The sequence below is a fragment of the Notamacropus eugenii genome, chromosome 4 (genome assembly GCF_028372415.1).
Source record: "Notamacropus eugenii isolate mMacEug1 chromosome 4, mMacEug1.pri_v2, whole genome shotgun sequence".
NCBI classification, from domain to species: domain Eukaryota; kingdom Metazoa; phylum Chordata; class Mammalia; order Diprotodontia; family Macropodidae; genus Notamacropus; species Notamacropus eugenii.
Window position 1 is genome coordinate 345,867,263 of NC_092875.1, and position 133,299 is coordinate 346,000,561.

General features: G+C 38.0%; 1 protein-coding gene across 2 annotated transcripts; it reads right to left on the minus strand.

Moving 5' to 3' along the window:
* Positions 1–27,586: 27,586 nt before the first annotated feature.
* Positions 27,587–119,877, minus strand: SLC6A3 (solute carrier family 6 member 3). 2 transcript variants are annotated; one of them, XM_072605364.1, is made up of 15 exons: positions 119,621–119,877; positions 114,570–114,897; positions 108,473–108,604; positions 99,653–99,884; positions 85,085–85,223; positions 82,241–82,375; positions 74,014–74,117; positions 68,352–68,476; positions 46,073–46,185; positions 44,614–44,742; positions 43,267–43,366; positions 39,222–39,322; positions 35,159–35,326; positions 31,843–31,914; positions 27,587–27,743 (listed from the first exon to the last, which is right to left on the minus strand). In XM_072605364.1, exons 2-15 carry the CDS (start codon positions 114,817–114,819, stop codon positions 27,720–27,722), a joined length of 1,824 nt encoding a protein of 607 aa, XP_072461465.1. In that variant the 5' UTR covers positions 114,820–114,897; positions 119,621–119,877; the 3' UTR covers positions 27,587–27,719. The 2 variants fall into 2 exon arrangements, with proteins under 2 accessions (XP_072461465.1, XP_072461464.1); XM_072605363.1 differs by lacking the exon at positions 119,621–119,877 and adding an exon at positions 117,687–117,824.
* Between the last annotated feature and the right edge of the window lie 13,422 nt (positions 119,878–133,299).

The window sequence follows — 133,299 nt, forward strand, 5'->3', positions numbered from 1 at the left end:
AAAAGGTAATGCCACTCCCATCCCCACTATGCCTTCCTTCATTCAGCAGAGTGAAATGGACCAATGCAGGACTTAGGAGGAGGAGGAGGTCCTCCACCAGAGGAACCCTCATAGTCTTATCTAGCAGAGATCCTCATGACTTATGTAAGATAATCATTCTAGAAATAAATCAGAAGAAATAAGGGTTACAGAATCATAGATTAAGAAATGGAAGAGACTTTGAGGTCATTCATCCAGCCTAACCGTACATTGTAGGGTTGAATAAACAGAAGCTCAGAGAGTGGTGACTCTCCCAAGGTTACATAAGTAGGAAGTGATAGAACTGCCGTTTGAAGCTATATCTCCTGACATCAGGTGCTGTATTCTTTCTACTATATCATGTCTCAGAGGCCAAGCAACTCAACTCCCTCATTTTACACTTGAGGAAATTAAGGTCCAGAGAAGTAGAGTGACTTGCCCAAGGTTACTCAGCTATTAAACGGAAGAGCTGGGATTTGAATCCAAGCTTTTTGACTATAATCCGGCATCATTTCCAATGAACCACACACACTTAGATGTAGGTCTTTGGCATAAATAGTTGATCACTTGGAGAAAGCGAGGTGGCTCAATGCTTAGAGCACTGGGCCTGGAGTCAGGTGGATATGAATTCAGATCCAATGTCAGATATATGTTAGTTGTGTGACTTGTGGGCAAGGCAGTTTATCTCTGCCTGTAAACTTTACCTTTAACTGTAAACTGGGGATAACAATAGCACCAATTTCTGAGAGTTGTTGTAAAGATCGAATGATATAGTATTTGTAAAGCACCTAACACAGTGCCTGGAACACAATAGGTGCTTAATAAATGTTTGTTTTGTTCCCCTTTCCCTCATCCCAGGGTTTCTATTTTTTACCCTCCTTTTAAATAAAATTTCCCTACGTATTATTGCAAACTGTCTCTACTTTCAGGACACAAGTGAGTGCCATGCAGTTGATTTCCTAGGATTCCTGGGTTGGGATTATGAATCAAGAGTCAGGAAATCTCCCAAAGCATTTTTGTCCCTTCTGTATGATGTGAAAGTCTCAGACATGAGTGTTAATTATACATGTTCAAAAATGCTTTGACAAGTACAAAACATGGTATAAATACCAACTGTGATTCCTGAAGGAAGGGTGAAGCGAATAGGAAAATGAAAGTGAACTATAATCTTCTTCACCTTTGTTTTATCATTCTGAACAGGTAAAGGAGAATAGGATGGAGCCACCATCTGGAGGGAATTTCAATTTTGTTAGGGCTGTGCTCACTTTCTCTTGTGACTGACAGTCTCCTCATCCTTAGCCGAGGAGAAAGGAAAGTCTGCAAGAAGAGAGGATTAGAAGGGCATTCTCTTTCCCTATCAGGTTTAAAGACTTTCTGTTCCTGTCAAGCCTCCCTGTTCTCCGGTGTGTGTGCGTGTGTGTATGCACGTGTGTGTGTGTATTTGCTCTGATTCCTTGGAAATTTCCCCAGTGGCTCATCCCATAATCTCTCTCAGTGATTTTTCGCTTATTGTATCAGAGAAAAACTTCAGATATTGGATTTGGGGGAAGTAGGTTTGGATCTGGTCTCTGCAACTTACAAGCTTTGTGATCTTACGCAAGTCACATCACACCACAGGGCTTCAGTTTCCATATCTATAACATGAAGGCATTGGACTAGTTTGTGTCTAAGGTCCCTTCTAACACTAGTTCTATGATCCTCTGATACTTCAGATATTGAGACAGAAATCAGGGAAAACCTCTTGGAAGAACTTGTCTGCAGTTCCTAGTGGCACCCAGCAGGTGTCACCAGGGATCCCAACACTTTCTAGTTCCTTATGCTCCCAGAAGGGAGACCCAGACAGAGATCTTTTGGCAGAGAACATCTTTATTTTTTTTAGCTAGGAGAAACCTCAAACTCTCCATTGAAGCAGAACATTCTGTGGTATTTGGGAAATCTGAATCATCACCGAGATAAAGTTTAGAAGTTTTCTGTGTTTGGCAGATGACAGAGTGCAGATTCAAATCCAGATCTCCTGAAAACAAATCCATTACTTGGAGTGTCCTCAGCTTCTCTAAGATATGATGTGTCAGACAACTCGGTGAGGGCATGGAGAAGAGTATATGATCTGCCACTGGGGTATCTCAAAGAGACCAGAGAACAGAGACAATCTCTCAAGGAACTGTTGAGATTTAGGGGGACAGAAAGTCTTCAAAGAGTTAGTCTCAAGACTAGATGTTGCCTCTGATTCATCATCTTTTCCCACCAGGATTCATTTCACTCTGGACTTCTCCAACATGTTTCAGAAGATCATTTCAGTTTTGGAACTCATGTAGAAGCACCTTCTGCCCCTAGGGCTCCTTTCTCTGATCGGACATCTCCTCCCAGAACCTACATTTTAGAGGGTGCCCAGGCTAGTCATCTCTTCATTTCTTACCAGGTTGTACTCTTCTTGGACTTCTCCATTATTCCCCCACCACTCACCTTTAAACTTCCTTTTATGTGTTGTCTTCCCTATTAGCTTATATTCTATCGAATATCTTTTTGCTTATAGTGGTATTCCTAGCACTTAGCACAATGCTGGGTAGTAGTAAGTGCTTGTTGACTAATCCATTGACTATTGACTGACTGAGGTTATTATCCTTTGCCCACAATTCTGGTCTCCTAAAACCAAGCCCCCAAAGCAGTATCCTTCACATTCCTTAGCTTCATACTTCATCACTAGTTCCAGGCTCAAATGTGCTAACTACCAATGTTGATATCTTTCTCCTCTGATACCTCCAGCCTGAGAGAGTGGTCTCCACTCATTTTGGAACTAATCAAGAACCTCAATTCCTCTATAACTAGCAACTATATGGAATTATTTAAATCATCTGATGAGGCCAACCAATTATATTGCCAAGGTGATATCTGCAGTGGCAGCTATGAATATGCTGGTGTATTTCCAGGTTTGAATTGCAAGATGTAACAGGCTCTCAACATGGAAGATGAAACTAAGACATTTATTCCAATGCCAAAAAGCCAAATCCATCATAGTAACAAAGAAATCCATCGTAGTGACCAAGAAGTCTAGACACATTATCAGGCCTTCCCACAAACCCACTCCCTTAAGCAAAATCACTCCCTCTCTCACTCACAGAGTCCTACCTTGCTTCCTCTCTCTTTTCTAGCTCTGTCTGCTCTGCCTCACTTCTTCTCAGCTCTGTTCCACCCTTATCTTGCTGTTCCACCCCTTCCTGCTCCATGTAACTTAGACTCATGTGACTCAGGCTTCCCTGTGACTCAAGCAGGTCACATGGGCTATTAATGGATGGGAAAGATCTTCCCATTGCGTTAACAATATACCATCTCTGCGAGTTGTTAGCACTGCCTAATGTATTTTCCCCTTTCCTCCTGAACAAACTGCATTCCTTCTTGGAAAGAGGGAAAGAGGGAAGAAAGAAAGATCCCAGCAAACTAGGGAAACTCTCTCCCTTTCTCTCTCTCTCTCTCTCTCTCTCTCTCTCTCTCTCTCTCTTTCTCTCTCTCTCCCTCCTCCCACCCCTAAAGCCTCAAGGAAAATTACTTAAAACTTAGGTTTGGCTCATACCTAAGATCTCCCCAGTGCAACGCAGGGAATATAAAGACATAGAAATATTGTACTCAATGTACAATAAAAATCAGGTATTTCCTCCAAATGGAAAAAAAAATGCTTAACATAGAGACTTACAAATGTTCCATGACAAAAGACTTAAAACAGAAAACAGTAACTTATAGGTACTCTTGTACTTTCCAAAGAAACTCTTAAACTTTAGAACATGAAGTAGTTTATGAGACCACTGAATAAGCATTTTACATTTCATCTTGGTTCTGCCCTCTCCAAACCATTCTCCAGGTCTATGTCTTCTGGAAGCATGGGTATGAGTTCAATTCTTTGCTTTTCAGTGATCATCCTTTTCAATGCAGAAACTAGTACTTGGGAGCACTTTGTGAAGAATCTAGAATCTCTGGTCCTCTTAAATTTGCAAAGTTCCTTCAAAGGCTGGACACATATCAGAATTGTTGGTTTTCAATCATTCAGTCACTTGCCATCAAAAAAAGAAACAATAAGCTAAAGAGGGAGTCAGGGGTTCTAGGTCCAGGTTTAGTTTACTTAGTTCAGTCCAAGTTTTAACTACCACATTCCCTCAGTTACCATATTGCTAGAGAAGGAGAAAAGGTGCTGACCCTGCCCCATCACCTCATGGAAAGTCTATTGAGGTACTGTATTATTAGGCATAATAGAGAATTGGGGGAGAGAAGAGGGAGGAGAGGAAGGGAGAGGAAGAGAGAAAGAGGGGAGGGAGAGAGAAAAAGACAGAGAAAGAGAGAGTGTGTATGTATTCTTTTTAACTGATGCAGCAACCCCCTTCCTACCCTTTCCTATCAAAGGGACTGAGGAAGATAAAGGTTTTCTGTATCATATAGAAGTGCCATGTCTTTTCAGCACTTAACCATACATACAGGCAGGGCAGCTAAGTGTATGCTCAATGGGGTGCAGTCCATGTCACACTTAAGTAGACTAGCTTCCAAAATTGACTTCTTTGACCTCAAGTTGAAATATAACGTACAATTTTTAACAGTTTTTTTTTTTACCTTTGAATTACATATTTTTTTGCTTTGTTTCATCTGTTCTGGGTGTACTGAAATTGAGTCAGGAAAGCTGGTCGGTTTCTAGTTCTGACACCATTCACCAGCTAGCTGTGCCAAATTAGGGAGTCACTTCAGCGTTCTGGTTTCTAGTTTTCTCATCTGTAAAATGTGTAATATCACAGCCTTCATCACAACTTTACCGCCATCTGCTTGAGAGGGTTGGGGTGAGGATAAAATGAGGTTATGAATGTGAAGATGCTTTGAAAAAGCTGAAAGTTATCAACCAATGTAGCATTAATAGCACAGCTTTCTTCTTCTTAGTGCTTAGCAGTGCCAGGAGAGTGCTTGGTTCTTCCACTTAACCTGAATGGCACAGGAAATAACTCTGAGTGATTTGAATAGTTCTACCCACTAGGGACCAGAGAAAAAGGCTCAAAGGTACTATTGGAAGGGAAAATTGGGCAGCTTTGCTAAGTATCTAGATTTGCAAAGAGTGTTGTCCTGACCAAGGTGGTGCTGGGGGAGAGAAGACACCAGACTGTGAAAATTCCTCTGAACCAATGTAGTATTAAGCATGAAGATCTACTTGGGATATTAGGGGCAGGATGTTCCTAGTTACTTACTGGCTTTACTTCCTTGAGGCTGGAAGTTGACAGGAATGAAAGAGAGAGAGAAAACCTTAATCTGTCAAAAGAACAATTATTATTAAAAACCTACTATGTTTAAGGCGCCGTACCAGACACTGGCAATACAAGGGCAAATAATGAAACAATTCCTATTTGCAAGACATATATAGTCTTATGTGGTAGGAATCAAGTATATACAAGTATATATGGGCAGCTCGGTGGCACAGTGGATAGAATACCAGGCCTGGAGTGAGGGAGACTCATCTTCCTAAGGTCAAACCTGGCCTTAGACACTACCTGTATGACCCTGGGCAAGTCCCTTAACCCTGTTCCCCTCAGTTTCCTCATCTATAAAATGAGCTAGAGAAAGAAATGGCAAATCATTCCAGTATCTGTGACAAGAAAACCCCAAAGGAGGGGGTCACAAAGAGTCAAATGCAAACTGAGAATGACTCAACAACGAACAACCTAAGTACACACACACGTACCTATAAGTGTGTGTACATATCATATAAATCATAAATATAAAACAAGTAGATACAATTATATACAAAGCAGTTAAAAACCAGGTAATTTGGGAAAGAGAAGGCAAATATTGGGGCAGGGGTTCAAGAAAATCTTCTTACAGTGGATAACATCTGAGCTGTAGCTGAAAGAAAGAGAGGAACTCTATGAGGTGGAGATTAAGAGGGCAGAGACACAGAAATGGTAATAACTAGCATTTACGTACTGCTTTAAGCTGTACAAAGTTCTTTTACATGTTATCTCCTTTGTTCCTCAAAACCACTCCGTGAAGTAGATGATTTTACATATAAGGAAACTGAGGCTAAGAAAGATTTAAGTGACACTGTCTGAGGCAAGATTTGAACTCAGGTCTCCCTACCTCCTAGTCCAACATCTATCTAGCTACCTGTTGTAATACAGAATTTTAAGATCTGCAAAGAAAGGGAGATGCAGTGTTGCGTTTGAGGAACAGATTGAGGCGTACAACTATAAGGGATGATTTCTGGGTATTGTGACTTGCTCCTCTATCCTGTCCTTCTTCTGCTGATTTCTACTATTCAGCCTGGTCAAAGGAGAGAACTATTTTTAGGCTGTTAGAAAAAGCCTGTGAGGTTGTGAGCAAAAAAATACTTTTGCTATGGGACTATTAAAGTGAAGACACAGAGTCTCTATCAGGAAACTGAACCACAGCCTTCTTATTAGCATGAAAATCATAAACCACAAAACAACCGCTCCCTTCACTGTGGCAAACCTCATCTCTCTCTCTCTCCTCATTTCAGTTCCCTTATTCTCAACGGGTAGTGCTATGTTTTATCTAGTGACTGTGTGCAGAGGCATTCTACTAATAAAAATAAAAACTATTATTTATGGACAGTTAATTTTCATCATGGTTGTAAATACCTTTCTTCATAAGGGCCTTTGTGAAGTAGACTGTGAATCTCATTATCCCCATTCTAGAGATGGACACAGGAGAGATAAATTAACTTCCTCATAGTCACACAGCTAGTAAGTATCAGAGCTGGGATTTGATCCCAGGTGTCCTAAGTCCACATCTAGCATGTTTTCCACTATGCAAAGCTACCTCCCTGTAATAGTGTCCTTGTGCTCCAGGGGCATTGCTGCTTTGTGTCAGGGCATAGTAGCAACTGAATAAGGGGTCCGGCACACTCCCACACAGTCATACTGCTGCAAGGGAGAGAAGGGACCTGGAAGTCACAGGAGGTCCTCCTCACAACTACCCTAAAGCTGTAGACTGTCCTACTCTCAATTCTGAAATCCTACTGATTCGCTAAAACCTTCCAACTTTCAATGCTATGAAAAAGATAGACACAGCACGCAGGAGGGCTGCTAGCCCAAGTTCACTCTTGATTTGGTCAGACAAAAGGGTTAATAATCTCACTTTATTCTATAATATTCTATAATAATCCTCACTCAGAAGAGAAGCGCTGATAATGGGAGGACAAATACCTACAGCATTCCCTAATCACTCTTCTCATGGTGAAAAGTGGGGGCAACTATCCTTACATCTTGATGGGGTCAATCGAGATAAGCATGATTTGTGTATATCCCCTAAATCCCTTCAAGCCTCAGTGGAGGCCAGTTGAGGCAAACCCAAATTCCCCCCAAGACTTGATGAGGGTTGATCAGGGCACACACAACATTCTAGATTGTACACTCAGAACCCTAAGGTTCCCCATTCACTTACCAGTGCCCATCTGCTTTATGCACCAACAGACAAAGGAAGGCATATTGCCAGCAATAGCCTCATCTCTGTATCTCACTATGCAGCGGCAGGAGATAGTTATATTATTTATCATTATGTAACTCTGCACAAAAATGATAGAGATGTTTTGAACCATAATCATGGGAACTCATATCTAATACCTGGGAACAAGAGATTGTTATGGCTATGGATCCTGGGAAACTGAACTCTAAGAAATAATAACAAAAAATCACTTTCCACACAGTAAAATCTACCTTACACTAAAATTCACCTTACATACAATCACTAATATCAGAATTAATTGAAAGGGAGCCAATCTGCACTTAAAAGGCTGGTGTTTGATTTGTAGCCTTGGCTTTAGATGAAATTGCCTGAGAATCATCTGTTTGGGATGAATATCCTGCCAATCCCAGCGCTGCAGCTGAGGCACAAGCCTACATCTTAAAAGTCTACTGGAAGAGCTGGCAAAAATCAGTGTTTTCTGTATTGCCAAGACCTGACTTTCCAGTCTAGAGCCTTAGATGGACTGCTTTAATGAGCATTTTTAAGAGGAACATCGGTTTGAAGCCAAGTTTCAGAGTAAAGTAGCAAACAGTCACAGGTGTGGAAGAGTTGTTTAGAGAACACCTGTTGGATTCTACAGTAAAAAGAAGTCATTAGCTGGGTCACTCTAAAGTCTTTTTTCTTCATTAAAAGGGAGGCAGGTAGCTTAGGGAATCTGCAGAAGGAAAAAAGATTTTTAAAAGTGGTTAACTGAATTTTCATCATTTCACCCCACCTTACTCCAATCTATGGAACTCAGATATGGACATCTAGAGAGGTAACATGGAGCATAGAGTATCTATCCTAGAGTTAGGAGGTCCTAGGGTCAAGGCATTGCTCTGACACATACTGACTGACTTAATCTGGGGAAGCTACTCTTGTGACTTAGCCTCTCAGTGCCCTTAACAGCTCTCTGTCTTTAAAGTTATGGGTGAGTTGATAATTTGCATTGGTGGAGGGAATTTCCAGAATGGGAGCTCATCAGTGTAAGGAAATCATGGGTTCATATAAAACAAACAAACAAACAAAATTTAAAGGACCTAAGAAGGAAATGGAAAAGTCATTCTCTGATGTTCTATCCTCAGTGCACCATGAAACAGAGCTGGTTTTACCTCTGGGTGGATCATGAAATTTACAGAATCATAAAATCCCAGAACTGGACTTCAGAGGCTATCTAGTCCAATACTTCCTTAAAGCATGAATCTTCTCTGTAACTTATGTGACAAATGCTTGTCTTAGCCTCTGTTTCAACATCTGTAATAATGGGAAGCACTTTTTTCTCCTGGGCAGCTTATTCCACATTCTAAAACAGGGCTAAAATATGGTTCTACCCATTTTTTGTATTCTGCTCTCAAGAGAGAGACAGAATTGTTTTTAGTGACAATACCCTAGAATTGACTGAAAGTTAGGAAACCTGGGTTCTAGTCCCACTTCTACCACAAGCTTGATATGTAGTCTCATAAGGTAATTTTGCCTTCTAGACATCCATTTATTCATCTAAAAATGAGGTTCTGACTATTCTTTCTGAACAAGAATTCTGTCACCTAGGACTGCATAATATCACATGAGAAATGATGATTATTTCCTCAGGGGGAGAGCCTGCATAGTAAATGGAACATAGAACCAGAAATAGGAGAACCTTTGGAGTGGGGTATGCTGGTAAATGCTTAAGAATAATTTCTCTGAAAAAAATACACACATGACATACTTTAAAGTATAATCTGTGTTATTAACAGCTTCTTTTATTAACAAATAGACAACCAATAAAACAATAAATCAAACTCTGGTTTGCAGTTTGTATATTTCAGAGACTGAATATTTAACAATCAGCTTTCTGGAGCTGGTTGGAACTGGCTTCAGCACTCTTGCTTAGGAAAAATGAGTGATAGAAGAGCTAGTATTCATGACTCATGACAGAAAGTGACTCCCACCACATGACACTGCTTCCTTCAAGAAGCAATATTTTTGAGAGTGCAGCACAGATGGAGTCAAGACAAAAGAATCAATCAATCAATAAATAAATATACAAGAAAAAAGAAAAAGAAAACCTGAGGGGGAGATTACAAATGAAATCATATAGAAGTGGGATAGAGCAGGAAGCTCAAGTTTGGCACTACAAAAGCTTTATCTTCATGAAAGATATAAAAAGAATGAAGAAGGGACAAATAAAGAGATAAAAAGTAAAGTAGAAATCCAAATAGCCTAGAAGGGGAGGGAAATAAGGAAGAGGAGGACAAAGTAAATGGAAGTTACTTAGAAAAGACTGCCACAAAAGAATGCTGTTTAAACTAAGACTGCAGGGGTGGAGAGGGATGATTTTGTATAACAGGTTTATCTGGGTAGGAAAAAGAAAGGAACAAAGAGGAGAGATAAATAAATGAAAGAAAGAGAAATGAAGTAAATTCAATGAACTTTGTATAGAGCAGATAAGTGGAAGCAGTGGTGGAGGAAGTAAGGAAAACCCTATGGAAGTAGATAAAGATCAAAGTAATGTAAGCAAAATGAATTGCCAAAATAATGTGCTAACTTAAGACATATTAATACATATTTTCTGACATACACTTTTTCCTCTGACAACTGGGTTTAGCTATATTCCAGACTTTTTAATATGTTATCTTATCATTGTTGATTCAATATTTACTAATTGTTTCTGTGATTTGTTCTGTGATCTACTTCCTCTTTATTCAGGATGTCATCATTAGATTTCCATTTAGATTTCTATCTTTTGTGAAGAGGGACAGGGATAAAAACCAGAAAAGAAACAAATAGAGGAAAACACAAAATGAAAATTGAAACCTTATATGTAAATGAGTTAATTTTTAAAAAATTAAAAATGGGCAGAAGGGAATAAGTAAACAAAGCCTAAAAGTTTATTACAAGCTAAAGACATCTAAAAAACACAAACAGAATGAAAATGACGGGCTGAAATAAAATTTACCATGCATCAGGTGATTTAAAAAAGCAAGAGTTGCACTCATGCTATCAGAATGCAAAATAGAAATTCACCATATCCAAGAGAGACAAATGGGCAAACTACAATGTGCTTAGAGGCACTATAGGCAAGGAAACAATATCAGTATCAAATGTATATGCAACAAATGGTAAAGTATCTGAATTCATAAAATAAAAATGAACTGAATTACAAAATGACAAAGACAGTAATACTTGCAGAAGTCTTGAATCTTCCTCTCTTAGAGCTAAATAAATCTAGCAGAAAGATAAACAGAAAGGAAAATACAGAACTGAATAGACTATTGGAGAAGTTTGATCTGAAAGATGTGACTTTTCTTTTTGGTGTGGAAAATAATAAAGAATAAATACCTCAACATCACACAGTACCTTTAAAAAATAGATGCTATTGTAAAGAAATTGTAAGTCAATATAACAAGGCAAAAATATTAACCAGATCCCTTTCAGACTTAATACTAATTTTAACTAATTCAGGAAACACAAACAAAAGATACAAATCTAAACAGAGATTTAATAACATCCTGAATAACACATGGATCAAAGAACAAATCATAGAAACAATGAGCCAGTCTGTGAAAGAGAACAATAACGATGAGATGGCATGTGAAAATTTCTGAAATGCAGTTGATTTTAAGAAGAAAAACCATGTCTCTGAAAACATACATTAACAAATTAGAAAAGGAGGGGTAATGAGCTGAGTATGCAATTTTTAATAATTAGGGAATAAAAAACTTAATAAAACCTAAATAAGCACATTTAGAAATGACCAGTGATATAGATAAAATGGAAAACAAAAAGACTATACTATTGATGAATAAAACTAAAAAGTGGTTTTTGCAAAGACTAATAAAATTGATGAAATTTAGTTAATTTGGTTTTTCTAAAGAGAAGAAAATCAAATCATCAAAACAACAAAAAAATAGTGTTCTGGCCATTGAAAGAGACTTTGTATTGATCATATAATTTGATTATTGGCTCCAGTCCTGGCTATGTGCTGGGTACAGCTTCTGTTTTTTCAGGTACAAACCATAGTTTGGTTGGATTGGATATACTTCATTTAATGACTCATTCATCAGGAAAAACACTGACCAAACAATTGCGCGCATGCACAGGCTCTTTTAGTTAATTCTTCTGGAATAGGAAGACAATGGTTTCCTCTATGGAAGCATTATATTTGCTCTTTGATGCTATCAAAATGCTCTTTGCAAAGGCGTGCCCACTTCCAGAAAAATCAGATAATGATTTCCAACCTGAAGCTAAGAGAGATTCACTGTGTCCTAAGATAAATAAGCAGGCTCCTTAAGTAAGGTTACCCTCAAGGTTAAGAAACTGCTCTAGAATTATAGGATGTCAGTGCTGGAAAGAACCTTGCATATCATCTAAGGATCCCTTAACCATTTTTTGTGTCATGGAATCCTTTAGCAATCTGTTGAAGCCAATGGACTCCCTTCTCTGAAAAATAATTTTAAATGCATAAAGTAAAACACAAAAAAGGAAACCAATTATATTGAAATATAATAATATAAATATGTAAGTTCATAGACCTCAGGTTAAGAACCTCTAGCAAGGTTCTTTGTTTTACAGTTGAGGAAACTGAGTCTAAGAGAATTAAATGACTTGCAGTAGCAGTGGCAGATACAGGATCAAAATGGAGATTTCATGATGACCAGGCAGGTGCTCTTTCCATTACTCCACACCATCTAGCAGCCTTTTTGTAGAAAACTTAAAGGCAGCTCTATAACCTGGTCTTGTTAGTGTTCTAAGGCTCTACTGTGTACCTTTGTTCAGGAGCCCATAGGCTGGCTACACATGCTTCATTGTGATCTCATGGGGAGGGAGGTATCTTCACCTTTGTCTGAGAGACTTAAGCCAGTACATAAGAATTTATGTGGATATTGCTTATGTGACTTTTCAAGGGATTTCAAGCTGAAAGGGAACTTTGATACCATCTAGCCCTACCTTTTTTGATTTACAGATGAGAAAAATGAGTCATAGAGAAGTTAAGCAATCTACCCAAGTCACACTGGGAGAATATACCAGAGTTTAGATTCGAATCCATATCCTCTGACCTTCAGTCCCGGATTTTTTCTTCTCTGTCACAGCTACTACTGACTATCAAGAATAACCATCAATAGAAATACTATGGTTTTATAGATGTAAGAGGTGGACTGGACCAAAAGAATTGATAATGATGGAGGTCACTACTAATGTTTAGTTTAAGACTTTGCAGTTTCCTGTCAAAATGCCAATTACATAACGTAAGAGTCAAAGACAAGTTTCCCTATTTGGCATTTAATGCTGTCACTATCTGGCTACAATCTCCTTTTCTAAATATAACTCTGTATATATCTATGCATGCATGTATATAAATATATGTATATACATACACTATACATACATACACATCTGTTTGTCTTTACTCACTCTCTCCTTCTCTTCCCTTTCTCCCTCCTCCCTTTCTCTCCCCTTCCCTTAAAGAACTCACAATTAATAATCTATTTGGGGGGATGCTACACAAAAGGGAGCTGAAAAGTAGGTGGATAGGTGGAGAGTGTACCTGGTGTGGGGCATGATGGAAAAGTCTGAAGAAGCCCCCAAAATTGCAGAGACAGGTGAAAAATGAAGTGATAGCTAGCCTGCCCCATCTCCTTAAATAGAGGAAAACACATCCATTCATTTCTCTCTTACAATACCCTAGTTCCTTTCAAAGCTTAATTCAAGCATGTCCTTCCACATAAAGCCTTTGCTGGTCCCCTGTAGGTCCCCTTCCCCTTCTCCACACAAATTTCCTTGTATTTAATTTGTATCTATTTAATATATACTCATATATATCCTTGTTGTCTCCTCCAATATGTGTTCCTTCAGAGGAAAGATTCTTTCATTTATGTTTTTGAATCCCTAGCACCTAGTACATAGTACCACTTCATGCTTGATCATCTGAGGTCGTATTCTTAAATTCTAGTCCTCCTGGTTTTAAAAAAATGTTTGTAGATTAACTGATGACCATATTACTCACTGTGTGGGCATCAGTATTGAGTGATTTATTCCAGTTGTATCCACAGAATGTTTATAGATTATGAGATGCCCTGGAAGGGCAAGAAAAAATTGTTTAATTCCGTAGTGCAATTGCTTGAAATGATCTAAGCATTCAAACTATAACAAATTAGAAAAAGCAAAACCTTGTGGTCATCCGAAAGAACAATGAATGAGATTCCTCAATAAGATCATTAACTCCTCTAGAATAAGGATATTCCATTCTTTGTCTTTGTATAGATAAGCACTTAGCAAATTCCTGGCACAGGGTAACATTAAATAAATACTTGTTAGTTGATTGATATATTTCATGATGGCAGGTTGTTATTAATAGTCATCCTGGGTGCTAGTATAACAGAAAGACAGACCCTTCTAACTAAAAGATTGAATCAAGCCAGATCATAAACAGTTACTCTTGAATCTAAAGAGTCAATGAGGTCCCCAAAGACCCAATTATTCAGAAAAAGATGAAATTGATGTTTATGATATTCTGGTATTAGTGGACTTGTGTTATTATGAGGAACAATAGATCTGAAAATAAATTCTCAGTTATGAGAATTGCTATCATCTTTAGAAGACAGTTTGCATGATGGAGGGCCTGAGTACAAGTCTTGCCTTTGATGCATTCTGGCTGTGTGATCCTGGGCATCAATTAACCCCTCACCATTGCAGACAACTCTCTAAGACTAAAAGTTGCAGAAAAGGTGTTGCCATTGTTGACCTGAAAACTTACCAAGAAAAGGCAACAGGCTAATGCATACATTTTATGATTTAATTAATTAATTGATCAATTCCCTATTAAAGAAAACGGTAACATAATGCATTATGGAGCCAGAAATGTTCTGGCTACCCAGTGCAGAAATCTTCTGGCTTATATACATTTTGCCGTGAGAAAGGAACTCTCCTAGTTGAACAAATCATAAATTTAGTAAGACAAGACAATTAACAAAGCAATGTCAGTCAAGTCTTGAGATTCCAAGCTGGGTAAACATATGTCCCAGGTGGTAAGGAAATCCCACCACTAGTAAGTGGCAGGCTTCCTGCCCCAAACAGGTAACTGATGCAGGAAAGGGCAAACAATGTTCAATAGAAACCCAGGATGCCTATTTTTTCTTTACCATTAATATGCCATAACATAGTATGCGTCTATAGATAATGATACAAAGGAAAGTCCCATTATTCAAGATATGTCATAGGTTAAACGTCTCCCAAGGAGTGCAGAGTCAGCTTTGGCTGGCTTTTGCTGACATAGGAAGAGGCATTCTCTGAGTTTGCTTCAGAGAGAACAAAGAGATTATTCCAAAATTTTATATTAAACATTATCACCATGCATTGGTAGGGGAGGTTTCCTCATTTTGAGTTCTCTGTATCAGTGAAATCACAGGTCCAGTTCCTTGACCCTATCCTCCTGTTATCTGTAGAAGGTAAAATGGACAAAATTACAGACACAACCTGTCTACTTTCATTGATTGGTTTTGTACAGAACATTAGATAAACCAACATGAAAGGGAGAGTTCCATAGGAACATTGGTTCTGCCATTATTGGGTGACTGGTAACAGTTAATTTATTATGGTGAGGTGTGATGATAACATAATCTATGACATTAGTCCAAAACAAAAATGTTCAGGACACTCTTAAGGGGGATGTGCCAGCACATGTTTTTGAGGAAAATAGAATTTTGATAACTTTATTCAATGTTTAGCCAAAAGGAGAATATAGAAAAAGGAAGTAGGTATTAAAGAACTGGGAATTTTTCCAGGAGATCTTCAAATCATATCAATTAGGTTCATAGCTGCTGATTCCAGTGGGCCTTGCATATAACACTAATTTAAGATTTTTAGAATTGGACAGGACGTTGGAGATCATTTAACGTATGGGATTCATGAACTTGAAACTTTTAATATTTTGGTAACTATTTCTATACAATTGATTTCCTTTTTAATTCTATGCATTTTACTTTATACACTGAAAAGTGTAGTTCTGAGGACTCATCATCTTTACCAGATTGCCAAAGAGATCCATGACAAGTCAAAGTTAAAACCCCTGCTCCAGGCTAATTCTGTTTTTCAGATGACTTAACCTGAATCTCTGAAAGTTAAAGTGATTTGCAGAAGGTCCCACATTGTCACATTAGGATTCAAAGGTCTTTCAAAGTCAAACTCAATGTTCTTTCCACTATGAGTGGACAGTGGAGAGAAGTACTTAGATAACTCAGTTCAGTATCTTTAGAATTTTCTTAGGTAGAATGAAACCTTATAATTTGTCATGGTTCTTTTTTTTCCCCTAAAGGGGGAGAGTAAAAAAATTCAATATACATATACAAAATAGAGATTAGCTAATTATCAGCTGGCACTGCCCTAAGTATTATTGAAATGAATGCTTTGCAATATCCGAGCATAGTTGGATAATAGCTATCACCTAGATCATTATTATGGGCAGAGTGCAAGATTAATGCTATTTTAACATTAAAAAGATATAATTTGTATACTTCTAGGTTGTTACTCAAATTTTAGAAATTTCAAAAGGTTTTTAAAATAAATATACATTCCTTTGTTCTATCATCTATCGTGTTCGTCCTTCATTGTCAAAGAAGACCATGCCATCAGAGAAATGATGACATGACTTGCAGTTGACTTTGATTTGAGTGAGGGAGGGCTGTGCAAGGTCACCAACCTCACTTTCTTCTCCTGAGCCTTTTGGGTCCCGTGGTCTGATATTCATCAAGATGGCTGGAGATGGCCCAGGATGCAATGTGAGACCCTGGCCCTTTCAGGCTAAGGTCTCACAGCATTCTCACTTTGAGCGAGATACACCCATTCAATGAATAGGCTTCTTTAAGTAGTTGCTCAAGGGATGGCCCCTTTAATATATATAAAAAAAAATCAAACTGGGAGGAGAAGACCCTCAGGGTTCCTGGGTAAAAGAGAAACAATTAGTATTTAGATACTAAATACAATGTAGATTAAGTATGCCCTCGATTAGAAGAGATCAAGGGATGCTCTTAAAGCAGGTCCTGTATTCAGTTCTGGGAACCAAATGCAATAGGGATACAGCTCATATTCATTGGCTCATTTGTATCCATCCCTCTAGGACTTCTTAGATCCTTGGGATTGTTCGCTAATCACTCAGTCTCAAATTAATAACTAAACATTTTAATTAAAATACAAAAAATTTAAGAAGCATTAACTCTTGATGACATTCCAATTACTTGCCAGTTACAACCTTCCTTTCTGGTTGGAGTCCATGTTCACCCTCTTCAAGTTCACGAGTTACAGGAGAGGCACAGCCTGGAAAAAATTGTTTGTTTTTAAGTAAACTTCTTATATTCCAATAAAACAGTAATGAGATCCAGCTATTAACTTATAACAGGCTATCACACATAAAGTATAATTATTATAGAAATTTTTGGTGATTCTCTTGGCTATAACTTCAAAGGCAAATTAGAAAATAGGATGACTGGCTCCATGACCCTATTATGGCCCTATGATCTAAAAATTATAACATCGTTGTGGCTAACCCTGTAATAGCTTACTTGAAAAGATGCTGCTCAAATATACATGGGCTGTCACACATCTGACCTATGAAGTTACACTGGGAAGGGTGCCAATTATTCTCCTTCGACTTTCTCCACTTCACATACAAATCACAAATTCATGCCTGTGAAACTGATGGGGTACAGACTCTTGGAACCTCCTTGAATTCTTCTTGAATCTTCCCATCTGATCTGGCAGACCCCTGAGGCCCATGGGCTTTTTGTTATCACTGTGCCCATGTCTCTGTTGTACTTGTAACCCTTGATCCTATCAAAATCCCATTCCCCAGGCTGCTGGCCACTCCCATCAAGATCCTCCCTAGATTAGATCTGTATTCACCCCAGGGTACTGGTCATTCCCATCAATTCCTCTGGACATTCCAGGTAGATCTCCCCTATCAAAACCATCCCTGTGGCCCCCGACTACTTGGCAGCACCTGGATTCTTCCCTCAGTCTTTTTTTTGTATTTAAGTTCCATCTCGCCTCCATGAAGGCGCTCAGATTCAATCCAGTTCAGACTCTGTCTAGCTGTGATTCTATCTGGCCTGTACAAATGCTTAGGCTCCTTAAGAGTCAACCCAATATGGTGAATCTTTAATAAGCTTTGTTTTTCTTTGATTTAAAGAAGTCTTGAGTGGAATTCATTCGAGCAGGATCCAGTGTGCTGGTATTTTGGGGTCCCCCAGCACCCCTCAAATTTCCACAATATCATCAAATCTACATTCACATCCTGAAGCATTTAGCATTTTAGGAGAGAAAACTGAGATACACAAAAATATCAAAGTCCTAGGAAAGTATTTAAATACTTTATTTATGAGGGGAAGATTTTTTTCTTCTTTCTTTTTCTGAGGCAGTTGGGGTTAAGTGACTTTCTCAGGGTCACACAGTTAGTAAGTGTTGTGTCTGAGGTCAGATTTGAACTCTAAGGTTGGTGTTCTATCCAGTGCACCATCTAGCAACCCCAGAGAAAAAGACTTTTTTGAAGGAAAAGAGAACCTGGTCTGAGTCCTAAGCAGAGAGAGTAAAGTGAAGCCTGATGTGGGATGTGCCAAAGGTTTCTGGCCTATCAGTTCCAGAGAAGGCATGACAGGAGTTTATCTCAGTAAGTTCAAAGGCGAGGAGGTCAGGTCAGAGTGCCCTGTACAGAGGACATAAACAAAGTGGTTTGTTTGTCCATAACCTCTCCTTCCAAGACAGCATTCAGTCACAACAGAAGTATGCAAACTGTTCCTCTGGGCTACCATACAATCCTTGGCATCTTAGCCTTTTTTTTTCTCAGTTGGTGAGAATGGACTTGTGGCTCATGGCTTTTGCTAGATCACTCCTGGGATGTTCATACAAAAATGGGTGGGGTTAAATTAGAATTTTTAAGGCAACAAAATGGGAAATAAGTATCAGATGAATGCACTTACCCTTTAAATTACTTATTCCATTGACATCAAACTATTATTAACATGGATTTTCCTTCAGGAAGTATTATAAAGCTTTGCTTGTTTTTTTCCTGTTAGATTTTAAATCTAAAGGTCAGACTCCTAAGAATGTAAAATTCTATGTTAAAATGCAATGTGGACATTAAGACTAAAACCCACTCTTCAAATAGGATGAAAGATGATAAATGGGAAAAATACTTCCTGCATTCTTCACAAGCTTATTTGTTCACTGTGTTTAATACGGAAAGAAGAATGAACATGTTTCATTTATCTGAAATATCCCTCTTCTGGAAAGCAAATGCCAGATGAACCGTTTCTTTGCCTAGCAAGAGAAGAGATGGCAGAATTACATGCATATAAAAGGGACATAGGAGACAGGGCTGAAGACTTGTGAATCCCAATTCTGCTACTGTCTACCACTGTGACTAGGACATGTCTCTGGGCCTCAGTTTCATCCTCTAAAACAAAGGGTTTGGAATAGTTATTTTCTATCTCTAAATCCTCTGATCTCATAACTCTCCGGGCAATGTAGATGATCCTGTTACAACGTCCTTGACAGAAGGATATCCAGCCTCTACCTGAACCTTTCCAGTGAAGAATAGTAACAGTGAGGGTTATAATAATAGTAATAGTTATTATTTTTTAAAGAATTCTGAAAACAAAAGAATACCAGAAATTATTGGTAGTCATCCTCATCATTGGTGCCAATCTGCATTGGTATATGAAGTACTCTCCCCTGGGAAGTTCCCTGTACTAATGAAATCACATGTCGGGTCTCTATCCCTTAATCAATAATTGATATCAAAAGACAAAAGATTAAAAGAACACAAACTGTTAAGGCAGTTCAAACAACAAAATAAACAATTCAACATCAATAATAATTATATAGACGTTTGAGAAGTAAAGTAAATATTGAAGAGAAAAATATTCCTGAAGGAGGAAATGAAGAATTTATTTTTTTTGTCAGTGGTTTCAAATTATATTTGTTTATACACCCCTATCGATAAAAAAATCTTTTTAAACACCCTCCAATGTGTGTTTACTTGTTTATAAATTATTTACACACACAATTATTCTGATAAATGTCTATTAAAATATAAAAATGGAACCTAAGATTGATGAACTAAAGGTGAAATGTTTTAAATTGTGTTCATCCTTCGTTGTTGAAGACCTTGCCATCAGAGATATGATGACATGCCTTACACTTGACTTTGTTTTGAGGGAGGGAGGGTTGTGCAGGTCACCAGCCTCACTTCTCCTCCAGAGCCATCTGAATCCAGTGACTAGATATTCATCAGGATGACTAGAGATGGCCCAGGATGCACTGGGTGCATTTTACTATTGATAATCACTGTAAAGCCAAGAGGGTCCAGAAGAGCCCTTAGGCAGGGGCCCATTGGTGTCTCAGCTTCAGAGTGCAGTAGGTTTAAGGCTTTGGGAAAGGAAAAGACAGGGAGGAAAGGAAAAGAAAGGAGAGGAGAGGAGCCAGTAAAACCCAAGTCAACTGGACATCTTTTGGCTATCCCAATTTACCTTCCTTTGGAGAGAAGAAGGAAGGGGAGGGAGAGGCAGACAGGAGAGGAGGAGCTGAATTACCCAGCTAGCTGGGTCCCCATTCAGCTAGCTGTGTCTTCTCACAGGATTGTGTTCGTCCTTTGTTGCCGAAGAAGACTGTGCCATCAGAGAAATGATGACATGACTTGCACTTGACTTTGTATTAAGTGAGGGAGGGTTGTACAAGGAATATTTATGAATGGTATGAAACATTTTACTCACACTATTTTGAATAATGGCATTTTTAGCAAGAGCAATGTTTATGAATATGCTTTTAAAATATCTTTAACACATTATGATGTAGTGATTCAACAATGGTCTGGTACTGTTTAATTTATTTCAAGACTTGGTTTTAATTGCTGTCATAGGTGAAAAAGGATATCTCACAAAGATATGAGCTCTGTTTTGGAGATGCTGAATTTGACACGCTCATCGGTCATCTAGTTAGGTATGTTTAATCAGCAGCTGGTGATGAAGGACTAATTGTATTTCTACTTCCTCTTTTCGCTCTGTCACTGGATGGCAAAGCTGTCTGTCACATCAGCCAGTGACATCTTCCAGTCGTGTTTGACTGACTGGTCTGTTGCTGATTGGAGGAATGCTGGAGGTCACAGACAAATTGATAGTCCAGCAACTCCCTGGTCACTAGTGGAAGCAGGAAGAAGCTTGACTATTTATGATTCAGAAAAATTTCCAAGATGAAAACTTAGATTCAGCTTTCATTGTTGTTTGCTCCATACTGATATGTACTGCAGTGGGGAGGCAAGTAGGGGAAAAGGGTAGGGGGAACAAATAATTAAATCACAAGTCCCCCTCCCCCCCCCAAGCAAGTACCACAATGGCATGTAAAGAACAACTCTACAGTCATTCCAAGGCCCTGGTGCTTCTCAGCCTCTAATCCTCATCCCTATCACCTTCACTTGTCAGGTTACTCCTGCAATTTACCTCCATGGGGTCAAGCTTTCACCCTACACATTCATTCACTTTGCACCTCTCTGTCCTTTCTCAGGTCCCTGCCTAAGTGTACATCCACTGAGAGTGCTCAGAACCTGCTTTCTGACTAAAGGCATAGCCAGAAAACACACTGGCTTTCATTTCTCCTTCCATGGTCCTGTGCTCTAATCACTTCCAAGTCTACTATGCCAGTGGGCTAGCTACTTCCTGATGCACCTAAATAATGCCAAGGTGACTGCAGTCAAATGCAACCACCCTTACTAGTCCTCATCAGTCAGAGAGGAGAAAGAATCTTCTCACACAAAAGGCAACACCCTTTTCTTCCTGTCCCAGCAGCCTCATGAGGTCCTGGCAAACATTCTCCTTAACCTTTTCCTATTTGCTGTTTCTACACAAGAAGAAAGTTCTAGTACAAGAATTCTTTAATCTCCGTGTGTGTGTGTGTGTGTGTGTGTGTGTACGTGTGCACTTGTGCACCATGGTCCCTCTGAATCTGATGAAGCCTGTAGACCACATTTGAGAATGTTTTCAGAATAATTGAAGGAAATATAAATTTCAGTTAGAGGTTAGTGAAAATAAAGACATATATATATGTGTGTGTGTATTTCCCCATTCTTATTTACTGACCCCCCCCCCCCAAGATCTAGCCACAGACCTCTTGCACTCCCAAGTTAAGAACTATTCTAAGCAGTGATATTGAGAGTCAGTACATAGGACAATCGACTTGGAGTCAGAGTTGGCTGGGTTCAGATTCTCTGACATTTACTAGCTGCGCTATCCTGGACAAATGACTTTGTTGTTTTTGTGTCTATGTTTCCTTATCTGTAAAATGAGGGGGTTAAACTGAATAAATTCTAAATCTTTCTGTCTGTCCATACATCTATCTATCTGTCTGTCTATCTATCTCATCACTTCAAATGATGTTAGCTAACTTGAAATTTATCATGGGAAGAAAAATCACTGTTAGAGCTGTTAAAGATCCAGGACCCATGGGGCATCTCAAAGAAATGTTGGAGACATAGAGAGCCTCTCTGGTAACCACTGGGAGCAGAGGACATTCACTGAACAATCAGCTGCCATGTAGAAGAGTCACAGCTGGGTCAGTCACTGAGAGTTGGGGAAGGCTGTCCTTTTCTTTTCTTTGTGATTGTGAGATTAGGAGAAAGTCTGATAAACCTATTCTACAAATGGCCTCTCTAGGACAGCTGTTACCTGGGTGGAAGTAAGGCAGAGATTTGAGACATTTTTTGGAGCAGCATAGCTATTTGGGAGTTTTAATATTATATCGTTAAAATTTCTCAGACCATTAATTACTCTATATGCACTCTATAGTTAGTGCACTTTTTGGGTCACTTGAAGTTGGGAAGGTGACAAGAGTCTTATAAATTTATGAAATACTGTCCAATAATGACATCTGAATTTTTAAACCCTACACTAAGTCGAGGTAAAACTGGGGCAGGCACTGGAAGGCTAGGAATGCTTTCTGAAATTGACACAGACATCCAAGCAGGCTGTGAGAGAGGAAGGTAGGCATCATCTGCATGTCTTTCTAGCTCCAATACCTGTGTAAAGGTGGGTGTTTCTGTGTAAGTAAGGTGGACTTCAGTGTAAGTAAGGTGGATTTTAGTGTGTGTTAAGTGGATTTTTGTTATTATTTCTTAGAGTTCAGTTTCCCAGGATCCATAGCCATAACAATCTCTTGTTCCCAGGTATTAGATATGAATTCCCACGATTAGGGTTCAAAACATCTCCACCGTGCTTGTGCAACATTACATAATGAGAAATAATATAAATATCCACTGCAGCTATGCAGTGAGATAGAGATGTGGTGATATAAACTTGTAAGGCTATTGCTGGCAATATGCCTTCTTTGTCTGTTGCCTTATTAAGCAGGTGGGCACTGGTCAAGGAATGGGAAACCTTAGGGTTGAGTGCACAAGTTGGAATGTTGTATGTTCTTTGATCAGCCCCCATCAAGGATTGGGGGGAGTTTGCGTTTGCCTCAACTGTCCCCCATTGAGGCTTGAGAGCATTTAGGAGAATGCACAAGTTATGCCTATCTTGATTGACCCCATTGAGACATAGAGGTAGTTTCCCCTCCCTTCTGACCCGTCTTTGCCAGCAGAGTGATTATTAGGGAATACTGTAGGAGTTGTACTCCCATTATCAGCAATCCTCTTCTGAGAAAACTAGAGTAGAATGAAGTAAGATTATTAACTCACGTCTTTCCTGTCTGATCAGATCAAGAGTGAAGCTTTGCTAGCAGCCCTCCTATGTGGTCTGTTTATCTGTCTTATGTTCTATTTAGAAGAAACTTACTTGTACCAGTACCAGTATACATGTGGGTAGAAATTCCAATCACATACTTAACTTCTCCTTTGGTTGCCAATTTTGCATCTTCTGCTCTCCTACTTCCTTGGACTCCATTTCTAGCTGCTGGGGTACCTCCTCCCCATCCCCTTCCCTTTCAACCACTGTCTTCCATTATTTCTATTTACCCCTGCTTTCATTGTTGTTGTTCAGTGGTGTCTGACTTTTCATTACCCCATGGACCATAAACCAATACTGTCTGTGGAGTTTTCTTGGCAAAGGTATAGGAGTGGTTTGTTATTTCCTTCTCCAGTAGATTAAGGTAAACTGTTTAAGTGACTTGCTCAGGGTCACACTGCTAGTAAGTGCCTAAGGTTGGAGTTGAACTCACTGCCTCACCTCTGCCTTACCTTTCTTTTAAATACTATCTTGCTTGGTCTTGTTCCATTGTGCCTTCTTCAATCATGTCCCTCCAGCCTCCCTGTATTCATTTTTTCCTCCTTTTAAAAAACTTTTAAAATAAATTTTAATTGACTTCTTTTTCTTATATCAACATAGTTATCCTGAGTATTTCTCTCCCGCCCCCTCCCATATAACAAATCCTCTTTTTTTAGAGAGGGGAAAAAAGCAGTACAACTGATCAATACATTGATAAAGTCCACAAATCTGTGCAATGTGTAACACCTGCGGACCTCCCACCTCCACAAAGGGGTGCCCTGGGACTGTCCTCTCATAGCTCTTCATTTAAAACCTACTTGATCCTTACAATTTTGTTATATTTACTCCTAATTTTTCAGTGTAGTTGTTTTTCCCATTTACAATGTTGTGGTTATTGTATTCTTGGGTCTGCTTACTTTACTTTACATCATTTCACACACACACACCCCCCTTCACTTTAATGTTAACAAATTTCCCTTCACTTCAGACCTTTTTATTCTCATACTCCTTCTGTCTTCTTGTATTCTTGAAAACTCAGCACTCCTAAGTGATTCTCTTTCATGGGCGCACCGGGCTAGGAAGAAGCTCCTTCCCCACTGCCACATGTAGGTGCTCCCTCTACTGCCATCATGCATCAACCTCTCCATATTTAAGTTCTCCTTTTCAAAGAGACCTCATTTTAGTGCAGTGGCTTTTATTCAGGTGTTTATATATATGTCTTTAGTTATATGATGGTACCAAAGACCTCATGGTTTACTAAAAGCCTTGACTCACTGAACTTAAGTGAGAATTTTTAGGCAGAAGAGAAACAATGAAAAATTGAACCAACAGAAACAAATGGCACCTATTTTCCTAAGGCAGTTTTTCCAGTTCAGGATTTTATTGTTAGTGGTGACCCGTACAAGATATTTATTGAGTAGTGAAATGTGAATCAACATTTATGACATCAAGTTTTCTACATTAAGTACATAGAAACAATCAACTTAAAACTGAGAACATATAAACTGGATTCCCCTCTACCACAATCACAAAACAAAGTTGTAGGCAGCAAACTATGATGTCACACAAAATTCTACAGGCATTGGTGAGACCTCATCTTCCACATGCATTAGACAGCTGAGAAATAGACTCATGGTTCAGAAATCCACAGGTAAGACATAACTAGAAGTTGCTTAAAAAAAAAGTCATTGGTATTTTTCCACATTCATTAACAGCACCTCAGTTTTCAACAGCTATTGTTCAAGTCCCCATATAAACAGTACAGACTCAATAGCTTTCAGCATGTGCTTAGAATAATGACACACACATGTATTCCTCCCAAGGAAAATGTCATATATGATGTCCAACAACTCTTGAAAAATTTCTATGATGAGATATTCTTGTTAGGGATATTTAAGTAAATGAGGATTGGAAGCAGCCATAGTTTAACTGCTAAACTTTTAGGCCCACCAAACACATGATGTAGTATTTCTGCCTATTTAATATGATTTCTAAAAAGATTCTCCTAACATTAAAATGAATATTGTTGTCCAGTGTGTATGTTTAAAAGAAATAAAATTAATAATTATCTTTAGCTTTAAGTCAAAGCTGTTTAGTCTAGAATAGAGGTTTTCTTTCTTCATTTCTTTTCTTTCCTTTCTTTCTCTTCCTTCCTTCCCTTCTTCCTTCCTCCTTTTATTATTCTCTCTCTCTCTCTCTCTCTCTCTCTCTCTCTCTCTCTCTCTCTCTCTCTCTCTCTCAGATGGCATATATGGCACCAGGATAAAGTATTTTTTAAAACAAAGGGTTCTTTCCATTACTAGTTACAAGGTAGTGTGTTCTACATTTAACATTGTGTTAGAATCCAGCTGTACTCACAAATCAATGAATAATGGGTATAAAAGTAAGTTGTTTGGTTCTCACAACTCTGAGAGGTACTTGCCCTATGTCATGAGTGAGACTGGTTATAACTTATTAAAAGTGCACAGGATAGCAAGAAACAGGAGCTAGAATCCATGCCTTTTGACACAATACAAATACTCTATTGTATCCCAAATTTTGGGTGTGTTCTAGGATTGTTTGCTTTTATATAGTTATAATGTAGAATGTATTGCTCTTTAAGAGTCATTGTTCTCCTATGTCAATTTTTTTTCTTTCAGATCTTTGAATCCAGTTTTCATATGTGGATCTGTGATATGATGTGATGTTCTGTGATGTGAATTGTGACTAGACAATAGGGGTTTTTAACCTGGTTCCATTAACTTAAAAAGTTTTTGATAGCTGTATTTCAATATAATTGATTTCCTTTGTAATCCTGTGTATTTTATTGCATGAATTTAAAAACATTCTAAGAAGGGGATCTGTAGGCTCCACCAGACTGCCAAAGAGATCTATGACACAAAAAAGGTTAAGAATTCCTGGTTTAGAGCAACATGAATTATATGGGTTCTGGCTTTATTGTGCAAGGCTAGCTTATAAGGCATCTACCAGTCTCCTAATTGTCCTTTTAGCTTTCCCTACAAACTGTCTGGACTCTCCAAGGTAGATGAGTCTAGGGTTGGTTAACCATCTTACGACCAGTGTAAAAAAAATCAAGCTAAATTACTGCTCTAGCAATAGAGGATGAAAATGTATTTTTGAGCTGTCAGGGATAAATCTGTTGGCAGATAGCTCAGTCAAAAAAAGAAACAATAGGATATAAGTTGTGCTATTCTGTGTTCCTTGGGAAGATCTTAGCATTCAGTCAATGAATGATTTTTACTTCATGTCTGAAAGACCACAAAGTCATAATTTCAGACAGGCTTCACCAATTAAGCTAAACTATTACAATACATTACTTTTAAATCAATACCCCCAAAAGGTGAAGTGTACTTACGTAGCATTTCAAGATTTTGTCTCATTCCATCCGCAGATTAAAGCCTGTGGCATGGTAACATTACTGTTACAAAGACAGACATGCAAGGAATGATTGATCAAAAAATGGAACCCCATATCTGAGGAGAGGTTGTAGTTGGGAAATTAAGACACGTTATATGAGCAGGTTAATATTCCAGAACATGTTTCTTGGTATATTATAAAACTGGGCATAGCCTGGCTAGCCACTTCATAATTAGATGTCCCTATGATGATGCACAGCTGTGAGATTCACACAGCTGTACCTGCATTTGTCAACTGCATGCCCCTTCTGGTCCAGGGGCTCTGTTTTGCTCTGTCCATGAGGATGCTTAGTAAATATGACTTGCTCCTCTGTCAACTCAATTCATAGTCAAGTTGGATTGGATTGTTCAGGATTCCCCAAACTACCAGGTGTAAGGTCGCATAAAGCTAATTCAACTTATCTTTTTCTCTCAACTAAATGAAAATAAATTTTTATCCCTGATCATACTTAGCATATGTTTGACCTTGATGGTTTCCACTATTATGTTACACACAGTCATAGTCCTTATATTTTGTAGCCTTAGCTTTGAACTAGAGATTTTTAAAATGCTTGAAAATCAAGAATTACTTTTTTGTTTCACATTCCCTACAATTAAACAAAATAGAATGGTTGGTTTGTGTAGGTAAGCAGAAATCATCTAGGAAGTTGATAACAGACACTCCAATCTGCAGCATAGCATGTACCTGATAGCTACTGACTAGGACATTCCTTTCTCTCCAAATTCACCAATAAAACATACAAAATGCTGTAGGTTATAGTCCTGTGACCATAAGTGTGATTTGAGGAAAGGGCAGTGCATGAATAGAATAAGGTTTCACTCTTTCTTCCTACTAGTGATTGAGCATTTGAACCAAAGAACTCACCACACTAACTGTATGCTATATTTAACCAGCACAGGACAATGACAATAACTTATCCCTTGGTGCAGACACTCTGTAAATAGTCAGAACAGAAAAGTCTTTTTTTTCTTTTTTCTTCTTTGCAGTAAAGAAGAAGTAACATAATAAAAATAGCCTTCGTTCTTTTGGTTCTTCTCCCTAGGCTCATCTTCGCATTTCTTCTTTCTTCATATCATTCTACACCATTAGCCAATGGCGGAGCTGGAAAAAGAGAATATGGATTTCCATTGAAATTGAACACCAGTGATTTACATAGGGACTCTAAGGAGTGGACGGAAGTCGTTGACGCCAATAGTTCTCAATCTTTTTCAGTCTGTAAACCATTGCAACAAGGCTAAGCACTCAATGGGTCACTTAGCTCCCTTCCATTCACCTCCCTCATTTCTGCTCTGACTTGTCCATTGTAAAAGAAAACTCATCAACAAACCATAGAATATTAAAGCAGGAAGGGACCTAGTCAGGGGAGTGCTGGTAAATATTTAGCGACTAGTTTTCCGGAAAAAGAAAAAAAGGACCTGCTACACCCTTTTAAGTTTAATTTGCTTGATTCTAGAATTTATCAGCAAAACAGCAAATCAAGCCCTGCTTTACATTTGTCGATTTTGAAGATACAAACGTTCACATTGACCATTTGCTAGCTGGCTTGCTGCTGGAACCTGGCTTCAGCATACCAGTTCATATCCTTCATTTTAAAGAGGAGGATCCTGTGGTCCAAAGAACTGAACAGACTTTCCCAAGTATGGCAGGACTTTCTTGTTTTGTGCCTCTGTTGAATGGGATATTAGGCACCTTCACTGAGGAAGAGTGGCCCGGCTATCAGGTCAGAGCACAGGAGAGGATGGGATGACATCCACACTTTCACTCTTTTTTCTTTCCATCCCACCTTCCTTCCCCCCCTTCCCTTTCCTCTTCAATGACTCCATCCAATGTCTTCAACTCAGGAGAGGCTGGTGCTTTAAGATAGCACTTTTTCGATGCCTATAGTACTGAAGGCCTGACCTGAGGGAGAATTGGTGTCAGAAGATTTATCAAAGCTCCTACTGCCTGAGGGAATGCTTTCCTGACCTAGTGGGCCTGGTTGCCATGGTGATTATGGAGCTGGAGGAGAGTAGCATTTTATATCCTTTTAAACTAAGAGTTGTATTTTTTTAAATTTCTTATGATTAGTAAAGTTGTTTTTAACCTCATTTTATCATCTATAAGCGTCTCAGAAATATTATCCTGATGTGGATTAGGCCTGATTCAGAACACCAAGGTCACACAGTTGAAATACATGGGAAAGACTAGTATTGTTTTTGGCAAAGTAACAAAAAGGAAATCTTTTATTTATTGCAGTCAAATGAGATATACATATATGTGTATGTATGTCATATGTATACACACATAAAATATATACATATACACATAAATACATACATTTTAATCATATATACACACATATAAATATTATGGAAATGTTAGCTATTAATTCATAAACAAAAGTATAGGGAAATTCATATTATAAACTTGTGTCAATAGACCTCTTGTGTGACCCTAGGTTAACTTTTTGTTTGTTTGTTTCTTTTAAGGCAATCTGGGTTAAATGATTCTCACAGCTAGAAATTATCCAAGGCTATATTCGCACTCAGGTCGTCTTGATTGTAGGGCTGGAGCTCTATTCACTGCACCGCTAACCCCATTAGATTATATGCTCTTGGTCTCAGCTTATTTATCTTCACAAAGAGAGTGTTGGACTAAATGACCTCCAAGGATCATTCCAGCTCTAAATCTATTCTGAGCATCCCTTGGATCACTTAGGGGAACCTCACTGACTAGCACTGGCCCCCAGACCACATTTTGAGAACCCTTAGTCTAAGAACCATTAAGTCTAGTGGTTCACTAGAACCACTCTAGTCTAGTGAAGGGCATATATCATAGGGAAATGGCTGATAATAATAATAGCCAACATTTACATAGTCCTTTAAGGTTCCTGAAGCACTCTGTAAATATCTCATGTGATCCTCACAACAACATGGAGAGATAGGTGCTATTACTATTCTCACTTTACAGCTGGAGAAACTGAGGAAGAAAGCTATTAAGTGACTTGCTCAGGTTTATATAACTGCTAAATGAGGCCAAATTTGAACTCAGGTCTTCCTAACTACAGGAAGCTAGGTGGCCCTGAAGTCAGGAAGACCTCAGTTCAAATGTGACCTCAGACACTTACTAGCTGTGTGACCCTGGGCAAGTCACTTAATCCTGTTTGCTTCCATTTCCTTATCTAGAAAATGAGCTGGAGAAGGAAATGGCAAACCACTCTAGAATCTTTGCCAAGAAAACCCCAAATGGGGTCATAGAGTCAGAGATGACTGAACTACAACAACTTGCTGACTCCAGGCCAAGAGCTCTATCCACAGAAACCCCCACCCCCACCCCAAACTGGTTGGTGGTTTAGTAAAGTAGACAGTATGGCAGAGAAGTTAGAACAGAGACCTTGGGTTTGGATCCCATCTCTAACATTTCATTGTCAGCATTGCAAATCATCTCCCTGAGCCTCAATTTCTTCATCTGTCCATGAGAATACCAATATCCAGACCTCCTGTTTCACAGGATTACTATAAGGATCAAATAATAGTTCTTGATCCAATTTTATCCTGACTAGTCAAATTACAAGACTGGCCAGTTACTGTGCGACTGGGATCTTAAGATTTAAACCCTGAAAGGATTTCTCAATCAGATAATAGGAGACACTTAAAATCTATATCTGTATCTCGTTTTTATGGATAAAAAAAATCGCAGGCATATAAACCAGTGATAATAACAATCTGCCCACCTGTTTCAGTTTCTTGGGATTGATTCATTTGGAAAAATAGCTCTTTAGGCTTCAAGTGACATGTCATACCCTATTATTACGGCAGTTCTTGGTTTGGTCCAATTTTGAACCTTATCTATTTGACAACCATGTAGTCAGGACCTCAGCAAATCAGTGTAGGCACAGTTGTTGGCTAATAATAGCTAGCATTTATGATACCTCCTAGGTGCCAGGCATTGTGCTAAGTGATTTATAAATATTATTTCATTTGATCTTACCACAACCAACCCTGAGAGGCAAGTGCTATTATTTCCCTGATTCTACCGTTGAGGAAATTGAGTTAAACAGAGGTTAAATGACTTGCCCAAGATCAGTGTTTGAGGCTGGATTTGAACTCAGATCTTCCTGATTCCAGGTCCAGAGGTCCATCCACTGTATCACCGAGCTGCTCTGGCTACAGGAATGTTTAAAGCAGTAGCCAGAGCGAACATGAGGATAGCTGATCTTTCTCTTTATGCAGAATCTAAGTCTCTATAGAATGTACATTCATTCTTTTATGCCTTAATTGGGGAATAGAAAGAGAAATATTCTTGCTTTTTTACTAAAAGTGGTTTAATCCAAAATGGCTATCTCTGAAGTCAGGAGGGTGGCATCGATGTGCAATTCTGTCCTAAATATTAAAGTCTACCAGAGTGACATGTGTCCCAGTGCTACCTCTAACTCAGATGCATCACTGCAGCTTCTCTCAAGAGGCTAAAATGGAATGTTTAAGTCAAGGCAATAACAGGGTAAATTTCCTGAGTTTAAACTGCCCAGAATTGTTCAGCTAATCACAGGAATGGAAAGTTTCTCAATAATTATCAGGCTAGGTCATTACTCTTTCTAATTGGTGCAGCATTTGTTATATGTGTAAGTGATTCCAGCAAGATGTCCTGTAGCTCTGATTTGATGTGTTACTCTTTTGACATATTCAGCATATAGCAAAGTCAAGTGCAAGTTATGTCATTATTTCTCTGATGGCATGGTCTTCTTTGGCAACGAAGGAGGAACACACACACACAATTCTACTTCAAACAATTGAGATTATGGATAACCAGTTATTCATTTTTAGGAATTTTATCATTGATCTTACATAAATATACTTTTATTAATTTAATACATAATCCTAGTCCTTTCTGAAACCTGAGGACTCATGGTGGATAGTTTAGAGGTAATCTTGGGTCCTCAGAGGAACACAAGTTCTGTCAGGTCCTATGAAGCTAGAAAGGCATTGGGCATATGCCTAAGGATGGACTTTGTACCTGTTGCTCAATGCTCAGTCTAACTGTGGGTAGCTTTGCCATCAGAAAGCGGACCACCACGTGATGGATGTTTTCATCAGAAGAACTTCATGAAGGTCAGTAGAGAGGTTGCTATCTATGTCAGTACATGCTCAGGGTCAGGAGGCACTGAAACTTCTGCCACTGGCCAAGGTTTAAAACCCTTCTCCCCCAAGCAGTGATTACTTACAGTGAATTGACGTACTTCCCCATTCTCTACCAGGCCATGTTCTTTCTCAGGAGTGATTGCATAAGCTAGTTTCTGAAAGAAATCCATGGAAGATACTAGTTAGTATTAGAAGATATCCAGGGCTGGATTAAGATTGGTTCAATTTTTGTACCAATGTCTTTTCTGAAAAAGCAAACAAAAGATTACTATTGGTCTATGAATTGATCAGATTAGTAGACTGTCAGCTTCATGGATTATAGGTCCATAGATTTAGGACTTCACAGGGCATTTAGTCAAAACCTTCATTCTATCGTTGATAAGCTTGGGCCCAGAGAGGATAAGTGATTTGACCAAAGTCACTTAGGTACTAAGTGGCAAAACCAAGATTCGATTTCAGGTCCTCTAACCCCAGAGCTGATAGATCTAGTTCTTTGTACAGTTCAGCTAATTATGTTAAAGATTAGTCCTACCTGTAACTTTTCTTTTTAACTTATATGAAGATTTTACAAGTCATTTCATAAGTAAACTGAAACATTTTCTACTACAATATAGTACTTGCATGAATGGAATAGATAGCCATTCATGTAGTTAAAGTTTATGACTTCTGTTCCAAAATACCTTCCCTACTAACCTAAAATTCTATCACTAGTGACTCCTGACTTTGATATAAATAGCTTTCTCTGGGTATTTTGTTTAAAAAAGCTGACATGTCTTGGCTAAGAGGTTGTCACTATTGTCAAGCATATTAAATAAATACCTCTAAATTGATAGTCTTGAAACAAAATGAAAACATACAAAACAATTATCACATTGATCAATAATTGGATTTTTGTAGAAAGAGTAGTGGATTACTGGAAGAATTCAAAGGAATCCACTCAATGGCCCCCCCCTTAATCTATCATCCACTACAATCTAGCTCTCTTAGATGACTGTTTCTCTCTGGATTCAAAATGAGAGAAATGCATACTGGAAAGCACAGAACATTACCTTGTGTATCAACATGACCACAAATGGGATATAGGTATGATAAATCACAAAACAAAGCACACATTTCCATTTGTCAAAAACTTTGAGAAGATTTTTCCAGTTTTCCCCTTATGCAGTTCTTTGGAAATGATAGCTGTCTTGCCAAAAGCCTTAGTCTTCTGAGTGAAAAACAATGACTGTCCTCACTTTTCTAGCAAAGCCAGACATGGCTTGATGGTGGTTTCCCTTGCTAAACAGATGCAAGAGTGACAGATTTTTAAGTCCATAACTTTACACGTTATTGCTAGGTAATCTTGGACTTGACCTTCCTGAGGCTCAGGTTTCCAGGCTATAGTGCTTGTCATTCATCTAAATCATGGAGAATTACGGCACGTAACTATTGGATATACAAAGTGCTTTTAAAATCAATAATTCTTCAGTGTTATTTCTCAATTTTGACATCTCCCTCCCTCCCTTTTATAAAGTGAGGGCAGTGTACTTTCTGAGTGACTTTGTAATTGCCATTGATCTCTTGCTCTTTCTTTCATCACAGTACTGCTTCCATACTTACTTGTTTAGGCATAGCAGTAGACAAAGGAAAAGGTGGCAAGAGTATGTGGAAGAGGACAAATGTAATTCTTAAAAGGATACCCTAGCCACTCTAGATCAGTGTTTCCCAGCTCTGATTATGCTTTGGTCTGGTAAAATATTTAAATTTTGTATCATTTTATTCCTTCCCCATTTAGCTTCAGTGTAGTGCCTCTCCAATTGTGTGTGTGTGTGTGTGTGTGTGTGTGTGTGTGTGTGTGTGTTTATGAAGGGGTGCAATGATTAGGAATGGGGACCCAAGAAGAGAAGGAAGGCAGGAGTGGGATAAGCAGAATTCATAGAGAAGAAAGAAACTTTCTTTTGTTGGAATACATAGGTTTTTAGAAGGACTTTTAGCAATAAAAGTTTCGTTGTTTTCAGTGATGTCTTATTCTTTGTAACCGCATTTGGGGTTTTCTTGACAAAGACAATGGAGTGGTTTGCCATTTCCTTCTCCAGCTCATTTCACAGATCAGAAAACTAAGGCAAACAGGTTTAAGTGACTTGCCCATGGTCACACAGCTAGTAAGTGTATGAAGCCAGATTTGAATTCAGGTTCTCTGGAGTCCAAGCTTAGCACTCTATCTACTAGCTAGGTGACTACCCCAAAAGTTTTGTAGACTGGTACAAATTTGCTACAAACCAGAAATGGCCCTTGCACTTGTGATTTGAAACCCTTGTTCAAGACAGTTTTGTCACCTGATAACAGTTTAACCCATTCAGTTTGTTTTCCAATAAAACTTCAAATCAGTTCAATGAAAATGAAAGTCACACAAAACAATAACATAGCTATTTCAGCTCTAGGTAGTTCAGCTAGGTAGATGGTTCAAGTAAATAAAAATCAACCTTTAGGACACTAAGTTTTAGTTTCAATTTTTGTAACTATATCTAAGCCCTATAAGAAACCCACTGTTCCTTTAAGAAGGACCCTCAGGTCACTGCAATTTTTGCCCCTTTTCTCCCCCAGTCCCTCTCTCCTCTAGAGACACTACCCCACCATTTGTCAGAACTGATGTTGAGCAACATTATTTCAATGCTCATTGCAACTTTAACAATTTCCAAGAAATATCACAGTATGAAAACTCAGGATTATTTCCAGGAATCTCTAATTTTCCTCCATGTTAAAATGGGTTTCATGTTCCTTTAAAGAGGATAGTGAGCCTCAATATTTTTTCCCCTAAGAATTATGTGTTCATAGAATTTTAGAGATGAAAAGAGACCTTTGAGATAACTGGATCCATTCTGCTCAACTGGCAATAAGCGAATTGAAGTCCAGGAAAGTCAAGTAATTTGCTCAAGAATATGCAACTGTCAGAACCAAGACTAGAACTCAGTTTTAGTCCAAAATGTGTTGAAGAATGTTACTGTTGAAAAATGCACATATAGAATCCTCTAGACCAATGTTTCTCAAATATTTTTCAATCTTGGCCGTACCAATGGATTTGCTAGAGGGTGAGGTGGTGATCATTTTTCCCCCACTTTCATCTACATTGCATTCAACCATCTGTCCATCTATACCAGCACTGCCAAGTTCATTTCATGCGCACACACACACACACACACACACACACACACACACACACACACACACAGAGGGAGAGAGAGAGTACACATTTTATATTCTCCTCCAAAACATCCCCTTCTCTTTCTACCATTCCTATCATCTTCACTCTTTACCCTCCTGACCAAAGGGAGTACTGAAACCCAGGATATGAAGACATACTATAGCCACTTCTGAAATGCACCAAAGTGCCCAGTGCAGTGCCCTAGACCAAATACATACCTTACGAAAAGATCCAGGTAAGCTACAGAATTTGTAGGTGGCGTAAATGGGTACCATTGCCATGGAAGAGGTGGCAATTATCCAGCCCACCACATTGGCCCAGTCTGGAAAGATGTACGTTCCATAGTTGGGTGGTCTGAATGTAACGATGCTGACGACCACCACAAACTGAAAATAGTGAAGGGAGAGAGGAAAAGTTAAGAGATAACTAATTTGGTTTAATTCAACTGGCATTTATTAGGTACCTACTGTGTGTAAGGCACTGGAAAAATATAATAAATAGCTGACTGTCACTTTTCAAAGTTTACACAGTGCTTTTCAATGTCATCTCATTTAAATTACACAATAATCCTGTGTAAAAACAAGGTATTTCATGAATTGTTATATCCCCATTGTACATTTAAGGAAACTGAGGTCAAAGAGGTTAAGTGACTTGTCCAGAGTCACATAGCTATACTCATCAGAATCTGGTCTGCCTGAATCAAAGGTCAGAGCTATATCCAATATGCCATGCTGCATCAGTATCTGATTAGTTAGTAGGAGAAATTCACTTTACTTGCTAGAACATGTTATATTTTTTCCTTAAACAAATTTTCAATAATTATGGGATTATTTAATTAAACATCCTTTGTAAAAAAAGAAGAAAAAAAGAAAAGAAACCAAACACGGCATGCTTCTGAAGCAGAAAACAGAAAATACACCATTCTCTCTTTGAAATGCTGAGGGACTATGAATGTGGAATGTTACATATGCTGTCAGATTCAGGGTATGAGTTGCTGAGTTTTTCTGAAGTGCCTTCCTCCCTGCCTCTTTCTTTTTAAATTTTCGTTATAAGAAATGGCTCTTTGGATAAGAGGAGAAAAAATTCATTAAGATAGGAAGGAGAAGAGAGATATATTTAAAAAAATGAAGATCATGTAAAAACATAATATTTAAAAACAAAATATCTTTCTGCTATTCATTTCTTAACAAGACCATTTGTTCTAACAATCTATACAGGAATCAAATTTTCAAATCCCTAGAAAGTTATAAAATATAAGAAATAATGAATAGGAAAATTGGTCAGGAACTCTTATGTGTTTTATAATGACACAGAATAGTGTGAAGTATCTGTGAAGTTGGTACTTCAGCTAACATTGTCCCCATTTTACAAAACTAAAATTCAGAGAGACTACGAGATTTACCTGTGGTTGCCCAGCTAATGTCAGAATGGGATTTGAACTCAAGTCCTTGCTGACTCCAAGGTCAGTACTCTTTCTATTATGTGAACTATAATTAACCTCATTTAACAGATGAAGAAATTGACATTCAGTATAGTTAAGTGACTCATCCAAAGTCACACAGCTCAGTGACAGCCTGGGACTTGAATCTAGGTCTTTTGATCTTAAGTCCAATGTTCTTTGCCTTATACTGTGTGGCTATTTGTTCTATATCAAATGCTTCCAGACTGATATAAATGTAAATAAGAGCCTGAGAAGTTTGCTTGGGAGTAAAGTGCATGAATTTTAGTGCTTGGATTTTGCAATTATTTTGGCTCTTCAAAAGCTATTTTGGCTTACTTCCTTGTTCTTGACTATGTTCTGGATAGATGAGGTTGTGGTACAGCTGAATTTCACATCAGTTGCTATTGTAACAATTTTTCTTGGTTCATTTGACTAGTTACTCATTAAACACTACATTTATGAAAAAGAACTGTTTTCCACAGGGCTGTAATTTCACATGTCAAACAGCTTTGATCTGGTGTAAATTATCTTTCAGACGAGTTGCAATTGTGTCTCTGACTGAAGTCAGAGAAACCATCTGGGAGAGACTTGTTTCACATGTCTACCACTCTCAATAAGTCTGATTTTTTGGAAATCTCAAAACATCAGCCATGTAAATAATTATAATATAGAATAATAATGATTTGTTTTCCCTTTCTACCACACAACAATCATGTCATCCTATAGATTGTAGTTTCAAAATTTTGTGATACATGTCTACAACAAGCAAGATTATTAAGATTTCTTCTAAGTTTTGGAAATGAATAGCTGATAAATTCATCCTATGAGGCTTACCAAGATATTGTCTCCTGATATTGTCTGTCATGTGCCTCATAAAGTGTGACTTGAATTCTCTCTCTTACAAGGGAAGATCCCCTTGATCTCAAATAAGTCTCAAAAACGTTATTATAGCTTCTCAAGTACTGAAGGGTTAATTCTTAAAGGGGACAGAAAAGCTCTGTCAGGCAAAATCATCACATTTTAAGAGTTTAGGATGAGAAACACAAAGAAGATCTAATAAAAAAGGGAGGGAATTCCAAATGAGAAGTTTTAGGAGTATTTCATTCTTCTTTTGAACTTTTCTAAAACTAGGGCAGCTTAGGTGGCACAACGAACAGAGTGATGGACGTGGAGTCAAGAAATCCTGAATTCAAATCTGGTCTCTCAGACACTTACTAGCCGTGTGAAATTGGGCAAGTCAGTTAACCATGTTTGCCTCAGTTTCCTCATTTGTAAAATGAACTGGAGAAGGAAATGGCCAACCATTCCAGTATCTCTGCCAAGAAAATCCCACATGGGGTCATGAAGAGTTAGACATGTATGAAATGGTTCAACAGAAAACAAAAAGCTAGGGTGCAGGAGAAATTTAGAATTGTTCCATTAATTATGGTATGGCTTTTAATGAAATTGCTTTAAATGGTCATCATTTTAGAAGTAAAATTAGTGTGGTTCTGAACCATCATCATACAGAGCTTTCCACAGTATTTATTCACTCACTCACAAATACTTATTGGGTGCCTCCTATGAACATGTTAATACGCTAAATTCTGTGGGTGGGGGATAAAAAAAACAAAGACAATTCTTGTTCTGAATTGTTCCCTAATTGCTTCACATATGTTAATTTTATTTTCCTGGCAGTGTAAGAACTCTCCTTTGAGTCTCCCAAGAACTTAGCATGGGGTTATTTAGGTGACTGACACTGAATAAATACCTTACAAAAACAACACTACTGACTCATTAGCAGAAATATGCTTTGAGTTATTTTCGTAATGTTGACAAGTTTACACTGACCCATCTATCCTCTATTGTGACTCCCCTTTGTGACCACTGGATGGATCAGGGTTAGAACCAGAGGATAAAAGCATTTTGTTATTTTCATAAATCAAACTGGACAGTACTGGGATTGAATCACTGACCTTTTCTTCATTATAAGCACAGTGAAACCATGGGAACTAACCTGCCCTGACAAAAGGAAATGATAAAGGTATAGAGTTTTTAGGATTACTTATGCATAAAGGATGATTTTCCAAGTTTTCTATGGTTCTTTTTGAAGATTTAAATTCTTCTATTTTGATCATAAATGCCTATGTTTTAGGTACTCTCCTACTCTGTCCCATCTCTTCCTCAATGACAATTCAGTATCAATTATTTCTGATTAAAAAAAAAAATGAACAAGGACAGAAGTAGCAAGAGTATGGCTAGTAACTACTAAACAAGCTTGTCAGATTAGGAAGGCAAATCTCTTTTAAGATTTAAAAAATCTGTATTCTTCTAGGTAGGCACAAAAAGAAGAAATTAGAAAAAAAAAAAGCTCAGAAGGATCCAGGATGTATGGCCTTTAAAAAGAAATACCAATACTCAACCATTTCTGGAGGTATCACTAAGGAAACATATGACAAATTTTACCTATAAATTCCCTTCTTTCAAAACAGCCCTGGTAACCCTTCTTTATTATATACTCTAAGTTCCTTCAGTTTACTTATAGAGAATCTGACAGTTTATAGGAAATTTAGAAATAATTTATATCAATGTATTCATTTTATAAAGGTTAAATCACTTGTCCAAGATCATAAAGTCAGTATCAGACCTAAGACTCAGGTTTATCAGCTCTCCAAATACTCTTTCCCTGCTTTTCCCTTTAAAAACCATCAAGCCTGCTTCCTCTTTAGAACCCAAAGGAATGTGTCTGTTTGTAGAAGGCAATGAAGAAAGGCGAATGGTAAAGACTGACAAAGAACTCTGAAGAATGAAAAATTGTCACACAATTATCCTTTAAAAATATTAAAAGAATATTATTTTACCAAAAGAAAACAAGGACTGACAAACTTCCAGCAAAGCCGCCAATACAAGCCAGGTCTCCGACCTATCATTTGTTTAATGTCATCACTGAACTGACCAACCCCTGAAGAAGAGAGAAAAACATTCAATAACCAAGGACATCATTATGAAACATATAATCAAGGTTCACTAGGTCCATCAATGATCACAGTGGATGTGAACTTGGGCTCATGAGAGCTGTCCACTTTGGTTGGGGCATGTTGGACCCCATCCTTGACAGAATCCAAACTAAACTCTTCTGACAGCTGCCATATGACCTACCATCTTGAGTTTTGGGAGAAGGGAAGGATTGAGATAGGGATGATCCAGAGCAAGCATACCTACTTATGAACTGAGTTGGAACAGATCTCAGAAATTAATCAACTTGTAGTGATGAGACTATGCAGTACATTTCTTCTGCCAACAACTACTTCATTTGGAGATCTTAAGCACCAGTTTCTAAGATCTTCTCTAAAAACTGTCACTCAATTTTTCATTCTTCCTCTGAGAGGCAAAATGATGAGTCTATCTTACAGGTGCAACTTTGAGGCAGAATTGTGAAATGAGCAAAGTCTATCTTTAGCCTTCCTCTATCTCTTTTGCTATATTTTCTTCTGCCAGAATCCAGAACCCTAATTCTCACCCCCAGTTCCCTGGGGCCAGCCCTGTAAGATTCCACCAATTTGGGGAGGGTCCTATGCTTTAAACTTTTCCTTCACCTCTTCCCACATTAAATCTTACCTGTAACATGTCCCTTCCCATCAATTAAATCCCATCAGTGACTGGGTCACCTCAATCCAAACACTTCCCTTCCCCCCACAATTCAAGATAGTGGGTCATGTGGCAGCTGTCAGAAGAGTTTAAGTTTAGGTTTAGTCAGCAATTTTAGTCAAGGCCTTTGGAGGGTCCTATCAATGTAATCACTTATCATGACCCTAAATTCACATCCACTGTGATCATTGATGGGATTAAATTAGTCAGGTAACTAACAATTAAATAATTCAAACTGAGGTATTAGAATCTTAATGCACTCTCCCTATGGTAGCATTTGCATTTCTTTATAGCTTTAATCCAAGGATTCACTAATAAGAATTTCAGGCACAGCAGAGGGCACATTCAGAAAGTCTTTATGGCGGTCCCAAACCTGCCACTTGGGTCGCTATCAAGGAGTCCTAGGTTTAGAAATATGCAGAAACTTTTAGTGTTTATAGGGATCATATCTTACATTGTACAATGTCCTTATAACACTAATAAGAACAGTAAATTCACATCATTAATATTTACAAATTTCTCTTACATATTCTAAATGACATTTTAATTTTAAATTATGATTGCTTCATGTAAGAAAAAAACATTTTCCCCCAGGAAAGTATTGGTAAGATGAAGCAACTTTAGTGGTTTTAGCATCTAGTGGATTTACGTCTAGAACTATATCTTTCGGCAAGAATTTCTCTCTTATTCTTTTATGGTAGAAAGCTAAAAAGAAACACCCTAGGCATATGGCCTCAATATGTCTGCATCATGTATTTCCCTAATCAATCATTTGTAATCTTCCGACTGGCTGAGGTGCAATTAGAATATATGTAACAGACCTGATTCCTTGTTGCATTTAGGCTTTTATTAATGTAAGGTGCTGCTTGTATGCCAGTCTTCAAGGGGCTTGTGTGGTGGGGGGTCCATTTAGAATGTTCTGAATTTACTGACTGATAGCAAGATAAACTACAGTAAAGTATATTGAGTTAACATAGGAATATACTAGTCATGAGCAGGAAGTCTAAGTGATATTTAAGAGGCAAAAAAAAAAATTACTGCCCAGATCCAATCACCATTTTTCAAATTAAGATATTTATGATCAATTAATAAACATTAATTAAGCATCTACTATGTGCTGGGCACTGCGCTAAATGCTGAGGTTAGCATGAGATTAAAATTGTTTCCCCAACTGTGATTACCAATTATTGCTGGATTTGAAAGTGTCATTAAACATCAGACATGTTTATATAATCCTTGTTTGGATGAGGGTTGGTGGGGGAAGGAGGAGGAGAAAGACCTTTGGCAGTTTTTCTTGGAACACAATGAAACTTTTATCCTTGAAATATGGGAGAAATCAAAAAACTTCTCTGGTGAGAACTTTTTGCATCAAACATATAAATATTCTGGTCCACTTTCTGACTGCTTCTTGGAAACCACATTTATTTCTTAAAACATTCAATGGATTTTTAGCTCTCTATACATACTATAGGCTAAAGGGAAAAATGAAGAGATGGAACTGTGTCAGGTAAGAGAGAAGGAAAAGCTTTTCTGAAAGCTAATAGAAAGGAACAATCTCAGCCTGTTTCACTATTAGAAGTATAATGGGAACATAAGCCATTGACATCCCAGTAGGTGAATGAACATTCACTGGGGGTTCAGGTTTGCCCCTTTCCTTCAGATTTTTCTAGTGTTTTCTTGATACTTCTTGGAGCATCGATATAATTATATAACCTAGTGGGGGTTGGGGATGAAGGGAGTTGGAAAGGTAATTGGAAAATAGGGCACAAGTGTTTTCACCTAAAGTCAAAAAGATTTAACAAAGGATAGCGCCATGAAGGTTGAGGAGACAGTCAACCTACTTCACCCTTAGTCTGGAGAGAAGTGAGAAGAATGCAGTTACCGAACTTGGCTAGGAATGAACTCTGGAAATCATAAGTTGAATCAGGTGAGCCAGGTTTTCATCGCTGTTTAGGGATCCATTTGTTGGCTAACTTTTGGGTAACAAAAGAGCTGAATATTTGTTAACTAACTCAGAGGCAGGTTAGTAGTGGGGGGAAGGAGCTATAATTCTCTTTGAGAAAGCCAGATAATTAGAAGCAGATGGCAGCTACAGATGCTGCACTAGCAATGCAATGGAGTGATGAGACCTTGTCACTGAATTCTACATGATGGCCCCAAAGAAAGAATGATGTGGGGGAGTGGGTGTGTGTGTGGAGGTTGGAGGCAGCCACAGAAAGAAGAGGAGAAAACTCAGACTGTGCCTTTCACTGGTCATGAGGGCTGGGCAGGGCCAGGGGAGAGGAATTCACTCTGTAGAAACCTTAAGTTCTTTCCCCATATGTGGGGGCCTCAGCTTCAACCCCAGGACAGCATTACAAGCCTGGAAAAATAGGGGATCAACAAAGGAATAAATTGCTAAACTTTCTGGGAAATTTAGTTATTTTCCCACATAGGGAGACTTCAAACCCAGGGTGATACCCAAAGTCTATATGTGACGCTCACCAGAGGAGATAGTTTTCTCGGTTGACTATGGGATTAGAGACAAGTCCTTCCTATAATTTTTGCTCATTAATAATTCATTCAATGTCATGTGCCTTGAAAAGCTGATGTTCATATAGGAGCAGGGACCTTTTTGTGGAATTGTGAAAGGTAAATTCAGAGGCACACCTGAGTTACTGATATCATCAATTAAGAAGAAAACCTCCAAGAAGTTTCCTCCAAACCCAGTCTGTTTGAGGTCAGAACTGTGGATTCTGAGCCAGGGTCTATAAATGAAAAGCTGGAAGTTACTGTTAAAATACCCTCAAGTTGGCTTAGAGTTGATGAATAAGAGCTTTTAACTTACTCTTTTGACATTTATTGATTACCTCCAAACTTCCATCAGTATTTATAATTACATTTCCCCAAAAAACTATACTTGGGAACATATTTAGACTGCTGATATAGCACAAAGTTCAGTGGAAATTTAATAATTAGGTCAATAATTTGCTCAAAGTAGTAGATTTTTGTTTTGCATGCCTTGATTAGCCAGCCTCTTTATATTGATCTAATTTAACCAAACAGTTGCTAGGTCTACACTCCATTCTGACTAGGGAGTCAGAAATTAAATTTCATGAGCTAACATATTCAGGTTGGCTTTGTCAATGAAAACATCATCACAACTAATCAACATACTGAAGGGAACTCAGGTCTGATCACAAAGGAGTCAGGGAAACTGGATTTTCTGACCCATTCCCAATCATAAATGCCACCATAGAATGTGGCATCTCTCCTTACCATAAAACCATGCAACCCCAATGGCTTCAATGAGTACTCCAAAAAGAATAGATGTCCCCGCAGCAAAATGGTCCAGTAGTGTAAAGACATAAATGCCACCCTGGGGAAGAGATAAGAGACTTTCAGAGATTCAAGATATTGAGAACAATCAATGACCAATATCTTAATACTCAAGGGTACGGGTCTATCTTGTTTTAGGTACTACATTGAATATGGATTGAGAAGAAATTATAATATAATGGTTAGAATACTGAATGTGAAATCAGGAAGACCTGGGCAGATACCTACTTCACCTCTCTTGGATCTAGTTTCCTCATCTGCCAAATGAGTGTAAAAATGAATGCATTACACACCTCACAAAGTTGTCATGAGTAAATGAGGTATCAAATTTAAAGTGTTACAAGCATGTCAGTTATTATTGTTTCTGTTAAAGATCATAGAATCTAAGGATCTTGGAGCTTATCTTAGTTGCTTCAGTTTATGGATGAGGAAGCTTGGGTCCAGAGAGGTTAAATGTATTGTCCCGGGTACAAGCTACTGCTAATAAGTAATTGAACAAAATTCCAGAACACAGGGCCTCTCGGAATCCATTGTTCTTTCCAGGTCACATTGTTCCTGATTAGCAGGTGATTACTCATTTCACAAAAATCACTGTTTACTTACAAAAGGATTCATAACAGAATGTCCTTAAACAGCAGTCTACACTAATTAAACCATTATTCAGCTTACAAGAACTCAATTTACATGAAACTTTTTTAGGAACAGATATTCTTCAGATTGTTTTACTTGATTATGAATATTTGTCATGAGGGTTTTGTTTTTCTCCCCCCACGCCCACCATGGGAAGGAGATGCAAGGAAAAATAAATATTTCTAAATTCAAAAAAAAAAATTTTAACCCTCCTAGCATTTGGGCCATTCCACTCTTAAATTTTATTTTAGGTCTTTAGAGAGAACAGTGCAGGTAAAATCAAATTCTGTCATTGGCCATGTCCAAAAATGCCTGTCTCATTCACATCTCAACAATTTGACTCCTTGCTCCAATCCCTCCTAAGCCCTAAAGCCCAGAGAATACTTTAATGCAATGCATTTATCAATAAAATGCCCCAATGTTTAAGTTAGCTCAATGATCAAGTAAGATGGTAATGAATGGTATGACAAGTCATAGGCATCTTAGAAGTTGCTGCTTTCTGTAAATTCTGGGGCTTAAATTTGATCCAGCAGAACCAAATGTAAACACTGGATATTCAGGAAAGATACCCTCATGCTTAAAGGGGGCTCTCGTCAGGAGAAGACCTAGTTCAAGAATCAAGCTGGCAGATTAACATTTAAAGTGTTGGTGACATACATTGGTGACGCAGAAGAGGGAGGTTAGAAATGTTGACAAGACAATGAACAGGGTGAAAAGCTCTCGGTGCCGGTGGAGAAACTTAAATTCATCAATCAGTCCAGTGATCACAGACTCCATTCCACCCATCTACAATGGAATAAACAGAATGTGAAATAAATTAATATGTGAAGCTATTTGTGCCTGACAGGGTTTGCCTTTTAACATACCAGATTTGAATAGAAATGATGAAAAGTCATACAATTCTATACTGATCTATGGTTGTCTGCCCTAAGGCAATGGAATGCCCCCTTCCTCCTTATCACCCCAATCCCCAACGATGCCCCTTCCCCCACCTCACTGCCAATCTCACTACATGCTCAGTTCAACAAACATTTCTTAAGTGCCCTCTAGGTACAAAATGATTGTAGAATATGCAGGCACATGATAATAGCAGGTTTCTCCGTCGTTTCAGATGACAGGAAAATTCCCTTGGGTGGACAAAAATTAGTTTGCTGATGGAAAAAATTTAATAACTATGTTTGTGCCTGATCAGATCATAATTGTTCAGTTTTGTAGCTGTTGACTGATGTATTTAAGTAAGGTTTTATACACACATGTACATACATACACTACACACACACATATAACAGAGTTCTGTTTTGTTTTCCAGTGTGGTATTAGCCTGGTCATTGATACATAGTGACTATAGACCAGAGATCATGAAGCATGCTGGTCTCAATTTTGCTAGTGTTCCTTCCTCCAATGTTCCTAGAGTACTTGTCTCATTTCTTTCTTGTCCCTTTCCTTCCCTACTGTGTAATATACTTAGCTGTATACATGTGGTATTGTCCAAGTAGAATATAAGCTGTTCAATACCAGGGACTGTTTTCCATTTTGTTTTGTGTTGCCATGACTTCAAATAGTGCCTTACTCATGGTAAAGGCTTAATTAGCATTGAGCTTAATAACATTAAGTTATTAATTAACATCAATATTATTCAAATAATATTTAATTGAACTGCTTTAGTCTCCAAGATAATAGATGATTAAGGCAAAAAAATCACAAAGAGAATAGGCAACCTTGCACAGGGAAAGGGCATCCTCTGATTAAGGTTTATAAGAACTCACACCTGAGGGGCAAGATCTAAAGGTAACCTTCCAGAACTAATCTATCATATAGTGTTATTTAGAGTATATAGTCTCTCTGAGATAAAAGCACAGTAGGAAACAACCAACCTTAAATGCGGTCAGTATAAAATAAAAAGTAAGTTTGAGTATGATAACATAATTAAGAAAATATTCTGTAAAAACAAAGCATGATATTGTAGTGATCAAAGAACAGCAGTCTAAGGAATCTTGAGAAAGGGTGAGCTAATCAATGTAAATTCTAATTCCTCCTATATGGGACTGATAAAGCTACAGTTTGTGTCAGCTTGCTAGTGCCCTATCTCTGAGTGTGATACTCCAAAGTTACTCACAGCACTGTCAATTCCTAATGTGAGAAGCATGATGAAGAAAACCACAGCCCAAGCAGAGGACAAAGGGAGAGTAGCAATTGCTTCAGGGTAGATGATAAAAATAAGTCCAGGTCCTAAAGAGAAAGAAAAATGGTCATTGAATGATAATCTTTCCTCTTGATTTCACCTGAGCCATCCTAAAAAAAAATGGACCATTATCTTATTTGTAAAGATTTCCAGTTGAAAATATTTCATACAGTCTTCTTTTTTTCTATTTTGTCATTCTTTTCCCCCTTGCTTCCCATTCTCCCTATCTCCTTATTTTTTTTAATTATTAAATTAAATTATTTTTAAAATCTCTCCAACTACAATTTCTTCTAAAACATACTGAGTTTGGGATGGGGCAAAGAGTTAGAATGCTTTTTTGGACTACCATTAATTAGGATTAACGTTCTCCCAAACCTCACATACAGAATTTGGAAAAGGAGATGGATTTGGGGGTTGGAAATGGACTTAAAAGGAAAGAGAAAGAGAGAAGGAAAGGAAAGAGTAAGGCATATTGGTAGGAGGCTCATCTTTAGGTAATTTACATCTATTTAAAAATAGGAAAGTGGGACATATAAAAAAAGGAAACTGAGTGCTGTTTCCCCTCCCCATAAGTAACCACAACCTTTTCTTTGCATGAGACCTTTTATTTGGAAACTTTCCCAAGTTAATACATTTTTGTTTCTTTAATCTCTTCTATAGGTCCCATTTTTCCCCAGCCCTTTAGTTATCATCATTGTCTACAACTTAAGCCTTTTCTTAGATGGTAGAGTGCATATTAGACAGAGTACTCTAAGAAAGATCTTACAAAAATAAATATGATGACATAATACATATTTAATAGAACAATTGCAGATTCTAAATAACTCGTCTGTAACTGATAGGAGAAAATAGTTTTATGTATTTCTAATGTTGAGAATAATAATTTTTTTGGATCAGCTGGTCTAAAATTTCCAAATATTCACATCATGAGTCTGTTTTACCCCTTCTAAATCCTTCCTCTTCATCATGATCTTCAACACCTGCACCCTTTAGCTTTAAGCCATTTTATCCTTCCTCTGACTTCACTTTCCTACCTTGCCAATCTGGACCCAATAGTTAATCAGTTCAACTCTACTTTGGCCAGCACTCACAAATCTCTAGCCTCCTTGTCCTATTGTTACTCATGACTTATTGTTCACCTATCTTTAAGTCTGATAAGGAATATCTTCCACACTCTCCATATTTTCTCATAATATTTCTTTTTATGTCTAGATCATATAACCATTTTGACCTTATACTGGGAAATGGCATAAGATATTGGTCTATGTCCAATTTCTGCCAGACTGCTTTCCACCTTCCCATCAATTTTTACCAAATAGAGAATTACTATCCCCCAAGCTTAAGTCTTTTATACTTGTCAGACACAAAATTACCATACTTGTATGAAATAACAAAGAACAAATGAGCAGAACAGAGGGAACAGTGTATACAGTAGCAGCAATATTATTTTTAAGAGCAACTCTGAGTGACTAAATCATTTTGACTATTATAAATACTGAAATTAACTACAAAGGACCTAGGAAGGAAGACGCTATCAGGATTCAGATGGCAGCCATCTTTATGGAGGAGAGGCAAGAAGGAAGAGAAAAAGAAAAAAAAAGAGAAAGTTACATTAAATATTTAAAAGTAGCAAAAATAGATTTGTATATTATGTACAGTCACCTTCTTTCCTATTCCACTGTTACAGAAATGCTTGTTTTATTAAGTCTAGAAACAAAATAAGTAAAATAAAGAAATACCTCAAATCCTAGATTACTACACCATATGTCTCTTTTGTGCCCATTCACATGGTACTGAATGGACCTGGAGGAAGTCATACAGTTAAGCTTACTAGGTCTATTATAAATTTATGTTATACAAACTCAGTTGGACCCTAACTACAGCAAGGCAATCCTCTTTACTTATCCATAATTTAGTCTCTGTCCTACTCCCCACAGAAATTCATCTAAACCTTCACTTCTCTACTCAAACCTCTCATAGTTTCTAATCCCCCCAATCCTCTCAGTTGATGACCTGGTCTCATACTTTATTGAGAAAATAGATTTTGTGAGTTCTTGCTTTTCTTCTTTATTGCAAAATCCCAATCCCCCACTCTCTCCAGTCTACTAATGAGGTAAGCCTTATTTTTGCCAAGGCCAATCCCTCTGTATAATCATATTTTCTCCTATTTTCCCTATTAGATTCCTCAATCATCTCTCTACCTCTGTTTATTGATTCTCTGCCTATCTATGGGTTCTTTCCTGCTGTCTATAAACATTCCCAAATCTCCCTCATTCATAAAAAGACTTTCCCTGGATATAATTATCCTCTGAAGTTATTCTCCTCTGTCAGTCAAATCCCTGGAAAAAACTGTCTTTACTCATTGCCTCCAGTTTCTTTCTTCACTTACTTTGGAATTCTTTATAATCTGGCTTCTAAGTTCATGTAACTAAAACTTCTCTTTCAAAAGTTATTGATGATTTTTTAGTTTCAGAATCTGATGATCTTTTCTCAGTACTCACCCTTCTTGAGCTCTCAGCAGCAATTTACCTAGTGACTACCCTCTCTTCCTAAATATCTCTTGTCCTAATTTTTGTGACTACCAGGTTTCTCTTCTGGGTCTCCTCCTTGCTTTCTGGTCATTTTTTCTTGTTTTCCTTTGATGGCTTTTTTGTTATATCACATCCTCTCAAATCTTGGTATAACCAAAAGTTCTGTCCTGGGATTTTTTCTCTCTCGACATGCTGTCATATTTTGGATCACATCAGCTCTCAAATGCCATTGCACGTAAATCTCAGATCTATATATCCATAGGCCTGGTGTTTCTTTTGAGCTTCATTCTATCACAAACTCACTATTGGCCATTTCAAAATGGAAATCCCACAGACACTTCAAACTCAACATTTCCAAAACAGAATTCATTATTTTCTCTTCCCCAAACTACCCCCACCTCTCTTCCAAACTTTCCTATAACTGTCAAAGGTACTTTCATCCCTCTAGTCATGTAAGTTTTCCACCTAAGCATCGTCACTAACTTCTCATTCTCACTTATATACACACATATATACATACAAACACACAATCCAATTAGTTGCCAGATCTTACTATTTTTACCTTCACTATATCTTTCCCAAGTCTTCTCTTCTCATAACTCACATAACCACAATTCTAGTCTGAGCCCTCATTGACTCTTGCTCCAACTGTAACAATGCTTTCCTAATTGATCTACTTGCCTCCAGACTCTTTCCTAATCTAACAGGTCATCTTCACAATTGTCAGAGTGCCATGACACTTCATCTTCCTTCTCTGAGACTTTGCACTAGATGTCTCTCATGTCTAAAATGCATTCTGAAAGAAAAGGCTCAACCTTTTATAACTAACGTTTTATTGGTGTTGCTATATGACAGAAAGCCACAGAATCCAATTGGCTCTGAAAAATGTAAAAGGAGTGGAACGCAGGGTACAAGACAAGATAAGTGGTAAGTGTGAGTAGGCTGTAACATAGAAGACTCAGAATAAAAGATGTCATCAAGTAGTCATAGGCTGAGAATCATTTGATTCTCACAACAATCCTGAGAGATAGGTGCATCCTGATATTATCCCTTTTTTATAGTTGAGAAAACTGAAGCAGATGTTAAGTGACTTGCCTAGGTTCACACAGCTATTAAATGTCTGAATCCAGATCTGAAGTCAGGTCTTCAAGAATATGGGTCCAGTGTTTCATCCACTAAAACACAAGCTAGTTCTGAATAACTAGAAAGTTCCATTAGCAACCTTGCAATGGCAGGAGTAAAAACAAAACAAAAAAAAAAAGGAAAGGGCTTTAGCACATTGAAAAGCCATGAACCAAAATAGGCAGGCATAAATGAGTCATGATTATATCATTGGAGGGAATTTCTAAATCAATGGATCAGAGATTCATTTGAATTTTTGAGTAACAATTATATAAAATCTCTCTAAAACATTAACAGAAATGTGCAGAAAAACAATAAGCAAAAATGTCAAAAGATGGAAACAGTAAATGTTGGAGGGGCTTCAGAAAGATAGGCACTACACTGTTGGCAGAGTTGTGCATTAGTCATCCACTCTGAAAAGCAACATGGAATTATGCTTTTCAAAAAGGTGACTAAAATGTCCATACATACAAAAATCCCATGGTTATTCATCTATGCCAAAGAGGTCAAAGACAGACACATACACTAAAACACAGCAACACATTTTTTTGGTAGTAAAGAAATAAAAGCAAAGTGGATGCTCATTGAAAGGGAGACAATTTGTAGTATGTGAATACAATGGAATATTACTGTTCTTCAAGAAATAGCAAATATGAATAATTCAGACATGCATCGGAAGAATGAGATAAACTCATGCAGAATGAAATTAAGAGAATTAGGAAAACAATATACACAATGACTACAACAAATGAAAGAACAAGAAAACTTGAAACTGACTGCTCTAACATGGTTGATGCCCCTTTTCTCCATGATACTGTTCATTACTTGCTTTTGTGACATTATATCTATTTCTCCTCCTACCAGTTGGACCCCTCCTTTCCAGTCTCCTTTGCTGAAACTTTATCCAATGGTGAGTATGCCTCAAGGTTCTGTCCTGGGGCCTCTTCTTTTCTCCCTCTATACCTTTTCACTTGGTGAGCTCATTAGCTCCCATGGATTCAATGACTATGTCTATGTTGGTGATTTTCAGATCTACATATCCAGCCCTAACCTATATCCCAACCTCCAGACTCCCATGTCTGTCTACTGGATATCTCAAACTGGGTGTTCCATAGAAACCTTAAACTGTGATAAATCCAAAGACTCCAGCTTCTGGGAAAACAGTATAGCAAAAACTAGGCATAGACCAACATCTTACACTATATACTAAGATAAGGTCAAAATGGGATACATGATTTAGACATAAAGGATGAAACTAGAAGCAAATTAGGAGAGTAAGCAATAGTTTACCTGTCAGATCTATGGAGAAGGGAAGAATTTATGCTCAAATAAAGGATAGAGAACATTATAAAATGCAAATTGGATAATTTTAATTACATTAAATTAAAAAGGTTTTGCACAAAGCCAATGCAACCAAGATGAGAAGGGAAGCAGAAAACTGGGAAACAATTTTTACAGCAGTGTCTCTGATAAAGTTTTCATTTCTAAAATATGTAGAGAACTGAGTCAAATCTATTAGAATGCAAGTCATTCTTCAATTGATAAATGGTCAAAGGATATGAACAGGCAGTTTTCAGATGAAGAAATTAAAGGTAACTCTAATCATATGCAAAAATGCTCTATATCTCTATTGATTAGAGAAATGCAAATTAAAATAACTCTGATGTACCATGTCACACCTATCAGATTAGCTTACATGACAAAACAGGAAAATGATAAATGTTGGAGAATATGTGGAAAAATTGGAACACTGATGCATTGTTGGTGGAGTTGTGAACTGAACCACCTGTTTTGGAGAACAATGTGGAACTATGCCCAAAGGGCAATCAAACTAGTATATCCTTTGATCCAGCAATACCTCTGCTATGTCTGTATCCCAAAGAGATCATAAAAAAGGAAAAAGACCCACATAAAAATATATATAGCAGCTCTTTTTGTGGTGGCCAAGAACTGGAAATTGAAGGGACACCCATCAATTGGAGAATGGCTGAACAAGTTATGGTATATGAATGTAATGGAATACTATTGTTCCATAAGGAATGGTGAGCAGGCAGACTTCAGAAAAACCTAGAAAGACTTTCATGAACTGATGATGAGTGAAGTGAACAGAACCAGGAGAACACTGTAACAGTAACAGCAACATTGTGCAATGGCTGATTTTGTAAGACTTAGCTCTTCTGAGCCATTCAATGATCTAAGAAAATTCCAAAAGACTCATGATAGAAAATACTATCCACATCCAGAGAAAGAACTATGGAGTCTGAATGTAGATTGAAGCACACTATTTTCACTTTTTTTGTTTTTCTTTCTCATGGTTTTTCCCTTTTATTCTGATTCTTCTTGCACAACATGACTATTGTGGAAATATGTTTAATACGATCATACATTTATAGCCTATATCAGATTGCATGCCATCTTGGGGAGAGGGCAGTGGAGGGAGGGGGGCAAATTTGGAACTCAAAATCTTATAAAAGTGAATGCTGAAAAGTAAAAATAAATAAATAAAATTTAAAAATAAAAAGAACTCTTAAACTGAACTCATCTTTCCCCCTAAAATCTCCCCTTTTTCTGTCTTTCCCATTATTACAGAAGATACCACCATCCTCCTACTCACCCGCCAGACTCATAATCTAGGAGCTATCATCAGCTTCTGTCTGACCCCATCACAACCCCACCCCACCCCCACTCCCATGCCCAATATGTTGCCCAATTCTTTCAGTTTTACCTTCTTAGCATGGCACATAGTTGGTACTTAATAAACGCTTGTTTGTTCAACTTGACCTGTGTAACTATAATTCCCCAATTATAATTGTCCTCAGAGATGAGAAACTATCTTTCTCCTTTTTTTGTAGAGGTAAGGAATAAAGAATGTGAAACATTGCATTCAGAAGCTTGGTTAATGTGCTGATTCATTTTGTGGAACTCTTTTTTTCCCATTCTTTAATTCTTTATTACAAGTACTGGCTCACTGTGTAGCAGAAGAGTAAGGGTTATATTTAAAAATTAAAATAGTGTAAATAAAAATAAAACATTTGAAAAATACTATTTCATTGTTACCTTAAATTCTCTGAAGAAATGAAAATAAATATCACGCAGAGGGCAAAGGAGAGACATAGAATGGACCTAAGAATCAAGCATATAACAAAGGAAGAACTTCAAAAGAATAGAAATAAAAGATGGCATCAGGAAAATGAATTGATAGAAAAAGAAGTTGGGCTGATCACATGGTGAAGGATTGGGGGATGAAAGGCACATAGCCTGAGTAATTCACTATGTTGTTTTATTCATGTCCGACTCTTCATGATTCCATGTGGAGTTTTGTAGGTAAAGATACTAGAGTGGTTTGCCATTTCCTTCTCCATCTCATTTTACTGATGAGGAAACTGAGGCAAATAGGTTAAGTAACCTTCCCAGAGTCACACAGCTGGTAAATGTCTGAGGTTGGATTTGAACTCAAGTTTTCTTAACTCCAGGTTCACTACCTAGCTGCCCCAAGTGATCCACAGGTATATATTGGGAGAGATATCAAAGAATACCTTTGATATGTTGGGTAGATGATCTGCAGTGAACATTGGAGAACATGCATAAGAGTCACCCAGGATGTGTAGGTATGTATGGGGCATATACGGAATAGCCAAATCAATGAGATCACAGATCCACTTGTGTATTTGAGTTGAGCAACTCAAGCTTTGTTCAAAAAAGAAAAGAAATTAAATATAGAGAGAACAGATGGTGAAAATTATTAGTTTAAACATCTGTGGTACACTTGGGTTGGATCGAAGGAGAGGAGAAGCATTCTGTAGTCAATAGATAATGAGCATATCAAACACACTCTCTGCTGCCACCTATGGTTACCATCTGGTATTGACAGTTCAATATACAGAACTGCAACATTGTATTACCATCTTGCTTTGATGAAATGTGACAAAATTAATATAATCAACATCTGGCTGTCTATATTAATGGAAGAGGAATGAGGCATAGGTAATTCAGAACAATTGATTTTTTTAAGCCACATACACACATAGTAATGTTTTGCTTAGGGCTATGTTCAAATAAAACCTAGAATTTCAGAGTTGGATGGGAACTCTAAGGCAACTAGTCCAATGTATCTATGAGAAGCCTTTCTAGGTACAGTTGAAAAATGGTATCCATATTTTTGTTGAAAAAAAAACGTAAAGGACAAGGAAACTTTAACTTTATAAAGTAAGTACTTACCTTTTAGATATCTCTAATTTTAGGAAGTTTTTCTTTACAACAAATCAAAATCTGATTATCTGCAGCTCTTCCAACCTCAAAGCCAAGAAGTAGAAATAGAATCTCTCTTTAAAAGATAGTTATCAGGGGCCAATGGAGTATTCTCTGTTTCAAGTAAATATTCTCATGTCCTTTCACCACCCTGCTTACCCTCCACAGAACCTCTGGGCTGTGAGACTCAAATGAGACAATGGATGCAAAGCAAATTGCAAACCTTAAGGCACTATATAAATACTAGTTCTTCTTACTATTGTTAGCCTACAGTGACCAGACCATCAGTCTGGCAATGACTTCATTCTCTGAGTTTTCTATTGAACTCCTGCAGAACTGTAGCAATACACGGGGATGCAGGTAAATCTTTAACAACTGGGCCCGGGGTGGTGATGGTATGCAGAGGCATCATTTTTAGTTTAATCTAGATTAATAACACCTTCTTAAGTCTAGACAATAAACAAAATAATTAATCAAGCCCTGATTTATAGTGTTTGTGGATTTCTGTTCACCCAGAAAATTTAGCAATCAGCTCTCACAAGCCAGTTAGAGCTGGCTCCAGCACACCCCTGCCCAGGATTCTCTTCATCTTGTGAATATCCTTCCTAAAAGATGGTACCCAGAACTGAAAACTTTGTTCTGGATGAGATTTGACCAGCACAGGTCAAATGGTACCTGTTCAATGGGATTATCTCTTTCAGTGTTGTAGATATTACATTTTTTAACATAGTCTACGATCACATGAGGTGTGGTTTGTTGTTTTTTTTTTTTTTTTGGATAGTAACTCACACTGTTAACTCATACTGTATAGACCTCTAAACTCCGTATATCTTTTCAGATAGAATGGCTGTCTAATCATGTCTCCCCCATCTTACATTTTAGACATTGATTTTTGAACCCAAGTGTGGGATTTTACATTTATTTCTATTAAATGCCATAGGAGGCTAGCTGTATGGCATCATGGACAGAAAACTGACCTTGGAATCAGGAAGATGTAGGGTCTCTTCCTGCCTCTGATGCACATTGGGTGAGTGACCCTGGGAATATCAAGTAAGCTACCAGTGCCCCAGGTAACTTTCTAAGACTATAAGTTGCAGACCAAGTGCCAATCTTCATTAATAGAGGATTTTTTTAATGGAAGTTCCTTTATCAATGAAATCTTAGATCTGGTTTTAAAAATGCCATATCAGTATATCTGGCCCATTATTTTGACCTTCCCAATGGCCATTTTGTAAGCTGACTCTGTCATCCAATATTAGCCATTTCCCCCAGCACTGTGCTATCTTCAAATTTAATAAGCATGTCATCCATGCCTTTATACAAGTCTTTGATAAAAAAATGTTTAAAAGCACAGAAGAAATAAAAGGTATTATTGAAGCCATTTTGATCAGTTGTATTGCAATACAACCAATGATTTAAAGGAAATAAATGAATATTTACAAAATATGAAATACCCAAATAGAAAAGAAATAAAGAATTTAAGCAAATTTCAGAGGAAGAAACTGAACAATTCTAGAAAAATTCAAAGAACAATTAATTCTAAATATTATACAAATTGTTTGTAAAAACAGAAAAAGTAAATTCTTACCAAATTCAATTTATGACACAGGTATGGTCTTGATATATAAGGCAAAGTTAAAACAGAAAACAAAAGATAAGATCAAAATTCCTAATAAACATTGACACATAAAATTTAAATAAAATATTATCAGAGGCTAAATATACCACACAGATCATACATCTACTCTGACCAATTTAAATATATGTGAAGGATACAGAGTTGCTTAATATTAAGAAAATTAATTTAACTGACCACATTAGTAACAAAATTAATAAAATAATGTAATTCTATCAATAAGTAAAGAAAAAACTTGACAAATAAATTTCTGTTAAAAATACCAGAAAACATAGGAATAAATGCATCTTTCTTTAAAATGACAAAAAGTATATATATAAATCCAAAAGCTACCATTACATGTAATCAAGATAACCTAGAATCCTTTCCAAAAAAATCAAAAAGTAGTGAAACAAGGATGTCCTTTATCACTACTTCTATCTGACATAATACTAGATATGCTAATTATAGCAATAAACAAGAAAAAGAAACTGAGAGAATAAGCATAGGCAAAGGAGAAACCAAATGATCATTTTTGCAGATGGGATGATAGTGTATTTAAAGAATAAAAAACCCTAAAAATTAGTTGAAACAACAACTTCAGTAAATTTGCAGGATATAAAACAAATCTACAGAAATTATCAGCATTTTTATATGATACCAGGAAGAAACAGAAAGAGCATTTCTATTTAAAAGAATTACAGATTATAAAAAAAACTTGAGATCCTATCTGCCAAGACATGATATAGCTATATAAATATGACTACAAACAACTGTTTGTAGAAATCAAGACAGACTTAAATATTGGAAAATACATTAATTGTCCATGGGTAGGAAGAGGCAATATAATAAAAATGGCAATACCACTTAAATTAACTTACCTATTCAATGAAATACCAATCAAACTACCAAAGGATTACTTTATAGAATTAGAAAAAATTTTTGAAAATTCATATAAAGATAAAAGAGTTCAGGAATCTCAAGGGAAATAATGAAACAAAGGGAGAACAAAGGGAGTCTAGCAGTGCAAAATCTCAAATTATACTACAAATAAGCAATTCTCAAAACAATTTGATACTGGCTAAAAAATAGAAAGATTGATCAGTGAAGTAGATTAGGATTACAATCAAAAGAAGAAAATGTACGTAGTATTCTAATATTCAGTAAACACAAAGACCTTAGTTATTACTACTTGACACTTAGTACTCGACAAAAACTCCTGGGAAAACTGAACAGTCGTATAGAAGAAACCAGATTTTAACCAATGCCTCACACCTTATACTAAGTAAACTATGAGTGATTAATTGACCTAGATATAGAACACATTATAAACAATTAGAGAAACAAAAAAAAAAATGCCTCACAGATCTACAGATGGAAGAAAAGTTCATGATCAGATAAAAGACAGGGAAGTTCAAAGAAGATAAAAAGGATAATTTTAATTCATAAAATTAACATTTATGCACAAAGAAATATAATAAAAGTAATTGGGAAAAATCTAGCAAGTTTCTCTTATAAAGATACATAAGGTACTGATTCAAATTTGTAATAATAAGAGTCAGTCCCCAACTGAGAAATGATTTAAGGATATAAACAAGGAGTTCTCAAGGGAAGAAACTCAGGCTGTCTTTAGACATATGGAAAAAAAATGCTTCAAGTCATTACTAATTGGAGAAATCCAAATTAAAAATAATTCTGAGATTTTACTTCCTATCCATCAAATTGACAAACATATATATAAAAAAAGGAAGTGTTAAATGTTGGAGGGGCTATGGAAAAACAGGCATATTGTTGATGGGGGATGCAGCCATTCTGGAAAGCAATTTGAATTATACACAAAATATTATGAAAGAGTGTGTACCCTTTGATCCAGCTATATCATTACTACTTCTGTTCTCAAAAGATATCAAAGAAAGAGGGAAAGATGATTTATGTAAAAAAAAAATTGTAGCAGCTCTTTTAGTGATAGCAAAAAAACTGGAAATTATGGCGAAGTTCATCAATTAAGGAATGGCTGAATAAGTTGTAGCATATGAATGTGAAGGACTACTAGTGTTCTGTAAGATGAAGAAATTGACTATTTCAAAAATGGAAAGAACTGATATGAACTGATGCAGAGTGAAGCAAGCAGAGCCAGAACAATTCATACTGTAACGTCTATATTGTAAAAACAAACAATTTCAAGGACTTTTATAAACTAAAGAATGAAATGATCAGAACCAGAACAATTTATACAAGAATAGCATTGTAAAGGTAAGAGCTATGATAATGCAATGATAATTCATGTTTTCAGAGGACTGAAGGTGAAACATACTATTCACCTGACAGAAAGGCAACAGATTTAAGGTGCAGAATGAGACAAATATTTTTGTATGCAATCGATGAGGGAATTTGTCTTGCTTGACTATACATAGTTGTTACAAGGGATTGTTTTCCTTTTCTCTTTTATTTTCAAATGGGATGGGTAATAGGAAGAAGAGAAAATAAATTTATGTTAATGAAAAATGTTTAAAAATAGCAGGTGAAGATTGTGCTGCATGCAAATCCATATATGTTACATACACTTTCAGATGAGGTTACTTTTTGGTTAGTTTTACTTAATTGTTTTTCTTTGTTATAGGGCCCCTCACAGAATGAGGTAATCTGTAAATGTTTAAAATTCAAAAACAAAACATGTCAATTAAAATATTAAAAAAAACACCACAAGGGCAAGTATTGATGCCTATGGAATTCAAATGGAGTCTTCTTTTCAGGTAACACATTAATGGCAGCATATTGGGTCTAATCCTTCAACCCATTTCAAATCCACCCAACTGTACTTTGATTTATCCCACATCTCTCCATCTTATTTATATGAGTAGTATGAGAGATTTTGTCAAATATTTTGTTGAAAGCAAGGTAAACTGTATCAGCAGGATTCCCCTGATACTCATCTAGTGATTCTGTCAAGAAAGGAAATTTTTTTTCTGTCATGACTTGCTATGAAGTCATGCTTCATGGTTCTTGGTGATTACTTTCTAGATTCTTAGAAATCATATATACCACAGTTCAGAATTTGACCAGAAATCAAATGAATCTCACTTGACTATTGTAGGCAATCTTCATGCTTCCTCTAAACATCAGTACCTTTGCTCTTTTCTAGTCCTATAGTACTTCTCTCATTCTTCACCATTTGTCAGATTCCTATCATTGACTCAGTATAGTAACACAGTATCTAGCTCACAGTATGCACTTACATAAATACTTTTTGATTGACTGATTTTCAGACAACATCTTTTTATCCAGCTGCTCACTTTCTAAATCTGGTTTTCTCTTCCAAAGCTCCAGTTTTCAATCAGCAGAAGTGAAGGAAAATAAAAAAAAAACTCTGATTCCTACAAAGCTTTCATTTTTTTCTCCAGGACTTCATAATCCTTAGCAATACTTTCTAGATTTCTTTTGACAGTAATATTTGTCACCCACCACTTGAATCACCAGTAAGCAGTGGATAATGGTTATCATGTTTGACAAATCTTGGTGGGGGTAGGGGGGAGGGTTGGGGTGGTGCTTTATCATTTCCCAGATATATGCCCTAGAAAAGAGCAAACCTCTCATCATCTGTGACAAAAAATTGCCTGGTATTAATCCTTGAGCAAAAAGTCACCAACCACCACTACTCGTCTCTTCTTCCACTAACCTTTTTAGTATTATCTCTCTTTTGATGATACCCATGGGTCTATATGGTCATGTTAAAGACCACAAGTAGCTGATTTTTCCTTGAGAGAAAGGATTCAACTCCTCTTTGTACAGGAAGAACCTATTAAATATATTTAATTCCAAATATTCAGTTCCAAATGTCTTTCCCTTCATTCTCTGGGTTAAATTCTTTCACCTTTTTTACCTTAAAGTTCTTTAATCTTTCCTTCCTTCCTTCTTTCCTTCATTCCTTCCTTCCTTCCTACCTTCCTTCCTTCTTTCTTCCCTTCCTTTCTTTTTTGAGGAACTATTTTTTTTTCTAAAATCCTGGAGAGTAGAGAAACATTCCTTCAATATTTTTACATTTTTTTCTAGAAGGAAGAAACATACTGCATATTAAGCCTAGAGAGCAGTTATGTAGTCATGGTAGAAAGGCACAGTATACTCTATGCAGTTCACGCCAAAATTATCCTTGCCCTTTATACTTGCTGGAAGCAAGATCTTTTGTCTTCTCTTATTTGGGCTGGTAGACTTTGTGGCCAACTAGTGGAGAACTAATTTGATAAGTTTTCTGTTGGTACCAATTGTTCTTTCCCTGTGGATTCCTGACCTATGATGGTCTTCTGGACTTTTCTCAAGAGATGAGGCTAGCTTGCTTGACTGCTTTGACTGGCCTTTAGCAGCCTCCTGCCAAAGCCATAATTCAAAGAGCAGCTGAGAACAGCTGTCTGCTAGGAGAGGTTATCTAGTCAGTTCAAAACCACTCTGGGTCCTCATCCTCTTCTATCTTATCCTTTCTCTGGATGAAATGATGCAAAATCACTGCATTTCTTGCATAAATACTATCAGCACAGGAGGACAAAAGGGTTCAAGGTGGTGATGGGAGAGGAAACCAGGCTGGGATACAGGCAATTTGGAAAGCTTATGTTTTTGTGACTTGGGGATGCTAGTTCACAATTTCTTTAAAATTAAAAAATATTTTATATATAAACTACTAGAAGCAAGATAATATAAAAAATACAAGATACTCTCCTCTTCCATTTATTTCTTTTATATCATTATTATGTCTATTTGGCAATTGAAATTTATTCTTATTTTGAAATATACACAACCACACAACTCATCTTTCAGTCAGCACTATTTGTTCAGACATGTTTACTGTACTTGGTACTATTTAAACAGATGGCAGTATTTAGCCAAAATAATAAATTGTTTTCCTGATTTTCAGAAACATTAAAAGTGAATTTGACAAATAAAATGGAGACTGCTATTTCAAATGACTGTTCAATGAGATTAGACCCAACAATCACTGAAATGGTCTAATTTAATCATCAGCTCCATTATTAACTTTCCTGTTCTATACTCTTTTACCTGCCTCTGAGACAGATACTCCTCCTCTCCAAAGGCAATGAATGTCTCTTCTGGTTTATTCAAGTGGAAGGCAGAATAACCATTTTACATGAGCAATGTTTTTAAGGCTGAGCGTTACAATTTTGTACTTACAGTCATAATAACAGTTAAAAGTTTCTCTGACATTTATTGATATGTTGAACTGTTATTGTCTGCATAGGAATTAAGCACAAATAATAAGCAGTTCTCACAATTGTCTGTAATTAATAAGACTTTCGAAAAAGACAAACTAAATTTTTAGTTCTTTTCTCATTCTGTTATTTCTCTAGTATCTATAATCATTCAGTCAAGTATTTTTCTGGAAGCTATGTACCATTTAATTATTGCCATCATGATCATTACATAAGTTGACACACATTGAAAGACCAATTCAAGTTATCTAATCTCAGCTAGGTCATTACTGGCAATCCTTTTATTTTTTTCCTGATTAACTAAGCTCCTCCTTAAACCCCAGATTTCATTTCTCCCTCTTTACTCCCCCCCACCTTCTACTTTAAAGAAAAACAATCTATGGCTACCTATCATAAGTTCCCACAATATGCCCAATTCTATGCCTCAATATCCCACTAGACCTTTGCCTTTTTTCTCCATTTTTGTTCTAGTCACTGAGTAAAAGATGTCAAAACTAATCTTTCTACTCTTGTCCTGGTTTCCAACCTTCTCCATCTATTATAAGAGCATGACCCATCAATCATTCCCCACTGTCATCTTTAATCTTTCCCTATTCATTAGCTATTTCATTACTTTGGATATTGTGTACTTTCAAAAACAAATAGGAGCCATATATACTATGTTTATCTAGCCTATTTTTCATACAATAAGTTTTCCACTAAGAAAATGAATGAGGAATGCATTAGTACAGATGACTCCTAGGAATCTGGCTTTGAAAATAGAATCATAACTTGAAGCCATGACATAATAGGTGTTTTCAAGAACTTGAAGGATTGTCACCTAGAAGAAGGATCAGGTCTATTTGGCTTTGTCCTAGAAGTCAGAGGTAAACAGTTGCAAAAAGGTAGATTAGGTTTCATATATGGAAAAACTTCCTAACAATTAGAGCTATCCAAAAGTGGAATGGACTGTTTGAAGAGGTGTGGGTTCCCTTCAAATTGGACATTTTCAAACCAAAGTTTGGATGACCACTTGCTGAATGTGTTGCAGAGGGGATTCTTTTTCAGGTATGGGTGGGAATAGATGGTCACTGAAATCTCTTCCAAGTCTGAGACTCTGTGATTCTTTGAATGGTCAAGGCAGCAAACTCTTGGCAGTAATGGGATCAAGGCACAAGTAGATGGTGTTTCCTGGGGCAAGGAGAAGGATTATATATTCCTCAGGCACTGGAGCATACTGGATGAGGTAAACCGGTTCTGAGATGTCTGAGAATAAGGGAGCAAGACTACAAGCCTGGTTTTGAACTCCTCCAGAAAGAAGCCAGGATTGCCTAGTAAATGAAAGAATCATTTTTCCCCAGGTTGCATTACTCTCAAACGTCTCTGACTTTTCTACCATGCATGCCTCTATGGCTGACACCTCTGGGGGCCCTTCCCCCTACTTTTATGAGCTCCTTGAGGGAAGGAGGTGTCATTCTTTCTCAATATTTCTATCCCCAATGCTTAGCACTGGGGACTGACATGTAGTAGGGTCTTAACAAATGTTTACTGACAATGACTATTGACTAGATGACTAAGACAGAGATCTGCCTCAGTTGACAAAAGATGGATGGAACGAACCTCTAAGAAGGAAAAGTTGTTGATGGGTGATAAGAAAAGGATGGTATGGAAGCAAAAGTAAAACATAAGGAAGATATTTCTTTCTAGCCAAGAAGTGTGAGGTGGCATGAGAGAATCATAGGATCATATAGAGTGAGCTAGAAGAAAATTAAGTGACCATTTAATCCAACTCTCTCAGTTTTACAGAAGAGGAAACTGAGGCCCAGAGAAGTTAATAGACTTCTTCAAAGTCACACAGGTAGTAAATAGCAGAGGTGGGATTTTGAACCTAGGTTCTCTAACTCCAGGATCAGTTTTCTTTCCACTGCACCAGGCTGTCTTTCCAAGGAACACCCAGTACTGGAGAGGGTAGCAGGGGCTGTATCATCTTCTGGAGGGAGCTATTTCGATAAGCAGCAGAATACAGAAAAGGTGTCATTAGAAATGAATACAAGAATTATGATTGTCACCTGCAAGTTCAGAACACCAGTCATCTGAACTCCTGTGCATAAGGGTGAGGAAACATGACTGCTAACTCCTTCCAGATTTTCTCGGATAGCAATACCCTGAAGAACCATTATCACATAGCCATATGCCCAGAAGGTAGCAGCTTAGAAAGCAATGGCCTGACTGAGTATATAGAAAGGTGGGCCTGGAGGCAAAATGAGGATAAGGTCTATGTCAGAATCATTATAACAAGGTATTCTTGAACTCTGTTTCTTCTTACCCTCTACCCTATAACAGATCTATAATTCTTAATTGGAGTCACTTGACTTGTGACAGCAAAAGCCTAGGAAAGGAAAATTTTGCTCCCAATATAAGTCTACCCAAGTCATAGTAAAACATGATATTAGGTAAGCAAGTTCCCCTTTTTCAGTGGAGGAGAGTAAAATCAGGCTTGATGGATGGTCCTGTAAAGCCCTTTAAACTGGTGAAAAGGAAAGAAATATTAATAGTTAACCATTCTCGACTTTAAGTTCCCCCTTTGAGAAATGGGGATAGCTGTACTTGTCATTCATCTATTTCAGAACTATGGTGAAGATTACTTTAGATGTTGATTATCAGTTATGGAGAACAGAAAACAAAGTATAAATGATACAGTAATCATTCTATTCTCTACCCTAAGCCCATGCCAAATAACTCTAAAAAACCCATAACTTTGCCTCCTTCTAACTGCCCCCAACTACAGGGTAAAAAAAAATTAGTGTCTTTATCATACAGAAATCTTCTCCAGCTGTAGCCCTGGCTCCAGTGGAAGCCAAAGGAGGAGCAGATCTTGAGTCTAAGCTAGAAATACAGAACACACACTTTCAGTGATTCTCTGGAAGTGAATTGTAGGCTCTATGATGAAGCTCTTTTGTCTGAAGGAACCAAAAAGAAATACGGTACAAACAACCTCAAGTAGAAGGAAATTCAATGATCCTTTATATTTATTTCTTTGGATGTGTGGTATAATTTTTTGGGCATAATTTAAGAAAGAAAATCTCTCAAGTCCTCTTTCAGTGCCTCATCATGGCATGGAGGTTGATCAGGACTTCCCAAATGAGGTGATCAAATGAGATAATATTTGTAAAAAGCACTTAGCACAATGCCTAGCACGTAGTAGGCAGTTCATCGATATTGTTCAGTTGTGTCTCACTTTTGTTATGGCATTTTCTTGGCGAGGACACTGGAGTGGTTTGCCTTTTCTTTCTCTAGCTGATTTCACAGATTGTGGAACTGAGGCAAATAGGGGTTAGGTGACTTTCCCAGGGTCACACAGCTAACAAGTGTCTGAGGTCAACTTTCAATTCAGATTTTCCTGACTCCAAGCCCAGTGGTCTATTCATTGTGCCACCTAGCTGCTCCCCTAGTAGGCACTACTTACTCCTTCCCCTCCCCTTCTCTTCTTGAAGGCCATGTGTACAAGTCTTAGGAAAGGCTTTGAAAACAGGCTGCTGAATGGACTCTCTATTGTTTAAAGACTAGCCTAGGCTCAACAATAGAATGTTGGTCACTAGATGAATTTTTTGAGGTCCAACAACTCATGAAGTACTAAGATCAAATGAGGTACTATCTGTAAAAAGTGTTTAGCACAATGCCTGGCACATAGTGGGCGCCATATAAATGCTTATTCCCCTTCCCTTCTCTCCCCTTTTGTCTCCTTCCTTTATTTAAGGCACAGAGAAAGCACATCTACCAGTTATATATCTTTTCAAATTTTGGATATTAGGCAATTAGGTGGCATAATGGGCCTGTACAGGACAAGTCAGAAAGATCTAAATCCTGCCTTAGACACTTACTAATCATGGGACCCTTGTCAAATCATTTAACTTTTCTTTGTCTCAGTTTCCTCATCTGTAAAATGAGGCTATTAACAGCACTTACCTCACAGGTCGTTTTAAGTTCAAATGGGATTACCTATGTAAAGCATTTTTAACTCTTAAAGAACTACATAAACGTTAACGATTATTAATGAAAAGTTTACATTTCTTACAAATAAACACTAAGGGATTAAAGGGGACATGATTAGACATGTGGAAAGAAGCAAAAGCCAGATCAAGATGTAAATTGTACCCAGGGATATATCATCCACAGAGCAGACAGTTTTACCAAAGATAATTTAAAAAACTGACCATACTTCTAAAATGTTTTTCATACAGAGAACATCAAGCCACCTGGTATACGTTTTTTCCTTTTCTCAAAGATATGCACATTCTAGAATGAGTGCTTTTCTATTTCAAGCTTTCTCAAACCTAAAAACATGGTATCACCGGATCTCAGATTTAGAAGTGGAAGGAACTCAGGAGTAAAAATTCCAAACTCCCTTGTTTATAGGTGGGGAAGTGAGGTCACACAGGTAGGAAGTAGGAGAGCCATGACTTAAACATAGGTCTTCTTTCCAGAGCTCTTTCTACTGTACCAAACTATCCCCTAAAACTGAATAAATTTCTGTTGGAACACTAAGTCATTTCATTTTCTTCCTTAAGAAGTAGAACCCACACCGATCCATCTACAGATTCCTGGAGCTTCCTATTAGTAGTTAAGAGCAGGCTATAATGTCATTCTAAACTAAGCTTTCTCACCTTTCCTGATTGAACAGAGGCATATTTTCAAATAGAGTCTTTGCCTTTAGACACCTCTACGGATTTGAAATGGCACAAACGACGCACAGGAAGATATCAGTAAGCCTTGCAGAATGTAATATCAACATCCTCTTCTTTCATTTTTTTAGGTGGGTTAATATTTTCTCGAGAATTAGAACCATAAATGACATTTACTTTACTTGTCACTGAAGCGGATGGAAGATTTTAACCTTTACTATCAGGGGTTAATGGAGGTTTTTTTAAGCACTTGCTATTTATCATAATAAAGGGCAAAACCAGCAGTAAAAATGCAGAAATGCAATATTGAGTAAATTCCACCACCCCAGTTTTTTTTTTTAATTACTTCCCTCTCTTATTCTGCCCCAGGATTTTGAAATGTTCTATGATTTACATGAATACAAGCATTATTTGTTCAGCTGGTCTCATTTATGTGTAGAGTCCTAAATGAATTTAAGGTGGAAAGAATTATCTTTGCTACAAATATTACCCCAGGGGAACAGCCCCGAAGTAGATGATGAATGGTTGGTTGTCCTTCATTTTCGAAGAGGACCAAAATGACATCACCATGATAAAGTGAAGTTTCAGTGTGTCTGACTGTGACTGATCAGGCCAATATGAGCTCGGAATGCTCAACCACAGGTTGGACACAGATAGTCCATATGAATTTTTGGGGTGGATACTCCAAATTTGCGCATCCTATGTTTACTTTGTGCTGTCTCAATCCTGCTTTGTTCACAGAGCACAGCACCCTTTATGATGTGGGCATACCATGCTGAGTGGTTCTGTGCCAGTGTCTCCCATGTTGTACAATCAAACATCTTGGACATTGAAGACAGTCAATGAATAACAAGAACCACAGATAAGAGGAATGAGGGCTTTAAGGCCATTCCTACACTATTAAATTAGTGGTGACATAGAAAAAAAAATGTCCCAGGGTGAAATCAGACTTAGGATTACATGACCTTATTATCCAACTCTCCAAAAGCAAATAAATTATTCAAAATACAACTAAATATCTAGAGAATTTCTGGAGCTCCAAATTAAGACATGTCCTACCAAACTATTGCATCTAATTACTTAACTACTAGTCCTACCAAATTACTGAATTAGAATATGCTAATTCATGGCAAAGTCATCAATGGTGTCTTATAGAAATGGTGACTTTTTTCCAAAGCTTGGCATTTTCCCTTTCATGAAGTGCTGGAAAAATAAATTATGCCAGTGGACTTTGTGTTTCTTCATATATACATCTCAAAGCCTGATAGAGTCTCTTTTTTCCTTTTGTCTCCGATTACATGAGATACATAGATTGTTAAAGATGGAAGGGAGTTTAAAGCTTGCCTCAATCAAATTATTCAGGCCTTTAGATTCCAAGTCTAGTATTCCATCCACTTGACCAATCCTAATTTTCATTTGAGCATATGAAGAACCCTCTGTCTCCTGCTATTTTGCCTTCTCTCTGCCATGACCTTCTAGATTTGTTGTTGTTCAATCATTTTTCTGTTGTTTCCAACTATTTGTGACCCCATTTGGGGTTTTCTTGACAAAGATACTGGAGTGGTTTGCCATTTCTTTCTCCAGCTCATTTTACAGACGAGGAAACTGAGGCAAAGAGTTAAGTGACTTGCCCAGGATCACACGGCCAGTAAGTGACTGAGGCGAGATTTGAACTCATGAAGAAGAGTCTTCCTAACTCTAGACCTACTACTCTTTCTACTGTGCCACTTGGCCAGCCTTCTAGATGATCAGAGGCAAAATCTGAAATTCACAGACATGATTTCAAGTGACTTCATCTGGAACTACATTTATTTTTGAACTTTTCAGCTGCCAAAGAACTTTAACAGATTGACTCTGAGCACAACAGTACTGGAATCTATTATCATGTCACTCTCTTGCCCAGCTAGTGCCTCCTTATTACCTCTAGTAGGATCAAGCACAAACTCCTTTGTTTTTATTTAAAGTTCTTCCCAATCTACTCTGATAGGTTGCTCTTCTTCATGCATTCTAAGGTCTTCCCTAACTGACCTTCTGGCTATTTCTCAGATGTGAAATTCCACCTCCCATTTCCATGTTTCTGTACAAATGTTTGCCCATACTTGAAATGTACTTTATTCTCACCTTCACCCTTTAGAATCCCCAGTTCCCTTCACAGCTTGTGCCTGGCCTTTCCTGATTCTTCCATTTAATAGCACCTTTTTCTTGAAGTAAACTTGTAATTATTTTGTATATGTGCATGTGTTGTTTTCCCTCTATAGAATACAGGTCCTTGAGTGGAAGGCAAGGATTGCTTCATTTTTGTCTCTGTATGCCCAGGATCTATCTAGCACTGTGCCTGGCACATAGTAGGTACTTCATAAGCGCTTGTTGATTAATTGATTGAATCCCTTTTATCTGACTCCATTAACCCAAACAGTAGCATCCGTTTTAAAAATAATGTATTCTCATAATATAGACATCCCATTCTATGGGTGTCTTGAGCCTCGATTTTCCAGTATAAATATAGTACAGGCCATTGAGGAATGGACAGGGAAGCTTTCAGAAGAGGCCATTTATCTTTAAGGGTATTTAACCATGCTACAGTTTGAAAGTCTTTTAGGAGGGCTGGCAACCATTCTAATGAATAACAAACAAAGACCCTCTTGTCACATTGAAAATTTCCCCTCCAATTTTGGGAAGTCTGACACCTTCCTCTCAGAGTAGTTTATAATGATATGTGGATAACTGAGATCAAATGTGTCAGGACAGGATTATAGCTGAAGAATCCACACCAAAGCCACTTTTATGTGTAAGAACATAATGTAATTGTCAGTTACTCACCATCTTTGGCCACATCACCAATGGGCACATTGTGTTTCTGTGACATGTAACCCAGAAAAGAGAAGATGACAAAGCCAGAAAAAAAGCTTGTCAGGGAGTTGACAGAGGTAGTGATGATCGCATCTCTGGGAAAAGACAAAACAAGTCATCATGAAGCAGAGGAAGATTATGGTAGCAGATGTAATTTTACACTCATTATTCTTAATTTACTGGGACTCAAAGAAGGGGGCCAATGGGGAGGGCAGAGCCATTATTTAAGGCATTTTTGTAAGGGAGCCTGTCTTTTTTTTTTTTTTCAGAAAGAAAACGATCAACCTATCGACTCTGTGGTTAACAGAGCAGCTTCTTGCAAGCTTTTTATCCAGGGCAGCTCCCCTGTCCTTAGAATAACTGCACAGAAGACCAATACCTGTTTTATCTCTAGGGGCCTCTCTGACACTTCTGACCGGCTGATGAATATGCTCAACTGGGCATCTGCAAGCCAGAGTCTGAGCAGGTCAGATTTGCATGGTCCTGTTCCTTACTTAGTAGAGGGCAGATGAGGAACTTTTCTGCATCACCTCCTTATCTTCAATGGCAAAGTCCATCAGTATTTTGTTTTAAGCAAAATTTGGGCTTGAAGCAAGGAGGAAAAAAATGAACCAAATTGTTTTCCCTAACCAACCCTGACCATGCAGTTTCCTCTAACCACTCCTTTGAGGTTGAGGAGAAAAGAAATGATTAGAGAGAAAGCAGAGAAGTTGGGGAGAAGAGGTGAAGGAAGGCAAAGGTAGGGAAGAGTATAGGAGGAAAGAGGGATAAGAGAAAGCAGGTCTTTCTGCTTTCTTCTTGACTTCCAACCTTGCACAGCCCTCCCTCATTCAAAGCAACGTCAAGTGCAAGTCAAGTCATCATTTCTCTGATGGCATGGTCTTCTTTGGCAATGAAGGACGAACACAACAACCTGCTCAGACATTCAGGAGCAGAATCAAAGCCAGTGTCAAAAGAAAAGGAAAAAGAGAAACTCTTCTTCTCACTCCCATATCTTGAATAGGAGATAAAACCAATCAACAAGATGGAAGACTGGAAATCTCTTCATTCCACCACAAGAACCATTTTAAAAAGGAAATTGGTCAGCTATTGAGCTTATTTCCCTGATTAACCAAACACTATTAATTAAAGAAATCCTGTGCCAAAATGTTTTTATGAGTGCCTCATTTTGACCATTTGACCATTTTCTCTTGGAACAACATATCAGGCATATTGGCTTTTTTCAGGGGAACATACATTTTCTTAAGGTGAATTTCACCTATTAAGGAATGTGAGAAAACAGTTGTTCAGTCCTATCCTACTCTTCATGGGGTTCTGTTGGTAGAGATACCAGAGTGGTTTGTCATTTCTTTCTCCAGCTCATTTTATACATGAGGAAACTGAGGCAAACAAGGTTAGAGTCTCTCTGAGTCCAGGTCTGGCACTTGATAGAGTTGAGCCATCAGTTAACTAATCTACGTAATAATTCTACTTTTAAGTGGATTTATGCATACACACATACCCACATTGGAAAAAAAATGCTTCTGTGACAATATTTAGCTGATACATATAGAAAAACTTTGTTTTATGACTTCATTCAGTAGTACAGAGAAAACAAGGTGTACCTAGATACATGCTACAAAAATGAACAATAAGAAAGGGGACTTCTGGGAGTCATATTAGGAATGGTACCAATGAATTATTGAGATTGGGTAGGTAATGAAGACATACTAGAAACACAATATTTCATGGGATTTTCCTTGTTTTGCCCAGATCCAGGCACTGGGATAGGAAAGATTAGCAACTATTCTATAACTTAAAATTTTAGGGTGGCCTGGGACATAGAGAAGTAAAGTGATTTTCTCAGGGTGACAGAGACAGTGGACCTCAGGGGTGGGACTTGAAGCCAAGTTTTAATGATACCAAGGTCAGCCAATGCACTGTTTCTCCTTAACTAACTTAAATAGCTTTCAAAAGGGCTCCTAATGTAAATTCTTATTTGCTTACAATGTTAGGCAATAAAGAGGATGTAATCAGTAACTGGACAGAGAAGAAGCCTGCATAATGTATAGACAGCTGCTTTTAAAGCCAAGATATAAGTTCAAGTCCTGTGTGGCTGACTAACCCACTTAAACTTTCTGTCTCCTGGGCAACACTCTAAGACTTTAAGTCCCAAAGAAGGTGGCAACCAGTATTCACAGAGGTAGTTTCCCCACCCCCAGGAGTTCCCTGTACCAGTGAAATCATCATTACTGTCCCTATGCTAGGAATATGATATAAAAATTAAAATCCATAACATTTAAACAAAAGGAGTAAAGCTAGAAATTCCTGAATTTATTTAAATTTATTTAAAGCACATAGTAGGGACATAAATGTTTACTGACTGAGAGATTAAGGAATTTTAATGGCATTTAAGGAATTGTGTGATTGGAAGAGAAAAACGGCTAGTCCCATGGCAAGAGTAGGGGATGACAAGGAGCTGCCAGAGGGCTGCAGTCTGAATTGTTGGAGGAAATTCCCAAATTGACAAGATCACAGATCCATTTGAGTAATTTAATGGCATTCAATGAGTATATTTATACCATGTTCTGAAAATAATATTTGAGTTGTTATGCATTTCTTAAATGAAGGTTCCATAATTAAATAATTCATTCTAAAAATAGGAGTGGAGATGAGGAGACCCAGAAACCTGAATCATGGGATCAAACAGTTGTAGAGTTGGTGAGGATCTTAGAAGTGATCTGGTCCAACCCTTAATTCAATGCATAACTTACTTCTACACCATTCCAAGTGACCATCCAGCTTCTGGTCAATCACTTACTAGTATGCTGGGGGAAAGGGTATAAAGCATACTCAGGTTCACAGGAGGAACCTTGTTTTCTGGTGCCTATCATCGTCTGTTATTATTTAGGCACTTTACACTATTTTTATTTAGTTTCTTAGAAAGCTAATTATTGTTGAAATGAAAATCCAACTATGACAATTCAGACTGAGTGATTTAGTTAAATATATATATATATTATTTATAATATGTATATATACACACACATACACATATATGTGTATACATATAAATGTGTATGTGTATATATATGTACATGTACATACATGTGTGTGTGTATATATATATATATATATATATATATATATATATATATATATATATATATATATGGAGAAAGAGAGAAAGAGACAGAGAGAGACAGAGAGTCCTAATAACTAATTTGTAAGGAGATTCTATGAACTGATTGCTAACCATTTTTTTTGGAGGGGGGGATTTTTACTTCAATACAGTATTATTACTTTAAATTTTTAACCACATAAACATTCTTTAAAGCAATCACAATGTTCAGAAATCAAGCTTTGATTTTTTTCTTCCTATTTATTTGGTCTCCCCATATTCGTGTCTACAGTATCTCTTTTGATACAAAAGAAGGTAAATAATCAGTCTATAAAGGTCAAAGACACCAGCATCTCCACATAAAATCCCTGGGTTATTTTCAGTCAGATTCTTTGGCCAGTGAATTCATGTCAACAAGCTGCATATGTCACTTTTTATAAGTGACTGCCCCAAATGAGCTTCTGGGGAGGAAAAAGGGAAGGGCAAAGGGGACAAGCATTTATTAAACATCTACTGTATGTCAGGCATTGTGCTAGATGCTAAACAATATCACTCATTGGATCATCACAGATATATCTAATTTGATCTCATTTGAAAGAAGAAACATTTGGTGATATAGTGGTAGACGGCAGTCAGATTCCCTGTTCTACTTCACAGCCTCATCCAGGCATGTGTCTAGTGCTGCTCACAATCATGCAATGCTCTTTCAAACATATTTCTGATTTTTCTCTGCAGAAGTGAATGTAGTGGAGGAGATTGTGAATAAGAATTCAAAGCTAATTTTCAAAACATGTTATGAATATATATTTTGGATGCTGTCAAACTCCTTAATTTGGCATATGTTTTCAATTAGTTTCAGATTTTTCTAGCTTTACTCCTCTGGACTGAAGTTAAATGTAATTCATCTTAGTTTTAGATTATATCTCTATTTTAATTTTGACTTTCCATCCCCAGGATCTAGCACAGTGTCTGGCACACAGTAGTTTAATAAATGCTTGTTGGTTGATTGATTGCCATTTGATCACATTTCTGTAAATTAAAAACGGGGTGGGGCAGCTAGGAGAAACACTTAGCAATGACAAGAATTGGGAGGTCACTTTTGAGGTCACTTAATGTAAGAAGAATGATCCCAGAGGGCATCATTGTATTATATGATTATCTTACTTCTACCACTTAGTCTTTAAATTATGTTTAGAGTCATTTGTTTAAGAAGACAGGGAAGTGCAATAAGTTCAAATCCCTGTTTTAGGTCTGAATCTTGGCTACTTGCTAACTGTGTGATCTTGGTCAAGTTACCTACTCTCTCTAGGCTGCAGCTAAATCACTTTATAAAATGAAGAAGTTGGACTAGAAGACCTCTCAGGTCCTTTTTAGTTCAAATATGGTTCTGTGATCTAGAAGAGATCTTGTTTAGAGTTGTGTCTGACTCTGTGATCCCATTTGGGGTTTTCTTGGCAAAGATACTGGAGGGGTTTGCCATTTCCTTCTCCAGCTCATTTTACACATGAGGAAACCAAGGCAAACAGAGTTAAGAGACTTGCCCAGGGTCATATAGCTAGAAAGTATCTGGGGCTGGATTTGAGCTCAGGAAGATGAGTGTTCCTGATTCCAAGTCCAGTGCACTGTCCACTCAACCACCTAGCTGACCTAGAAGAGATCTGTGTGAATACAATGATAGGAGGCTGCTGACATTATGAGATGGTTGTTCTTTGTTCTTCATTCTCAAAGAGGACCATGACATCAGGGAGGTGATGCCATGACATGCAACTGAATTGGATTTAAGTGAGGGAGGACTGTGCAAAGTCATAAGCCTCACTTTCTCTTCTGGAGCCATCTGTGTCCAGTGGCCAGATATACATCAGGACAACTGGAGATGGACTCCTCCATTAGGAGGAAACTTATCAGGAAAATGTAGGGGGTAGAAAGTGATGAGGGAAGGGGTAATATAGAAGGCTGAACTTGTAAAGAAAGAAAATGTAGGCCTTAACAGAGAACTTTTAAATAAAGTTTTCATTTTCTGCACATGGATACCTTCAAGTCTCATCTAGATTCAATTCTAGAAAAGTGAAAATCCCACAGAATCAGAGAAGTGATATGATTTTATTCTTTGTTTTTCATATTTAATAAGTATATTTTAATCTATTTAAGATAAACATTTCACCTGTTCTATCCTTATTCTAATTTTAATTTATTCAAAAAGATAGTCTTACGGACTGTGATGTTCATAAATTTGTGTGATAATTGTATTTCAATGTGATTTATTTCCTTTGTAATCCTGAGGTTTTTTTTTAATTCTATGCATTTGAAAATATTATTCTGAGGAATCCATAGGCTTTACCAGCTTACCAGAGTTAGTGATATCCAAAAAGGGTAAGTTGATGGTATAATTTCTAGGTTTTACAAGCAGTTTTCCCTTTCTTTTCTTCCAGATAGTGACTTCCGTATCAGTTATTTTAAAATATCAATAGAAAAAATAAATGACCCACCATTTGATCAGTCGGACACTTTCAAAGATAAGAGTTCAGAGCTTACCTATAACAGTTGTTAGTAAATTTATTGTAACTGGAGAATGCTATTAGCACACCAAACCCAACACCGAGAGAGAAGCATATCTGAGTGGCAGCATCTATCCAAACCTACAAACACATCCAGAACCAGAGACACAAAAGAAGAGAGAGAGAGAGAGAGAGAGAGAGAGAGAGAGAGAGAGAGAGAGAGAGAGAGAGCAAGAAAGAGAGAAAGCTGTTATTAGAGATAATTGCAGGAAACTCATTCAGCTCAAAGATGAAAGATAAGAGCTGAATACAAGGTAATTTTGCAAATTACTGCTGCACGCACGCATGTACCCAACCCTGCCCCTCAGATTATTGTTTTCAGTTATGATGTCCCGGGTTCTTGCTGAGGGGAATTGTGCCTGTGTCTGTGTCCTGTTCTTTCTCATGGAAAGTGGCATGAGTTTAGACTTAACTCATTATCAAAAAGAAAATGGTATTCAAAACAAGATCAGTAGCAAATTAGACTTTAAGGAATAAATATGTCCTATGGCCTTAGGATAAAAGAGAATATTCTTAAAAAGAGGTGTGCTGTTTTATCCCTGTGTAAACTTTAGTGCTTACTTAAAATAGGCTTCAAAAATAAAACTGTAATACAACAACATTTGCAAGAATAAGAATTTATGAAACCCAGCTTAGTCTGTCCATTCATAAACTGAATATACGTGTCCTAAAAATCTGAAGGAGATACTTTTCTATGGCATCTTGAAGAAACAGATAGTCTACAACCAAGCCTGGCCCAGAAGAGATACAAGCAGAGATGTGCTAGTAAATGTTTAACAACTACTTGGAGGGGGAGGGAGGGAGAATGCATACACAACCCACTTTTAAGTGTATTCTATACTATTAATATTTTCTTAAGCCTAAATAATTAACAGAACAATAAGCCAAGTCCTGATTTGTGCCTTTTGTCAATTTCTAAGGTGTAAAGGCTCATACTGAAAATTTAATAATTGCCTTAGAGTTGCCTTAGAGCACACCCCTGGATATGAGAACATACCCCTCTTATTTCTTTACACAGTTGATGGACTATGGGTGGGGAGCATTGCATATGTTGGATGTCCTGCTTAGTTTTGCCTTTTTTTTTTTTTATGGTGTGTGTGTGTGTGTGTGTGTGTGTGTGTGTGTGTGTGTGTGTGTAGAGTGATATCTTCGAATGCAGATGACATAGAAACAAAAGACTAATAAAGATATATTAAAAAGAAAGAAATGTTCTAAGAAATATATTAAAGCATTTTTCTAAAACCCAAGTTTGCTAGTTCACAATCTTTTGGCCCACACTTCTAATGATATCTTCCCTCCCTCTTTTGTATTCATCCTATTCCCCAATAGAGAGTTATTTATTTAAGCATCTTTTCTCTTCTATCAGGTTGTAAGCTTCTTGAGGATAACTACTGCTTTGTATACATATATGTATATACATATATACACACATATACACATATATTCATATCATATCTATCTTGCTTATTCAAGGAATAGGAATTTTAATGCTATACTTAATTGAAATGTCTGTATACTTCAATAGATATTGTGCATGAGTCAAGAATAGCCATGTATGCTATGGATCAATTTCTAAACTGACAGAATGAGTCATATTATTTACAAATATTCTCAAGAGTTTGGTTCTAACCAAATGAGTGGGTGTAGTCAACTCTTCATTATCCATGTGAAGCTTGACCTCACTCTCTACATTAGCAGTTCTTAACTTTGCTTGTGTCCTGGACCCCTTTGGTAGACCTGCCTTTGGCAGTCTGGTGAAGTCTATGGACCCCCTCTCAGAATAATATTCTTAAATATGTGAAATAAAATACATGGCATTACAAAGGAAATCATTTGTATTGAAATACAGTTGTCAAATTAAATCAAAGCAAAACCAAAACAAGTGCAGAGACCCCAGGATTCTTGCTCTCTGTGCAGAGCTGACCCTGTGGTTGAGCCTTCTTTCCAATTAATCCTATGTAGACAATTCTTTCCTGCCCTAATGCAACTATATAAAGACCTGCAGGCTTATTTTCCCTGCCTATCCACTTTCCTGGCCTACAGAGAGTCCACTGGGTGGACAGAAGACCACAAAGTCTTGGCAGTAAGTATTCTTCCAGCCATTTTCTTCAATGTTCTTTTGGAGGCAAAGTACAACTTTTCTCCCTCAGTTTATACCAAAATCTTCATAACTTGTCAGTCATTTTCCTCAGATAGAGAAGTGAATGCTGGGAGTGGTGAAGAATGGTCCTGATTATCCTCCTGAAGGGACCTGTAGCAGAAATAATCCTTCCACTCTCTGGATCCAAACTCACTTCACCCTCAAAGAGATTGTTGAATTCTGTTTTAGTTCTCAAAAGACAAGGGGATTCAATTGCACTCAACAAACCCTCTCAGAAGGAACAAGATGCAGCTAAATGGTCACTGCTCAGACAGGAAATGAAGGAAGAAAACTATCACCACTGGCGCAAAAATATGAATTAATACATGACTCTCAATGGTCACATCACTTCTCTCTCCCCTTCTCTCTCTTCTTTCTCTCTTCTTCTCTCTCTTTCCCCCTCTTTCCCCCTCCTCTCCCTTTCCCCCCAAGCTCCCACTTCTTAAGAGAGATCAAAGTGGGCTAGTGGATAGGGCCTGGAACCAGGAATGCTTTGAATTAGCTGGGAATGTTAACTTAACCTCTTAGCCTCAGTGTCAGCCTCCTTATCTGTTCAATGGGGATAGTGATGACATCTGTCTCACAGGGATATCGTGGGGTTCAAAAGAAATAATAAAATGCTTTGGAAACCTTAAATTCTACAGAAATGTTAGATATTATTCTCCCTCAATCACATCAAATACATATTTTTCTGGCTTTAGAGCTGTAGCAGGGGAAATTGGGGAATAAGAGGGAAATAAGGAGAATGAGAAACATGGAGTTTGACATTTCTCAAGGCCAATCACAACCTGGTAGGTTTCTTCTATGTGTATTAACAGGGCCAGGTTTCTCTTCAAGTCTGACTTCTGAGTGGATCATTGGTCAACTCTTGTTTCTCTCTGATATTTCAGCTTCAGATTTGGTCTCTGCTTTTGTTTGAGTTACCGAAGTGCCTGTTCCTGGTCTTGGAAACAATAAAAATTCTCTACTTCTGTCCCCATAGAGACTAGACTCACAGACCTGCCACCTCAGGCTAAGGACTGCTTAGGATGACCTAACCAGCACTTTCCCAAACTTTATCTCTGCAGGCTAGGTCATAACTAGGTAATGGGCAATTGTCCAGTCATCACCAAAGAACCCTGGACTTTGAAGGTCCTCAGTTTTATAGACTCTAAATTTTTCTTATTGATCCATACAAATAATGGGGTGGAGAAAAGGTAATGGAGCAATCTAAGCCTTGAAGGAAAGATCTTTGATTCTGCTAAATGCTCTGAAGCTTTCTTGCCTTTTCATATGCAAATGAGACACTTGAATCCTCACATCCATTACTAGGGATAAACGAGCCACTCAAAGTTTTATGTCCTTTATAAGGAGCAAAAATGGTTCCCTTCAATGTGAAAGAGGTTCAGCCTTTATGAGGTGGAAATGACCCCTTTCCTAAATGGATGATACCCCCTATATTAGTAATGCAACTAGAAGAAGCTAGTTGAAAGATAGAAGACCAATCAGAATGCTTATGAGGGATTTTGCTGCTACTCCAATAAGAATAAGCAATATGTAGTGGAGGGCATTGAAGGAGGAGATATCATGATTCCATTTGTCTATGGATGTGAGAATGGCCACAAGTAACTTTTGGGCAGAACTGGTATAATAACAGAGAGATGACTGAATGAAAAGTCTTATGGAAGAACACAGACCCTTTCCTTGGTAGCTATTCTTAGTGCTCTGCTTTGGGTGGTGACTGCTACGAAAAGCAGCTTCAGAGGGTGGAGTGGTGGGCGGAGATCAAGATAAATGTAGTGTGTCTGTGTCTCCTATGTGCTACTATGGTGCCTTATATTTTCTGGCTGTACTTGGTGTCTGCCCTCTGGTCGTTAATGTCAATCCAGACGTAAAACAGAAAGATGTTCTCAGCAAACGTTTTCACTACTGGAAAGGAGGATTATCATATTATATAGATTTACAACTGGAAGGAACCTCAGAGGTCTTCTAGTCCAATTCTATAATTTTACAGATGAGGAAACTGAGTCCCAAAAAGTGGCTTAGCTTGTCATCTAGATTGTCACGAGTAGAACTGGGATTCCAAACCCAAACCCTTTGTCTCCAAATTCAGTGTCTTTTCTGCTTTTAATGTCTTTCCCAAGATCCAAATGGAAGAGGGATTCTCAATTGATGGTGAGGTTCATCAGATGCTCCTTGCTATGGATAATATTGAGCTAATTGTATCAAGTCCCAGAACATTACCAAGCCTCCTCCATGTGCTCAAAAGAGATTGGCCCAAGAATCCATTTTCTTGGATGAAAAGTGCCTGTTGTCCAGAGTAGGAAATGCAGTTGAATGACCAGTTCATTGAAGCCATATGGTGGTATAAATATCCAAAACAGACTTTGCATATGGACATAAGAATTATGACCAAAGTGAAACAGGGATGAAAGGGCTGGACTTCACTTGTAAAATGGGCAGTGCTTTTTAACAATCACAGGGTGCTCTCCAGAGTAAAAACCTATTTTTTTAAAAGACATATTCTCCCAGAAATGGTATATGATTGAGAAGCCTGGATTACCATAATCTTTGAAAGATCAAAGTTGTGTATAATCCGAAGAGCCACAGGGAGGAACATAGTCTGGACATGTGTAGGCTGAATCATTTTTCCAGTTATGCCTTTTATTAAAAAAGTGAGTTCATATATATAATATTACATATCATATACATAGTATATATATTATATATATTATTATATACATATATCAGTGAGGAAATGTATAATCATAAAAGGATGTGGGCTCATCCTATTGGGCAAACAAGAGATAATAGGTGGAGAGAGCTTAAATGTTGCTTTGACACACATTAAATTAAAAAAGATCTACAAGAAGGACTGCAGTGTATTGGGTAGGCCCTCTGTGGAGGAACTATATGTGAACATGGACAAGGTTCATGTAGGATAAAGTAGAGAAAGGTTTCAATTTAAACTGATAGAGGGAATTCCTGAATTGATGGAATCACATTTCTTAAAAGAAGAAGGCAATTGAAAGGGGGGAAGGGAGGAACTTTGTTTTGTGTTAATCATGGTGCACAAAACATTGAGTTATAATGATGGGGACTTTGCCTCTTGAGAAGATCAGACTTGTCACAGTATCTTCCCCTACCATGTTGATGAGTTTGGTACTAAAAAATCCTTCCCAGTCAAGGAAATAAGGCATACTTAATAAACAGTTTGGTGGCACAGTGGATAGAGTGCTGGGTCTGAAGTCAGGAACACTCATCTTCCTGAATTCAAATCTGGCCTCCGATACTTGCTAGCTATGTGACCCTGGAAAAGTCACTTAACTCTGCTTGCCTCAGTTTCCTCATCTGTAAAATGAGCTGGAGAAAGAAATGGCAAACCACTCCTGTATCTCTGCAAATGGGGTCACCGAGAGTTAGACATGACTGAAAACCAACTTAGAAAATATTTGTGATTGCTTTCCATGATCCTGAGGAAACTCATAAGAGGAGAGCTATACATCTTAAAGTAACTGGACAGATTCAAAGACTTAGAGATTTGCCTGGGGCTTGAGAGGTTAAGTGACTTGCCCAGAATCGCAGAGCCAGTATGTGTCAGAAGCAGGATCTGAACTTCGGCCTTCCTCATTCTAAGGCCAGTTTCTTATTCATTACAAAATGCTGCCTTTAGAAATTATTATGATAGGTGGGATGGTTGGTGAGATGAACTTATACTAGTATAGTGCCAATGAGATTAGAAAAGAGGGGATAGATGTGAAACATATTACAGACATGGAATTGAAGAGTACTTGGGAGTCAAGTTGAGATGAAAGGCTTCCATACTATTAAAACTGGGCCTGAAGAAGGTTGTGGGACATAGCACTGAAGGGCAGAGCTACATCTCAAATAACCTACAGAAAATCCTGGACATTATAATAAAACAGGAAGATGCTTCCCAGGCTCCCAGAGGCTGGACATTGGATTTTATATCTTGATCCAGAAAAAAGATAGGAGAAAAGGTCAGGGTTATTCGTGGATCTTCCTTCTTCCTCACCTCTCACATCCAATCAGTTACCAAGTCCTGTTTAATTCCATGTCCAAAATATCTCTTTATTCAACTGCTCCTCTCTGTTCCCACTGATATCACACTGCTGTAGGTCTTTTTAACCATCCTCTGAACAGTTTGAATAACTTCCCCATAGATGCAGCATGGCATGATGAATTAAGAGCTGGCCTTAGAGTTAGGAAGACCTGGGTTCAAGGCTCAATTTGGCACATAACGACGATATGACTTTGGGTAAGGCATTACCTTAGTGCCCCTAAGTAATTCTCTAAGGCTGTAAATTGCAGAAAAGTTGATGATTCTCTGGGATAGAGGGAGTTTCTTCATCAGGAGTTCCCTATACCAATGAAATCACAGGCCAGGCTCCAAACAAATATCTACCTATAATATCTATCTATCTATCCATCATCCATCCATCCATCCATCCATCTATCCATCCATCCATTTATCTATCCATCCATTCATCTATCCATCCATCCACCTATCTACCTACTTACCCATCTACTTACCTGCAAAAACACACATATATGTGTGTATACCAGGCAACTTTTTAAGACTAAAAGTTATAAATGAGTTACCAATCTGTTATGGTGGAATGAGCTTTCATACTTGAAGTTCCCTACACTGATGAAATCATTTGTGTATGTATATATGTGTATGTGTATGTATATATCTGTGTATGTGCACACACACACACACACACACACACACACACACACACACACACACACACACACACACACACCTATCTGTGCAGAGCAACAGTTTAATTGCCAAGCCCCTTCCTGTCCTTCCAGTTTTACTAAGTAACACTTCAGGAAAGACAACTTGCACAGGCCAACAGTCATCATGGGAATTGAAAGGAGTAGAATTTTCTCAATCTAAGTTAAATAAGGGACTGAAGTCACAGAGTGGCAGCTTAGAGAGAATCAAGGGATTTCTAAGTGTAGACTTAAAATGTCAGAGCAATTCTCTAGCTAGCCAATGGATGCTGCTGGTTGGAATCCACATCCTCAAAGAACTAAGGACAACTTCTAGGGCTATAACTTATAGAAAGTGTATTCTCTCCATGTATAGCCTGTTTCTGCACACACTTCTGCTGTGTGTGCTTCTCCAAATGTGCTCCTTGGTGATACATGCTCATGATGTGTATCCTTCCCCCTATTTGTACTGTAGTCACTTACAGGAGAGCATAGCTATGTATTTATGTGAGAATTTTGCACATTATTTTTCTATTTTGTTTAAGTGTTTTTGCTGTGAACTATTGTGTCCTCTAGCTGTCTAGTAAAAGAAACCCATTAATAGGATCTTATGATCAATAAATTTGAATGTCTGCTGACCCATAAAATCTCTCAAACCTGGGATCACTTCACTTTATATGAGTCCTTGGGAGGAAAGATGCTCTACATGCTATATTTGTATAGACAGTTATATTTATTTTGCTTATAACACCTAACAGAGTGGAAATTACAGTACTCTAGGGTTGTGTATTGCTCTTTATAATGCTAACAAGTTTATCAGGTGATTTATACAAGTTTGTGCTGCCAAAATGAGTTGTTTACTACTAATACATTCCCCTTAACCAGCATTAATAGGGGTTAACAATACTTATACGTTTGTGGAGAGCCTAAACTTACTAATAAATTTTTTGACTTAATACTAGTGTCATTTTCTCTTTAAAGACTGTATCTCTCCTTCCTCTGCTCTCCTAGACTCTAGAGTACTTAATATTTCTAAGTCTTCTAATGAATTTGTCATATAGAGGTTCTTATTATAGCTCCCTGTCCATATGCCTTAGACACTCAACAAGATTAGAAGCTCCTGTAGGGCAAGCAGGGTGTCATGCTTTTTTGAATTTTCTACCTAACTCAGTCTCTTGTGTATAGTTGATGCTTAACAAATATATTGTGATGAAATAAATAACACACCATCAGTCTGCTTCCCTTATGAATCTTTAGCCCTAGAATAGATAAATCTTTGACATAAGCATTCTAGGTGGCATAAGATGAATTTATAAATGAATAAGGAGCACACACTCACGGATGCCTCACAGAGACGGTAGAAATCAACACTCAAGTAGGCTTTAATACCATCGATGGCTCCTGGAAGGGTGACCCCACGTAGTAGCAAAGCTGTGAGAACGATATATGGCATGGTGGCCGTAATCCACACCACCTGAATGGAAAATCATGGGAGTTATCCTCCTTCATTCTCATTCTTGGTATCACTTAAGTTTCTCTCTCTTTCTCTCCACATACACAAGTATCCACATATAGACATACATGTATACAAACACATGCACACACACAGACAGAGAGTTTGAGCGAGTAAGTACAGTACACACTATAGGTACATACACTCACAACTTGGCCTACTAAAAACAAGTAAGGCACCAAATTTATTAACAAATATTCCAAAATGTTCTGAAAGTGAAAAAAAGTTTTTTAAAATTTAGTGACTACTAAGATGTCCAATATATTTTAACTAAAAAAAAGTAGGATTCAGCCACATTAAGACAATCAAATAAAAGCAACCACTTTCCTCTTTCATCTTAGCTCTCATGTTCTACTTCTGATTTAGTACTCTTGATTTGCTCAGAAAGAGCCTGATTCAGAGACATAGTTGCTTCTGTTTTAACCATCAGGATTTTTTTTTTTGGTAAAGATTTTATAAATGATGTCTTTATAAATAGCATGCTTAGCTTCAAGCAAATAAACTTTAGCATCTCAGATTTCTCCCCCATATTTAGCAACTTCTTCAAAGTTCAGTGAAACCACTAAATAAATCATTTCAATAGATACATGCATCTTTCAACAAAAACATGGGATTTTTTTTTTGTCTTATGTTTTTGTTATTTTCATTTATGTGAATGCCAAAAACCACATTTGACAAAAAGTTTTCATCAGGATCAGACCATGGATTTAATTTAACCATTCATCCCTACCATATAAAGTTGGAAGCACGTGATAATTTCTTAGCTCTCCCTTTAAAATGTTAATGATTTTATTTTGATGAGAGGAAGTATGCAAGGTTACAATGGACTCAGTTATCAAAATCACTTAGTCAGTCACCTAGCATTTATTAAGCTCCTATCATATGCCAGGCACCGTGCTAAGCACTGGTAATACAAAGAAAGACAAAAGATGGTCCCTGTCCTCAAAGAACTCATAGACTAAGAGGGGAGACAACATGAAAATTGTTATGCAAAAATAAAATGTATATAGGGTAGGAGATAATCACAGAGAGAAAGTACTAATGTTAAGAAACACTGGGAAAGACTTAGAAACTTTGTTATAATTAAAAGGTCTCCTGCTGTCATCATTGTAAGGCCAGTATATTACATCCATTGGCAGATGGGGAAATTGAAGGGCAGATTATAAATAAAATTTCTCAAAACATTTGATTTATAGACTAATAACTGACAGCATTTCCCCATTCAAATATCTCTAAACCGTTTTGAGTTTTGATAAAAACTCTTATCAGATATGTTCCTGCTTTAGATTTAAAGCACCTACGTATACAGGGAAACATTCCAACATAGAAATACTTTGTCAATTCAGGATTCAGTTATATTGCAACCTTATCTATCCAGAACATGGTGAAAAATTAGAAAAATACACAAAAATAGATTTTCCTGGCTTCAAGGTCATTGTTTGCTTACATTCTCTCGCATCACCAAATACCAGGATAATTTCCACAGCATGGAAATATGATTGATGCAGTCATTAAGTGAGGACATCTTTACTTTTTCTTTTGCATGTGAAAGATAGCCATTGGTTTGTTTAAGTAAAGCATCTTTCCTTCACTCAAGCCATTGCTACTTATCGACAAATGAGAATCCGTTTTATTTTTTATACTCAAATACTTAAGTGGATCTGTGATCCTTCCAAGGAGGCAGACTATGAACCATCCATGCTTTTCTGTCCTGTAAGACTTTCTATCCTATTCTTTCTTAAGTTCACCACCGAGGGCCACCCAGTGTTTGGAGAGGGAGGAGGCATTTCTCCTCGACACTTCAAGGATGTGAGTGGGCACAAAGGCTGATCATTGGTTAGTTTTAGCTCTGACTACAAGACCCACTCAGCCTCTATTTGTGATCATATATTTCTTTACTTTGGTTCCACTTAGTTTCTTTCTTAAGTCTTGCAGCCTGTTTACACCTGTCACATGTCTCTGCATTGCCTTGGGTAATATTAATTTTGAATTCTTTGGAGATTGTACTGTTCCATAATTCAGTAATATAATATCATTGGTAGAATGTTTGTACTCAAAAAGTCTTTCTAATGTGAAAATATGTTCAATATGAAATTATAAGTAGAGCTTATATCAGATTGCATGCTGTCTTGGGGAGGAGAGAGAAGAGAGGGAAAATTTAAAACAAAATCTTATGGAAGTGAATTAATTATAAAAAAAGTTGGTCTTTATTTCAAGGAGAAGTTTGGGATTATTAAAGGAGATTGGTAATTTTCCAAAAGTAGTCTAGCCTGCTCTTCTTTCCTGTTTAATTCTAGGCCCCAGATATGATATGCTAATGGACAAGTCATATAAGTTCTCCATCACAGAACTTCATAACCTAGACAACAGGTATTCTTTCATTACTTGATATTTTCTCCATGGATAGGTAAAATTCTTTCATTTCTATAGGCATGTTTTCATTTCACATGTCTTTCATTTCAGAGCATAGGTGCTGATTCAGACAACTCTTTTGTATACTGACATCTGTGATGAAGACATAGAGTCCCACTTAAGTTAACTAATAATCATCTTTCAAAAAAGAAAACAATACTAAATCCTTGCTCTTGACTGTTACTATCCTATTACTATCAAAAATGTCTTGAGCTTATGCGCATCTTTGATACCAAAACATCTGTTGATGAGTCTTACCTTCCCAGATGTCTTCACTCCTTTCCATAAGCTGAAATAAAGCAGGACAATTACAATAACCAAGCAGCAAGTTAGCTGCCACCGAGGAAGGCCCAAATCATCAATTCCTTTGCTCTGGTGAAGATGTAGTACTTCTCGTCTGAAAAATTGGGAGAGAAAGATTGTATACAATTTCATTACTTCTACATTGGCAAAGCAAAGGATCTGGAGTTAGATGACTTGGGTTTTTATCTCATCTTTGGTGATGACTGCATGAAATTTCAACAAGTCACAACCTCTCTGGGTCCCATTTTCCTCATTTACAGTGAACTTGCTTGGCCCCAAGGAAGAGATATGAGAAGGCATACCTTCTTTGCAAAACTGGGAGACTGTGTATGGGAGGTGGAGTGCTTCATACAAGGTTTGACTTTTTTCTACGTTTGTTAGTGTTACTAAACTTTTTCCCTTTCTTTTTTATACTTGGTTTTAATGGAAACTTCTCTGGGAAGAGAAGGGATATATTAGAAAATGTGGATTTTCTTGCTATAACTAAAAGAACTGCTATATGTATTTTCGTACATGTAAGGTTTTCCCTTCTACCTTTGCTCTCTTTGAGACATATACCTAGTAGTGAAATTGCTAGATCAAGGAGTAGTCACAGCTGAGTGATTAGGACGGTACAGTTCTAAACTGCCTTCCAGAAGAGTTGGACCAATTCTCAGTTCTCTTTCCACTGTATCACATCACATCTACATAACAAGGAGATGCAGTAAAACCCTGATAGATAATAGCTAGTCATTTAGTGTCAGTTCAATCTTGAGCTCATAAAAGGGTCTCCAAATAGATTAGTTTACTGTGTGAGTAGCACAGAGATGTTGTGATTGCTAAGATTATATCTCTATAAAACACTTACAAGGTTTGGAGGAAATAGGTATCATGGATATATTACACACATACATAAACATATAAATATATAGCACATAACTTATCATCATACATTACAGGAGTGCCATGTACACTGTGCTTCCCCTGTCTGAATATCTGCAGTTGAGAACCTTGGCAAACATTGAGAATTCTCAAGCTTCTTCTCTTCTTTACCTTCTCCTTAGCAGTTATCTGTATATTTACCTCTTTAGTGACACAAACACAAAGAGCATGTGTTGGCTAAGCTAAAGGCCAGGGTGCAGTGGAGGCTCAGAGAAAGCTCTGCCATCTGCTACCTGTGTAACCTTGAACAAGATATGTAATCTTTCAGGGCCCCTAAGGTAGCTAGGTGGTACCTTGGATGAGGCATGAGGCCAGGAATAAGGAAGATCTGGGTTCAGATCCAGTCTTTGATATCAACTAGCTCTGTGATCCTGAGCAAGTCACTTAACTCCCATTTGCCTCAGTTTCCTCATCTGTAAAATGATCTGGAGAAATAAATGACAAACTACTATGATATCTTTGCCAATAAAACCCCATTGTCTATAAGGTCACAAAGAGTTTGACACGATTGAGCAGGTGTATATATAAGCACCTTGATGGCAAAATATGCATCTTATTTTATCTCCGTATCCTCAGTGTCAGGGGAAACTAGAGGATACAATGGATAGATCACTGGGGGATACAATGGAGAAGGAAATAGCAAACCTCTCCAGATTCTCCATCCAGAAAACCCCCCGGCCAAGTCCATGGGTCACAGAGAGTGAGATATGACTGAACAACAACAAATGCACTGAGGATGCAAAGACAAAGTAAAACAGAGTTTGCCTTCATGAAGCTCAGATTTTATTTTGGGAGAGAGCACTAGAAGCCTGGGGGAATCAGAAAAGGCTTTATGTAGAAGGTGGTACTTTTACCAATTGAAAGTGATGAGAGATTCTGTCATGTTGCTTCTTACTAATACTGGGCAGCTAGGTGGTGCAAAGGATAGAGGACCAGTGCAGGAGTCAGGAGGACCTGAGTTCAAATCTCACCTAAGACACTTGACACTCACTAAATGTGTGACCTTGGGTAAGTCACTTAACCCTAGTTGCCTCTTCCTGGGTCATCTCCAGTCATCCTGATGAGTATCTAGTCACTGGATTCAGATGGCTCTGGAGGAGAACTGAGGCTGGTGACCTGCACAGCCCTCCCTCACTCAAAACAAAGTCAGGTGCAAGTCATGTGATTATTTCTCTGATGGCATGGTCTTTTTTGGCAACGAAGGACGAACACACACACACACTAAGACTGATGCTGACTCCGAAATAATTGTAAACAGTAATTCCCCTTTCTCTTTTGATCTCTCCGCTGTACTTTGCATATTTTTACCTTATTTAGGTCAACTAAAGAGAAAATTTGCTTAAGGTGATACCTGATGAGTTTTTATGATTTCTCCACTGAAACAAGTTCAATGAGTATGCAGACTCTTCAATTGTATAAGTAATTAAAAGTAAAAATAAAAATAAATAATTATAAGTAAAAAGATCAGTCTTGATAATCACCATGTTGACATTGTAATAGAATAGATGAGCATCACAGTGACTTTTGTACAACCACACATGTGAGCGATACAATTGAACTACATAACAAATAGCCATTCACCTATTTAAAACATGATTTTCCTACACTTTCTTTTCTGGGTACGTTTTTGAGTGAGGGGGAGTTGGATGGTTAGAAGGAAAATTTTGAGCTGGTATATCTGTAAATTTATTTTTTTAAAGGCTAATTAAGCCATACACTAAGTATTGTAGCCAATGGTTACACAAGAACACAACAGTTTTCCTGGAGTTGGTAATAGTATAGCTTCCTTTGTTTAATGTAGCGATATCTCTCCAGCTATCACAGAAATGACAAATAACTTATGTGAATTTTAAAAATCAGAGCAATTTAAAAAAAAAATTTTCAGTTTCACAATGATCCTTGAGTGAATGAGGCACATTCCAGGCAACATTCCAAGGTTGGGAAATCCCTGCTATGTGTATGTTTGTTTCTACTGCTTCCAATATGGTAATCACAACTCTCTATCCCTTTAACAGTACAGTAACTAACCATATAAATTAAAAGATTCACTGGGGTGGGGAATCTGTAGCCTCAAGGCCACATGTGGCCTTCTTGGTCCCCAGGTACCACCTTTTGACTGAGTACAAGTTTTACTGAACAAATCCTTTAATTAAGGGGGTTTGTTCTGTGAAGTTTGGAATCAGTCAAAGGACTACACTTGAGGACCTAGAGGGTCACATGTGGTCTTAAGGCTGCAGGTTCCCCATACCTGGTCCAGGACATAAAGGAAATCAAATCCGTCCATAGATCTTTATGAAATCTAGTTGACCTGAAATAAATTTAATAAACAGGACTTTTCAAGTCTTTTGATTAGATTTTCATATGAATTTGTGAACATGGGGGATTTTATGGAAGAAATAAGGTACTGTTCTGTTACTATATACTATTGTTTGGGAATTCTCTATATAAAAGATCAGGGTAAAGATCACTTCAATATCCCCAAATTACTGTTAGTTAATGTGTATTTATCATGCATTTACTATGTTCCAGGCAGTGAGCTAAAGTCTGGGGAAATAAATAAAGTTAAAAACATGGCTTCTCCATTCAAAAAGCTCAAGTTCTAATGGGAGAGATAACATTCAAATAACTGTGTACAGATAAGATTTATACAGTGTAACTGGAGGGTAATCCCAGAAGAAAATCACTAGCAGTTGGGGAGGGAAAAGAGAAAAACTGACTAGGAAAACTTTCTGCAGTAAGTGTGATTTGAACTGAGTCTTACAGGAAGTCAGGGAAGCCAGGAGGTAGAGGTGAGGAAGGACAGAATTCTAGCCAATACAAAGAGAGACAGTCAGGAGATGGAGCATGGGGTCAGAGATAATAGAGTACATGATGAGGAATAAAGTGTACATAATAAGATTGGGAAACTTTGGAAGCAGCCAGGTTGGGAAGGGCTTTGAATACCAAACAGAGGATTTTATATTTGATTCTGGAAGTAATAGGGAGCCATCAAAGTTTATTGAGTAGCAGTGTGTGACATGATTAGATTTGCCCTTTAAGGAAATCACTTTGGCAGCTGAGTGGAGGGTAGACTTGAGTAAGGAGAGATTTTAGGCCATATGACTAACCAGAGTAGTATTACAACAATCCAAGGCCAACATAGAGAAGGCCACTGAGACCCCTTATCTTCATCCCCTCATATAAAAGTTTATCCCCTTTCCTTCCATTCCCTTCTCCCCATGCTCAGGTATTGTTTGAACAAACTGATAATGTGAGAATAAAATCAGTCCTTTAGAGACAGAAATGTACGTAATATTTACTATCCTTTCTCTCCCAAAGTCCAGGATAGGCAAGATAACCATATGCTAGTGCCCGGCTCAACTGTAAATCTGCAAAACAATCAACTGAAAAAGAGGAAAAGACCAAAACATAGAGAGAATGCTTCATTAATATTCAGGGATTCTCCATCCCTCTCCCCCCTTCACCGCCCCCATCTCATGTTAGAAAAGATGCTGCCCTGAGTGAGACCTTTGATAGATTAATTCTCTTGGTTCATCGAGTGAACTGACCAGATTTTTCTCAGTCTCAGCCCCTACCTACCCTTGACTTTTCCGCAGTATTTGATATTACTGACCATACCTTCTTGATAATGTGTCTTCCTTGGTTTAAGACACGTTGCTCTCTTCTGATTCTCTCCTTCCTATCTAACAGCTCCTCACTTTCCTTTACCAGTTTACTTTTCTCCTCTGAACTCCACCGTGGGTGTCCCTCAAGACCCTTATCTTTAAATCTGTTCTCTTCTCTCTCTACACTTTCTCCTTTGGTGGTCTCAAACTTGATATGCTACCAACTGTCATCATTTCTGCCCTCCTTCCCCAACAAATTCTTTCCTTTCTTCAAACATCCCAATTTCTTTTAAGGCCTTTTTCAATCTTAAGGAGATATAAAAATATGAGTCTCCTAGTCTCTCAGGCTCTGTAGAAATATGAGGTGTGATTTCTACCACCTGCTTACTCAGGCTTGAAACCTCAGTCATCTTTCAGTCTTTCCTCTCCTCTCTCATCTAACCAGTTTTGACCCAATGCCTCAGGGACCCTCAGAGGAAAGATCTTTTGTTTTTCTCTTCCAATCTTCTCCTCCCCAGTATCAGAGCTTTCTCTTTCATTGATCTCTAGTTTCTCCTGCTACCCCTCAGCACTTTATCCATCTCACCACAGCAGCCTTCTCTTACCCAGGAAGGTCACTTTGCTTCAGAGGCCTCCCTTCATTCTCAGACTCCTCACAATGAAAGAACACTCTACCCCTGGGGCACCTTCCTATGGTTAGCGGGCTCCTTCTGGAAAGCTGCATGTAAAGGAAAGTGTCCAGGCTGGCTGTGTCTTCATCCCCAGCCTCCTCTCCTGTCTCTCCAGACTTTTTCTACCATGCTCCTACGTAGGCACCTTCTCTTCCCAACTTTCTTTTGAGCTTTCTTTTATGTGTTGTACTCTCATTAGAATATAACCTACTTGAGGGTAGGGATTATCTTTCTTATGTTTGTGTAGAGCTAGAGACCTAATTTTAGCCAATAGTCTCAACTGGCCCTCTATGTCAGCAAACAAGTGGTAGAATTTGAGTTTTGTTTGCTTCCCTTTCACTTCCCCACACTCTGGAGTGAAAAACTAATGGACTACAGCCAACAGGTAAGAAATAGGAAGATGGATTATCTTCTACTTCAGGAGGGCATGTGGCCATCATGTACCACATAACATGCCCTGATATGTGCACATGGCATAAAACGCATGTACAAATGATTTTGAGAAAACATAATATGTACATACAATATATCATGCATCAGCAGTACTTCCTATTGATTAAATGTCTGCAAGGATGTCCTAGGATGGAAAGGAAATTTCTAAAGGCATAGAGGTAAATAATTCCAATAAGAAGGGAAAATGAAAGTTGTCTGAAGAGAGTAATGCGAGTACCCAGAGAATTTTTCAATCAGCTTAAATTTTTAAAAGGAATGTACAAAAGATGGAAATGAAGTCAGGTAACAAAAGGAGAAACATGAGAGGATTGCACAGTCTTGTGAAAATAGCATCAAAAGGGCTAAAGCTGAGAATGATTTGAAGGGTTAATATCCCTTTCCGAAAGAAAAGTATTTTTTTAAAGCTTTATTGAGAGGAGGATCAGAGAAGTGATATGACCTTTGATTTGAGGAAGATGGGATGACTTCCAACAGAGAGAAAGCAGAGTTACTAAATTATTTTGCTTTTTTTTTCTGTCAAGGAGAATAATCTTTGCACTGGAAATGACAGAATACAAGTGTCTAACAGGGAGCTGATGTCCATGATAAGTAAGAAGACAGCAAGACCACCTTGATGCTCTTGACAAATTCAAATCACCTAAATTATATGGGTTATATCTTTAAAAAAAACTGGCAGATGTGACTGCTGAGCCATTGTCAACAATATTTGAAAAGTCTGTGGAAGAAAGGAGAGGTACCATAAAAACTAGGGAAGTGAACTGATTTTCAAAGAAGTAAAGAGATTAATCTGAAAATTATACACCACAGATTTTGGCCTGGCTTCTTATAATATTAGTTATGAGAGTTAAAGATCTTCCCCACCCATCAGTGGGGCTGTCCACTCAGGGAAATTTGATTAGGGGATATTCATTTTGTAGGCAGGCCCATACCTTTTGTTAATTTCTAATGAGGCACTGGTTCTCAAGGGCTGTGATGCCCTTTGGCTCTGAAAGGTGTATATATACTCAGGTGAGGTTTTGTTTTGGGGTTTGCTCATTGACAGTGTTCGTTTGGCCAGAGGAGACTCTGGACAGCTGCTAAGGAGCCCCCAGGCTTTGAAAACCCAGATGTTGTTGCTTCTCTCTGGTAACTATGTATGTGTGTAATGGTCACAGTTGAATTCGTCTGTTCATCTGTGGTGTATGTATTGCTTATGGTCAGACAGTTGGAAGTACTGTCTGTTCATCTTTATTTCTCTGTATTTTCTCTGAAGTTTAGGGTGCTGACTTTTCCCCCTGAACTAAGTGAATGATATATATGCTTCATTAAAGTAGATTGTTGACCCCTCAAAAGTTGCTTTCCTTTTAGAAAAACAGATCTAAGAGTCTGTACAGCAGAGCCTTCTGTGTATGCCAGGATCCTTGCTGTTACACTTCCTAACATAGATCATTAAAGGGATGGTTAGTGAACATTTAGAAAGGATAGTTGTGCTTACAAAAAGGAACCATGGCCTCATCAAGAACAATCCACTCCAGAACAACCTCATTTCTTTTTTTCTTTTTCTTTTCTTATCTTCTTGATAAATTGGTAGATGAAGGAAATGCTGTGGACATAGTTCCTCTAGATTTTAGCAAATCATTTCATAAAATATTTCATGCTCTTCTTGTAGAGAAGATGGAGAGATATGGCCTAGATAATACATTTAGAAGGACCAGAACTAGTTGAAGGGCAAAACTTAAAGAGTTGTTATTTTTTCAAAATTAATTAATTAAAGCACTTAATTTTCTCCTTCCCACCTTCCATCTCCCCTCCCCCATATTCATTTAAAAAAATGAACCTTAAAATGAATAGGAATAGCCAAGCATGCCCCAAAATGTGTTTGCATATTAGTCCATCACTGCTCTATCAAGTGGTAAGTTACATTCTTTATCATTAGTCCTTTGGAATCATGATTGATCATTGTGTTGATCAGAGTTCCAAGAGCAGTTGTAAATGATTCATTATCATTGTGGAAAGCAATCTTCAGTCAGGGACCACTGGGATATGTGCTTGGCTCTGTTTCATTCAACATTTTGATCAATGACTAGGATACATTTTGATAAAATTGACAAATCACACAAATCTGAGAGGGATAGCTAACATACTGTATAGCAGAGATTCAATCTGAAAAGATCTTGGCAAACTATAGCATTGGACTCCATCTAATAAGACGAAATTCAATACAGATAGATAAATATAAAGGCTTATGTGGGTAAAAAAGTAACCCTCCTAAAAAAACCCAACTCCTAAATATGGAAGTGGGGGAGGCAGGGTCAAAATCACTTTGCCTGAAAAGGTTCTGAAAGTTTTAGTGGACTGCAAAGTCAGTATGAGGTTTTAGTGGACTGCAAACCTAATATGAGTCAGTAGTGCAATAAGGCAGTGTAAGAAGGAAGAAAGGAAGGAAGGAAGGAAGAAAAGAAAGAAAGAAAAAACCAATGTCATCTTGGATTTTATTTTAAAAAGGTATAGGTTCTAGGAATAAAGAAGATGGGGATCCCCTGTGTGCTGCCCTAGGCAGGCCTCATTTGTTGATGTTTTAGCTTGAAGTTTTGCCATACTTTCATATAACTGGACCACAGCTGAGAGTTCACCCTGCCCTTAAAACCTCAGTTTTGTCCCCTGACTCTCTATTGTGAATTCTGGAGAAAAACCATTGTCAGATGACTTTGTACTATTTTATGCGAAGTTGATTTGATAAATAAAAAAGAATTTTCTTTACCCAGACTCTACTTAGCTATTCAACCTCAACCCCAATATTGTGACATATATCACCTTTGGTCCCATTACATATGGAATACTACTATCTTCTTCACTTACATAGGGAGACTTTATCTTCTTTCCTTAAACCACTTCCCTTTTACTTATCCTATCAGTTACTACAAAACAATGAAATAAATATTTAAGGTTTTTCAAAACAAAGTGGTGCCTTTATCAGAGCCTGTCTGGGTTGCTAGCTCTGATTTAGTGAGATTGGAGGACAATATAAGATGTGGCAGACTCCCAGTACCCACTTTTCAAGGTCAGTGTTCTGGTCTGGTAATACAGCTCCTCAATTCTTATTTGAATCACTCCCCCAAAACAAGAAGAAAAATATTGGCAAGAATGCTAAGAAAGAAAAAAATGAAAAAGAGCAAAGAAAATTTTAGAAGAGAAATATGGAAGGAAAAGGATTAGGAGCTGTCTGTACCTTATATATAGTAAGTGTACAACAGAATAGTCACTGTCTTCATAGGTCACTATTAGGACCCTTAATTTGATTCTTCTGTTGACAGGCCTCAGAGCTCTGCTATAGATGTGGTGTGTAAGAGTTGAACTTTAAACAACTAAAACTTGGTGAAACCTGGCTTTTAAGAAATCTGAAATTGTACAGAATATTTTGTAAATCCCTTCAGAAAGAATTTCAACATTCCACAATTTTTCTTCATACTTACACTACATTCTGATAATTTAAAAAATCCATTCCTTTTCTTTTGGCATCTGGATAAACAAATATGATATTTTTGTTTTTTTCCTGTTCATCTCCTTAGTGACTCCCTGTAAGCTGGCTGCCATGAATCAGTTCTTTCAAGACAACCATCAGGTTTTACTAAACTGATAACAGGGGGGAAAAGATTCAGCTTGGAAGGGTGGTCTCCATTTCTTCTCAGCACATTCCTTGAGGGACAGATAGTCCTTATAGCAAAGAGAAGGTGGGGTTCCCCTCATTTTCCACCTTCTCTAGTCACATCTGTCCTCCTGGATTTATTAAAAGTATAAAACCTGCTTGAGGGGAGTAATATTTATGAAACACAACTCTCATTGTATGTAATCCTCCTGCCATTTTCACCTGGCAGTAGGATATACTCAAGTGAGGAACAAAATGACTTAGTGTGTAAAAAACCAAATACACAAATCATAAAATAAATTTTAAAATATTTTCATTAAATTAAAAAACTCAAAAGGAATACATTTTAAAATAAAATTAGTTTAAAACTTTACTGAATTGATGGCAAAATTAGAAAAAACAATAATATTAACAAAAAGCATTTATGTTGATTTTAACAGGGAAACTATTTGTTAATTTTTAAAACTCTAATTTTCAACTCTAAAAACTTTTAAAACTCACTTCATTTTTTAAAAGGCCTGAATCAAGTTTTCCTTTGTGCATGGATAGGTCCTATCTATCAATTTGAAAAATAGAAACATTTCTTCATATGGCAGTTAATAAAATACAGCCAAATAGACACAATGGAAGCTGACTCAAAAAATATATAGAGTAACATAACAGGAATCAAGCAGAGACAAAAAATATTTTTGAGCTCGGTGGGATTTTTGATATTTTGTAACTAGTATTGCCTCCTGGTCAGAAACCATACTTTTTTTTTTTTTTTAACCATACTTTTTCATTTGGAAGAGTGGATCAAGACCAGCAGGAATCTTGAACTCCATAACCTAGCATTCAGTTTATATTAATATAAAATCAAATGGAAATGTCAAATTCTCCAGAGAATCAAAGAAATTGAAGATTTCTATTGGAATAATGCAAATATCATGAAATTTTCAACAGGTCACCCAAGCTCTCTGTTATAAAAATATCCTGAATCCCTCAAAACACTATGCATGCAGACTTTGATCAAACTCAAACATTTACAAATTTGTAAAGAAGGATAATTCTCAAACTTGTAGGCAAAAAGATGATTTAAGAAAAAACAACTAAGTAAATGTATATTTTAGACATGTAGGAATTGGATTCAATTTTTGAAAAATTTTTTGTGTACATAGCCAACAAGATGAGGATAGTTTCCCTATTCCCCACTGACTTTCAAACACCCTCATAAAGGGAATTTACATGCCAAATATAGAACAATTACAGCTGAATCCACAGGCCAAAAAATAAAGAGAACCAGGACAAGATAAAATCCTTCTGAATGAACATAGAGAATGCTAATCTTTACAAAATGCTCATTCAGCACCAGTCTCACATCAGCTTCTCTACTCCAGGAAGGGACAAACAATCACAAATAGACTAGTATGGCCCACTTTTGGATAGTCTCCTACTGCAAAAGATTTGCCAGCACACACACCCTCTACCCTGTAACAAGTTGGAGACACTGGTTTTGCCAAGTCATGGAAGGAAAAGAAAATGGATGTATGCTATCTCCTGCTTAGGGAAGCCATTATATTATAGAACTCCAGAAATGTAGAGATTCTGCCTGGAGTACTCTTCATGCCCTCCTCCAATCCCCAACATGGTGGTAGGGGCTAATTCAGACCAATCAGAGAAGGAAAGGATGATAGCCAAGAGAGGAACTGAGGCAACACGAGTGACTGCACTGGTCCTAAAAGAAAAAAAAAACCACTGACCAAGACCAGGTCTTTTTCTCTAGAGGTTACTAAGGGTAGAGACCAAGGCCAGTAAAACCCAAATCACCCAATATAGGAGGAGAGCGAAGCAGTTCTATAGTCTCAGTGATGTACCAGCTAAAGATGGGTAAGTCAAGAAAGAAATGATGGAAAAAAATAAGGGGAAAAGGCTGAAATATTAAAGATTATGAGCACAAGCAGATAAATAACAGAATAGATACTAGAACTAGGATGAGTATTAGACACTCAAAGAGACTACAGAGCTCTCAACAAATATTATAATACAAAGAAAAGTGAATCCCTGATGAATCCTGTGGACTCCTAAGAGAACATGAAAAACATAAATGATTCCTAAATAATTCAAAAAGAAAAGAAAATCTATTTATGCACTGAAATCCTAAGAAATTAGTAATGAATATGTGACAAAGGTTGGAGAGAGAGACAGAGAGACAGAGACAGAGACAGAGACAGAGATAGAGAGATAACCCTCAATTAGAAAACTAGAAGAATCAAATTAATGGTAGAAAACTTCACCAAAGAAGGAAGCAAGATAAATAGATTTGCAATACAAAACAGTAAGTTGGAGGAAAATGTGGCAAAAGGGAAGCAAAGGGCAATATCATTAAAGCAACATATGATCACTCTACAGGGCAAAGACATTGACCTCAGAGATAGCATGTGAAGAAACCACTTAAGTGATTCAAAGTTTTCTCAGGAGAACACGACAAATTAAAATCCCTGAACACCCTAAGGAAGGCAATAATACAAGAAAACTGCACAGAACTTTTGAATACAAAAACAAAGTATTAACCAAAAGAATCTATAGATTGCCCCCAAGAAAAAAACTTTATGATTCAAACTTCATGACAACAGTGGTCAAATTAAACAAGTCCAGTGATAAACCACAATAGAAGTTTCTCTAGCATATACAAGAATAAAGCAAAAATGTCTCCTCACCGTGCAGTTATTTGATGCATTTCTAATTAGACTAACAATAACAATAAGAAAAGTTTAAAAATTAAAGACATAAAAATAGACAATGAGGAGACAAAATAATCTGTGTTCAATATGATTTACTTAGAAAATCTTAGGTAATTAGCAAAGAAACTAGTTGAAATAATAACACCATAGATTTAGGGCTGGAACCTTTTCACTTCCACAGATGCAGAAAAAGAACCCAAGGAAGTTAAATGACTCACCTAGTAAATACAGCTAGTAAATGTTTAAGGCTGGATTTGAACTTGTCTTCCTACTTAGAAGTTTCAGTGCTCTATCCACTAATGCATCTAGCTTCCTCTAGCTAACAAATTATTAGATTGTAGCCAAAATAACTTCAGTAAGTTTGCTATTCACAAAATAAGTCCATGAAAAAGCAATAGTATTTACATATAGCAAAAAAACAATCAAGGAGGTAATAATAGACATGGAAATCCAGGGGTGGGCTGAAGCAGGCTGATTCTAATTGACTGTTAAATTTTCAGTGTGAAATGGGCAGTCACTGCAAATTGGGGCATGGTTTATTGTTTTATTGATTTGCTAGACTTCAAGAAGTGTTAATAATATAGATTAAACTGAAAAGTGTGTTCATACATTTTTTTTTGAGAGCTCAGTTATTGCACATTTACCAGCATGGCCCTGATTGCTCTATAAACATTGCTTGAGCACAGCAGGAGTGCTGGAAGGCAAGGGGAATGAAGTCATAACCAGAATGGACACCTACTGACCGAAGGTTAATAATAATAATTATAATAATTAACCAAGTGTATAATGCTTTAAGGTTTGCATAGTGCCTTATATCCATTTATCTCATTTGAACCCCACAGTACTCCTGTGGAAATTCCATTCAAAATGACTACAAAATTTAAAAAAAAGGAGAAAGTCTACCACAGCAATTCAGTATTGTATAGGTATCATTACAAAATATTCACTAAAGAAATAAAGAACAGCTTAAATAGATGGAGTAGATGGAGAATATTCTGTGGTTGGCCTCTGACAATTTAATAAAATTGCCATTACCAGCAAAGTTAGTTTACAGATTTAGGGGTATATAAACAAAACTATCAAAAGGATACCTTAGAGAGCTAGATAAAATAATAACAAAATTCATTTGGAAGCATAAAAAATCTAGATTTACAAGGTATTTGTTAAAGGTAGTAATGAAGGTAGGACAGTATTTTCAGATCTCAAACGATATTATAAAGCAGTAATCAACAAAACTGCTCAGTACTGTTTAAAAAAAAAAAGATAAATGGATCAATGGAATGGAGTAGAAAAGAGAACTGGAAATAATTGAACTCAATAACCCAGTATTCAATAAATTCCCAAACATAAACTACTTAGGAAAGCAACCATTAAATTTCCAAGGACTACTGCAAAAACTAGAAAACAGTCATTTCATAATAAATTCAAATTCATGGACTTAAATGTTATACCATCAGAATTTATAAAAGGAATAGATTATATTCATTTTATAGATATAGGTATGTCTGTGTATGTGTATGTGTGTGTGTGTGTGTGTGTGTTGAATCCCTTACCAAACAAGATATAAAAGCAATTACAAAAGTTAAAATAGATCATTGTGATTAAACAAAAATAAAAAAGATTTTGCATGACCAAAATCAACATAATTTATATAGAAGAGAATAGGTCAATTGGGAAAAATATTCATATCAAATATCTCTGATAAAGATTTTGTGTTCACTCTATAAAGATGAGTAACAAATATATGACCAAAACCTCCCCCCAAGAGAAATGCACAAATGACTCACAAAAGAATGACAAACTACTAATATCTATATGAAAGGATGTTATAATCACAAATAATAATAAAAATGCAAATCAAAACAATCCTGATGTTTTACCTCACACCCCAAAATTTGGTCAAGGTGATATATTTATAATGAGCTAAAACAGTGACTGCTATTTTCTTTAAAAGAAAAAAGCACACTGAAATAAAATACACACACACAAAAGGAAAACTGTCAGGACAGGAAGAACAAGCAGAGGACAAAAGGATAAGCTAATCAGTGACTATCATGAACATGGTAAAACATGGGGAAAAACTGGAAATCAAGGGAAATGGTCTTTGGAGGAGAAATATTCCTTTGTTCAGTTATTTTTCAGTTGTGTCCAACTCTTTGTGAGCTCATTCAGGGTTTTCTTGGCAAAGATACTAGAGTGGTTTGCCATTTCCTTCTGCTCATTTTACAAAAACAAAATAGGGTTAAGTGACTTGCTCAGGGTCACACAGCTAGTAAGTGTCTGAGGCTGGATTTGAACTCAGGAAAATGAATCTCTGACTCCAAGTCCTGCATTCTATGCACTGTACCATTTCTTAATGGGTAGCAATGGAAATTTAAGGGTCAGCCAATGGTAGTTAAGGAATCAAGATGGAATTGAGAGTGAGAATTTATTTTAGGGATTGTTCCATTTTGTTACCCCTTTTCTGTTTCTACAACAGGAAAATGAAGTGTTTTACTCCCAGAACCAGTCGCACTATTATTACTTACTCAAAATACTCTGCAGCAGGAGTGGTTTTATAGGTGTCATTGATGTCAAAGCTGCCACTGGAGTTGGAAAAACGAGTATCTGAGCAATTTAGGCTATTCCAGGTGTTATTGCAGTGTATCCAGGGAAGATCAATAGTGAAGGACGAGAAAAAGTAATGGAGAGCCCAGGCAATGATGACATTATAGAAGAATCCAACATAAAGAGATATAAGGATAACAGTAAAGCCCACACCTAAAATGAGGAAAAAGGAATGAAAGAAGTGATCAGTCCTTTGAGTCTACTAGCAACTTATTTATCTCAACAAGTATCTTCATTACCCCAAGAAATATAATGCTGTAAATATTTTCTTTTCTCACTGAAAAAAATCAAAAGCCTCCACTATATTTTTCTTGAGAAATCTGTATCACAAGAAATCTAAATGACTATGACCATTTTCTAGGTAATATATGCAATATTTTAGAAGTATTCTCCTTTAATAAAACGACCACTACATTGTTGTTGTGCGGTTGTTTTTAGTCATGTCTCACTCTTTGTGACTATAGATGGGGTTTTCTTGGCAAAGATACTGGAGTGATTTGCCATTTCCCTCTCCAACTCATTTTACAGATGAAGAAACTGAGGCAAACAGGATTAAGGAACATAGCTAATGTCTGAGGCCAGATTTGAACTCAGGAAGATGAGTCTCCCTGATTCTAGGCCTAACATTCTATCTATTGCACCACCTAGCTGCTCTAATACAGTACTATTTTGATTTAAATATATTGTTCAAAGCAAACTCATTTTAAACCTTCCAAGTTCATTTAGTCTGCCTTTAATTTTTTTGAGTGACCTCCAAGTTCAAAGAATTTCTAAATTCTGGAATCCCACACTTAGCTCTAATTTTTGAAGCAGTTAGAAACTAAAGATTTTGTGCATAGAAATTAAAATTTTCTCAAATGTTTTATATTAACATATTCTTTCCAGAATTTATCTTTCATACTAGTTAGAATTATCCCAAAATACTTAGTGTCATAGAGCCATAGATTTTAGAATTGGAAACAACCTTAGAAAACACCCAGTTCAATCTCCACATTTTATAATAGGAAACTGAGGCCCATCTGCCTGAATTATTTCACTTTAGGCATGTAGACATTGGCTTTTTTTTTTTTTACCCAAAGTCTAGGCATACTGATTGATATCTGCTTGTGAAATAAGGTATATAATTCTTTAGAAATGGCTAGAGTTGCTACAAATTCAATCATAACATTTTCTATAGTTGAATAGCATAATTTTGATAAGTGTTTCCCAGAGACTCAGCTTTTAAAAAATATCTCATTATGAGCCATTTGAGTACAGATACTAATTAAAGAAGGAGGCAGGGCTATAACTAGGGTGGAACAATCAGTGGTTTGTTTCAGGGTGCTGAAATTTAGAGGGTTCTAATAGCATTTGCATTCTCTTTACAGTATAGAAACAATTGGGTTTAGCACCTAGTTAGCAAGAATAATTAATTAAAATAAGAAGTTATCTGAGAGCTGTCTTTTTTGGCCAAATTCCAGCTAATCTCAACAGCCTGCAGCCTCATGGTCACATGTCTACACTCATGGTATCTAGGGTCTTTGTCTCTCCCTAACTGAACTGCTCTAGGTGCCAAATTACTAATTATGGCTGGGATTAGGGGAAAGGGAGGAGGCCAATTTTTGTCTAGATTTGAATTTCTATTGTGTTAGAGGACAAAGGGTAGGAATTTTTAGGTTTCCCAATTTTGCAATTTCTACTTCACTCCAGTCCCCAGATATGCTACATTGTAGAGAATTTAAGTCAAATTTTTGCTTTGGAAAAAAAAATGAATGGGTTAAATTTTTCAGTAAGTCCAAAGAGACAAATTAAAAGATTTAAAATCAGTTTGGTTGAAATACTTGTAGATAATTTCTCCTTTGAAATAGAACTAGTATTTTTATTCTTTGTGAGTTTGCCTTTTTATAGTACTTTAAGGTTTATAAAAGTTTGTTATCTCTATTGTAATGAAGAAAATGAAGTTCAGACAGGGTAATTGACCTGGGCAGCATTTAATCGGAAAGGGATCATGGTTGCTCCTACTCTTTGATCCCTGTGATTTAGGATTGTAAATAATCAATCATCTAGGGATGGAAATGTAAACTTCCATATTTTAATGAGCTTTTCTCTGGAAAAGCATATACCAAAATAAAAAAGCCACAGTCATCAAACTATGGACACCATTATTCCCCCCAGACCTATCATTTCATTAGTGTTGAGAGCTTCTGGTGAGGAACTTTCTTTACCACTGCATACCATCATCTTAAAGTTTTAGAGAGTTTCCTGTAATGCTGAGTGGTTATGGACTGCCCAGGTAACACTGACCATGTAGAGACAAGATCAGAACCCACATCCTTTTGACTCCAAGACCAGCTCTTTACCCACTATACTATGTTTTCTAGTATGGCCCCACAGAAAGAGCAAAACTACAGGGTAAATGAAAAGACCTGAGTTTGAGAAGATCTGGGCTCTCTGGGCTCTAGAACAGTCTTCTCTGTACTGAGGAGGCTGAGCTAGGAATCAGGGATTCATCCCTTGAGCTCTATGTACTTGATTTTACAAATATTTTAATAACGATTTCAATATAATTGGTTTCTTTTTTGAGTTCACGTATCTTATTTCTAAGGTTTAAAAATATTATCCTGAAAGGGGGTCTTTAGCTTCACCAAACTGCCAAAGGAACCCTTGAGACCAAAAAGGCTATGAATCGCAGAGGGAGGTGAACTCTAAAGTCCTTTCAAGCCCTAAATCTATGATCCTAGGTTTGTATCGATACAGATTATAATACTAAAAAGAGCAAGAAGCTGTGGAATATAATGGGTTCTTCAGCTCTAGCCTTGGTCCCCTGGGCTTCTTGTGGGTTTTAATCTCTCTTAAGGACAGTTTTAAGTTTAGGGACAGCTCTTCTTTCATTTTCCTTTTCTTTATCTCCTTTTGGGGGTTTTCTGCAAGTTCTTTTCTCTCCAACCTTTGTCAAGGAGCTCCTAGGAAACTACCCTAGTTCACAGGTCCCCCCCCTCAACTTTGTTGTCTGAGTCCTTCTTGCTAGTACCAGGGGAGGGAATGGACCTGTGATTTCATGGGCATAAGAAACTCCCTGATGAGGAAATACTTTCTACTACTACAAGCTGGCACTTTCTCTACAATTTTTTGTCCTTTTAGAGAATTGCCTAGAGCACTAAAACATGAAGTGACTTGCTCCCCTCAAAAGATCTAGAAAATGTAACTGACTAAACCCTGATGGAGACATTCAAGACAAAGTCACAGTGAATCATTTTTCTAGCCCAATTTGGTACAGGAAGACAGATAGTTGTGTAGACATTGGGGATGGGGTCTGGTACAAAGCATGTCATGGGCTAAAGACTCCAGAACAAAAGAAGAGACTTTGTACTATGCAAAAGTTCCCTGAATCACACTGGGCACCCCAAGATCCACACTGGGGTTCCTTGACAGTGACTGGTGCCAAATGGCAGCTTTGTCACCCACTACCCAGTTCTGGGTTATTGATATAGGTCGTGCTAAGGAAGGAAATTGGTCTCCCTTTCCCCTCCAGTCTAAGAGCTGATCCTCCACTATATGCCAAGGAAGGAGTAGGTTCAGTAGAAAGGTAGTAGCAGTATGTCTCTGAAGAATGCAAAAGGGAAGGAATTCCAGACCAAAGGGGAGCCTGCATTTCTGTCACTGAACCAACAGAGCTTCCCAGTCAGTCTACAGCTGCTCACACTAAACCTAGGTCAGGAAATTGCATGGCTCAGATAAGGATGCGGAGCACCAAATATGCTTTATCCTGGACCAGACTACTTTGGGAACATGAAAAGCTTGCAAGTTCCCACATTGAGCTGTCCCTGAAATTCTGGAACAATAGACCAACCAATTCTTTCCATCTAGAGGTACACAGAGTCTGGCCCTAACATCAAGTCCAGTCATAAAGCAGACTGGAAGAATGAGCAAACAAAAAGATAATCTCACCATTAAAAAAAAACAAAAACAAAACTATTATGATGACAACATACTCAAGACACAAACCCAGAAGAAGAGAATGACTCCAAAACATCAGTAAAGCCTTAAAGAAAAATGGAGCTTGAACACAAATTTAACTAACATTTCTGGAAGAAATGAAGATAGTTTTTAAAAGAAGTTTAAAATGTATTTCTCAAGGAAATAAGAGTGTTAGAAAACAATTAGGAAAAAATATGAAACCTATGGAAGAAAGAATTAAAAAGAGAATTAACAGTTTGGCATAAGAAGTTCACAACCTTGCCCAACCAACAAACTCTCTGAAAATTAGAATGAAGCAAAAAGAAGCTAATGACTTCATGAAACAATGAGAAATATTAAAAAACGTCAAAAGACTGAAACAAATGGAATAAAATGTAAGGTATCCAAAAAAACTGACCTGGAAAACAGATTGATGACAAAAAAGATGAAGAATCATTGGACTACCTAAACGCCATGATCAAAACATGTCTTAAAACCAAAACATCATATTTCAAGAAACTAAGAAAAAACTTTCCAGATCTCTTAGAATCAGAGGGCAAAGTAAAAATAAAAAAGAATTCACCAGTCACCTGTTGAAAAAAAACCTCCAAATTAAAACTTCCAGAAACACTTTAGCCAAAATCCAAAGCTTCCAGGTCAAACAAAACAAAACAAAACACTGCAAGCAGTCAGAAAGCAAAAATTCAAGTATCAAAGTGCAAAAGCCAAGCTCATAAAGGATTTAGCAGCCACTACTATATCAGAGAGCTTGGATACAATATTCCAGAAGGGAAAGGATATAGCCTTACAGTTGAGCAAAACTGAATATAATCCTAAAGGGAAGGAAAAAAGACAACCAATAACCTTTGATGAAATGAGGGACTTCTAAGCATTGTTGATGAAAAGACTTTATGTAGAAACTTTGAAGTTCAAAGACAGGAAGTAAGAGAAACATTAAAAGGTAAATACAAATGAACAATGATAAAGGACTAAATGAGGATAAACTGCTTATATTCTAATATGAAGAGATGGTATCTGTGTCCCCACATCATGGGGATCATAGAGGGAGTCTCTTATCTCACATAATTAAGATGTGCAAATAAACATCTATTACAAACAAGGAGGAAAGGGTAAAGGGAGCATTTGACACTTGAACCTCACTGTCTTCTGAACTGGTTAGAGGAGGAAATCACACACACACACACACACAAATGGGTACAAAAATACATCTCATTCAACAGCAACATAAGGGGAAAAGGAAAGGAGGGGGAATTAGTGAGCGACAGTAGTTCAAGGGAAGGATTTGTTTTAGGCAGAACAAAGTCTAAAGATGTGCAGAAATATTTATAACTCTTCAAGGCAGCAAAGAATGGGATTCTGAGCCCATAAATTGGGAGATGGTTAAACAAGTTATGATATATAAATGTTATGGAAAATTAATGTAAGAAACAATGATGGAGACCTGGGAACACTTATTTGGGGAAAGGGAAAAGAGAATAAGTGTTTATTAACCACTTACAATGTTCCAGGTACAATGCTAAGCCTTGAACAGATATTATCTCAGTTGACCCTCCTTAACCCTGTGAAAGTAGGTGCTATTATGGCCCCCATTTTGTAGCTGAGGAAATTGAGGCAGACAGAGGTTAAGTGACTAGTCCAGGGTACAGCTAGTAAATATCTTCCTGTCTTTGGACCAAAGCTGTATCCGTTGTACCAGATAGCTGCTTCATTTGAACTGATGGACAATGAAGCAAACAGAACCAGCAGAACAATTTATAGGGTGATAGCAATATACTAAAGACAAACAACCATAAACAAATTAGGAACTTTGATCTGTGTAATTACTAACCATAATTTCAGAGTACTAATAATGAAATATGCTACCTGCCTCCTGATCAGGAGACAAAACATCTCAGAGGGAATTTGTTTTTTAAAACATAGCCATTCTGGAGATTTGGTTTGCTTGACTATATATGGTTTACATATATATCTACACACATATATATGTATATATATAGATTTTATTTTTCTTTTGTTCTCAGTTAGGAGTGGGGTTGGGATGGGAGGAAGAGAGGGTAGATTTTTACTGATTTAAAGAAAATATGTGGGGTTTTTTTTGAGACAATTCATCTGATGATGGTAGTTATGTTAGCTTTGTAGTGTGGCTCATAATTCCAGACTATTGACAAAAAGAACTTTAGACTTTCTTACAGGGAGAGGCTCATTAGGACCCATAGCCGATGAAAGCAGAGGGTAGTAGGTGGTTTTGAAGACATTAGATAGCTGAAGACCAGCAGATGGTAGCAGAGAGCAGCCCACTAACCATAAGTCAAGGGATATGCCTAGCTCAGAGTGAAGATATGGTGCTCAACAAAAAACAGAGGAGAGTAGCACAGTAGTATCACCAGGGATACAGAGTCTTAGCACTGAAGGGGTAAAATGGCTCAGCCAGATGTACATATTGGCAAAACATGACCACCCTGCCAATGACAAAAATCTAGAAGGGATAACATTCATGTTGGATAATAGTCAAGATGCAAAAAGATTGTTTATCAGCTGCAAGATTGGACCAAATTCAATAAGATGAAATAGGAAAAATACAAATAAATAAAGTTACATGGGTCCAAAAACGAATTTCAAAAATATTAAATGGTAAACACATGACTAGAGTGTCATAGATTTGAAAAATAATTGAAGATCTTAATGAACTGTATTAGCCAGCAGTATAACATGGCTGCCCCAAAAACAAATGCAATCTTTAACTACATGAAGAGTAACATGATATCCATAACTAGAGAGGTGATAGTTCTGCCATACTCTGCTCTAGTTGGATAATATCTGGAGAACTGTATTCAGTTTGAGGTGCCATATTTTAAGAAATACATAGATAAGTTGATGAGTGTACAGAGAGGAGTGAAGGGGATGGACTTTAAAACCATGCCTGATTGGTATAAGGAAGGAGAGATGATTAGCTTGATGAACAGAATCCTAAACAGAAGCTATCAACCCATCAATCACTATTTACTGGGCTCCTACTATGTGCCTTTCTGTTTTTCTGATGATCACGTGTAGCTTTTAGAACTTCCCAATAAATATTCATATTGACCTTTGAACAATTCTCATCTTTATATATATTAATAAATAGTTCTAAAGAGTTAATACTTCAAGGGCAAGGACAAGCACAATCTCAGGGAGTTATTGTTCTGCAAATTGGGAGATTAAACATGGGCTCTGGATGTTGATTCATTAATTCAGGTGAAAGTAATGCTAGGATTGGTGGTTGCTGTTAGACTGATCTACAATGTCCATCCCCAATGGAAACATAGTATCATAGGGTTTAGAACTGAAGGGAATCTTAGAAATCAGTTAGTCTAAACTCCTCATTTTACAGAGGAGGAAATTGAGACCCACAGACATTAATATAAATGATTTACCCAAGACCCTGTAAAAGGAAATGGAAAACTCAGAAATTCTGATTCTAAATACAGTGTTCTTTCCACTACACCACACTACCCTTTTGATCTTTGCATTTGTGCCTTGGAAGTAGTTCTTGGGAAGGAAGAGGACTATGAAATTGTCTCCATAGAAAAAAGTAAGGTTTGAAGCAACTACCAATGTTCTCCTTTGGTCACCTAATCCTCTGGAGAACTGACTAGTGAGAATTCTTTCTGCTTTATGGTTTCTTTCTGTACTGCTCTTTTCCTGGGAGTACCTCTTTTGATTCTCTCCCCTAATGGTTTTGATTTTCTTATTTTACTTGTGAAAAGTAGAGTTTATTTAAAGGTTCTGGGTACAAAGTCAGGTGATTTAGAAGTAAATGGTACTTTGCTTCAAAGAACAACAAAAAACCCACAACAAATAAGCCTTTCTAACTTGGCGTCCAAATAAACAAAACTGATGTGGATTTTAATTCTAAGGGATTAAAGTCTTGAAAAGATGTTGAATTTTTAAAATATGATTAAAATAATTGTGTATACATGTAAAATGGGGTTAAAAATTCATGCTTTTGAACTACTATAAAAATAAAAGCTAGATATTTTTATTGATTGCAAAATGGCTTCGTGGCCCTGTTCCTGACTTCCAGACTCAAAACCATACCTCTGCTGCTGTTTCATCCCGGAACTTCCCTCAGCACCCAGGCGTCCTTGACCAACAACATCCGATCATCCCAGTGCCCAATGGCCTTCGGAACCTGGAATGTTTTAAGTCCTTCCCTCTTCACCTACTTGTAAATTCCTCTTGAGGCCTCTACTTTGTGAAGGAGCCCAAGCCAGCCTTCATTCCCCTCCTAGCCCTGTTATTGACTTCTGGAATTTGAAATCATGCCTCCATATTCAGTGCTTTTAATCTCTTCCTCCGCTCCTCTTCTTAGCTACCTTTTGTCTTGTCTTCCTCTGTTATATTTTATGTTATATGTTATATTTTAAGCTCTTTGAAGGAAGGGATTGTCTTTCTTTTTGCTTTTATTTATATCCCCATCACTTAGATCTATACCTGCACTGTAAGTGCTTAATCAGTCATTCTCTTCTGCCCTCCCTCTTGTTCTTCCCTCACTCCTCTTGCTTCCTCTTCCTCCCCCCTTCTCCAGTCCTTCCTTCTTTCCTTTATTATTTTTTGCTCCCCTCCTTTTATTTCTTCCATCCCTCCTCCCTTCCTTTCTTCCCTTTCCTTCCATTCCTCCTTCCTTTGTTCCTTCATTCCTTCCCTCCTTACTTCTCTTTCCTTTCTTTCTTCCTTCTTCCCTCTGTCCCTCCCTCCTTTTCTTCTTATATATTGAAATAGAATCTTCATCCCATTAGCGTTACCTTTTAATATTGGACAGATTTTCCAGACTCCGGCAGCTCCTTCTCTATTGAATTGTCCTAATGCCAATTCCATGTAGAAAAGTGGCATCCCAGCAATCACCATGAAAAACAAGTATGGGACCAGGAAGGCTCCTGTAAAGGAAGGATAACATGTGATCACCAAGGTGATAGATATGCTAAGATTCCTGTCATTGAGGCAATGAGCTCATTTTTTTTTTTTTAGTGCCTTCAGAGTTACCAAATGCACATTCCTCCTAACAATCCTGTGAAGTAGGTAGTACAAGAGTTCTTATCCTCACTTTACAAGTAAGGAAACTGAAAGTTAAAGTTGCCTATAATCACACAGTTGGTTAGTATCACTCTTTCCCTTATACCATGCTGAATGAACATGAAGTGAGGTTGCTAACGAGATTATTCAGGGATTTGGAGTTCTCATCTATGTTTCCCCATAATGGATATAGGTGTATGAACTAAAGGAGGATTTGAATTACTGAAAATTCTCATGAAGTCAGGCCACTGGAGAGATATGCCAGGGCTGAGACTTCCTGGGACTGGTGGAAATCTATATAGTATTACTGGTTTGTGGGGATAGAGGCATGGAGTCATAGCTATGTCTAGAGCATAGCATCTGTGTCACAGATGAGTAGTGTCATACTCAAATAGAAACAGATCCCTGAGGGTCACATATCAACTTAGAAAACCACAAATTAACATGATCCATGTTGAATCATTATTTTGCTAAACATTTCTGATTTTAATATTGTTTGGGCAGCACTTGACAGTTTTGTGGTTGTGGCTGAAATGCCTTAAGTTTGACATCTCTGCTGTAGACCACCATCACCAGACGTGAACATCCTCTAGGTTTTCAACAATTCACTGAACTTGATTGTGCCAAGCATGTCATTTCATCAGCAAGACAGTGTCAGTCATTTTGACTTTTTTGGTATGTTATGAGGTATTACCCAGTCAGTGCTTCTCAAAGCACTCTATAAATACAAAATAGAAAAATGATAAATGAGGATTGTAGAATTGAGACTTCAAATCTGTCTTTTTTTGTGCTTTCAAAAGGTCCATTTAGTTGAATCCCCTCATTTTACAGATGATGAAATCCAAAGATCACACAGGTAGTGAGCAATGAAACTAGGATTCCAAATTAGGCTATCTGACTCTAGATCTAGGATTCTTTCCAGTGTAGGCTTCTTTCCTGGAATTGTGGTTGGGTGATATGAACAGATTTAGTGGAGCTCAATAATGGGGAAAACGAGTCTGGAAAAGGCAGTAAGAAGCAAAGAGCGTCTCTACTCTTCTTACTGGTCTAGGATGCTGGGTCTAGGATCAGGAGAGAAAGGGCATCTGTTACTGGGGAAGATAGCCAGGGATGCAATGCCTTTTAGAACGCTTCTGTTAATTCCAGGAGATGGAACAAGTGCATTTTTATGAGAGATTCAGGATGAAGGGGAGTCCATTAAAAAGAGAGTGGGAGTTCCAGGGGGTACACTTGAACATGAGGGGAGAAGAGGATATGGCTTGTGGACATTCATGATTGAGATGGATGAGGATAAGTTTATGGTGAGAAGTAGTAGAGCAAAGGGAGTTTTCACTCAGTAGGTGGCGGGGATATGGGGAAATGGATTTGACAGTTTGCCTGCCATAATATGGGAGAAGTACCAGTTGATATGGGTCCCTGTCCTCCAGGGTGCAGTGATAACTTTATACAGCAGTAGTAGGGGATACTAAGTAGTGTGATAGCAGGGCAGCTAGGTGGCACAGTTGATAGAGGGCCTGGCCTGGAGTTAGGAAGACTCATCTTTGTGAATTCAAATCCAGCCTTAAACACTTACTAGCTGTATGACCCTAGGTAGGTCATTTCACCCTGTTGGCCTCAATCTGGAGAAGGAAATGGCAAACCACTCCAGTATCTTTGCCAAGAAATCCCCAAAGGGGGTCATGAAGAGACAGACAAGAATGAAACAACTCAATAACACAAGGTGATGGCATGAGTTTTCATATCACTATATGCATAGGGAAGCAAGAAATAAAGACTCCAAGAAGTTATTTCTTGGCATTTAGGGAAGTAAATAACTGGTACTTTCTGACCTTGTTCATATAGTGCCAGTAGATAGATGAAGTGATTCTCTTAGAAGACATTACACAGAGGAGCAAGCCATCATCTTCTGATCTTTGAATCTTGGGAAAACCGGAATAATGATGGCTGTAGTATTTATCTAACTAGGTTATGAGAAGCAAACGAGATGACGTATGTAAAGCACTTTCCCCATCTATAAGTGCTTTGTAGACATCATTTGATTATTATTGATAGGCTATTATTGTCAGCAGCAGTACCACTGCCGCCATTGCCAGCGAACAGGGAGGCTACTTTGGAGAGCTGGAATTCCATTGGTTCTGTGAGTTTACAAGACAGAACTTCAGGAAGAAGTAGGGTTTTCCCCAATACAGATCAGAAAATTGAGACCAATCGGTAATTTTCCTAAGATCACACAGCATATTATTGGCTCTTAAATTTGTAGTCCAGTTATTTGTTGGCTACAACATGGAACTGAAAGTTCAGCCTAAACAGGCACCTTGTATGTTGTCTCCATTTGCTCTTTCAGATGCATTCCTCTGAGTGCCCTTCTAATTCCAAGTCAAGTTGAATATATCTATCTTTTAATAAAAATAAAATAGTCATTGCTGAAAAAAAAAAAGATGTACCTCTATTTGGAAATCCAGAATAAATTCAGACAATTTAAAATTCTTATATCAAATTAGCTTGAATATGATAACATAAACTAGTCTTTATGATTGCAGGTAAAGTAGTGCACGTATTAGGATTTTTAATACCGGAATTTCTTATTGCTTTTAAATATCTGATGAAACTGACATTGGGATTTTGGGGGGAAAATTATGCATGTGTGTATATATATATATATGTATATATATACATGTACATATACATACACTTTATTATGCCTCATCAACCAAGCCAAGATCAGCGTTCAATCCCTATGAGGCATAGATTACATTAGTTCCATTGCCAGTACCTTCTGCCATAATGGTTAATAGAGGAGGTAGCCTCACACTGGTAGTCAGGGATCCCAGTTTCTAGAATTGTAGGATTTAGATATATGATAGATCTTAGAGATCTATTAGTTCAACTCTCTCTCAGTTTATGTGTGAGGAAATTATGGGTCAAATCAAAGCATTTATTAAATACCTATGATATGCCAGGCACACACACTAAGCACTGGGGATACAAAGTAAGGCAAAGGACAGCCCATGCTCCTAAGGAGCTAACAGTTTAATGAAGGAGATGACATTCAAACAATTATGTACAAAAAAGATGTGTATAATCACTCACACTCACATACCCATATATGCAAATAGATGAGATGGATGAGATGGATAATGTAGGTAGATAGGTACATATGTAGATAGATATACATAGATAGATAGATAGTTTCAGAGGGAAGGCACTAGCTGTAAGAGAGATTGGAAAAGACTTTTTGTAAATGAGTTTTCAACTACAGGAGAGAAGAGGAGCAATAGGGAGATGAAATTTCTTGTGCAAGAAAAAGCAAGGAGGCCAGTATCAATGGATAGGAGAACACATAAAGAGAAGTAAGGTATATGAAGACTGGAAAGGTAGGAAAGGGCCAGATTATAGGGGGCTGCAAAAACAGAAGAGAGGAGTCACTGAAATTTATTGAATAGGGGATGTGACATGGGCCTGACCTGATTAGATCAATTCAACATCTAGGTGGAGGATGGGCTAGAGAGGGGAAAGACGAGGCACAGAGATGAAGCAGCAAGTTATTGCAATAGAACAGGTGTGAGGTGAGGAGGGCCTGTACCAGGGTATTGTCTGTATCAGAGGAGAGAAGAGGCAAATATGAGACAGATAGTGAAGGTAGATTGGAAAGGATGTGGCAGTTAAATGAACCATACAAAGTTGTATAGGTAATAAACAATGGAGTCAGGATTGAAAAAATACAGTGCCTTTTCTACTATACCATGACTCCTCCCTGATTCTAAGTAGGCAAATAGAATTATTATTACCAAAATATTTAATGAATATTTACTGTAGTTTACACGTTAGTTTGAAGTTGAATTTATGGCAGAGACAGATGAGCTAGATGGCACAGTGAGTAGAGCTGAGTTCAAATTTGGCCTTAGATACTTACTAAGTCATGTCAGCCTGGGCAAGTCACTTAACCGCTGTCTAACTCAGTTTCCTCATCTGTCAAATGAAGAAAATAATTACACCTATCTCCCAGAATTGTTGTGAGATAATAAGTAGTAAATGAGGTAATATTTTTGAAGTGCTTTGCAAATCTTAAAGAACCCTAAATCTTAAATGCATTATGATAATGATGATGATGATGATATAGTAGAGCTGTTGTTATTGAGTCACATCCAAATTTTTGTGACCCCATCTAGAGTGTATTGGTACAGATACTGGAGGAGCTCACCAGCTCATTTTACAGATGAGGGAACTGAGGCAAACCCAGGGCAACATAGCTAAGAAGTGTGTCTGTGTCTGGATTTGAACACAGGTCTTCATGACTTTAGGCCCAGAAGTCTAATCATTGGGTTACCTGGCTGCCTGATATAGCAGACTATTTTTTATTTTTATTCTTACATTTTACAGATTATAGTGGATCATTATGCAATTAATCATTTACTCCACCAACAATCAATCTTGTGGTTATAACCTCCACGTTTCTAGAATAGAACTCCTCTCTACTTACAAAGCTACAAGCTAAGTTCAGGCCTTCATTATCTTCATTATGGACAATTGACTTCCTAACTGATATCTCTGCCTCAATTCTTTTCCCATTCTAATCCATCCTGCACATTGCTGTCAAAGTGATTTTTCCTTTAGTAAATCTCAGACCAAGCCACTCCCTCACTCAAAAACTCCAAAGACTCCATACTGGATAAAATACAAACTCCTCTGGTTTTTAAAATCTTTCACAACAAGGGTCCAATTTTTCTTTTTTATCCTTTGTCTGTATTATTTCCCTCCCTGAACTCCACAATTCAGTCAAATTGGCCTTCCCTCTGTTCCTCATTCATGGCACTCCATTCTCTATCTGCTCCATGCATTTGCATTGGCCAACCACCATGACTAAAATGTGCTCCTTGCCCACCCTCTACCTCCCAGGATTCCTCTTTTCCTTCTAGACATGATGCATGCCTTTCCTAATCTACCCGAATCCTAGTGACCCCCTTCCTTAGCTCTTCTTAATATAATTATCCAATATTATTTGCATATATTTCCTCTGTGAATACATTATATATGTTATCTCCCCTGATAAAATATTAGCTCCTTAAGAGAGATGGTTTCATTTCTTTATATTGTTTCTAAGTATTTAGTGCAATCAATACCTGACACATAGTAGGTGCTTAAAGAATGTTTGTGAATTATTTTTATTTGCATACATAATTTATAATACATTGGGTACCTTATATAATTAGTATGAATTATACATTTATTCCAACTTCATAACATTTGGAGAATAACTTTTATAAATCAAAATGGTATTGGCTCTGCTATTAGCTAGTTGTGGAATCTTTGGCAAATCACTTCATCTCTCTGGGTTTCAAAATGATCTATAAGGTTCTTTTCATTTCTAACATTCTGAGATTCTAACACTATAATGATCATCACAAATCCATCCTCTTTCCTATAAAAATAACTCAAAGTATCCTAGCAATTTGATATATAAAAATAACCTCATATATGCCCTATTACTAATAGGACAGAAGCTTCATAGGATAAGAGGGTTCAATTTGGAAAGAACCTTGAAAGTCATGAGAATCTGCCCCACCATTTTACAGGTGAGAATACCAAGACCCCTAAAAGTTAAGTGACTTCGTCAAAGTTGCAAAGCCAATTAGTGAGAGATCTAGGACTTGAACCCAAATCTTTTGACATTTAGTTCAGTGCTCTTTCCCTTACACCATTTAAATGGCATTATTTTTTATTTATAAACTACATAAAACTCATGAATGTCTTGTTTCTATTTACTCTTATCTATTAAATACCCAAGTTATACTTATTAGAAATGCACAAAAATATTGTTCTGGGCCTTACCGCCTCCATTTTTGTAGCAGAGGTAAGGAAATCGCCAAACATTAGCAAGGTCGACTGCAAAGCCAATCACGGAAAGGAGAAAGTCAATCTTTTTGCTCCAAGTCTCTCTTTCTTCTGTTTCAATGCTGGTTTGGGCTGGGTTAATGAGGGTTGAATTGGTGAATTGCATTCCATTTTGCTCTTTAACAAGAATGAGCTCCATTTCCTTGGGGCCCATGGCATTGGATTCTTTAGCCACCATTGAAGACATCTGCTCCACTGGGAATCTAGCTTTAATTATGCACAGACTTGGGAAGGATGAAATATTATGAAGCTTCTCAGCTTTTCCCTGTGTGGGTCATCAATGTAAAAAAAAAGCAAAGAAAAAAATTATTTAACAGGCAAGAACCACTTGTAGATACACCACATATCATGTGGCACTTAAAATGATGGAAGAGAAAAGGGAGAAAATGGAGAAACAAAAGCATGTGTTAAAGGGAAAGGGTGATAAATATAGATATACTCCTTACATTAAAAGTAAAGTGTAACTCTCCTAATTTGGTATTCTGGTACCAAAAACTTTTCCTGCTTGGAGTACAATAAAGTTTTGATAGTAATTTAATATTCATAAAATTTTGCATAAACAAACTTTTAAAAGTAATATATGCATTTGTCTAGTCTAACAATATAAAGCAAGATACAGATAAATAAAATCATCTGAAATGGATATAAAATGTAGCTATCTGCAGAACACAAAATCAAAGACACCATCAAACTTTTCTTCTATGAATGCCTACTGATACACCATTCACCCTACACAACCTCTTTTACATTCCTCCTCCTCCAACTCCCCTCTCCCACTACCAAACATCAAAGAAATGTGCACATGGCTTCCTGATTTATAATATCAACTACCAATTCAAAGAGAGAAAACCCAGGAATATCTAATACATCCAGAAGTTCTACCATATAAGTAAATTTCTTTGTAACATAGTGAAGGGGAAATAAGACACCTCAATTTTACTTGTGGTTAAGGCAATACCTCATACTTTAAGTTTTTCTTAATATAATACTTTTTTTCAATATTTACAATTCAACAGGAAAAGTTGGGTTAAAATACTCATTTATTCCAATTTCCAAATAAGATCATAGCTTTCATGCTCAAAGAAATATTAAGAAGTCATCCATTCAAACCCCACTGGAATAATCCCTTTTAAAGATAAAACTGAACCCCAAAAAGTTGTGACTTCCTCATGATTATTCAGGCAAGCAGTAGTTTTTGAATCCAAATCTGCCAACTCCAAACTCATCTCCCTTTCATTCTGCCTCATTCTGCAACATTTTTCAGCATAAGAACCCAGAATTGCAAACATGATGGTCACCTCTGAAGTGATTATTTCCCTGCAACTCTTTTCAAAGGAAACCACCTTAATGTCAATTATTTCCTTTTTGTTAAACATTTTGCACTGTTTGATTCATGTCTTCCCCAAGGGCAAACCCAGCAAATAGACTTTTTAGATTTCTGTTGCTTAAAGATGCATTTGGTTTAGGAAATACCTAAGAAAGAATCCAATAGGAGGTGGCATTAATCTGTCTAGATTTCAAAGCTCTGACATTTGTGCTTTGTAAAAGGTCATTTGTTTCTTCTTCAGCCACCTGTATGAACTTGAAATGAAAAGTAAGTACATCCATTTAACACACACGCACGCAGGCACACACACACACACATATACACACACACATTTTGGAAGTATGTAGACACAAATTCCCAAAGTAACAGCTGCTGAAGGTAAATATTTTTTTTCTCTTGTATAAAGTGCCATGGGTGTCCAGCCTCATTGCCCTCTAAAGAGAGAGCTTTCCACTAAGTTCAATGGGGAGAGAGGGTAACTGGACACGTTTTCCTTTTGCTTCGCTGAGTACTGTAATACCGAAGCAAAGATTTTTCCAGTCAAGAATAGTATTTCTCGTAAAGTAGACACGCCACCCTTGCCCCCAGTGAATCATCTTTCTTACAAAGCTCCTTAACCAGTGTATTTGTTGAGAAAATTATTTTTTTTGGACGAATATTGGGGGATATGTCTGCCCATCACAGGTCTCTTTATGTCTCTGGGAGAAATGAACCAGACTCGTTATGTACTGTCAGGCTCTCTGATTCACTAAAGGAGGAATCGTGACATGAAACTAACATCAACAAACACATATTGGCCGCCCACTGTGTGGCCCGCACCGTACTCTGAAGAGACCCACCTGTTTAAGGAATTAAAAAAAACTAAAAAGTCAGTGCCCTAGGAAAGATGGACAGGATAGTTTTCTCTGGATCTATGGTCTCCCTTTAATTTGTTTTCTTGCATGGCAATGTACTCTGCAAACTGCAGCAGCTTCTTCCAGTTCACCAGTGCTTTAGAAAAAGCAGGATTGTGAGAAGAACGAGGTTGCACAGGGGAGGTGGGCAGTGGAGTCCTAGACTTCAATGCTGCCCTTCGAAGCTGCCCGAACGAACGCCCAAGAAATGAGAGTTTCGTCGGAGCTGGCTTGGGAGGGGACCGATTCTCTTAAAGACGCGGTTCTGGCTTTCAAGTCTCGGAGCACAAAACAAAGACGTCTCTTCAATTATTCCAGGGGCGAGGTGGCTAAAGAAACAGCGCAGAATTGCTTGTCTAGATGATTTCAAACAGGCCCTTTCGTGCCCACGTTTATGGTTTTCAATAATTTCGAGTTGCACTTTCAATGCTAACTCTTCACCACATTACTTTTCGGGGTGTGGGGGTACCGTCTCTAGTTGCCTCTTCTCTAAATCGCTGCCTCTATTGACCCTCACCCTCAAACCCTCATGGACACGGGAGTGAGCATTCTGGTACCCAAAGGGACTCCCTATGCCCTAACCCCCCAGTCGTGGAGAAAGCGCTTCTCAAGCAGGTATGGTGGGGGGAGGTGGGTACAAAGGCCCTCTCCCAAGAAAGGGTTGACCCGACGGAACAGGGGGAAAAGTGGGCTACGAGGGTAGAGGCAGGAGTTCTGGGGGGAGGCTTGGAGTCCGGAAGACCCCGGGGCAGGGTGGCGGGTGGGCAAAGGTGTAGCCAGGTAGATTCCTAACCCTACAGGGGTCAAGCGCTTCTTCCCGAGTCGCTTCCTTACCTGGCTATGGAGGAAGCCGGCCCTCCGGATTATTATTTTTTTCCAAGACTCAACTGGTTTGTCTTAGTTTCACCTTCATAGAAGGGCTTCCAAGTCTGCGGGGTTGCCTCGCAGACTTCTCTGAAGACACGAGCCGGAGGGACCGGCCATTGGCTCTCTCTGGGACTTCAAGGCTTCTTTCAGTCTCAGCTCGGCGCTCCCGGCTCCGCGAATCCTCCCTCCGGCCCCGCCCCGCCCCGCCCCGCCCCTCCTCGCCCCGCCCCTCCCGCTCCTCTCTCTCCACTCCGGGGGCCAAATTCCTCCTCCCTCCCTCCCACCCCCAATCCCTGCCTCCCTAGTCGAAGTGCTGGCCTGCTGACCTCCCGCTTCGTGCCAGGAGGTCCCGAGTCTCAGGCTCCTAGAGTGGTCTACTCCCCCTCCTCCGTTCCGCACTTCTCCTCCTCTCTTCGCCGGGTAGGGGTTGGTTTGTTTTTGAAGGGGGAGCGAGAAGCAGAGAAGCGAAGAGACTAGCCCACCCCGCACACCCCTGCACTTTGTTTTCGGAGGTGGGGGCAACGGCAGGAAGATCCCTGCCTTAAAGTTCAGTCCCAAAATGTTAGGGAATTGGCTAGAGAGGGATCCTGCTTCCGCGCTGGGGGAAAAGACCCCTTTTTCTAGCCCCTCAGCCAAAGCCCTGACCCCCTGCGCCGAACCAAGCAAATTCCTGGCCACGCTTTCTAAGGTCTCCCAGAGTCTCTTGGGGTACGATTCTTAGCTGAATCACATCCCCTGTCTTCAGCCGCTATGAACTAGGGCTTAGGCCCTTCGGTGTAGTTTGTGAGGTTGGAAGGTTTGTGGGAGGAATGGGCTAATCAGGAAGAAATAGTATAGATATGACTTCATTGGAATCTATTTCCCACTCACCTACCTAAATAGGCAGATTGGTCTAAGGGAAAGAGGGCTGAACTTGGAGTCAGGAGGACCCCTTGGGTGACTAGGGTAAATCACTTAAGCTCTCTGGGCCTCAATTTCTCCATCCGTTAAATGAGAGTGGGTAGAATAGAAGGCATCTAACTAAATTCCTTCCAACCATAAATCTATGACTTCTGAAAGCTATCTTGTACACTTATTAGCTACATAGCCTTGGATAATTTTTTCAACCTCTCTGAGTTGCTTCATTGTAAAATGGATAAAATTTAGCATCTTGGGAGTCCTGAGCTTCAAAACAGAAAGTGAATCTCAGAGAGTTTCAAAACTTAAAGTAATTGATATATGTTATTGATTATATAAAGTAATCGATATATGTTAGCTATTTACAGACTTTTTTTTTTTTTTGCACAAGGCTGGGAAACTTGAACTAAACAGTTTGCCATTTATGTTTAAGAAAAGCTGCACAGTGTTCTAGAAATGCGTTAAATAGTAAAAAAAAATTCCTATTCTTATGAGTTCTAGTCAAATCAGAACCCAAGGGTCTGACCTAAACAGCGGGTCCTTCCAACTACAGTCTCTCTCCTCTTAACCCTCCGGGACTCAAAGAGCTTTAGATGTGGAAAGCACTTTAGAGTTGATCTAATTCAACTCTTCCTTTTACAGATATGTATATAAATAAGGAGGCCCAGGGAGGTGAAGTAACTTGGCTTAGGTAAAGTAACGTGTGGCCCCAAGAGTAGTTGCTTGCAGAGTCAGTACTGGGGCTTCCCGAATCTTCCCGGTCCTCTTTCCACTACACCATTTGCTGACTTCTTTGGGACCCCTTTGACCAGCCCGAGAAGTTGAGATGGAGCTCCTGGAAGGCCTGCCCCGTAGTCCTTTTTTTTTTATTATTATTTATTTTTTCTTTGTCTAACTCACCACGGAGCGCCCAGAGCAAAAGATCCAGCACGACCACGGCACATCTGGCAACTTTTTTGCCAAGAGGGAATGGGAGATCAAAACGACCCTTCCTGGGCACTTACCTTCCGGGCAAACCTCACAAATCTTTGAGTTGAAACTAACCGGAGCCCCCTAGCACGTCAGACCCTCCAGCGCCCAGTCTCAGTGTCCCAGCTCAGGATATTTCCATCCAGATGCCAGGTTCTCCGCCCCCATTCGAGCTCGGTGATCTATCCAAGATTCTCTGTTTTCTTTTCCGGCTGCTGAGCTAGCTCTGGTTCATGGATTGCCGTTAACCCTCCTCTCTCCTCTGTTTAACTGGGCGCCTCTACCAGCAGTCCTTGGCGAGGTTGGCAAGAAGCTTTGTGGCCAGACTTTTCCTCCTCTAAGTAGATAAAGTAGGAGCACAATGTCGCATGGAAACGCGTTGCATCCTTCCTTCCTTTGCTTAACCCACCACCCTCCACCCCAGCTCGAAAAGATGTTTGTAGAGGAGGGAGCGTACCCTCAATACTTAAGCTATTTATTTCCGTTGGGCTAAATGAACTAGTCCAGAGGACTGGTTATTGTAGAGGCTGCGAGGGCTGTATACTGTTTTTTCTATTTGTTGCAATTAACTGAATTGCACGGAGTCACTAGGGCTGAACTAGAACTCTGAAAAAGACAAGTGGTTTATAGGGGACAGTTTCTTTATATTTTGCAATACAAACGTTCAATTCAACTCAGTTAAATTCAATAAACATTTACTGAGCCTTCATGCATCCAAAGCACTGGGCATTAAAAAACGTCAGTTCCAACCCTCATAGAGCTTATATTTTTCAGGGCACAGAGAGGAATGGGGAAGGATGTGTGTGTGTGCAAGTTAAACAAATATAAAGAAAATACAAAATAATTTCGAGAAGAAGAGAGTATCTTTTGGTCAGGAAAGTCTTCTTGATGCTCACTGAGTTGTGCTTTGGAGGAATCTAGGGATTCTATGGGACAGAAGAGAGGAGAGTGTGCATTTCAGATCTGTACAAAGTTGTGGAGGGGAGAGATGCAATATTCTCTATGGAAGCAGCTAGCAGATCAGTTTGACTAGGAAGTAGAGCTCTTGAAGGGAAATTATAAGAAATAGGAATGGAAAATATCATGTAAGCATTAAATAAATAATTTAGTGTCTACTAAGTTGAAGGCACTGTGCTAGATGCTGTATATTAACAAGTTAGTATATTGTTCTCAAGGACCTTTAAACCCAATGGGAGGGGTCAACTTGACTGTCCATGCCTTGGGTAGGGGACTATCATGACATACAAATCAGGCAAGCTACCCTAGCTGAAGCAGCACCATCTCCTCCAGACCCTAATGGAGTTACCCCAGACCCCTAAACCTGAGTCTTTGGAACAGCAGAAATTCTAGTCTAGAGTCCAATGATATCATTCATGGAAGCAACTCTGGAGATTTTGTTGTTGTTGTTAGGGAGTATCTTGACTCGTCATGACCCCATTTGGGGTATTCTTGAAAAAGATACTGGAATGGTTTTCTATTTCCTTCTCCAGCTCATTTTACAGATGAGGAAACTGAAGCAAACCAGGGATGAGACCTGCCCAGGGTCCCATAGCTATAAGTGTGTGAAGCCAGATTTAAATTCAGGAAAATGAGTTTCCTTTGGCAATTCAGCCTGGCAACTATCAGTCAGTCAGGAAATAAACATTTATTAAGTACCTACTATGTGCCAGACAAAGTGCTAAGTGCTGAGAATACAAAGAAAGCCAAAGACAGTCCCTGTCTTCAAGGAGCTCACAATATAATGGGGGAAGATATGTGAGTTTGTCCTTTGTTGCTGAAGAAGACCATACCATCAGAGAAATAATAACATGCCTTGCACTTGACTTTGTTTTGAGTGAGGGAGGGCTGTGCAGGTCACCAGCCTCACTTGTTCTTCCGAGCCATCTGAATTCAGTGACCAGATATTCATCAGGATGACTGGAGATGACCCAGCAATTGGGGTTAAGGGACTTGCCCAAGGTCACACAGCTAGTGAGTGTCAAGTGTCTGGGGGAAGATAACACATTAGAAGAAGGAAAGGTGGAGAGTCACTGGTGTGGGCATTATGAGGGTGGGAGGACCAAAGTCATGGGAAAAATGATGAGATGGCTGGACTATCTGGGAGGAGCTTCCACATGTCCACCTTTCACTCTCTCTCATCAGAGGGAGAGGAGGATTCCAGGGCAGCAGATACTGAGGAGGGTAGGAGTTTCAAAGTTGGGTGTAATGTTGCAGAATGATGAGTTTTTGGAGATTTAGCTGCTCCTGAAGTTCCTGCAGACACATCTATTCAAGACCCAGTAAAGAGAATTCTTGAACACCAAAGCTGTTGGCACTATCAAATGCCTCAACACCAGAAATAGATAAGATTGGTGGAAACAATGTTAAAAAAAGAGGCACTAAACTCTAAGGACATGGGACCTTTCTATTTTGCAGAGTTGAAACCTTCCCTATACCTTGTCTTCCCCATTAGAATATGATTTCCCTGAGAAGCCTGTCTTACTTTTCTTTTGTAACCCAGTGCTGAGCATAGTGCTTTGAACAGAGTAAGTGCTTAATAAACATTTGATTCATTCACTGGCTCTCACTCTCTTGGCTACTAACTTCCCAGGTTTCCTGGGACAACATATTCATGGTGCTGCCTGGTATTCTGAGACCAGCTCCCCACTTGCAAGTAAAGAGTACATAATATTACAGACATAGTAGTCGATAGTGTTAGTCTCAGAGTAAGGGAGATCTGAGTTCAAATTCTTCCTCAGATTTTAGAAGTGTGACCCTGGACAAGTCACTTAACCTCTATTTGCTTCAGTTTCTGAATCTGTAAATGGGGATAATAACACCTACCTATCAGGGTTTTATGAGGATCAAATGATAGTATGTGTGAACTGCTTTTCAAACCTTAAAGTGTTATAAAAGGACAAATCCTTAAGCAATGCTTTATCAGCTAGACTGGTGACTTTGCACAGCCCTGCCTTAAATCCAATTCACTTGCAAGTCATGATATCATCTTCTCCCAAAGTCATGGTCCTCTTAGAGAAAGAAGGACAAAAACGAACAGTGAGAAGTAGTAGCTACTTCACTGGGATCCAACTGGCCAGTTCCAGTTGGGCAATGCAGCTGCTTCCTTCCTTCCTTTCTCCCACCCTCTCTTCCTTCTTTCTTCTTTTCTTCCTTCTTTCCTTATTTCCTTTCTACCTTCTTTCCCTCACTTCTTTTCTCCTTCTTTCCCTCCCTCCTCTACATTTGTCCATACAGGGAAATCATATTCAGGGGCATCGCCAGTCATCCTGATCTGTATCTTGCCACTGGACCCAGATGGCTCTGGAGGAGAAAGTGAGACTCAGTTCTCTCTCACTTAAATCCAGTTCATTTCCAAGTCATGGTATCAACTTCCTCGTGTCTTGGTCTTCTTTGAGAACAAAGGACAAACAACAACATGCAAATCTTCAATTACAACACTTGTTTCCCTCAAAAAGCAGCTCCTGAACATTTCCTGATTTAGCACTGTTCTCCGGAGGTTGGTGGGGATGTGGATTTTTATTCTCTTTTCAACTAATAGCAGCTTTTCATGATGCACATCCAGCAGTCCAGGAGTTTCTCAGAGAAGTCAAGAAAGAGGATGACTTATTGTGAAGATGTGGGAAAATCCCTCCAGAATCCTTCTCTCCGCATCATTGCCACTACTATCTCTACAAACCCATCTTTTTCCTTACCAGTCATCAGCCCTGTTACCATGTACATCTTGGAGCAGACACACTTCACTTGTCCTGATTACTTACTTAACAAGGTTGGGGAAAGGATAGAAGAACTTGCTACACTCAAACATAACCAAATTTGGCAAACTTCTCTCATTTCCATGTGTCTCTACAACTGTCCTCTCATCCTTAGAGATATGGGTGGAATGGAAACAGCTCTGGGCTTAGAATGTTTGCATACCAGGGAACCCATGACCCATGAAGCTTTCTGAGTTGCAAATTCTTCATGTGTAAAATGGAAGGGAAAGTAGGAAGCATCAATAAATGCCTACTGTATGCAGTGAGGTGGCAAAGTAGATAGAGTGCCAAGCTTGAAATCAGGAAGACCGCAGTTCACATCTGACCTCAGACACTTAAAGCTATGTTACCTTGGGCAAGTCACTTAACCCTGTTTGCCTCAGTTTCCACTTCTGTAAAATGAGCTGGAGAAGGAAATGACAAACCATTTCAGTGTCTTTGCCAAGAAAACCCTAAATGGGGTCATAAAGAGTTTGACATGACTGAAATGACTGAATAACAAATAAATAAATAAATATGCCAGGCAAAGTGCTAAGTGCACAGGAACTTAAAGTGCTGTCTATACCAGTGTCCTTATCTGTAAATTTGAGGTAACACTAGCACCTTCCTCCCAGGGCTGTTATAGGGTTAAAATGAGATATTTGTAAAAGCACTTTGCAAACCTTAAAGTACTGCATAAATGCAAAACTGCTGTTATTAAAAAGACATAAAACTCAAGAGCATCTAGGTGACTATATTGCAAGTATTATATTTGATCCCCACAACAGCTGGACAAGGCAGGTGCTATTAACATCCCCATTTCACAATTGAGGAAACTAAGGCAGACAGAGATTAAGCAACTTGCCCAGGGTCACCAGAGATAGTAAGGATATGAGGCAGAATTTTAATTCAGGTCTTCTCAATTCCAGATCCTGTGCTTTTTCCACTGAGCCACCTAGATGCTCAAGATAATAACAAACAGATAATACCTGTAGTACTGAACCTTGTATGACTTTCCTTCCCCCCAACCAGGCTGGTTGTAAGGATCAAATAAGATAAGGTATGTAAAGGGCTTTGTAAACCTTAAAGCACTCTACAAAGGTCATCTATTATTATGAATTATTCTCTCCTGTCTCAGAGGAAGTATCTCTTCCACTCTCAGGCTAATCCCTATGCTATGTAGATCCAGTTGCTCCCCAGGCCCTGAGCACTTTGCTCCCTTATTTATCTCTTTCCTCTCTAACAGCACTTTTAAGTTCTCCCTCTCAAAGTGGCTCCTTGCAAGTTCCCCAAAGCCTCCTCTGTCTTGGGGGGGGAAAAACTCCAATCTGTCCTTGCCACTAAAATCCTTTCCACCTACTCCACTATTCTTTACCTTTTCACTGACACAATTCTTGAATGAATACTATATCTACGATGCTTCCAATTGTTCATCATTTTCTAACTTAAAAACCTACTTCCTACCCTCTGGAGAGTGGGACATACCACAAATCATTGTACACAGGAAAAAGTGTACTTTTGTAATATGGGTTTGCTCGCGTTATATTTAAAATTTAAAATATTGCCACTACAGCCAACTTTATCCACTGTTCCATGATGTTTTGCTGATATTCTGCTGAGGAGAGAGACCCTTCACCCATGAAATACATGTAGCTGTTGTTCAATCATGTCCAACTCCTCCTGATCCCATCTGGGGTTTCTTGGAGTGGTTTGCCATTTTCTTCTTCAACTCATTTTGCAGATGTGAAAACTGAGGCAAGCAGAGTTAAACGACTTGCCCAGGTTGACACAGCTTAGTAAATGTCTGACATTGGATTTGAACTCAGGAAGATAACTTCCTGACTCAGGGCCTGGTACTCTATCCACTGTCCTTGAGAGTAATCTCTTATTAATGATAACAGTTTGCACTTACCTAGTGCTTTAGATATTGTCTCATCTTCACCTTATAAGAACCTGTAGCGCCAATGCAATATTTACAGCGCCTACGGCAACCATGAATATTCCTGCTCACTTCTGAATTGTAAAATACAACACACTCTCCATAGGGAAGACAGAACCAAAACAGTTATTCAGACACCAGAAAGCCAAGTCCATCATAGCAGCAAAAATCTACACATAGTAACAATGCAGAGAACACCATCCCCAAGCCTTCTCCTTGCTAGGCTTCCCACAAACCAGCTCCATTAAACAAATCACAAATAAGCTCTTTCTCTCTCCCTAGCCAGCTGCCTGCATCCTTCCTAGCTCTGACTACTCTCTGACTTACTTCCTCTCGGCTCTGTTCTAGTTCCACCTCTTCCTGTTCCACCCTTTCTGCTCCACCCTTTCAGCAAACTCTTCCCACCACAGGTTCCATGTGACTCAAACTCATGTGACTTAGATTTCCCTGTGACTCAGGCAGGTCACATGGGACTATTAATGAATGGGAAAGATCTCCCCACTTAAATTACCATTACAGAACCTTAGGAAGTAATTAGTTCAATTTTACAGACAAGGAAATTGAGGCAGACAGCAATTTAAGTTTCTGTGCCAAAGTCTTCACAACCAGTAAAGTGTGACTTTGAACTGAGACCTTTCTTACCCCAGGTTCAACCCTCTGTCCACTGTATCTCCTAGATGCCTCAAGAGGTATCAAGAGCAAATCTTGTTTATATCTATAGGGGCAAACAACTAAATAAATAAGCCTTTTAAAAGGCTTGGTGACAATCCTTAAAAGATTACTTTTAAGATAAGATGGAAATATTACTTCAGGAAAGCATAGCTTCTCATAAGTAACTTCTCCAGGTCGGGAAATGGTGTTTCTCTGCTGATAATTAAGATCATAGTGTCATAGATATGGAGCTGGAAGGGATCTTTAATTTCATTAAAGAGATTTCAAGATCTCTAACTGTAGAAGTGAAAGAAAATGCTCTAAATACTAAATTCCATAAATTTTCATTAAATTAAATTCAATAAAATTTAAAAAACCCCAAAGGATTATATTTTCCCTCAAAAACAGCAGTATGGGGATGCAAGATGAAGCAGTGCTCTAGAGTATACCTACACAAAACTCTTCCAAACAGACCTAGAAAATGCATCAGATGACCTTCTGATGGGAAAGCCAGAAAAAGTCACACTGAGTCATTTGTCCACCCCAGGTCGGCATGGGGAAACAAATACAGAGGTATGCAGACATGGAGGATGGAACCTGGTGTGGAGCATTTCATTGCTCAAATAGAAGAGATGTCTTGGACCCCTACTAGGTCACCACCTGGCACATGCTGGGACACCATGATCACGATAAAGGCCAGTTTGCCACATTGTCACCCATTGTTCAATTACAGGTCATAGACACAGGGCAGAATGGACCTGTGCCTGGGGTTAATGTTCTAGGGTAAGGAGGCTCTGGGCCTTTCCTCCTGAGAAAGGAAGAAGATGAGGAGCAAACAGCAGTCGTGTATGGCTCAGAACCCCCAGGAGAAGAGCAAAGACTCAGTTCTAGTATCTAGCTCAGCCAGCAGAACAATATCCATAACAGAAATCCCAGACTAAAGGGAAGCTGACAATCCTGCCATTCTGGACCAACAGAACTTTCCAGTTGGCTGAGAGAGACTGAATCCAAAAGCGTTTTACTGGTATTCAGACAGATCAGGACCTTGTAGAGTTCAGACCAGGGGGACAGCAATCAGATCTTGCCTTGACTCAGACCAATCTGTGAGCACTGAATATTTGCAGATCTCCAGATTGTCCCTGAGATCCTGGAATAACATAACACTCAGGATTCCAAGAAAGTAGCAACAGAACCAGCTCAGTCCTTCCCTTGAGAGGTGTGGCAGAGTTCAGCCCAAATAACTAAGTCCCAAATTAGGAAATAAACTGGGCAAACAAAACTAAAAAAACAAATGAATCCCACTATAATGTTGACACGGATATTCAAGACACAAACAAAAGAGAATAATTCCAAAACATCTATAAAGTAATGACTTAGAAAAAAACATACCTTGGCCACAAATTCAACTAGAATTCCTGGAAGAGTTCTGAAGCAAGAATTTAAAAAAAGACAAATTTCAAATGGGAGCATTTAAGGAAAAAATTGGAAAATAAATGAGAGCTATGGAAAAATGAATTAGTAGAAGAGATACAAAATCTTGCCCAAGCCACAAACTCCCTGAAAATTAGAAGGGATCAAAGACAAGCCAATAATTTCATGAGGCAACAAGAAATGTTAAAAAAAAAAAAAAGTCAAATGTGTGAAAAAAAAGGAAGAAAATGGAAGGTATCTTACAGCAAAAACAACTGATCTGGAAAACAGATTGGCGTAGGGGGAGAATTAAGAATCATTAGTCTATATAAATACTGTGGAAAGAGTAGAAAGGGTCCTGAAAGAAACCTTAGAATGAAAACCCTCATAAACATGGTAGCCAAAATTCAGAGGTATAGGTTGGAGAAAAATACCACAAGCTGCCAGAAAGAAAGTATTCAAGTACTAAGGAGTCACAGTCAGAATTACACATGATTTAGCAGCCACCATTGTATAGGAGCAGAGAACTTAAAATATGATATTCTCCAAAGCAAAGGATAGGGGCTTGCTGGTCAAGAATTGGACACTGAGGAAATGCTCAGCAATTGGAGAATGGCTGAACAAGTTGTGGTATATAAATATAATGGAATACTATTGTGCTATAAGAAATGACTTCAGAAAAACTTGGAAAGATGTATATGAACTGATGCTAAGTGAAGTGAGCAGAACCAGGACAACATTGTACACAGTAACAACCACATTGTGCAATGACTAACTTTCATAGACTTGGCTCTTCTCAACAATGCAAGAATCTAAGACAATTCCAAAAGGCTTAGGATGGAAAATGTTATCCACATCCAGAGAAAGAACTATGGAGTCTGAATGTAGAATCAAAGCATACTATTCTTCTCTCTTTTTGCTATTGTTTTGTTTCTTCTTTCTCATGGTTCCTCCCATTGGGGAAAGGGGTAGGGAGGGAGGGAGAGAAAATTTAAAACTCAAAAACTTATGGAAGTAAATGTTGGAAACTAAAAACAAATAAATGAATTACAAAAAAAGAATAACTTACCCAGGAAAACTGAGCATTGTACTACAGAAAAAAATAGACTTTTAATGAAATGTAATATTAAAAAAGAATAATATAAATTGGATCTCAAGATTTTGCTAAATTTAATGGTTGTACTCTCCACATCTCTCTTTCCTTTAACCAGTAATAATCTAGAACTGAGGGGTTTTTTCTAATATTTTCTGAGAGTTTCATATCGTCTATTCCTAATTTTAAAAACAGGAAAATATTTTGTAATTTTCTGTCTTAAAAAAAAGCTAAGCTGTTTGTTCTTTGTGTGAAATTTGGTTGATTTTTTTCTATGATCTTTAACAGAAAACAAATTTTTCTAACTTTATACCAAGGTCTCTGAAGTCCTCCTATTAGTGAAATCTAAGCATCTTTCCTCTATTCTTACCCTCCTTTTCCTGCTACATGTCTACATCCTTTAACCAGAGAAAAAGATTTCTTGAAGATCTCTTCCCTTGTCTTATTGTTTGTTTTGGACTAGAATGGTGATTTCACTGGCATGTTATACTAGTAGATTTGCATAGTCTAATCTTGGGAGACTTACTTTTCAATATCTCCCACTTTCACTTCTGAACCAGTCTCCGTGTCTCTAGACTTCCCTTTTTTAATTCATCCTTTTTATGCATTGATCTGAGCATGACCTATGCATGACCAATGAATGACCAGCAGAGGTCACCCGTCAGCTCAAGATCTTTCAGTGACTGTTCTTATGCTGGTCTTTACTACCTTACACAGTCTGGTGCTTTCTTACATCTCCAAACTTATCTGACAGTCCTACTCTCCATAAACATTATGATAAATCAAACACCACTACTTTCCATTCTCCCTTAAAGGAGAAACTACAGCAGCAATAACATACTGCCTGTGTTTTCCCACCTCTGGTTTCATTGCCTCTAGACTCTCTCATTTCTAATTTAATTAACCAAAATATTACTTTTTTCATATCGCTCAAAGATTTACAATGGCTTTCTATTGTTAATTGGATCAAGTCCAAACCCTTTAATATTTTATACTCAAGTGCTCTCCTATTGGACCCATTTTTCCTACTTGGGTTTCTCCTTGTCATTCCCTCCATGTCTTTCCTTATGCTCATTCCCTACCATGTGTCAAGTGATTGGAGCCTGGTCTAGACATTTCATTAGATGATATAAAGGTGAACTTTAGATGAGCAAACATCTGCCTTCAAAAAAACAGTCTTTAGTGAAAACTAGCTCCTAGGGTACTCATACCATTGACTGTTTGGGGGGAAGGTCAGCTGAAGAAAAAGCATCTACCCCAAAGAGAACACTGAAAAGAATTCCAGGCATGGGGGATAACCAGTGATGTTGCCCAGAGTTGAGAGATATTGTACAAGAAGCAAGGAGGCCAGTTTCACTGGATTTCAGAGTATGTAGTTGGGGTGTAAAGTGTAATAAGACTGGAAAAGTGAGGCAAGTTATGAAAGGCTTTGAATTTCAAACAAAGGATTTTATATTTGATCCTGAAGGGGAAAAGGAGCCACTGAAGTTTATTGAATACTGGTCACTTTGGAAGTTGAATGGAAGATGAACTGGAATGAGGAGAGACTTTTGGCAAGGAGATTGGCCACAGCGATAGCTTCTCCCTCCTTGGAGGTCTTGAGGACAAGTAAGGTGACCATTTATTGGTTATTCTATAGTGGAAATTCCTCTTTGTGTATGGGCTAGACTGATGATGTCTCTTCCAACTCTCAGAATCTGTTATTTTGTGGAGCATTCCTCTCCAAGCTGCTCTTCAGACTTCCTCTGCTATGTCCAGTCCTTCATGCTGAAGTCTCATCCCAGCCCCAGAATTTGCACATGAAAGTATCCTCTGCCACTGAGATCTCTCTCTTTGATTGCATGACTCCTCTTAGAGACTCCATTGGAACCTCCAGATCAGCCATGACTCATTCCTCTTCTGGCAGACCTTAGGAGGACTTCATCTACCTCCCTCCTCCCCCAGTTCAGTTTTTTTTTAAAAATGTAGTCTTCATCCTTTTGAATATAAGCCCCTTGAGGGCAGAAATTGTCTTTCTTTCTATTTACATGTCTATTCTTAATGCTTAGCATGGTGCCTGACACATGAATAGGGACTTAATAAATGCTTATTGACTGTTGACTGATGGATGGATACCCCAGGCACTGGAAATATGTCTTAGTCTCCCATCGAGTAACATAACTTTGTCCACACTTTTTGTTCTCTTAATTGGTTGACATAATCAATAGTTGATGGTAACTGTGTGGTGCAGTGGAAAGAATGCTGACTAGACTCAGAGGATTTGGGTTCTAATCTTTGTTGTCTTTGTCCTTCGTTCTCGAAGAGGACCGTGACATCAAGGTGATGAAATCACTTGCAGTTGACTTTGATTTGAGTGAGGGAGGGCTGGGCAAGGTCACCAACCTCACTTTCTTCTCCTGAGCCATCTGGGTCCAATGGCCTGATATTCATCAGGATGACTGGAGATGGCCCAGGATGCAACGTAACTAATCCTACCCTTAATATTTACTATACATGTGACCTTGAACAAATCACAACCTTTCTGGGACTCAGTATCTTTATTTGTATATTCTAATACTGTATATTCCACACACGATAGTATGTGGAAATAATTATACATAAAGACAAAAAGCAAGAGGAAAATAAATCTTTATGTCACAATCTTGAATGCTACATACCAATGTGACCATAGTCTGTTTTGTATGACCTTTCCAGTCTTATTTCAAATTAATCCCCTTCCACCATGCTATATCCAAACCAAATTGGCCTGCTAGTGATTCCTCACACTTGGCATTGCATCTCCTGCCTTTCTGTTTTCCCACATGTCATATCCCATGCCTGACAGGCCCTCTTTCCTCAAATATTCCTCTCAAAATTCTTGTCTCCCTTCAAGGTTCCACTTAGGTGGTACAGCCTCCTGTGAAATCTTTCCTAACAGATGTTGTTGTTGTTCAATGGAAGGGGCATATGCCCTGGAAATCCTCTTCCTCCACCCCCCCTCCAACTCCACTCCAACCTCCTAAACTCTTCTTGAATTTTTCTACTTGGTCAAATCTCTGGCATTTGTCTGAGGCATCTACCCATCCCAGTCAACTGGCCTTTCATTGTAGCCTACCCCCAATCTCCCAATTCTCTGTTACCTCCTAACCTAGTCCAGCTTTCCATTGACTGTTACCTCTGGATTGCCCTGGCTACTTCCCACCCTTGGTCCTATCTAGCCCTTATTCTCCCTTGGTTCTGTTGTCCAGCTTCCTGGTGTTTCCACCCCTCTCTATTATCTCCCAGTCACTCCAGACTACTTGGCCACTTCTAGATCCTTCCCACAGTCTTTCTGCATGTAAAATCCATCTTGCCTCCATTAAAGTGCTCGGATTTAATCTGGCCCGCATGTTAATACAAGAGTCACAAATGCTCAATTTCCTTAAGAGTCTGGCCAATATGGCAGACTTTTAGAATCATACCTAACCTGACCAGTATTCTAATAAATCTTGTCTTTGGCTGACAGAAGGTTTGGGTCGAATTCATTTGGGTAGGACCCACATGTGGCTATTTTGGGGTCCCAGTACCCTTAAATCTCAACACAGTTACGTCTGACTTCATGACCCCATTTGGGGTTTTCTTGGCAAAGATCCTGGAATTGTTTGCCATTTCTTTCTCCAGCTCATTTTACAGATGAGGAAATTGAGGTAAGCAGGCTTATGTGACTTGCCCAGGGTCACACAGCTGGTAAGTGTCTGAGACTGCATTTGAACTCATGAAAAACGAGTCTTCCTGATTCTAAGCCCAGTGCTCTATCCATTGTGCCACCTAGCTGTGTTATCTGAGTTATTTGTGAATTAGAGTAACAGAATATCAGAATTTGAAGTGATGTCAGAGGACATAGTGCAGTGATGGATTTAAAGTCAGAAGGTTCAGATCCTGGCTCTGCTACTCCCTGTGTGACTGGGCAAATCAACTAAACTTCCAGGGGCTCTGCTTCCTGCTATGTGAAATGAAGAAAATGACCTACTCTCCTAGATGAAGTCTACGCCACTAGGTGGCGCAGTGGATAGAGCGCTGAGTCTGCAGTTGGGAATACCTGAGTTCAAATTTGACTTTAGATACACACTGGCTGTAAGTCATTTAACTTCTGAGTGCCTCAGTTCAACTGGAAAATGGGGATAATAGTAGCACCTGGCTCCCAGAGTGGTTGTGAGGATCAAAGGAGATAATATTTGTAACGCACTCAGCACAGTGTCTGGAACTTAATAAATGCTCCTTTCCTTTCCTTCTAAGTAACCTTCCAGCATTAAATCTGTGATCCCATGATCTCATTTAACCTACATAAATGTTCTATTTGTCCTCACATGACCAGCTCTTTACTTATGCATATGTATAAATGTTATCAAATGAAATGTATAATGTATACTTTACAAACCTTAAAGAGCTAGATAAATATTTCTTCTTCATCATTTTCGTTCTCCTCCTCCTCCTTCTTTTTCTTCTCCTTCTTTTCCTCCTTTTTCTTTTTCTCATCCTCCTCCTTTTTCCCCTCATTTTTCTTCTTCTCCTCCTCCTCTTCCTTCTTTTCCTTTTTTCCCCTCTTCTTCTTCTTCTCCTTTTTCCCCTCATTTTCTTCTCCTCCTCCTCTTTCTTCTTCTTCTTTTTCTTTTCTTCTTCTTCTTCTTCATCCCTCAGAGAATGCAAGTTGTTTTAGAGCAGAAGCTATCTCATTTCCATCATTGTATCCTCAGTGCTTCACACAGCCTTGTACATATTAGCCATCTATTAAATCTTCATTGACTTGAATCAGAGTAGTATTTAAGAATTTTTCATTCATTTATTCCTGGTAATTCCTATGCCTTAAATGTATCCCAAGATTTACACCTCCTTCCATTTACTCTCTTCATTCTTCTGTTGCCATGTCACCCA

Bases quoted from the DNA above. Each gene is read 5' to 3' on its own strand.
- SLC6A3 (XM_072605364.1), bottom strand. From the start codon at position 114,819: ATGTCTTCAATGGTGGCTAAAGAATCCAATGCCATGGGCCCCAAGGAA. The intron at 44,743-46,072 runs GTGAGTAACTTT...ATTCCATTGTAG, and splicing joins CATTAGGAATTGACAGTGCT to ATGGGTGGAATGGAGTCTGT. The intron at 27,744-31,842 runs GTAAGTAATCAC...CTCTTTTTCCAG, and splicing joins GGGAAGTACGTCAATTCACT to CTCCGCCATTGGCTAATGGT.